General features: G+C 42.0%; 1 protein-coding gene across 2 annotated transcripts; it reads right to left on the bottom strand.

Annotated features, from left to right (window-relative positions):
* Positions 1–22,487: 22,487 nt before the first annotated feature.
* On the bottom strand, positions 22,488–114,519 carry FGFR2 (fibroblast growth factor receptor 2). Of its 2 annotated transcripts, none has more exons than XM_069753663.1 (18): positions 113,963–114,519; positions 75,105–75,320; positions 64,986–65,252; positions 64,474–64,554; positions 64,200–64,369; positions 50,537–50,660; positions 40,211–40,401; positions 37,671–37,815; positions 36,273–36,472; positions 33,394–33,545; positions 31,770–31,891; positions 29,210–29,320; positions 28,339–28,529; positions 27,693–27,815; positions 26,985–27,055; positions 25,524–25,661; positions 23,956–24,061; positions 22,488–23,723 (listed from the first exon to the last, which is right to left on the bottom strand). In XM_069753663.1, the coding sequence occupies exons 2-18, from the start codon at positions 75,250–75,252 to the stop codon at positions 23,556–23,558; spliced, it is 2,508 nt and encodes an 835-aa protein (XP_069609764.1). In that variant the 5' UTR covers positions 75,253–75,320; positions 113,963–114,519; the 3' UTR covers positions 22,488–23,555. The 2 variants fall into 2 exon arrangements, with proteins under 2 accessions (XP_069609764.1, XP_069609763.1); XM_069753662.1 differs by lacking the exon at positions 37,671–37,815 and adding an exon at positions 39,017–39,164 and having other exon boundaries at positions 113,963–114,518.
* Positions 114,520–144,179: the final 29,660 nt, after the last annotated feature.

Here is a 144,179-nt window from a genome sequence, read left to right on the forward strand (position 1 = left end):
CCTCTTAAGGTACCTTCACACATAACGATATTGTTAACGATATCGTTGCTATTTGTGACGTAGCAACGATATCGTTAATGAAATCGTTATGTGTGACAGCGACCAACGATCAGGCCCCTGCTGGGAGATCGTTGGTCGCTGAATAAAGTCCAGAACTTTATTTCGTCGCTGGACTCCCTGGAGACATCGCTGGATCGGCGTGTGTGACACCGATCCAGGGATGTCTTCACTGGTAACCAGGGTAAACATCGGGTAACTAAGCGCAGGGCCGCGCTTAGTAACCCGATGTTTACCCTGGTTACCATGCTAAAAGTAAAAAAAAACAAACAGTACATACTTACCTACAGCTGTCTGTCCTCCAGCGCTGTGCTCTGCACTCCTCCTGTACTGTCTGTGAGCCGGAAAGCAGAGCGGTGACGTCACCGCTCTGCTTTCCGGCTCCCAGACAGTACAGGAGGAGTGCAGAGAAGCAGAGCGCAGCGCTGGAGGACGGACGGCTGTAGGTAAGTATGTAGTGTTTGTTTTTTTTTACTTTTAGCATGGTAACCAGGGTAAACATCGGGTTACTAAGCGCGGCCCTGCGCTTAGTTACCCGATGTTTACCCTGGTTACCGGCATCGTTGGTCGCTGGAGAGCGGTCTGTGTGACAGCTCTCCAGCGACCAAACAGCGACGCTGCAGCGATCGTTGTCGGTATCGCTGCAGCGTCGCTAAATGTGAAGGGGCCATTAAAGGGAATGTTTACTTGTTGCACTTTGATAATGTTGCCTTAAGTAGTAAGATAGCAATAATGTTTACATAGTAGATAACATGTAGCTACAGAGCTAGTAAGTGAACCCATAGGGGTTAGTGAGTCCTCTTGAAAACCATAGAGAGCTGGTTGCCGTGAACCTAGAAGAAGGGAAGTAGTAGGCCCAGACAAGTAGCTGGGCAGTCTTGCATATGTGAAGCCAAAGAAGTAAAGAGAATGTTAGCTTTGTACCATAGTGTTTTATAGTAGACCTTTAGTGGGTTCAGCCTATACGCCCTTAAAGGAAAAGTTAAATTATTGTTCAAAAATATGCACTTAGTAGAATACCCGCCTGGGTAAAGGAAATTATTTATAGTCAGTGAGTTAGGATGTTATTTAAAATGTTTCAATATGTTTCTGTTTGTAACGTTCAAGTGACCTCACCTCCCATAAAGGGAACCGTTGTTATATTTACTTATTCATAGCATTTAAAAATGTTGTATGTCTTTTTCTAACATGTATTGTTGTTCTTCTTTTCCCAGTACGGGAGTACTGGATTTAACCGGGGGGAGGAGTGCAGCGCCACAGAGTCCTGGTCGTTGCAGTAATGTCGCTCTGCCACTAAGGGGAGTGATGTTACGTCTGATTGCACTAAAGGAGTTCACCTGACCAGGTATCACAGTCACACATTACACTTCACACTCTGGCCACCAGGAGGAGCAAAAGGCCCTATGTATTAGGCCACTCCTCACACTCTGGTAAAACTGGGGGTTGGATAGGAAGTTAGAGAGAACGCAGCCTGGGAGAGCTCCAGGGAGGACCTGTCAGGATTGGGGTTCCTGGCAGGTACCTAGCAGAAAGGACAGACAGTTACGGAGCCGCACCTGCACTACCTTGTGGCGGCATCCTAAGGAAGGACACGAAGCAAAGGATATTGTGGAGAAGTGAGAAACAAGATCACAGCACAAGGAGATAGACCAGTAAGAGTCGTGCATAGCCGGTGGCCGGAACGCCGAGGAAGTAACAGACTTCAAGCATTACTTCAAACAGCGGCAGGACAGTTGATTATAGGTTGGCTGTCTACCTTACATCACCTAAGCAGACATAGGGGGCAATTGTGGGAGAGGGGCGTCTCTAGGGTCCCAGAATAACTCCAGGCCTTCCCGTCAAACGGGTGCGTCCTAGCCAGATAAACTTGGGGGATGGAGAGAACGAACGAATACGAAAGTTGTGAGGACTATCCCGTGGTGCTCAGCAGGGAAGGACTACAACACCCAGGTGCTAGTTGGTAGGCACTGATCTCCACCTGCAAAGGGAACTCTGGATGTGCCTTCGGACCGGCCGGATTCAGCCAGCCCTGTTAGCAGTGCTCTGGATTGCGGATCCCGAAGTCTTCAGTAAAAAGGTAAAGAGACTGCAACCCTGTGTCCTCGTTATTAATTGCGTCTCACACCATCGCCACCCACACTACTGGGAAGCCCTGGGGACACACTCCACCAGTGGGAAGGTATACCATCCAGCTGCCATTCCATCACCCCAGCGGACCCCTAAGCAGCGTCGGTCACCCTGACCGAATACCACAGGTGGCGTCACGAACCCTTGACAAACTTTCATCACCCTTTCATTGGACGCCCCTTAGCAGGGTCACGGACCGGGTCCAGCCACCGTTACAACCCCAGCACCGAGACAGAGAGGACCTGTACCGAGTACCCCGCGGCCCTGCGTCTGGGGGCGCTCCACTCATACATTACATGTGTATCAAAGTGGACCTTAAAGAGGCCCTGGATAATGTCAGTAAGATAGGCCGAGCAACTTGTGAAACCTGGAGTGGCACATAACAAAGAGCGGCAGCAGTAGGGATAGGAAATAATGTCTGACCCTGAAGTTAAGACAGACATGTAACAGTAATGGTCCACAGAGAATCACTGTGTAGCAGTAAAATATGTACGGTAATATGTATTTGTTAATCATTTCAATATGTAATCTGCAGCTAACAATAGCAACAAAATGAAGGACAATGGAGCAGAAACTAATACTGAGTTTTGCATCAGATTGAGACACAGATTTTGCTGCAATGGAAAGGCTGACATTCACAATCACCCCACAATACAATCACTATGTAAAATGTAGGTTGTAGGTGGATTTTTTTTTACAATTTCTCATTATTGTTTCCACTATAGAGCTTAGCTGAAGCTGTGTGCACTGACCCTGTATGGCAGAACACTTCTTGCAGTGCCACATGGTCCTGTATGCTCCCCTAGGAGTAACACGGTATTTATTGAGGTGAACAAAGGTACATTATGGGTCCATAGTGCTGTGAATGCCATATTATAGATTTATACAACAATATACACACCTAAATCACACAGATATATGCATGAAGCCCAGTATTATAGGAAAAAGACACTGGGGCAGAAAGCAAAATATTGTGCCCATTTACCATTTTTTGACAGTTGTCCATATAATTTCAGCACCATATAGTGCCCAAATAATAACATAAATTCAGCCCCATTATACCACAATAATATGTAGCACACAAATAAAACTACCCACAAAATACTGCCATATAGTTCCTACATAATATGGCATTTGTGTTCCTATATCATATCACTGTGCCATACAAAAGTAAGTGGGATCAGACTTAGTTCTTAGTATTTAGGTAAATCCTGTTTTATGATGGCTTGGGATCCATTATAAATGGAGGCCCCTGGGAATTTGCCCAGTTCTGGACCCACTAAAATCTGTCCTGTTCCTAAAAGTACACATCTGTGCATGACATGCATTTGGTACTTTCCTACCCTCTCCATAACATGGGCGAATCACTACTGTATATGACCATTACCCTGTGTGGGTATTTAGTGGCTGCAGGAGCGGGGGCGTCCGCCGCATGTCTGTTCACTAGACAGAGACGATATAGAGATATGAAGCTGATTTTCCTATATCTTCCAGTCCAACCCAAAGCACTCTTGTCCGATATAAACGTGAGATTCCTCGTTTCCATTGGCTGCCTGTAGAGTTTGGACGGGGAACACACAGTTCTGAGACAAAGACTTAGACTTGGGCCGTCTATGGCAGAAGGATGAGGAGGAGAGTGTCTGAAATCCTCTTGTCTCTGGAAGTGAGAAGAATTCTCGGCGGGTGAAATTCTTATGGATTAACAGTTTTCCAGCAAGGGAATGGAGCGCAGCATGTGAGAAAACGACTTCTTGTGTGTTGTGGAAATGTTCACGTGGTTAGACTATGTGGCAATATATTAGAGAATTGCTTAAAGGGGTTGTGCAGGCTTATCAGTCTATGTGACTTCAGACTTGTGAATCCTTACACTGTCCCCTGAAGATTCCCCAGTGCCGATGATGAGACCGAGCAGACATGTGACTACAAGTATGTGATAGGCACACTCCGAACCACATTCCGACTTCCGAATACAAGAGAATTTAGCAAGGCCACATGCGTCTAGTCATAATATACATATCACATACTGTATATGCAGTCACATGACCACTCAGTCTCGGCACACCGGAGAATCCTCACAGTGCGTCCTGTGCACGGTATGTGGAGACACAAAAATGCAGTCACATAGACTGACTGCGGACTTTTGTGATAAGCCTGGACAATCCCTTTAACCCCTTAATGACCGCCAATACGCCTTTTAACTGATCTGAGATATAAGAGAATAGCCTCCCCATACAGGTGACAATCCAGCAGCTGTCGGCTGTCCACTATAGCTGACAACTTGCTGTATCAGCCATGATCAGTGTTTGCACCGTCCAAATCTGTTAAACCCCTTAGATGCTGCTGTCAGTAGTGACTACATCATTATAAATGGATAACAGAGTGTGGGGGCTTCCTATTTATCCCAGTTGGTGCCCTCAGATCATGATTGTGTGGTCCTGATGTTTGCAATGGCAATTCATGACCAAATAGCGGCCTTAGAGTCTGCCGGCTGTTGTAACCTGTTCAGAAGTTAGAGACATTTAGATGGTAAAAATACACATTTTCATTTCTGTCATGTCACTTTGCATTAATTCCTATAAAGCTCCTGAAGGGTTAATAAACTACCTGACAGCAGTTTTCAATACGTCAGCGGGTGCGGTTTTTAAAATGGTATTACGTTTGGGGGTTTCCCAATATATGAAACCCCTAAAGTCACTTCAAACATGAATAAGTCCCTAAAAAAATAAATTTAGTAAATTTCCTTGAACAAATGAAAAATTACTGCTACATTTTTAAACCTCCTAAAATGCTAAAAAAATAAAATAACATTTTACAAATGGCGCTGATGTAAAGCCGACATGTGGGAAATGTTATTTATTAAAGGTTTGCTGTGGTAGGACCATCTGGATAAAAGGGATAATCACTCAAATTTTGAAAATTGCTAATTTTTTAACATTTTTATCAAATTTTTGATATTTTTGATAAATAAACACATTGACCTAAATGCACCATTATCATAAAGTATAATGTGTCACGAAAAAATAATGTCAAAATCACTGGGCTTTGTTGAAGCGTTGCAGAGTTATTACCACATAAAGTGACACTGGTCAGATTTCAAAAATTTGGCTCCGTCTCTAAGGGGTTAAGCTGCCGTTTCCTAACTTGTTTAAATAGAAATCCATTCAGCATAGGGAGAAATATAGTAAGACAAAACAGTAACATTTTATCATATCTCTCCTTATTAATAGAGATAGTTTATAATAATAAGTACTTTTTTATTGCCGGTGACAGTGCATGTCCGTAAAAGTGTCATAAAGAGCAAACACAAGTAAGAGGAACTTGCCATAAATTAGAAAGAAATTAAAGCTTCTCCTAAACAAGTTGTACCTTTCTGCTTGGGTTTGCCAGGATTTTTGTTTGATACCAATTATTATTAACCAATCAGCCATAACATTAAAGCTAGGGTCACACGACCATATGTTCTCCATCTGAGAAAATCAGTCCAATTACGCTAATTACACTCTGATCAGAGTGTGGACTTGCGATTGTTAAAAGCACATGATGGCTGATCAGTCATCATGAGTAGTGATGAGCGAGTATGCTTATTGCTCCGAGTATTTGTTACTAGTTAGTGCTCAGAGATTTTGTTTTTGTCGACTAGCAGCTGCATGATTTACAGCTGATAGCCAGCTTGATTACATGTGGGCATTCCCTAGCAAACAAGCAACCCCCACATGTACTCAGGCTGTCTAGCAGCTGTAAATCATGCATCTGCGGGTCGACAAAAACTAAATCTCCGAGCACTATCAAATACTCGGAGATCACCTGAGCGAGCTCGGGAAAACCTGAGCAACAAGTACACTCGCTCATCACTAATCATGAGCAGAGTAAAGATGTGGACTCTGCATACGAGCCCACATCAAAGGCAGGGGGACACAACCATTGGCGTAAATTCAAAGGTCATGAAGGGGTTAAGGCGTAATTGTCGCTTTAATTTTTATTTCATAAATCAAAAGTAAACATGACAATAAGCAACATTGTAATATATTTTGACAGGGAAATTTGTATCTTTCTACCCTTGGACTGATCTTTCACTCTCAGTTCATGGGTAAAATATGTAAAATTGGTACTGAGTGAAGAAAGATTTTCCCATTACTAAGCTAGGAGATGACAGTTGGTGCGTGTAAAATTCTATGGAGATGGGAGGGGCGGAGTCAGAGGCAGACACAGACATTCTGCTGCAAGTTCTCCGGAAATTAATGTTACAGTTCTCCATAGAACCAAATCATCACCTACTCTCAGAATATTAAGAATGAATGATCAGTCCAAAAGAAGAAAAGGGCAAATTTCTGATAAAATATATTACAAAGTTTCTTATTTTCATTGATTTACAAAAAAAATTAAAACAATGTATACTCTTTAGATTACCTAATGGCATTGAAACAGCTTTGACCTGTTAAGGCGTGGACTCCACAAGACCTCTGATGGTGCGCTGTGCTATCTGGCAGCACAACATTAGCCAGAGATCCTTTAGGTTCTGTAAATTGAGAGACACCTCCATGAATTGGACTTGTTTTTCCAAAACATCCCACAGATGCTCCATCAGATTAAGTTCTGGGGAATTCAGAGGATAAAGGTCATACCTTGAACCTTTTGTCATGTCCCTCAAACCATTCTTGAATAATTGTTGAACATTCTCCTGCTGAAAGAGGACACGGCCATTAGGGAGTACCGCAGTCGTGATTGGGTATAATTTATATGCAGCAATGTTTAGGCAGGTGACACGTGTCTAAGTAACATCCACGTGAATGCCAGGACCCAAGGTGTCCCAGCAGAACATTGCCCACAGAATCACATTGCCTCCACTGACATGTATTTATTCAATAGTGCATCCTGGCGCCATATCTTCCCAGATAAGAAGCGTACATGCACCTAGTAGGTACCAAACCCCATAGATAATGGGCAGGGCTCTGTATGGGCACTATGACTGGTCTGTAGCTAGACAGGTTCATACCTAGTAAACTGTGATGCTTTGTGGGTTATTACGACACCTTTCTATCATTGCCAGCAATAATTTTTTCAGCAATTTCTGCTACATTAGTTTATGCAGAATTGAACCAGAAAGCCTAGCCTTTACTGCCCACCTGCATCAATAAGTCATGGGCCCCCATAAATCTGTTGCTGGGTCAGCTTACCCTCTATTGCAGACAAAGAGAAATAAGACCTCGGTCACCATAAGAACTTACACTCTACAGGAGAGAGGTAAAGAGATAGGATCCCGGTGACGATGAGAGCTTACACTCTACAGGAGACAGATAAAGAGATAGGATCCGGGTGACGATGAGAGCTTACACTCTACAGGAGACAGATAAAGAGATAGGATCCCGGTGACGATGAGAGCTTACACTCTACAGGAGACAGATAAAGAGATAGGATCCGGGTGACGATGAGAGCTTACACTCTACAGGAGAGAGATAAAGAGATAGGATCCCAGTGACGATGAGAGCTTACACTCTACAGGTGAGAGGTAAAGAGATAGGATCCCGGTGACGATGAGAGCTTACACTCTACAGGTGAGAGGTAAAGAGATAGGATCCCGGTGACGATGAGAGCTTACACTCTACAGGAGAGAGGTAAAGAGATAGGATCCCGGTGACGATGAGAGCTTACACTCTACAGGAGAGAGATAAAGAGATAGGATCCGGGTGACGATGAGAGCTTACACTCTACAGGAGAGAGATAAAGAGATAGGATCCCGGTGACGATGAGAGTTACACTCTACAGGAGAGAGATAAAGAGATAGGATCCGGGTGACGATGAGAGCTTACACTCTACAGGAGAGAGATAAAGAGATAGGATCCCGGTGACGATGAGAGCTTGCACTCTACAGGAGACAGATAAAGAGATAGGATCCCGGTGACGATGAGAGCTTACACTCTACAGGAGAGAGATAAAGAGATAGGATCCCGGTGACGATGAGAGCTTACACTCTACAGGAGAGAGATAAAGAGATAGGATCCCGGTGACAATGAGAGCTTACACTCTACAGGAGAGAGGTAAAGAGATAGGATCCGGGTGACGATGAGAGCTTACACTCTACAGGAGACAGATAAAGAGATAGGATCCCGGTGACGATGAGAGCTTACACTCTACAGGAGAGAGATAAAGAGATAGGATCTCGGTGACAATGAGAGCTTACACTCTACAGGAGAGAGGTAAAGAGATAGGATCCCGGTGACGATGAGAGCTTACACTCTACAGGTGAGAGATAAAGAGATAGGATCCCGGTGACGATGAGAGCTTACACTCTACAGGTGAGAGATAAAGAGATAGGATCCCGGTGACGATGAGAGCTTACACTCTACAGGAGAGAGGTAAAGAGATAGGATCCCGGTGATGATGAGAGGTTACACTCTACAGGCGAGAGATAAAGAGATAGGATCCCGGTGATGATGAGAGCTTACACTCTACAGGTGAGAGATAAAGAGATAGGATCCCGGTGACGATGAGAGCTTACACTCTACAGGTGAGAGATAAAGAGATAGGATCCGGGTGACGATGAGAGCTTACACTCTACAGGAGAGAGATAAAGAGATAGGATCCCGGTGACGATGAGAGCTTACACTCTACAGGAGACAGATAAAGAGATAGGATCCCGGTGACGATGAGAGCTTACACTCTACAGGAGAGAGATAAAGAGATAGGATCCCGGTGACGATGAGAGCTTACACTCTACAGGAGAGAGGTAAAGAGATAGGATCCCGGTGACGATGAGAGCTTACACTCTACAGGTGAGAGATAAAGAGATAGGATCCCGGTGATGATGAGAGCTTACACTCTACAGGTGAGAGATAAAGAGATAGGATCCCGGTGAGGATGAGAGCTTACACTCTACAGGTGAGAGATAAAGAGATAGGATCCCGGTGACGATGAGAACTTACACTCTACAGGTGAGAGATAAAGAGATAGGATCCCGGTGACGATGAGAGCTTACACTCTACAGGAGAGAGATAAAGAGATAGGATCCCGGTGACGATGAGAGCTTACACTCTACAGGAGAGAGGTAAAGAGATAGGATCCCGGTGACGATGAGAGCTTACACTCTACAGGTGAGAGATAAAGAGATAAGATCCCGGTGACGATGAGAGCTTACACTCTACAGGTGAGAGATAAAGAGATAGGATCCCGGTGATGATGAGAGCTTACACTCTACAGGAGCGAGATAAAGAGATAGGATCCCGGTGACGAAGAGAGCTTACACTCTACAGGTGAGAAATAAAGAGATAGGATCCCGGTGATGATGAGAGTTTACACTCTACAGGAGCGAGATAAAGAGATAGGATCCCGGTGATGATGAGAGTTTACACTCTACAGGAGCGAGATAAAGATATAGGATCCCGGTGACGATGAGAGCTTACACTCTACAGGAGAGAGATAAAGAGATAGGATCCCGGTGACGATGAGAGCTTACACTCTACAGGAGACAGATAAAGAGATAGGATCCCGGTGACGATGAGAGCTTACACTCTACAGGAGAGCGATAAAGAGATAGGATCCCGGTGACAATGAGAGCTTACACTCTACAGGTGAGAGATAAAAAGATAGGATCCCGGTGACGATGAGAGCTTACACTCTACAGGTGAGAGATAAAGAGATAGGATCCCGGTGACGATGAGAGCTTACACTCTACAGGTGAGAGATAAAGAGATAGGATCCCGGTGACGATGAGAGCTTGCACTCTACAGGAGAGAGGTAAAGAGATAGGATCCCGGTGACGATGAGAGCTTACACTCTACAGGCGAGAGATAAAGAGATAGGATCCCGGTGATGATGAGAGTTTACACTCTACAGGAGCGAGATAAAGAGATAGGATCCCGGTGACGATGAGAGCTTACACTCTACAGGAGAGAGATAAAGAGATAGGATCCCGGTGACGATGAGAGCTTACACTCTACAGGAGACAGATAAAGAGATAGGATCCCGGTGACGATGAGAGCTTACACTCTACAGGAGAGAGATAAAGAGATAGGATCCCGGTGACGATGAGAGCTTACACTCTACAGGTGAGAGATAAAGAGATAGGATCCCGGTGACGATGAGAGCTTACAGTCTACAGGTGAGAGATAAAGAGATAGGATCCCGGTGACGATGAGAGCTTACTCTACAGGTGAGAGATAAAGAGATAGGATCCCAGTGACGATGAGAGCTTACACTCTACAGGAGAGAGGTAAAGAGATAGGATCCCGGTGATGATGAGAGTTTACACTCTACAGGAGCGAGATAAAGAGATAGGATCCAGGTGACTATGAGAGCTTACACGCCACAGGAGAGAGATAAAGAGATAGGATCCCGGTGACTATGAGAGCTTACACTCTACAGGTGAGAGATAAAGAGATAGGATCCCGGTGACGATGAGAGCTTACACTCTACAGGAGAGAGGTAAAGAGATAGGATCCCGGTGATGATGAGAGTTTACACTCTACAGGAGCGAGATAAAGAGATAGGATCCAGGTGACTATGAGAGCTTACACGCCACAGGAGAGAGATAAAGAGATAGGATCCCGGTGACTATGAGAGCTTACACTCTACAGGAGAGAGATAAAGAGATAGGATCCCGGTGACGATGAGAGCTTACACTCTACAGGTGAGAGATAAAGAGATAGGATCCCGGTGACGATGAGAGCTTACACTCTACAGGAGAGAGGTAAAGAGATAGGATCCCGGTGACGATGAGAGCTTACACTCTACAGGAGAGAGAGGATCCCACTAACTATAGGAGCTTACACTCTACTGTAGAGAGAGAGAAATAGGACCTCGGTGACCGTAAGAGCTTGCACTGTACAGGAGAGAGAGATATAACCCCAGGGACCATAAAAGTTTACACTCTACAGGTGGAGATAAATATATTGGATTCCGGTGACCCTAAAAGCTTATAATGTACAGGAGGAGAGAGAGATAGGACCCTGTGACCATAACAGGTTATGCTCAGCAGGACAGAGAGAGGACCCTGGTAACTATAAGAGCTTACGCTCTACAGAAGAGAGAGACTAAAACAATAATTCTGTATATGGAAAACGACTCTGCTGTACAAACTGTGCTCTGCTGATCTCTGATGGCTCCTGATAGCCCAGGTACTGATCACCACTGTACAGCTCTGTAAGCTGTGAAAGCTGCAGGCCATTACGCGACCACGCAAAAAATTAGACTGCACTCTGATGCTTAAGCAGTGTGGGAAATGGCGGCTGGCAAGATTGCCATTTCTTTTTTGCAAACAGCAAATTGAATTTCAAAGTGTTCAAATTTGCATAAACTGTGAATTTCAGGGACTCAAACTTCATCCTCCACATATCAATCCGCTCATCTTTAATCAGCAGTCTGAAATCGGACGTGCTGGATTCTTCTCTCTGCCAACATGTGTGGGGAGTGTCGGGAGGGCCCCATGCACATTAGAGTATCGATGTCTGCAGGATTGGTCATCGTTAGTCTAACGTGCATGGAGGCCATTAATTGTGACATGTGCCTTTAGCATTCCCCAGATAAGCAGCATTGTTTGCCGCTCTGCACCTGAAATAACAGAGTAGCTCATATCACTTATATTTTACTTGGTGAATAAAGTACTAAAAAAATAATTTGTTTGAATTCCATGTGCCAACGCGTTTCATCTTTTTCAGCTTTTGAACAGTCACTGGGGTTAAGCCAGGTTCTCCTCTCTCTGCCTTCATCAGATTGATAGGAGCAAGCACATGCAGGTAGTTACCAGGCAAAGTGCCAGGAGTAATATTTTCCCAAGGATGATCTGTATTTGTAATGTAATATAAGAAAATAAAAATTGCATACCCTGCATTCTTAGGACAGACAGTCTCTCCTACTAATTACTTCTCCCTTTCTCTGGTCCCAACACACCTGGTGGGCACGGAGCATTAATTTAACAAATGACCAACTGTGTCTCTGGGCTCGGTATTCATGCACGGGACTGGAATACAATACAGAATCTGTAGACCAAAAAAAGTAACTGTCTTCAGCACAAAGCTCCTTCCATTTCCTCTGCCTGGCAGCGTTCTCGAGTTTATGCGATGCAGCAGGAAGAAACCCCAAGGCAGTCAATTTGTGTGAAGGAATTGCTAACATTGGAGTATGGGAATTCTTCTGTGCCCAGTGGGTATGTAGAGGTGCCACCTGGCTCTAGTGTGTCTATAGTCACAAAACAATAGTAATGAAAAAAACGGGAATACGGAAACACAAGTTATACAGTGAATTAAATTGTATTTTTTATTAATAATTTTATCACAACATTCATTTATTTGAATGATTGACATTTTTATAAATACACTAAAAGTACACGTTTCTATAATTTGTTTTTGTCATATAAGGAAATACTCTTGGTTCACATGTTTATGGCAAAGCCCGTTGGCTGTCTGAAAGCGATATTGTCCCCTAGTACCAGTGCACTGAACCTTCTGTCCCTTTTGTATGGGATCTGCAAGCAAAATTAGCCCAAGAAGGACCGGGTGTTAGAAGAAGGTACTACTAGGTTTTTTTTAAGGTATCCAAAAAATAGTGTTCTAAGAAGAAACCGCTTCAAGAAAATCTCCTTTGGGTCTGTTCACACATGGTGTTTATGCAGTTTTTTTTTTCCTGGTTCAAAAACCAAAGTGTTGGCAGGGAAAACGCTATGTAAAATATGTACATTTTTGCTCACTTTTTTGAATGGATGAAACGTGCTACAAAAACACTGAAAGAATTGACTTGCTGCAGATTTAAAAAATGTTTTGATTTTTCAAATCTGCAAGGAAAAAAAAAAAGCAGAGTGTGAATGTGCTTTCCGAAATCTCATTCACTTTGCTCGTACTGTAAAACGTTGCGATTTTTCCATGGCAAAAACATGCGAGGAAAAATGTGGCAAAATCTCCAGGTGTCAACATACTTTTTGAGGAGTTTATGGAGAAGATTTTATTTTCATGAAGAGGTTCTGGAAGAGTTTTTTCCTGATTTGTTTTTTTTTTTTTGCAGCGTTTTGATTGGACAGTCATTAGTTTCTTCTTTCCATCAGTCATTTTTCAAAACATATTCTGGTAATAGATTTACGCAAGCAAAGACTTGGAGTAGAATAATGCGAAACCACAGTAATAATAGAAATGATTTAGACACTAGATGAAACCTAGAAAAAAAAGGGTAAGTTTACTAAAGGTATTGTTTAAGATTGTCAGCACAAGAAAGTAATCAATGAAAGGCAATAAAAACAGTTAGCAAGTTGCACTACACCCATGGGAGAAATTGTTCAGGGAGAAAAAGTTCTAACAAAAAACTCATGTGAACAGAAAAGTACCGTATATTTCCCATACAATGAATTGGAAGAGATTTCTAAGAGTTTTTATAATGTTTTTTTGATGGCGATTTTAGGCTATCTACACATAGTTCTTGCTGCAACTCCGTCGCCAACGTCTCTTACGCTATACTATTAAATAGGGAGCATTCAGACATCTGTATAAATTGGTCTGAGATCAGACTGTAATGCACGGACTGGCCAGTGAGTCTCCCAACCCAACTCTATGTGCACATACTATAATGTTAGGCTGCCATCACACGGTCAGTATTTGGTCAGTATTTTACATCAGTATTTGTAAGCCAAAACCAGGAGTGGGTGAAAAATACAGAAGTGGTGCATATGTTTCTATTATACTTTTCCTCTAATTGTTCCACTCCTCGTTTTGCCTTACAAATACTGATGTAAAATACTGACCAAATACTGATAGTGTGACGGCAGCCTTAGGGTATGTGTCCACGTTCAGGATTGCATCAGGATTTGGTCAGGATTTTTCATCAGTATTTGTAGCCAAAACCAGGAGTGGGTGATAAATGCAGAAGTGGTGCATGTGTTTCTATTATACTTTTCCTCTAATTGTTCCACTCCTGGTTTTGGCTACAAATACTGATGAAAAATCCTGACCAAATCCTGATGCCATCCTGAACGTGTGCACATACCCTTAGAGTGTGTTCACACTGAGCTTTTTTGCTGAGTTTTCAGAGCAGAAACTCTCTCTTAACAAAAGAGGAAGTTCAAAAACCTTGAGTATGATTTTAAAGTAAGGGTATGTGCACAAAAAGTATTTTAGATGCTGGTGTACCCGCTAAGTTTTTGCTACAAGACTACTCTAAAGAAAAATGCAAATGGTGTTTTTCCTGAAAAGACATCTTTTCGAATGTTTTTGTGGCCTGATTCATCTTTTGCGTTTTTCTTTAAGTCACTCTTCTTTTTTGACTTGTGGTTTTATCTTACTTGTGCCAAATTCATCAAAATGGCACACGCGACTCATGAATTTTGCGCCAAATCTAAAACTGCCTTTTTTATGCCTGGGGTCTAAGGGGCAAGGTTTCCCCTTATGGAGAGCGACATACCAGCTCTGGCTTGTCAAGGTAAGGAGGCTTATTCGCCGTGCAATGCTCCTCTGGGAAATTTAATATGCAAATTGCCTCTTCTGAGAAAAAGAGGACTTGAACTCTATAGCGCCACCTGTTGGAAGTAGCGATCCTACAAGTCACAATCAACCCTTTAACGAGTCGTGCAATATGACTTAGGATAAAAAGCCAAATCAGTATCTCAATTTGCAGACACTGTGTTTCGGGCTGTTTGTCCCATTTTTATGATTTAATGATAAAGGTTTAACTTTTTATCTGTCTTTTATGCAGTTTTCTTTTACTTAACTTTGAAAAGTTTTGAGCAGAGTTTTCAAATAACTGTAGTATGAACATCAGAGTGTTTTTTCATTGAATGATCTAGGATGAGTATTCTAAGAGTAGTTATACCAGTTTTTCTCATTTTTATTAGGGGGAGAGGAATAGGAGTGAATCCACTTCCATAACTTCTTCAGAAAACTCAATGTGAATCTAGTCTGACTGTGAGGACTCTAGAGTAAAAGAACCAGGGGGAACAGTGAGAGTTTCCCACCTCCAGAGTGCTCAAAGTCAAACCGTGTAGAAGAATTAACCTGACAAATATACTAGATCTTCAATTTAGTGGTGATTTAGGGATTAGGTTACAACTTCTGACTATAGAAATCTTTTGAAGGTGGATGGGAAAATGGAGTAGCTGCAGGGAGACAGAGGGAGAGTAGCATCATCTGAAGCACCTAGTGAGTGTTCTATTGCTTCATCCTAGTGCTGGAATCACAGCTACAATGCTTATTACTAATGTGTAATGCTGCTGCTTCTGTGTTTGTTAAAGATAGGGATAGCAAGATCAGTAACTTCTCTTCTCCTTGAGTGTAGTGTATGGAAAATATCATAGCAGCTAGTTTTCTGAATGATTACAGCAGGAGATGGGCCTGATTGGTGGAGAAAAGGCATTTTTCTGTAATAAACTATATTACGAGGTTTCTTATCTTCACAAGTAAAAGTTAAAATCGAGCCAGTCATGTCCACAAATTACTCATCACGGACACATGCAGGAGCTGACTATTTCATATATTATTCTAAAAAATGGACCACAATAGTGCATGCCATGATTTTTGTGGACTATGTGCGCTTGCACATGGCTTTTTATTGGTCGATGTGTTGTCTATATTCTGTTCGACAGAAAATATGCTGATCTGAATGACTGAAAATACACTGATCTGAACGTGTCCTTATGTGACTTAACAACAACTTGACTTATCGGCAACTGTATCTCATCATCATTTACCTCCTTAAACAAAATTTGCCGTTCCCCACAGTTATCTTCTTCTGACTGTGGCTGCTCTAAGTTTTGTGCATCACTACACAGCATCTTATTCCGTACCTCTTGAAAGATGCAGGGTGAGAAAGCCACAATCAAGAAATGATGAGCCCCTCAGTGTCCCAGTGTTGGATCACTGGTTTCCTGGAACTCAACATGATGGGAGGAAGGAGGATTAGGGTGAGGATTAAGTGATCCTGACTGTTGGCTGGTGAGACTAGACGATGTGGAAGACTTGGTGGTGCTGCCAAGCATGTTGGAAGCATTATCTGCTATCCAACTGACTAACTGTTCACACTGGTGTGACTTCAGAAGTGGTCTCCCTGGAAAGTGGGACATGACGCTATGTCTTGTAAATGGGCATTTCTTGTATTCCAGCAACAGGCGTAGTCGCACCTGCCCCATGTCCTCAGTATCTGCGTGCACCATCATCAGCACTTCCACTTCTTGTCCCCTATTGCATGCCTTACACATTTTACACACAGCACGTTAAAATGTATGGATGACTAACAAAGTAGAGAAAAGTCACATGCAAGTTTTGGAATACATGGAATAGGTTCTTCCCAAGAGAGCAGCAATGACTCATCCAAGAAGTCACAAATGACCCCACAACAATAGCCAAAGAACTGCAGGACCCATTTGCCTCAGTTAAGGTCAGTGTGAAGCGCCCCCAGACACAGGGCCACGAGTTCTCGGTACCGGGCCTCTCTGGTTCGGTTCTGAGGCTGTCACGGTGGCTAGACCCAGTCCGCGACCCTGCTAAGGGGCGTCCAATAAAGGTGGTACAGTCTATCAGGGGTTCGTGACGCCACCTGTGGTGTTCGGTCAGGGTGACCGACGCTGCTGTGGGGTCCGCTGGGGTGATGGAATGGCAGCTGGATGGTATACCTTCCCACAGGTGAAGTATGTCCCCAGGGCTTCCCAGTAAGGTGGATGGTGATGGTGTGAGGTGCAGTCAATAACGAGGACACAAGGTTGCAGTCTCTTTACCTCTTTACTGAAGACTTCAGGATCCTCAATCCAGAGCACGCTTAACAGGGCTATCTGAGACCGGCCGGTCCGATGGGCACATCCAGAGTTCCCTTTGCAGGTGGAAATCAGTGCCTACCACTAGCCTGTGTGTTGTAGTGCTACCCTACTGAGCATTCGGAATAGTCCTCACAACTTCTGTTCTCGTTCATTCGTTCTTTCTAATTCTCTCTCTCTTGTTCCAGATGTTACTAGTTTCTTGTCCCCCAGGTATGTTATGGCTAGGATGCACCCGTATGACGGGAAGGCTCAGAGCTCTTCCGGGACCCTAGCGTTGCCCCCTATGTCTTCGTATGAAATTTAAGGTAGACAGCCAACCTATAATTAACTGTCCTGCGGAGTTCGAAGTAAGGCCTAGAGTCAGTTACTCCCGCGGTGTTCTGGCCACCGGCTACGCGCCGCAGTAGGATGTTGCCTCGGTCTCACGGCATGACTCCTACTGGATCTCCTTTGTGCTTGATCTCGTTTCTCACTGTTCCACAATATCCTTCCCCTCGTGTCACTTTCTTAGGATACCGCCACGGGGTGTGCGGTTCCGTAACGTTCTGCTCTGTTCGCTAGGCACCTGCCAGGTTCCCACGCCCGACAGGGACCCCCCTGTGTCTTCTCCCTGCAACACCCCTTGCCACGGGATGTTGCCTGAATCCAACCCAGTCAGCTTCTGACTAACTTCCTATCCAACCCCTAGTTTTACTAGTGTGAGGAGCGGCCCAATAAATAAAGCCTTTTTCTCCCCCTAGTGGCCGGAGTGTGAAGTGTAATGTGTGCTGGTGATACCGGGTCAGTAGAATTCCTTCAGTGCCATCAGACGTATTATCACTCCCCTTAGCGGCAGAGTGTCATACTGCAACGACCAGATCTCTGGGGCGCTGCAAGTGCTCGTGACTCCGCCATAAGAAAGAGACTGGGCAAAAATGGCCTACATAGCAAAGTGGCAAAGTTCTAAGATGAAAATCATTGCACCATTGCTGAGCAATAAGAACATAAAGGCTCATCTTAGTTTTGCCAGAAAACATTTTGATAATACCCAAGACTATTGGGAGAATACTCTGTGGACTGACAAGACAAAAGTCTAACTTTTTGGAAGGTGTATGTCCCATTACATCTGGCGTACAAGAAACACAACATTTCAGAAAAGGAACATCATACCAATAGTAAAATGTGGTGGTAGTGTGATGGTCTGGGGCTGTTTTGCTGCTTCAGGACCTGGAAGACGTGCTGTGGTAAATGTAACCATGAACTCTGCTGTCTACCAAAACATTCCGAAGGACAATGTCCGGCCATCTGTTTATGACCTCAAGCTAAAGCACATTTGCAGCAGGCCAATGATCCAAAACACGCTTGCAAGTCCATATCTGAATGGCTGACGAAAAACAAAATTAAGACTTTGTAGTGGCCTACTCAAAGTCCTGACCTTAATTTGATTGAGATGGTGTGGTTCATGCTCAGAAACCCCACAACGTGGCTGAATTACAACAATTCTGCAAAGATGAGTGGGCCAAAATTTCTACAGAGCATTGTAGAAGACTGTCAGATATCGCAAACGTTTGATTGCAGTTGCTACTAAGTGTGGTCCAACCAGTTATTACGTTTAGGGGACAATCACTTTTTCACACAGGGCCCTGTAAGTTTGGATTTATTTTTCCCTTGATAATACTGACCTCCATTTAAAAATTGCATTTTGTGATTACTTATGTTATCTTTGTCTAATATTTAAATGTGCTTGATGATCTGAAACAGTTAAGTGTGACAAACATGCAAAAGAATAGGTAAACAAGAAGGGGGCACACACTTTTTCACACAACTCTATATATTTTTTTGCACAATACCTGTGTGTATAATAGCGCAGACCGTTGAAGAAAAAGTATACTGATATATACCAGCTCAACAGCGACCAAAAGAACAATTATTCAATCTCCATCTGCTAAATGAGGGCTTATAGAGGTTTTCCAGTCTTAGGCTACAAGTCTGCAGTCACTCTATTAGACTGCAGACTTGTGAATCCTCACATCACGTGCATTGTGTGCTGAGAGGATTCACTGGCGTTTAAAGTGGGCAGTCATGTGACCACAAGTATGTGATTTGCATACTTCTGGCCACATCATGACTAGACTTCATCCGCCTTCCCTCAATACACTTGCATCGCGCAAGGCTGTGCACATCTAGTGAGCACAGCACATGACCGCATATATGCAAATCACATACTTGTGGTCACATGCCCGCCGCGCTCTCCATCGGCACTGGAATATCATCACAGCGCACCATATGGCTGATGTGAAGATTCACAAGTCTGAAGTCACACAGTGACTGCAGACTTGTAGCCTAAGACTGGACAACCCTTTTAAGGATATGTTTGTAATGTCGATTTGCAATATACTTTGAAAACTCTCAGAATGTACATTAAGGAATACTTGACCCCTACAAAAACTCTATTTACTTGCAGATATAGTGGTAATCTGTAGGTAATTAACATTTAAATCATATCTGGCAGGCTTACAGGAAGAGCAGCTACAGGAAGAAAATAAAGTTATATCCTCCCTCCAACTGTTCGCTTCCAGTCATTGGGGTAGTGCAAAGAACTATAAGTCACCCCTCTCTATACAGTGAATGATGTATGCATGACTTTAATACTTCGTTCTGCACATGCTCTGCAACAGACTAGTCTGGCTCACGCCTTTTCACAGCATGGTTGGAAAAGGAAGGGGCCGAAGACAGCAATTTTGAATTGCTCCGGCTTTCACAAATAATTATTGAAAACTGAAAAAAAGTTTAAAAATACTTCTTAAAGTGAAAATGTATAACCATGGAATGCCCGTTTAAATAGAGCAATGAATGTCAGTAGAGTGGGGAAGCTCTAGTGCGCACATACCTATACTTGTTGATCTCAGAAATAGTTTTAGATTGGATTGAACAGAGTACTAGTCAGCTGCCAGGTGAGCGTGTCTAGACAAGCTGCCCGCTCTCCCTCCCTGCAGAAACCTAGAAGCGATTCCATAAATCCTCATTTTCTTCTCTTGTCTTCGGAGTTGCTGGGAGTAAACGTGCTGGGTCTGTAGGGAGGGCGAGGCTCCATGTAGAACAATGGGGGTATGAACACATTAAGCTTTAGGCTTGCATCACCATCTAGTAATAAATGGCAGAGAAATAAGATGAAGGATCAGAGCCAACAGTTATCTCGTACATGTACCAAGATGCCAGAAAAATAATAAGCAAAAAGATATGTGGACAGAGCAGCCATGCAATAGATTAAAAGTTTCAGGCTCAGTTCTGAAGCAACTGACACGTGAACAATAATTATATTTATAGAGCACCAACATATTCCACAGAACTTTACAATTAAATATACAAAACCTTAGATAAAAGCAAAATAAGCAAATGCCTTGCAGTAAGTAAATAAATAGCAATAGTGTATGAAAATATAAAAAATAAAAATAAAAAAAAAAAATGCAAAAGCCATCCCACCATGTCAAGGTGACTTTATTCGGGGTGGTCCTAGCCTCGAATATTAAAACCTCTAGTATTATTATATTTTATATAAATATATATATAGAAGCATTACACGTATTAAAAAGGGTCACCGTGACGTGATGACTTATGCTTTTTAATAAAAATAAAATGTTAACTAAGTGCACTACATTATCTTCATGCAGTATTAGTTATTTAATTATTTGCTGCAGGATATTTATTTTTGTTTTTTATTTTGCCTCCATGCTGCATGCACACCAACTTATATCCCAATTTATTTCTTTAGGTTTTTGTTTCAGTTTTTTTGCACTCTGTGCAAATAAGAGTGTATGGGTGTGTCCTCTCTTTTCCCTGAGCTGGACATTACAATCCTATACTTCCCCATGGCTGGGTGTCAATTAGCCAGGTCTCATTCCTTATTCACATTGTGTCACTTGACATATGATAAGGTTTTAATACTAGAAGTTAGAACCATCCTGAATAGGGTCACCTTGACGTGGTGGGATGGCTTTTTTGCAGACACCACAACTTACATTCCAGTTCATCTCTTTAGGTTTACAATTAAACATGTATAATGTCTACATATTGAAGTGGTTAATACTCCACCCAGTAAACCTGTTATGTACACTGTATTCTGGCCTGGTTCATAGAAGATGGTGCCTTAGGCATCCAGTAAAATAGCCCCCACTCACTGATGGCTCAATGAGCCAATTAAATGTAGATTTAAGAGTTTTTATTAAATATTTATTTTTAAATGTTAGCAGTAAATACAGGGTGCTCCTGTGGATCTTCATAGGAATCTAAGGACCTGGGTATTTGCCTAGTTTGGCACACCCTAAAGCTGGATAGTACAAATTTATACTGTAAGGCAATAGCAGCTTTTATAGGAGTTCATTGAAAGTGAAAATGAGCTTAATGGACATGTCCAAGTCCCACATTAGTGATATAGGATTTGTATGCTTAAATAGAATCTGCAAGCAGAAAATGACTGTTCAAACCAAGAACATGCGCTCATTGCAGGGGGGCATTTCATTGGTGCAGCCACACAGAGGCCCAAGAGGTAAGGGGGCCCACATCCATCTCAAAATCAGCTTGTCTCATAGACAGAACAATTGTACTGCAAAGGGCCCATATACTGGTGCTGTACGGGGGCCCTTTTTATCTATGTCAGTGCCCAATTGACATGGGTCAATACACTGGGTCCTGAGGAAGGAAAACGATAGAAACGCGTACGAATTTGGTACCAAGTGTCCACCGTACTTCATCGTGTCATCATCACATGACCGCGAGTGTCACGTGACTCAATACGTCACGTAGGTCCTGCAGGTATCATGCACTGCACATGCCGGACCCAACATCTGAACGCTTGTTACCGGCCGGAACAGCGCTCCAACTACATCAAGTCTATATAGGTTGCAGCAGCTGCTGCTTGCCTGCTACACTTAACCTGGAAACCTTTTTGGCAAAAGAAAGATTACCTAGGACATTACGGAGAACATAAAGAAGATGTTGACCTCTTCACATCCACACCAGGTACACTCCACTCGATTTTATTGAGTAATGCACAGACTACTCATGCTTATTACCATTGAAATTTGAGTTTTATCCCGGCCTAACTATATGCACTATTTATTCCTAGCTTTCTAACACATTTAATCTTAGCGCAAGTAATAATTACTTATAATTACTATTATTTGTGGTTTCTCCATTTGCCCCATGTGGTATAAGGACTTATTTGCAGCTCATTAATATGTATATACTTGCTAACTTGTTAACCCACTTTTATAAATAATCACATAAGTTTGTTCTCACGATCAAAACAAGTTTTACTTAAGAACTTTATTTCATACATTTCTCAAGTGAGCTTGACACAACAAAATTCTGACATCAGTAGACTCACATATGGTCCATGGTCCAACTAAAGGGTTGTGCCAGTGGAAAGGTCTTCATTTCTTAAGGCTATGGACCCTCTGTGCAGCATCAATAAGGTGTACATAAAAGAAGGGTCGATTCATGATTTAGGGTGATGAGATTAATGTGTTATCACAATCTACATGTCTAGATGTTCCACATTTCCATTCACAAACCATTGGTAAAAACACGGTAAAAACTAAAATCATAGAGTAGCAACTGGTCTCTTTATTTACAAACTAAACATATCCTCGGTCTTGTCCGCCGTTATTCACAAAGTACATTTAATTTGCATTGAAAAGAAACAAATAGACATTTTTTTTTTCTTTAAAGAAAGATCCATTCCTTTCTATTTATAGCATAAATATCATAAAAAAATCTTTTTATTACAATAAGGCCTTTAATCTTTAGATCTCATAGTATTGAACATAGTTGGGTTGTTGTTTTTTACGCCAAGTCAACCACTGGCACAAAGTCCTTAGATCTCTGGAACGGTTTGTGGAATTCTCAGGGCCCATGGGGAAATATAAGAAAAGTTGACCCTTTTTTACTTACATTTTTAGAACATCCACTGACCTGTTTTTTACGGGAAGGGAAAGGTTCATTTGCAAATTTTGTATATATTTTAAAAACGAGGAATTCAAAATCCCAGATATCTATTCTGTCCCGACATTCTCTGCTAGAAAAGGAGCATGGCACAAAACTGGCGCTCCTGTCTAGCACAGAAAGATTTCTCTGCTCTTTTTTATTAGTTTTTTTATTAAATCAATACAAAAAATAATTCATTGTAAATATAATATATATTTATATATTTGTACATATATTGAATATATTTACATTTATATCCAACAGCGATAATGCTGCATATGTGCTCTGGTGAAGGATGGAAGGGGCTAGGGTGCTGGAATATATTTTCTCATAATATTACAAAATTAACAAGAAAGGCAGGGAAATAAGTGTATCAGCCTTGAGTCCATAGAAATCCATCTGGGAGCAACTGCGTAGCTGGCCTTGCCATGCCTGATGTAGCTTGGAACCAGGCACATTCTTCCTGCCGTCTCTTTGCATTCATTATTCACTTGGGGTTCACGCTTCTTACCAGCTGTTGCACGCCCATGGAATTTGCAAAAGAAAACCAGTGGATTCTGCCCTGCGTTCTCTTCCCACCACGTGTGTCCACTTTCACAGAAAGGTCCACATGCTTTTGGCGTTCTGCAGAATGAGTCAGTGCTATTGGTAGTGCTCCTTAGAGCCGAACTGCAGAACGCAAGGTGCCTCATGTATTTACGCTGCCATTTACATTTTGAATTTTGGGGAGGCAGGGTTCATGTGGCATAGGGTCAGGAGAAAAAACAGAATCATCACCGGATGAGGAAGCAGAACACGAAGAGTCAGGGAAACTTGGAGAATATTGCTCCAAAGGGACACTGAGGTCGAGGTACTCCTGTAAAAGGGGGAATGGAAAATTCAATTAATATACTTAGAATTTACAAAAACGTAGTAGAACAAATAGGAAACCTTATTAATATGACCACCCAAAATTATGTTAGAAAGTGGTCTTCTCGAAGAAGATGGTCAGTATTCATAGGGTACGGTGGAGCAGAAAATCAGTCTGATTTAGCAAAGTCTGGTTACGATCTTTTCATGAGGTTTCACTGTATCTCCTTTCTACTGACCTCGGTACTGGTTAACGTGAGTATTCGGTCCAAATCCTCCACCAGCTGTTTGAAAGTAGGCCTATGGGAAGGAATGGCATGCCAACAGTCCCTCATCATCATGTACCTACGGAGAAGACAGTGTATACCATTGTGAGGTCTGGAAGTCAGACATCGCACACTCCACATGGATACATTATACATCCTAAGACCAATAAATTATCTGCATGTGCCAAGGATGGTAATGTATTAGGATAAGCTAATCATTGAGCCAACAAACGTTTAGTAAAACGATATACAAAAGAAGACCGATAGAGCAGATGTAACTGTGGCTTTCGGCTTAACAACCATCATTAATCAGGATGATTTACTAGAAGACGGACTGACAGCACTGAAAGATAAAAAGAAACTTTTCAAAACCACATGGGGAAATGTTTAAGCGACTTCTTGGCTAGATTCTTTATCAGACATGAAACTGAATACAAGAGTAATATTGTCTCTGTACATTATGGAGGTAGACGCCCATGTGAGACCCTACGTGCAATGGGTGATTGCAATCTACGAGTTAGTATATTGATCACCAGTCTGTAACTATGACCTCAGCCCCCAATTAAGTCACTTTTTCATCCCTATTTTACAACAATCTCGAGTAGAAGGGCATGGGTATTAGCTTGTAAGATCCAAGGCAAAATCACCAACAGAGCACCCGACTATGAGAAGTCTTTAGTCTTTAAAAGTATTAGTTCTTTCATATAAGCCTCAGGTATCCTTTAAGCTCTCCATAGTTTGACATCCCTGACAAGACTGCAAACCTCACAGTGACACCCCTGGATATAAGAGTAGACCGCACTACTGGTTGAGTAGATTGGAAATCGGTAGGCAGCATAATGCATGTAGTGTCAGATACTACTTGATGAGAACTGCCTCCAAACAATACATGGTGGGTGCAGATGATAAATGGTTTATACAACCAAAAAAAAAAATGGAAAATTTTTAGAACATAGTCCTAACCATTTGTCACTGACTTCTGAAGGACATCGGAAAGACTCCTTTTGAGTAACAAGGACTATGCGAATGCTCTCTATGCACCGAATGCTTAATGAAGATTGTGAGAATTACTTCTGATTCCTCAAACTTACAAAAATGTAGATAACGGATAAGCTACCCATGACACTATACGTTACTACTTTACGTAGTCAGTTAATATCTTCACTAGTCGCCATCAAGAATGGCACATGGGTTTTATTAGTTGAGACGTGATGGTGCCTTGGATGAAAGTTGCTAAAAGACATCTGATCTCCGAAGAGGTCACTGACCTCCTGGACACCATTGCTTCCTGGCTAAACAAATAGGATCAAAGAGAAATAGTGCTACCCTGAGCACTTTATGAATGATTGCCATCATAAGTGGTATAACTAGATCATCATAATCAAACTCAGATCTGGAAAAAAACAGTGCTGTAATGGAAAAAGCTTGAAGTGTCACAGTAAGACCTATTTTGATATAATCTACGTCAGATGAAGCAGAAACCTAACGATAAATTGCTAGATCAAGAACCTGGGGCATTTTCTTATCACACCACCACTCACAGTTCATTGGTGCAGTTGGCTGGTTTGTCCATTCGATGACCCTCTTTCAGTAGTTTGAAGAGTTCCTCAACAGGAATTCCTGGATATGGAGAACCTCCCAGGGTGAAAATCTCCCACATTAACACACCAAATGACCAGCTATAAACAAAAGGAAAAATACCTTAATTAAACATAATAATCATTCCCCGTTCACTCCAGTCTCCAAAAAGCTGAAGCGTTAAAAACCTCAATGTATTTATCTAGCAGAGCCCATACAAGCTGTATGTGTATCAGGTATGGAGCCTCCATACATCTAGACTGCCTTCATGATACAAACATGTGACAGAGTTAACTGTTCATTCACACTGTCATGTCATAGCCTTTCTAATCTCTGATAATATAAAACTGACAATTGCTTCCTTTGCCCGTGTGTAATCCTCCCCCAGAGAACATTCCCAGACGAGTCACTACCATTAAAAGAATAAGAACTGCCATTTTAAAGATAACATTAACTTGATATCTTAGAACTGTTGAGGCTGGTGTACTTACTCTTAAATTATGAGTCAGAATAACTGTGTAATCCCTTTTGTAATTGTTTTGGTATGAAAAAAAAAAAATTGCTTCTTATAGAGTCCAGGTAAAAGCTTTAAAAAAAGATTACACGTCCATTTTCACATGATGTTTGAAGTACAACAGCCTTATCAGGTCTAAGACGGGAAGAAGCTGTGGGCGAAACGCGCGTCGGGGTGCCGAATGGGGATACCGTGAGACCACTCGCACTTTTTGCCTCTTTATACGTGGCCCGGGGAAAGGTAATACTATGGTTCACTTAATGTATAATTTTATTGCGGACTATTACCATACAGACGTATATGTTAACCCCTTATAGGGAGGCCGTCAATATGGATGCCTTATAGCAGCTTTCATGTCTTGCCTGGTCTTTGCCCTGTATTTGTGGATTTTATATTGCATTTAGGGTTAGGTACAATCTGCATAGTAGTTTGAATTAGTTATTCATTCTTTCCTGTATGCTGCATTATATTGGTTCTGTGCCCGTGGTCTACCATTCCTCTCTGTTTTGGGGTACGTTTCTGTGAAAGGTAGAAATGTGGTTATTTTATATCTTTTTAATTTTAATAATAAATTATGTGTTTTAAAGATTTTTTTTTTGGTTCGCTTTATTGAGCTCGCAGTTTAATTACTGCTTTCTGGGTTTATATGCTAAGACTAATTTAGTAATGCATGCTGTTTTTATTGTGCGCTTTGGTGACTGATTTGCTTTAAGCATTCATTGATCAGTTAGGTAAATGCCACACTGCACAGGTCTTACAATATAAAAAAAATAGACATTTTGTAATTTTTAACCCTTTGTAATCCTACTTGAACAGCCCGAGACTGTGATCTAGTGTGCACCATCAATCAACAACCAAGGGAATATAAAAATACTACAGCCAGATGGACAGCAGCCATGTCACAACTTACACATCGCTCTGATGAGTGTAAACCCGATCAAAAAGTGCTTCAGGTGCCATCCATTTTACAGGAAGTCGGCCCTGGATGGAGAAAAGAAATACAACAATTTACTCTCGAAGATGATGAAGAATATAATAATCATTGCTGCCAGTGGTTCAAAGGACATATCATGGGTGCAACTGGTGATGCAGCACAGGGGCCCTAGGGGTAAAGGGGCCCATTTCTACCTCCAAAGCAAGTGGAATTGTGCATTATGTTGAGCTCTTGGGTTGAAAAGGGCCAATATACTGGTCTTACACAGGGGCCCTCTTAGGTGTTTGTCCATCAGTGACCGGACACATGGTATAAGACCCGATCAGTAGGGAGCGCCCCGCAACATGAGCAGACTTAAGGGGCCGCGGAGATATGGCGAGCACTACATCCGCTTCACGGCTTACCAGGCAGAGTTTTATACATTTTGTTGTGAATGTATGTCATATTGACTTGTTTAGGCCTAAGCTGAAAAGAGCTGCAGTACAGGAAAATGTAGGACACGGTGTTTGGTAACAATAAAGGCAACGAGGTTCTCGCCTATCAACTTATAAGTGGGATTACTGCTGTTAGACCCCTGTAAATCTGATCATCGTAGCCTATGGTAATCAATTTTAGACTCCCAGAAACCCTTTTAATCACAAGGAACATGGTGGAAACACTTTTTTTTCAACCCTCATAACTTACATTTGTTGTTTTCTTATAATAATCTATATTGTTCACATCTCTTGCCAGACCAAAGTCAGCAATCTTCATGACATTGCTCTCCGTCACCAGCACGTTCCTAGCAGCAAGGTCCCGGTGTATACACTTTGGGGAAGAAAAGAACACACAGCAGAATTACCAGATGGGTGGGTGACTATACGGTAATGACATCATACCCCCCACTATTCTACGACTAATTGAATGTGGAAATAAATTGGAACACAACTCTTAAAGGAATAGTGACATATCAGATATCTATGGCATATCCATGTCTCACCCCAACGGGCATGGCTGGCCCTCACTATTCACTTTTATTAGAGTTCTTTGTAACTTTTACAGAAGTGAGGAAAGTCGCACATGCACACCCATTGCTGCATTCACGATACTTCAAAAACGTCACTTTCTATCCTGACGATGGGAATATCTCTTTAATATACAATTTAGTTTGCAACTAGTGCTGTAACACCACTCATTTATGACTAAGCGCAGAGATACACAGTTTGTCTAACAGACGACAATTACACATTATTAAAAGTAATAACTGTACTCTGCCAGCAGTCTCCTAATACAAAACTGAGGAGCCATGAAAAGAGAGTACGCCCAGCGCAGTTATCTCCCTTTATTATACCTTCTGTGATGCCAGGTATTCCATGCCCCTGGCCAGCTGATAAGTGCACGATACCAAGTCTTTGAAAGTCATCTGCTCTCCGGGTACCCTATTAATGTCATACGAGTATTCCATCTCAATCGGACGCCGAGCCCGGAGGTACTCTCGCAGGTTCCCCTTAGCAGCATATTCTACGATTACATACAGGGTACCTGCAAATACATAGCATTGTTCAGTCAGTAGGATGCATACACATACATACACACACATTTATATTAATATATATATATATATATATATACACATATACACACATACAACACATATCCACCATACAAACACAATATATATATATATATATATATATATATATATATATATATATATATATATATATATATATATATATACATACACACACACACGCACACACACATACATATTCACACATACACAAACATACATATATATATATATATATATATATATATATATATATATATATATATATACACACACACAAACACACACACACACATACATACATACACACCATTTAAGGTGAATGCAAGGTGACTAATAACTGTACAGTTCACTAACTAATAACTACCATGTACTTGAAAAAGGCAGACAGGCGCTACGCTCACTAATTAACATGTATGCTAATAACAGGACCAAGGAAAAATGAAAGCCTGCAGGAGTCACCATTCTATTCACAAAGCCACATGTATTTAGAGTTTAGGACCGGCGGCCATTGAACTCCTCTTATGTACTGCAGGGCGTTCTTTCTCTTTCGCCCATTAGTGACTCTGGGCCAAACTAATGACCTGCAACAGGTCCTTTCATTACTAGTGACAAAATTAAGGTTCTTATGTTCGTAAAAGCCACTTACCCCCCTGAGTGCATGCACCCAGCAAGTTTATGATGTTCTTATGCTTTCCAATCATTTTCATCATCTCCATCTCAGAGACCAGGTCCGCCAGGTCTTTCTCAGTAGCATCATCTAGATGGGTTACATTAGGCCCGCAGGTCTTATTACTATACATAGCCAATCCAACGACTATACTATTATTTCCAAACTCCTCAACATTGAAATTGCAACACAGAGAAGGAAAAGTCATAGAATTGTGGACATCACCGGATGGATAGACATGTTACTGATATGTAAAAAATGGAAACAAAATGTTCAAAACCTCTCGATTATTTCAATAAATCAGCCACTGATACTGCCATTTCTTCAAAGTGTCCGAGGAACCGTTCTTCATCACAACAATGCCAGTATATTACTGGTGACACTGTGAGCAGCCTGGTGGCCTAAACCTGCTACCTACAGCGCCTCCGGACTCGCTTCCCATCGAGGACGTCATTGGTCAGCAAGTGCAAAGGGAGCTGCCAGCAGTGGATCTTGATGATTTGCCCAGGTGCATTCAGCACAGCAGAACATTCCTCTGACAACCATAAATATACCTCATCGGTAGCAGCCAGAGCGATTGGTGCTCATATTCTATACTGAATAAATTGAGATGTATTGAAAATTTTGTCATTGTTGTAGGCAGTAGCATTTCAGGATTAGGTTTGTAGGTATAACTATTTAGCCACAATTTTTTCCTTATTTAGTTTATTTTTTTTATACTTATACAATATTTTTTCAGACTACCTTTATCTGGCCTTCATTACAGATAACAGCCTGCAGGACTATTTTTTGCTATAAAAAAAAAATACAGGAACGACAAAGGAAACTTGATTGAGGCTTCATAATTTGTTGGGATCAATTTGAAAATCGATACATTATCCCAGTGATGGTTTGGGTAAAAAAAAATGCCATGATGGTTGTGTGAACACAGCCTTTGGATAAGTTGGTGAAATGCTTAGAATCTTGTATGGAAAAACGCCTGTCTTGGTCAGGAACAAGTAATGTCCGCCATACACTTCAGACAGCTGGTGGCCAAATGCTCGTTCATGCATGCTCGGCCAAGTGGTCTTGTGTTCTTAACAGTGAGAAAGGAGTAAGTCTCGGTCGGACATCGCTGGTATATTTCCTTGGGAATAATAGTTATATGACAGTTGGTGTTCATAACAATCTATGGAGAACTGTAACTGGCATTTCAGGAGAACTTGCAGTCAATGTCTGTGTCTACATAGAATTTTAAAAGCACCAACCGTCATCTCTTATCTCAGTAATGGCAAAAATCTGTCTTCATTGACTACAGATTTTGCCCCCTGAGTTGAGAGTGAAAAATCAATCCAGGAGGAGACAAAAAGCAGATTTCTCTGATAAGATCTATATATATAATTGCCTAAGGGTTTTTCCGTCTGTCTGTCTGTCTGTCTGTCTGTCCTGGAAATCCCTGGCCAGAAATCCCTGGCGGCCTCGACCAATCAGAGAGCGGCACAGCATCGACGTAGAAATCCCGCGTCTCTGATTGGTCGAGGCCGCCAGGCCTCGACCAATCAGCAACGGGCAAAGCGACGATGATGTCATAAAGGACGTAGACATCCTGCGTCTCCGATTGGTCGAGGCCGCCAGGCGACGATGATGTCATAATGGTTGCCATGGCGACGATAATGTCATAAAGGTTGCCTCGACCAATCAGCGACGGGCACAGTCTGCCGCGAATTCTGGAATCATCATTGTCCATATACTACGGGGACATGCATATTCTAGAATACCCGATGCGTTAGAATCGGGCCACAATCTAGTATATTATAAAATTGCTTATTCCTATGTGTACTATTGATTTATGACATAAAAACTAAAAGATTATTCTTTAAAACTCAGTCATGAGAAATATACATAAAATAATATAAGAACATAAAGAGATTACTATTGACTTTCACACTATCATATTTTAAGAATTTTTTTTCATATAGTTGTAATTTTTATTGAAAATTTTTCATATTCAACAAAAATATAGACATGGGGGGGAATTTGTTATATATAATTTTCATGTTCGAGAATTTTCTTTCTTTCCTTATTTTTCTGTGGGGGGGGGTGTCTCTTTTTTTTTTTTTTTTTTTTTTACACACACAACACCCAATGTGAAAACCATTATTTTGCACATTATTATAAAATAATGACGTTTCTCACCACTAACCACTTTTATACAACTGTAGGATTCAGAAGGGTCTTTTTTTTATGATGGATAAGAATCGTTGTAGCCAAGTAGAAAAAGGTTTTGATGAGAGGGCAGGGCAAAAAAATAATTTTCAGATGGGATTTAATGGAAAAGAGCATTCATAGGACTAAGGAATCATACTAAGTCTTGGTGGCAAAAAGGATTGCATAATTCAAAGCAGGGAGGCTCTAAATTACGTCTTTCCATAGCTGCTGTCTTTAAATCACAGAAAGGGGCAGCAATGCTGATAGGGTTGCTGATTTATCTGTAGGGTCAGGAATGTGACCTGGTATCCCCCACTGAGAGGGGAAAAAGCATCAATCCCCCACCCTTTACCTTTCAGCATCTTCACAGCAACAGTCACAGATTCCTTGGGTCGGTCTTTGTCAACCCCAAGAGCCTCAGCCATGACCACTTGTCCAAAACAACCCTCGCCAAGAGGTTTACCCAGCGTCAGTCTATTAAAAAAAAAAAAAATTCCCATAAATCACACATTTTAGCAACAAAATCATAAAAAAAACAAGTCTGCAAAATAGGTTAAATAATATTAATTATGTTGGTTGATACACATCTTACCTATAAAGTACATCAAAATAATATTGATATTGGGGGTTGGCCACCTCTGGGAGGAATTTTATACTTTTTTTTATTACTTTATTTTTAATTTAAATGAATGTATTTGATGTTAAAAATCATTTTTACTATTGAGTTCCACGAAAAATGTTGCACTATTTAGATTTTACAGGTCCTTTGTTTACTGCCATATTAAATTTTGATGTGGTCCATGATCATAAATCAGCTGAGAGGAGCTCAAAAATAACAGGTTAGGCTACATTCACATTTGCGTCGTTGGGCGCAGAGTCAGCGACGCGATGCAACACAACCAACAACGCAAATACACAATGCAGCGTTTTGCTACGCATGCGTTGTCATAGGATCGCACAGAGCAGGAATTTCAGCGCAGGGAAAACGCTACAAGTAGCGTCCTCTGCGCCCTGTCTGTGCGTCAATATGACGCATGCATCGTAAAAAACGCAATACAAGGCATACCGGCGCATGTCCATGCGCCCCCCATGCTAAAGATAGGGGCGCATGACGCATGCGTCGACGACGCTGCGCCCAAAGACGCTAATGTGAACGTAGCCTTAAAAGCGTAAAAAAAACTTTGTTGTCAGAGGGCCTACTGACAAATTCTCAGTTAAAGAGGTTGTGCACTACTTTTACATTGATGGCCTTTCTTTAGGATAGGTCATCAATGTCTGATCAGCCAGGGTCCGGCACCTCGCTGATCAGCTGTTATCGGTGCCGGCACCCCCGTCAATCAGCTGTCATCGGGGTGGTGGTGGCTGCCGTCCGGAAGTAATTGTTTATGGAGCTGGCTGCCTCCTTACAGTGGTTGGGGCTTGGTACTGCACATTCGCCTCCTAATTATTTTTTATAGGAGGTGAATGTGTAGTACCCTGCAGCAACCACTACAAGTAGACAGCCATCTCCACAAAAAAGTGCTTCCCAGCCGATCGACGGGTATGCCTGGTATCCTACGGATAGACCATTAATGTAAAAGTTGTGGTCAACCTATTTAACTCATTCAGCAGCCAGTGGAGAACATAGCTAAAAAAAAAAAAAAAAGCAAACAAGGCAAATTTTTTTTATTGAAACCCAATTTTTTTTTAGATACAATTAGATGCATTTAAGCAAAAAATTAAAATAGTCTACAAAAATGGACAACACCTTTAAGTTTACTTAATTTAAATTTTGTGTAATTATTTCTTAAAAAGATAAATTACCAGGAAATTGACCTATTTAAAACAAAATATGAAAAAATAATTAAGACTTAATACAAAGCATAAAAAAGTAGTATAATATAAAAAAAATCATTAAAATGTAATATAGGCTTTAAAAATAACACCCCCTACATCTATAAAACAAATACTATTAGTATACTACTAGAAATGCATACTTCTCTCGTGGAAACTCCCACTTTGGATCATGAGGAAGCTCGTACTCGGACACGTTTGGTAGGAGCACCGTGTCGGCGCTGGATAGGAGCCGCGTAGTGATCCTCACCAGTGGAGTTGTAGAATTCATAGAAGAGCTGGAATCTGCCGACACCTGAAAGTGGAAAGAAGTCTGTGATATACGTCTTAAGACAGCAGAACAAAGAGTCATCTCAAGGCAGCCGTCCATGTGCAAACTCCGCTCTAGTCAGCAGATGTACCTCCATCACTCCAGAGAAGATCAACTCTTAGTAAAAACAAGGCCCTCCGTATAGCAAAATAGTTCAAATTAATCAATAAATGCCCAACCCACGACCTCCACCACCAAATCCAAATATTTCCCTACATGCTCTTGATGCACTGCTGTGTATAGTAGATTTTTATCCCATAGATCGGACCCCGGCGTTGATAATATTATGGCATATTCTACCAAAATGTTATAACATTATGAGAGGAGAATGTCACTTTAGAGCCACATCACTTTTTTTTGTTCTGTCACTATTGGATCTGTTTTTCCCATCTGTACATGGTAATCATTAGACTTGTTTGGGTTTTTGACGTACTGGTAGCGTCTTGTCATTCAGTCTGCTGGCTCAAGTCAGTGTGTGTTACATGCGGTATTTCTAGCGTATATCCCGATTACCTGATACCGCTGCCTTTTCAAGAGCAAAATACCAATTAACTTACGGAGAATTTGTTCATAAACATATCCGAAACCAAAGTAAAGTTTTGCAGTTACATCACTTAGGTATTACAACCTTCATTACACAATACATGAGGATACAGAATGATACATAGAAGGGTGAAAAATGATCCTTCAGGAGTCCAGTTGGCACTTCATGACTTTCCATTCTCCGAAAACAATCCCGAAGGCTTTGGCTGTTGGGTAGTTTAGGATTCACAAGTCGTAAAAGGTCCATTCTCGGTAGATATCAGGAACTACCATTTATTACTTAATCCATACAAGAGAAAAGTCATGTACACATCATGACTGGATTACTTGGCATAACCACAATACCAATATATTTGCTTTGTGGTGTCAAACCTTGGAATTCTGGCTCAAATAAACATATACTGGAGTAAAAGTAATTTGTTATGTTTAACATAATATTATATTAATAGAATTACAAAAATGTATTAATTAAAGGGGTTGTCCATACTTGGGGTTCAAGTCTGTAGTCACTGTATGTAACCATAGACTTGTAAATCCTCACATGCAGTGTGTGGGATGTCAGGATTCTCTGGTGTCGAGAGAAGGCGGGTGCTTAACTGCAAGTATACGATTTGCATGCATTTGTTCACATGCCAACTAGACGTGTGTCACCTCACTCAAATTGAGCGAGGCCGAACACGTCTAGTCAGAATGTGACCGGAAGTATGCAAATCACATACTTGTGATAACATGACTGCCTGCTCCCGGTGAATGCTGACAGCGCGCTCTGTGCGCACTGTGAGGATTCTCAAATCTGCAGTCACACAGGGTGAATGCAGACTTGAACCCCAAGCCTGCACAACCCCTTAATCCCTGAAAAATAACTATAAGAAAAAAGCCACTTCTTAAGTTTGCCAGAGAGTCTAGTATCTATCCCACCCTCAATAGGAGTTACAATATCTACATACAGATTAGTAATATTTTTTCTCTCCTCAAAATGTATTACTGCGCGTCCCTCCAACCCTCAGAAAGTTAAAGAAAAAAAATCACAATGTCAGAATGCACGTGTATGTATTAGTCTGGATATAAATCGTGGAATGAATTTTAGTTTCAATGCTCGCTCCAGACTATGGGTGCGACTAAAAAGGCAGGCAACTACTCATCAAAAAAAATAAACTTTTGTTATTAGGCTAGAAGATTTTTTGGCTTAAAAAAAAAAATCATCTTTCTCGGCAGCACATTGTCCTCTGTAAACTGGTGTTCAACAGCAGCTAACATGATACTCTTTAGGAACAGAAAGATGGTGTTAATGATTATTCTGCGAGAATATAATATTCATCAGCTTATATACATAGCTCATTAAACGACCACCAGTTGACTTGCATGTAGGCTGCCATTTGATGGCCTGGATTGGCGCATCTAAGAAAGCCCTAATTCTACGTGCAATACAAGGTCTTTTGGAGCATGAGGCACAGAGTATCACAATGTCTCTCCAGCTGTTGTTCACATTTCTATTGCTAATATTCTCTCAACTAATGATATACAGTTTTGGCTCCACATCCAACAAAAATAAATCTCGTTCACAGACACAAGTGCTTCTCTTTAGTGCGAGAACACTCTCTAAACACTGCCATCAGTGAAGGTTTGCCATCAAGACAGTGTTTCCAATTTGCTCTACAAAAAAAAATACAAGTCCGATTTTATTTTTACCCTATGAATTGTGCATCACTTTCCCTCGACATCATAGGCAACTGCTTACTTAGCATCCCCTTCATCCCAGCCTTGAGTGTCACTAAAAATAACTTTATACATATGGTGGACAGAAGGTATAAGGTCACGGGATGGTGCAACGTAGAAAGTATTTTAAGCCTTAGTCAAATACAACAAATATAACAAATTGGACAGGCAATATAAATGATGAAACTATGTAACAATACAAGTTACACAAAATGGTAGATAATGCCAAATAGAGGAACAATGTCTTGAGGAGATCTGAAGATCCATGCCAGTAACTAGAATACTGAATGGACACCATGCTCATAACATAGCCCATAGACTATGGGCAGTACCCCTGGACTAGCACTGATGAGACGCACCTCACAATCAGATCACTGGTATTGGAGTCTCGGCACATGGTGGCTGCTGGTCGGCGCATAAAGTTTTTTGAACTCTTTATCTACTTTCTGTTACCTGGCGGTGTAGAGGAATTCGCTTGCTGAGCTTGTGGACTACAGGTGGCCCAATTAAAGTCTTCTTCTTCTTGGCTCCGTTAAGAAAGTGGAATATAAGGCAAATCGCAATAAAACCGATGATAAAGAAGGTTCCACCAATGTAGATTCCAATTTCCATGTAGTAGGGTAAAGAACTGACCTCTTCGGGAGGATCTATACCTGCAAAAGGATTTAGGGTGGAAAAGTGAGTAAGATTTCCAGGAATCTCAAATATTCTATATCGTCCATATCGAGACTCACAGACACACCAGCATTCAACTCATGTCCAATGGGGTCTCAGAATGTGTGGTGAATTAAATGTTAAAACTAATGAATGAAAAATCATAAGACTAACTCGTCTTTACAAATTCATTACTACAGCATCTCAATCCTAGCAAATATTTCCTAGTCCAATGCACCCGACAGACCACAAACACTACAAGCACAGCATGAGCACCTGATCTCTGCATCCGGGAACCTACTAGACATTAAGCGATGCTTGATTTGTGAGCACAGTGCAATCACGCATTGCTGGTGCTGGCAGAGATAATGCCCAACAACGGACAAGGCAAGGTGGTGACTCACTACGCTTTGACCTGATTTGACACGAGCCTATGGTTTCGACAGAAAAGAAACTAGACAATGAGGCACTGAAAGGCTGGGAAACAATTGTAAGTAAAAGGGCCTAGATTTAGGTATCTAATCATAGGTTTAACCAAGATGTTTTTTTAAATTTATGAATCAAAACTTAAGAAAAATGGAAGTTTTTACCCTATTGGATTATGAAATCTACCATAATGTATGATGCTAAACATATACCTTTACTCACACATTCCTCCACGGCATTGACTTATTCATCAGATGAACAAAAAGGTAACTAGTACTGACATGGGGGACATTACCTTTCTATTTCATGTAGATGTCTGTCCCCCAAAGTAAAAAAAGCAGCAGGAAAAGAAGAAAAACAGAATGAAAAGTCTTAAGAGACTGGATAGTAAGGAGAGAAGAGTCCTGTACACCAGCAATGTTTTTTTCTGTTGTGGTTTAAACACTTTTTTTCAGCAGCGCTAAAGGGGTTAAAACACAACAAAGCAAAAACATCTCGCCCACGAATGCATAAAGAGCCCATGCTATGCAATTCGGGAGCTAGGAAAGTAGATGCAGAGGTAAACACGGTTACACGGCTCCAAATCCCCTTAAATTAAGGTCAGAGTGGTCAATGTTCTAGTCCTAAAGCATACAGAGAATATAAAATGTATCAATAGTGGTTTTTTTTCTTGCGTAATTTATATTGGTTTACTTGGACAGGAGCAGTGATGATGGTTTACCCCAGCAACAGAAAAGTTAAAGACAGAAACCCAAGACAGGAGGATAATACCTGGCAGAACCGTCAACCAGGCAGAGTGTTGAGAAATCCCAATGGAATTTCCAGCTATACAAGTATATTCCCCAGCATCCTCAAAAGAAACATTTCTGACATATAAGACTTCTATTTCTTCATCTGTAATGTTAACACCGGCAGCCTGGAAGAGAACGATGGCAAAAAGAAAAAGAAAAGCAATACCCCATGAGAAAAGGAAACACGTGGAGTGTGCTCAGGAGATGTCTCAAGCCTTGGAGAGGCACATTGACCTTTGAGGATCTCCCTTGCTTTCCACAGAGACCTTCTCCAAAAGACCCAACACACCAAGAGCCACCATGAAAACATTATGAAAACAGATAGCAGTTTAATCCACATTGCCCATCACCAGAAATTACCACCATTTATGCATGCAGTGCAATCACAGAACATGGAAAAAAATCACACCCACGAGTAAGGATTTCATCTTCTTACACAAGATAAAGGGGAAGGTATCGGAATGCTATTGACTTTCCTAATTCTAACCAGCAAGTATGTAAAAATGTAGCTGAATGTTCAACTTGTAATTAGATTTATTTACCGACTATCCCTTCATAAAGTTAGGTAATAAGGGTATGTGCACAAAACGTATTTTTCAGGTGGGTTTCGTCTGAAAAAGTGCTAAAAATCGCTAAAAAGAGAGAACATATGCACAGCAATGTCAAAGCGACTCGCTGTGCACATATTCCATCGTTTTTCATTTTTCACTTTTTTTCATTGCATCAGACTTTGAAAATCGTAACGCGGCTAAATTAAGTGACTGATCCATTTTTTCTGACGACACAATGATATATATGGAGAGAAAAAAAAACGATGTCGGCAAAGCTGCTTTAAAAGACAGCCAATAAACGTCAAAGTGGACACTTCGGGGAAAACAAGCATCTTCTGCTTCAAAAACGTTGTAGTTATGCCAGCGTCTAAAAACTTTGTGTGCACATTCCCTAAGTGGGCCAAGTCAGCCATCGTATCAGGATAACCTAGAGGAACCATTGATCTCATTAAGAGAAGCCAGGTGTCCTCATTAACGTGTTGCAACTTTGTGAATATAGCTTTGGCCTCCGATGTGTGTGGAGGTCATAAGAGGAAGACTGAGATAGAAAAATATGGAAGAAAATGTAACACAAAAAGATGAGTTTGGGTACTAAAGTGTTAGGGGAAAACAAAAGAGGTTAATAATTAATGAAATCCTTTAGCTCAATGGGTATTTTTCCATGGCCATAATTCAGTACGGCATAACACCACCTCCAGATTTTTATCAAACGCCACCTTTGCCAAAAGCACCAAGAGCCCATTCGTAGCCCGTGTGCAGCGGCAGGAGACGTTACCTGGTTCTTTCTTCACCACCGTGAGCCAGGCTGACTTGTTGGCCTCTCCAATATAATTGGAGACCGTGCAAATATATTCGCCAGCATCTGCTTCTGTCACATTGTACAGATTCAGCACCTCAGCGCTGGAACTGTTTATTCCTGAGTGCTAAACATGGTCAGGTGACACAGGAAGAAAAAACATAGGGCTGTTGACTATTGGGTGTATCGGTATTGGTGTCCCTATATATATGCAACATGATCATTAAAAATGGTTGAAATGCTATTGCTGGTAAACTTCATAAAGAGGTATTCCCATCTCAGTTGGTGGTGGTCCAAGGCGCAAGTCTTGCATCTTACAGACATTTATGGCATATCCAGTGATGGGAATACCCCTGTAACTGAATTATTCTATTCCAAAATAGAAACTTTGCTCTTTGCTACTCATCATGATAAATTATGTTCTACAACATATATTAAATATATTGCATAAGATATTCTGATGTAAGGAAAAGTTATTTTTCAATTAATCAGTAATGTTTGATTAGTAGGGACTGATGAGCATATAAAGGGCCTGAAACTCCAGAGGTTGAGCTACTGTGCCCCTGGAAACAATGAGGGGGTACAGCAACCCAAAAATAATAAAGTGACTACCGCATTTTAATCAATATTGATCCCAAGGGATCTAGCCCCCAACAAACAAACATTGATGACCTATCCAAGTGTAGAAAGCTGGCTATGCACATCAGATGGCTGTCAACTGAATGATGCTTTGGTCGATAGCCAACTCTCCCATACAGAGAAGTGCTTGATCGACTGAGCACTCGTGATCTCTATGGGAAAGCCTCCGACTGACACATTGGCTGGTGGCGTACCTCCAGAAGAACAAAGCGATCTGCAATCCAAAATCAGTCATGTGAAATCGACATCACTTCCAACCATCAGTCGGCTGCCACCAACATACACATTGGACAGTCGGCTGAACTTTTCAATATCGACGGGTTTGGCTGACAGTAGTCTACATGTTTAGAGACCTTAAGTTCTAGAGGTGTTATATAATTTTCTACTCTTCCTTTACAACAATAGAAGTAGGTTCCAGTAAACCTTGGTAATAAAACATATGATATCATCAACACTAATAACTATTAATATTCTAGTTTTAAGGAATCATTTATTAAACACCTTACACATTTATGCTATGTAATAGATTCTTACCTTCAAGACCTTCATGTATGGAATCCCGTCTACTCCGTATCGGCTTCCATTCTTTTCCACATATCTCACCCAGCGAATATGGGGCTGGGCATCACTGTATACCTTGCATACAAATTCTGCATCTCCTCCAACATAGGCAGTTGTGTTGGCTGGGAGGCCTGCCTGAAGTATAGGCCGATGTGAGGAGCGCTCTGTTGGAATAAAAAACACACAGAGAAAGGGGGCATTAAAATAAAACACAGAATTCGACTTTCAGAATTCTTGACCTTAAGGAGGAACTCTAAGACTTGGAGCATGGACTTTTCTTTAGCAAAATGCCCACAAGGAACTTAATGCAACTTTCTCAAGAACATTAGTTCCCCCCCCCCAAAAAAAAAAAAAAATCACAAATCAAAAAGAAATACATTGGTGTGCAAAAAGAAAAAAACTTGTAGCTTAAGGTCGATATTTTTGTAAGACTGTTCTACATTAAAGTTGTAAAGTGTATTTAAAGGACCTTCTACAACAGATCACACATTTACACCACAAGCATATATGTTCAAAGTTATATACGTTATAAAATAAATAAGGGCAGAGACGCCAACGAAGGAGGGGGGAATAACTCCAGTCTGTAAACCCGTTAAGTTCCTGGCAAGGGTCCCTAAAGCAAAATCAGTGCCAAGTTGGAAAGGAGGGAGATGTGTATTTGTAAGTAATGGGGAGGGAGGAGGGAATAACTCAATCTTCAAATGATACCGCCAAGGGGAGGACAATAGAAAACATGCTAGTTTATACAGGCCAGAGAAGAAAGAAGCAAAGGGCATGGATTCCCTGCCCATATATTTGGATGCCAAGATTTGTGTGTCACCTGTGACAGAGTGCTCCAATTAACCAATGTGGGTCTAGAATCCACCAACGATGGTAGAAATACTGACTTGAACGACACAATACTTAAAGGAAATCATGGCGCCAAGCAATGCTCCTACATTGTCCTGTCCAATTCCTCTGATAACCAACTTTTGCTTGGTTCATTACTCGGTCAAGCCGTTTTTACAATACTACTTGGACTTCCCATTACCCATCCAGAAGTTTTCCCACCTGCAGCAGCTCTCGTCACTCCTGACGTACAAATGACGTTACTTTTCACACTTTCGATGTTATGAGAAGAGCGGAAAAGAGTAATAATGTGGATGAGTAAAGGAGCTTGACACTTTCTAATTTTAATCTTCGCAACAAAACTTTCAAAGACTGAGGCTACTGATCTTTAATTGCGCTCCGTATTCCACTGGCAAGGAAGGTGTTAAGGAGCTAAATGAATCCAATCTCTGGGAGCGTCTTACACACACACACACACACATACCATGTTCCAATAAATTGTTTCACAAACAGACGTCCAGAGAGCAGCCTCATGTAAAGCCAGCACACCTCCCTGGAACAAAGGCGGCTTTCATGCAGGTTGCTCTCCCTGGCACTCTGTGGGGAATTGGTCCGCTGACGTAATCCTGGCAGCCCCAGCACAAGCGCCAACCTTGTTTAACTTGCAGTAAGTTAAAGCGTAGGAAAGGGGGGAGAAATTTAAAACGATCACTCCGGATTTGGGGCACTGATTTAGAGTACTAGAGAATGATGTGTGGTTCAAAAAATATATTTATCAAACTGTATTTTTTCCTTTGAAGTCACAATAAATGATTCCCTGCCTACATTTTTACTACCCATTAAGCTAAACAAGCAACACACAGCTCACAAAGACCAGACAGAAACAAAGCAATGGAGAAGAAGATCATTCTGAACTCCATAAAATAAATGTCAAGCAGACCCTCATGTGAAATACTCTTCGTAAGATCTGTAAATGCTCTCGGAATGCGGCCTTATGACGTATTATGGTTGACTGTCCATGGAATCCTTAGAAAGAACAAGATGAAGATTTTCCTGTATGTATGTGCACCATAAGGATCTCCTATAGCTGCTATGGGGCACCCGGTGAGCAGGGTTGCCAACTTGAGTTTTTACTTTTGCTGGAAGGTTATCAAAAAAAAAAAGTCAAGGGCAGACAATATTTTTTACAGACACATTGGAAAACCATCGTAAGTCATTATGATTGTGATACATGTGTGCCGCAACACAACTATGATAAGACGATATCAGCTGCATCCACCATAAAAAAAAAAAATCACAGGTGCCTTAAGTTTTTCTTATGGAAAAAGCAAAAAAGTTCCCTATTTTTACGGACTGTCCTGGAATTTTTAAATGGTTGTTAACCCAGCCGGTGAAAACGGGCCTGCTATTAAAATGGAGGACAAAATGACTGTTCAAACTAAGTACAGGTACTTGTTGCACAAAATATTTCAGTGCACCATACCACCTACTTCCTTTCCATCTATGTCCTTCTGAAACTCCTGTAAAGCCACAGGTGTCAAAGAAAAAGTTGATAGAGATGGATGGAAATTAAGTAGGTAGGAAGGTGCACTGGACTGATTAGCCACATCAAGGGTACACTGACCATATGACCTTAGTTTGAATAGTCCCTTTCTTCTAACAGACCTTTTAAGTAGAGGGAATCATTGAAGGACTTATCTGTATAAGCACTGCAATGAGAGTACTAGAAACAAAGGTGAAAATTGGCCCAATAGTCATGGAGAAAGGATAATGACACCAAACCAAAACCATGTATGAATCCAGAGTTCCCAAATTAACGCCTGGTGCCAATTCTCAGAAGAACTCAATTTCCCCTACATGAACCAATGTCCAATGAAGCAGCAGCTATGACCGATATAAGTAGTTGCCTACTTCTCTCTGCAGTATAAAACAATATATAGTTGAATAAAAAGAGTAAGGTACAAGATTTCAATAGTAAGTAAAATGTTTTCCATGCTTAGGAAGAGACATTAAGCAAAAAATATGAGCAAGGTGGTCAGAAGACAGCTGTGGAGCCTCCTAGAACACTATCAAGGCTGCAATCAGGAGCCCAGCCTAAACTATGTCAGCATCCTTTCCTGGACAACCTTTTAGCAGCGGAACTATTTCATTAACCCTGTGCTAACTAGAGCCATATTACAATCAACTTATAAATAGCAGTCGACACAAACTTGACTTGCACAGAAATTGTTTTCATGTTGACGTTGTTTAGTTCCAACATGAAAGCAGATGTGTACAGAATAGAGGTCGAATGACAAATCTACAGATGTATTAATAGATTCAATGTAGACTTAGTGGTGCATGCAGGAGCACACCTAGGGATGGTTAAATGGATGGATGAATTATCTGTAAGAAGATCGATCTTGTGCAAGACTAGGTAGGTCCACCAGAGTCTTCTTCGCCATTATCTTGATAGTATCAAGTCATCAGATGGCTGGACTTCTTCATCCTTCTCCAGTGATAGCTCTGATTGCTCTCTTTGTATGATGGGTCCAAAGTAGGCAAGTCGTAGGTTGCTGAACCTTGCTTTGAGTGACATTTCTAGCGTAATTTGTTCCAAGAATAATTTGTTTGTTCTTCTTGCCATCAATGGCATTGATAACACCTACTTCAACACCACATTTCGAAGACATTGATTCTTCTTCAGCCATCGATTCTTCTTCAGCCTTATTTCTTTATCGTCCATGATTTGCATCCGTGTATTATCACGGAAAAGACCAATCTATGTACCACCCAAAAGTGCACAAACTTTGTAATATACAGTATCTTATCAGAAAATTCCACTTCTTTCTCCTCCTGAGCAGATGTTTTATTCTTAAAATTCTCAATTCTTGGGTAAAATCTGTCTTCAGTGAACACAAATATTCCCTTTATTGAGAAAGGAGATGACACGTGGTGCTCAAAGTATATGGAGAACAGTAACTTGTTTCAGAAGAATGACTATTCTAGCTCCTCCCTTCATGGAATTTTAAGAGCACTAACTGTCATCTCCTCTCTCAGTAATGGAAAACACTGAATACAGGTTTTACCCAGAAAAAAAAAAAATATCTTTGTACCGTATTAGCCAATGTTCCATAAAGATGCGGTAAATTCTGGAATCCTCCATTTTGATACAGAAAAAATATATATCTTTGTACTAGTGAGCCAATTCAATGCCTGATGAAGGCACCTGAGTAGTCTCGAAAGCTTGCAATTGCTTGTTACCATCTTTTCAATTAGCCATTAAAAGCCACTAAAGATAAAATTTTCACCCATGAATTGCGAGTGAAAGATAAGTCCAAGAGAAGAAAGAAGCAGATTTCTCTGATAAAATGTATTACAAAGTTTTTTTTGTGTCTATAAAAGATTGATCTGTGATCAATGTCCTTGAACTCACGGTAATATTCTTCGATACTAGGGCCAATTAGTTGAACATATATTTTCTCCATGGGGGTCAAAGGAAGACTCCTCTGAATGGGATGTCTCGAGAAAAGATGGACTCCTTTGGGAATAAGAAGAATGGCCACCATGAGAGGCATTATATCTAATGCAAGGGACTAACATTAAATAAGAAATTTGCAAGCATTTCCTAGAAGGAGTCCAATTTTTATTTAACATGCTCTGAGATGGTAATAAAAGCTTCTTACGAAAATTGTCCCATATGTTATTTTATATGTAAGGATGAGATAAGGAAATTGAAATATTTCAGTCTGATGACTTCGGGAAAGATCAGGTTTAGGAAGAATTTTCTATAACCGTGTGCAGTGGATTTTCTATATCAAGGAACAACAGCCTTTGAGTGCCCTTATCCGTTCCTTCACAAACAGGTTTCAAGTGTGCTTGCTCCACCAAATTCCTCTGCCGGTGAGTGCTGGAAAGCCGTGCTTAATGCAGTCTGGCTTGGAATCTATGCTCCTTTTCATTTCTCCCTCAAACATTTTGTGGGAAGTTGACTTTGTTAAAAAAGGCAGGTTTCTGCACATGATCCCTGCATAATTGGAACCTTACAGCTCCCCCACAACCCTCTCTTTGCCTCCTATGGGAACAGCTACAGTGTTATTACAAGTCTTACGTTCTTGCTTTTCCTTCACTTTCCGAGCTTTAGGTTTCAGAGCTCAGCAGCAGGATTTCATTTCCTTTGCCCTAGAATCACTTTGGGCAATGGGGCCAGCAAGGGAACTCATCCTAGGCCAATCTGGGACATCACCAATAACAGGGTTAATAGCCGTCCTGGTCATCATATTCATGATCTCCTTAATAGAGGAACTGTATGAACCGAAAATATTGTAATATGTTCCCTGAGCACTTAAGATGATCACTTTGAATATTACAAAATGATTAGTACACATTTCTCAAAGTTCACCATCACTAATATTTCAATTGTAGTTTTTTCACCAGGAATGAATAAAAAGTGTTCACACCCTGAATAATGGGACACTTACGCTCAAGGGGAACCGGTCACTAGATTTATGTTGCCCAAACCATGAGGAGTATGAATCAGAGTCTCACTCTATATTGCAGCCAGGTATGGTTTATGCTGAAATGCTTCATCCTCATGTGCACACATGGGTGAGATCGGTCAATCAACTGGAGTAGGATGAGGAGAAGTTCTCCATATTGGACTAGTCACGTCTCTCCCTATGGTGCCAGGCCGACTATCCAAATTATGCTTTCTCTGAGAAGCTAGGCATTGATTCACGGTATCGGTGTTTCAGGCAGAATGAATCTAGTGACAGGTTCCCTTTAATATATCATAAAAAAAGTTATTATGCTAATCATATTTTATAAAATTTGTGATTTTTTAATTTACTTTTACATACAAACACACACACACACACACACACACACACTCACTTTAATATGTTTTTTTTTTTATTTTAATCCAGAAATCTTGCAGTTTTCACCCTGACTACTGAGTCTAAAAATTAGCTGATATATCCTGTTCTATAGATATCAGACATAACACCTCTATATGCAGTAGATAACGTACAACCCACCATTCACAATAGATTACATCACAGCTCACCTCCTCCTCCTCCCTGTACAAAGACCTCTGCACAGATCACAGGGCATGCCCACAACACACCACTATAGAGGTGTATTGGCTGATGTAAAGATATCTAAATGATGACAAAAAAAAAAAAAACAGCCACGATTGTGGACCCCATAATCTATACCGCACTGCCCCATCTGCAGGGCAACATGTTGGCTCAGTGGTTAGCACTGTAGCCTTGCAGCACTGGGATCCTGGATTCAAATCCAAGCTAGAACAACATCTGCAAGGAGTTTGTATGCTCCCCCTACGTCTATGCGAGTTTCCTCCCACCCTCCGAAGACTTATTGCTAGGGAATATAGATTGAGAGCCCCAATGGGGACAGTGCCGATAATGAATGTAAAGTGCTGTGGAATTAATGGTGCTATATAAGTAAGTAAAATCAAATAAAAAAGCATGAACAGAAAATAGAAAAAAAGTACAATCAGAAAATTCAACGAGATTAGAAGAAATTACTATTTATCAGTATCTGGTTTGAAGTTGTAAAAATAATGTGTTGTACAGTCCCCCAAAAAAAATCTTTATAGTACCACCGTCCAGCAAAATATAAACAACTACTACTTCACTTAGTGCTTTCTTGGCGCTCATCACCACTCTACACATGGTAGCAGTCACGGTGCAGAAGATGCCTCCAGCTTCGTGAGCTCTGCACAGTCATGTCTCCGCTTCCAGCTCACCTAACCATTTTCAATGTATGTCAACAACTTCTTCCCCACCTGCTGAACAGGCAAGTCAGGGCAGGACAACATGTAAAGAGTGAACATCTAATAATCTCATTTTCAGCAATCGCTCACTATTGTCCTTCAGATTCAAGCCTGAGCCCACAAATCTACAGAGCAAGGCACTCTCCTCATCCTTCCTGTTATCTTGTAGAATATCTCATCTCTATGTTGAGTCCCATCATTCACTGTCTGCATTAAATGCAGGAAAGGTGTAACATAATCTCGATATTGGCACGAGCACCATGGCGGAACACCTGGTCTATCCATAGTTGCACTTTCGCAGAAAATCATAACTTGCATTAATCTGCCGGCTAGCTCCCGCCAAGATCTTCTGCCATGGTCGAAAAATTACATGGATCTTATTGAAGCACAATGAAGGCAAATCCTATTATACTGGTTCAATACAGTTCAGATGGAGGTTAGAGGGACTGGTTATCACAGTATATCACAGACAATTCTCTATGCTCCTACTTCTAGACCTGTCCTCTGCCTTCAACAAAGTTGACCACTGCCTCCTACTACAGATCCTCTCTTCCTTTGGTGTCAAAGACCTTGCCTTATCCTGGATCTCCTCATTCCTCACCAACTGCACATTTATTAGTGTTTCCTACTCCCACACTATCTCTTCATCTTGCCCCCTCTCTGTTGGTGTCCCTCAAGGCTCTGTCCTAGGACCTCTTCTTCTCAATCTATACCCTTGGCCTGGGACAACTCATAAAGGCCTATGGCTTCCAGTACCATCTATATGCCAATGACACTCAGATCTACCTGTCTGGCCCAGATGTCATCTCTCTGCTCTCCAGAATCCCAGAGGGCCTATCAGCCATATCCTCCATCTTCTCCTCTCGCTTCCTCAAACTCAATGTGGACAAAACCGAACTAATTATCTTTCCTCCATCTCGCACATCTTCCCTACCTGGTCTTTCTATCACAATAAATTAATTCACTCTTTTCCCCGTCCCGGTAATCCGTTGCCTCGGAATGACTCTTCACTCTGCCCTGTCCTTTAAACCGCACATCCAAGCTCGCCACCTTCTGTCGCCTCCAGCTCAAAAATATTTCCAGAATCGGTCCTTTCCTCAACCCTCACTCTACCAAAATGCTTGTGCATGCCCTAATCATCTCTTGCCTCAACTACTGCAACATCCTCCTTTGTTGCCTACGCTCTAACACTCTCATACCCCTCCACTCCGTCCTTAACACTGCTGCCCGACTAAGTAATCTCTCTCCTCACTACACTCCTGCTTCCCCTCTTTGCAAATCCCTTCACTAGCTCCCAATTTCCCAGCGTTTAAACTACTAACACTGACCTTCAAAGCCATCCATAACCTTTCTCCTCCATATATTTCTGTACTAATCTCTCAATATCTTCCCTCATGTAATCTTCAGCCTTCTCTCCTCCATGATTATTCGCTCCTCACCCAATCACCTCCAAGACTTCTCCCGAATATCCCCCATCATCCGTAATTCTGTGCCCCAACACGTCCAGTTATTCACCACATTTGGATCCTTTAAAAGGAACCTGAAAACCCATCTCTTCAAAGAAGCTTACAACCTATAATGACCACACAACCACCTGCAACCCCTGACCTAATGTCTCCTTCCCCACAATCCTGTAGAATGTAAGCCCGCAAGGGCAGGGTCCTCACCCTTCTGTATCAGTCTGTCATTGTTAGTTTTGTTTACTGTAAGTGATATTTGTATTTTGATGTAACCCCATCTCATGTACAGCACCATGGAATTAATGGTGCTATATAAATAATAATAATAATAACAATAATAATAATAATAATAATAATAATAATAATATGTTGTCATACATCCTTGCTGGGTCTATAATGTGAGAAAAGACCCCCATGCACATTAGTTAATAGTCAAATGAACCTGATGATCTCGGTAGGATTGGACGACCATCTAGAGATTATGTCGGGCAACATAAGGATTGGGCGGTTAGAATTCAATCCCTTTGTACAGTGGTAAGATAAGCCGCTGCCATGGAGAACCCAAACGGTTGGCCAAGAGTTCTTGTGTATGGGGGAGTTGGGAGAGATGACGGTCAGCGGGAAAAACATGTGGCTAACAGCTATGTCATGTGTATGGCTATTTTAGAATAGTTGAAGAAAGTTAAAAAAAAAAAAGAAACTCCTCCCAGTTTATGCTCCTTGGAGTGGAAGGCGTATATAGTCCACGGCACTAAGGATGAATAAGTTTGGCAGGTAAGATACAGATGATCGAAGGTGTAGTTTGACAACAGCAAGAAAGCCAATGATTGCATAAGACATTAAGCACGCTGGATTCCAACATTTAATTTTCATTAAAGCAGGGCCATTTCTTTACCTTAAAATAGTACATCTAGTACAGCATGCCAGGAGCCCATCTAGCCACATACAAAGCAGCCCATTGTGTAGGTGCAAGAGCAATGCTGAATTTAACTAATTTACTGTGTAAGCTATGGCACTACTGGGCCCAGTTTGGCAGGAAAGAGAACCTATTCTTGGAGACTTATTTGGAATTTTCCTCCTCGGCTCCTGGCCGCCCTCTGTGATGGTGTGTCAGGTTTAACATTATGGAAGTCATAGAATAAACTGGTACTATTGATGCAATCTGACAAAATCACAGGGTAAAGAATATAGACCTATGCCTACGGAGGTGGAAATGGTGAAGGATATATTAACGTTTCAGTAAGGCTAGAGGTATTCAGCAGTGTTTTGTGACCTGACAACTTGCAAATTTTCAACTTTTTCCAGTGCAGCCACCAAAAAAAAAAATCCAACACTTTTGCACGTGACCAACTTGGTCTCATAGGCTTCAATGTAAGTCGACTTCTCCCTCCCATGACACATGCCTGCAAGCCAGATAAAATTTCTAATATAAAGTGACGTGATAGCAGGTCACACTAATTAATTTGGTCACACAACTTGACTAAAAAATGCTGTGTAGCCCCTAGCCTTAAGGGTATTTTATGGGATTATAAAAACATGGCTGCCTTCTTGTCAGTTGTGTTGATATTGTACTTATCCCTATTCTGTCAAATAAGACTGAGCTGTAATACCAGGAAGGGTCCAAAAACAAGCGAGTGGCGGTGTTTAAAAAAAAAAAAAATCAGCCATGTTTTTCCGCATACAATCACTTTAAGGTGTTGACAAGGATGGACGGCACCATCTTTATTTCGGCTTCAGTTCATCGAACTCAATGCATAAATAAAAAATTGGCACAAGTTTTTTGGAGCAGACTTGGATCAGAAAAGCTAGCAAGAACTGTTTGTTAGGCAATCCCTGCATGTGTTGCTGCCGTCGAACAGCCGCAGCGACTCAAGCATTTTTTTCGCGCATGTCAAAAATACTCGTTTAGGACACGAGCGTGCTTGGATAAGACGCTCGCTCATCACTACTAGGAAGCCATATTTTTATACACTCTGGCTTCTGCATTTGTGCATGTTCTCATGGTAATTACATAATACTATGGAACTATTAAATTTCATTCACATGTATGTCTGAAAAAAACTGTTCCAGTATCACGAAAAAGTTAGCAAAATAATAATAATAAACTAAAAACATTGAAAAAAAATATGTAATCCCTTATATTAAACAGAGCATTGCGGTCCGGGCGTGTGCTGGAGAGATTATTCCTTGCTTGTGATCCCACATGTAGAGATGAATTTTTGTAATGTCACTCACCTATGACATCAAGGCTGTATGTATGATTTATTGACCCATATTCATTTTCTACGATGCACGTGTAGACGCCTTTGTCCGATGGAACAACACTTTCCATAATCAAACTCCAGTGCTGGTTACGAACCTGAAGAGATAGCCAAAGTTTATTAATAATCATTTTATAGACAATATACTATTCAGATTAAAAAATGGCTGTAATATATTATACAGTTCGCCAAACCCCAAAAACATATTTAAAGGGTCTCTCCATGTAAAAATATAGTAAAAAAATGAAAGTAACAAAAAATATATATGTATATTTTTTTATTATTATTATTATTATTTATTATTATAGCGCCATTTATTCCATGGCGCTTTACATGTGAGGAGGGGTATACATAATAAAAACAAGTACAATAATCTTGAACAATACAAGTCATAACTGGTACAGGAGGAGAGAGGACCCTGCCCATGAAGGCTCACAATCTACAAGGGATGGGTGAGGATACAGTAGGTGACGGTAGAGCTGGTCATGCAGTGGTTTGGTTGATCGGTGGTTACTGCAGGTTGTAGGCCTGTCGGAAGAGGTGGGTCTTCAGGCTCTTTTGAAGGTTTTGATGGTAGGCGAGAGTCTGATATGTTGGAGTAGAGAGTTCCATAGTAGGGGTGATAAGCGAGAGAAATCTTGTATAGGATTGTGGGAAGAGGAGATAAGAGGGGAATAGAGGAGATCTTGTGAGGATTGGAGGTTGCGTGCAGGAAAGTACCGGGAGACAAGGTTACAGATGTATGGAGGAGACAGGTTGTGGATGGCTTTGTATGTAATGGTTAGGGTTTTGTACTGGAGTCTCTGGGCAATGGGGAGCCAGTGAAGGGATTGACAGAGGGGAGAGGCCGGGGAACAGCGGGTGGACAGGTGGATTAGTCGGGCAGCTGAGTTTAGAATAGATTGGAGGGGTGCAAGAGTGTTAGAGGGGAGGCCACAGAGCAGGAGGTTACAGTAGTCGAGGCGGGAGATGATGAGGACATGGACTAGGGTTTTTGCAGATTCTTGGTTTAGGAATGTACGGATCCGTGAAATATTTTTGAGTTGAAGGCGGCAGGAAGTGGAAAGGGCTTGGATATGTGGTTTGAAGGAGAGATCAGTGTCAAGGATTACCCCGAGACAGCAAGCTTGTGGGACTGGGGAGAGTGGGCAGCCATTTACTGTAATGGATAGGTTCGTTGGGGGAGTTGCGTGAGATGGGGGAAAGACAATGAATTCGGTTTTGTCCATGTTAAGTTTTAGAAATCTAGCGGAGAAGAAGGATGAAGTAGTGGATAGACATTGAGGTAATCACCATGGAACATGAAAATCGCCTCTATTTTGCTAGATTGACAGAAACCTGCCCTAGAAAGTTAGGACTGGTCAGGTGCCTGTGGGTATGTGCAGAAGGAAGCTCTGCTGCTGTGACCTGAAAATAACCTATACTGGCAATCTATTTCCAGGTCACAGCAGTAGAGATTCCTTCTGCACATGCTCACAGACATCAAGGGATTCTCAGTGAATAGCAAAGAAAAAAAAAGAAAGAAAAGAAAATATCATTACAAATTAATTCCAAAATACCTTCAATTAGTAGTAAATCACACTCATTTTTTTGTCTAGGGATGTAATCACTATGGAACATAAAAATAGCCACTCGTACATTGACTGAAACCTGCCTTAAAATGTTACATCTTGTCAGATTCCTGTGAGCATGTGCAGAAGAAAGCTCTGCTGCCATGACCTGAAAATAACCTATACTGGCAATCTATTTCCAGGTCACAGCAGCAGAGATTTCTTCTGCACATGCTCACATGTATCTGACCAATCCTAACTTTCTAGGACAGGTTTCTAGACCAAGGCTGCTTTCATGCACAATAGCTATTAATTCCATAGACATAACCAGTGTGATTTGTCAGATAACATTATTTAGGAATTTAATGATGACATTTTATTTTAACTTTTTTTTATATTCCCTTGTAAGCAGTGTCGGACTGGGGTGCCAAGGGCCCACCAGTAACATTGACTTTGGGGGGGCACACTTTTCACCTACATACAATTATTACACTACCCTCGTTCACAAATTTACCTATATATCTATATAATAAGCTAGGTAATTTGGTTAATGAATGAGGAGATTCTCCTTTTTTCTGTACAGAGTGAATCAAGTGAATTATGCCAAGCACTGCCCATACAGTGGGATTTTTAGGCCCAGATCTGCACAGGGGCCCACCGGAGAATTCCCCTGTGAACCTATGGCCCAGTCCGAGCCTGCTTGTAAGCAATTGAAGAGACAAGATTACAGGTAAAAGTATGAATCAGATCTCTGAGTTATCAATATGCACTAATAATGCAGCCATAAAAAATGTCAAGATCTACTACATCCATACGTAAAAGTCTTATAATACTCGGTAATAACCATCAATGATTCGGAGACCGCGCAGATGGTCTCTCTACACGCTTCAAACCTATATACAGCAAATCTGGTGCCCATTACTGGTCCCAAATGTAATTACAGACTAAGGAACTTCTATCTATCAAGAAAGAATTGCAGAGAGCTGAGAGACAGAGGAATGCAGAGGAGGGGAGTAGAGCCGGTGATGGCATGGAGTGGGGGAAGGGAGAACAGGTATCGCTTTATTTTAATGGAATAACAAGCCTCCTTTCAGAGTATACAAAGTCCTATTCAGCAGAGACCTCTGCTCTGTCAGCAGCTCATATTGTGAAATCATTTTAGGGTGATGAGGGACAGTTCTGATCAGGGGAATCCAGAGTATGCCATGGCTCTTTATGTCACTTTTAGGTAGGAATCCCAGAACGTTCCTCAGGCCTTAGGTTTTATGTGGAGAATGATTCACCTAAAAAGAGTGCTTCAATATGCGTAAAACATTCAACGTAAAGAGTTTTATTGATAAAGCTCATCTAAACCTTTGACCCAACTTTTTATGCCCCTCCAAGGGTGTGTGCACACGTTGCATATTTGCAGAGGAATTTTCTGGGCCAAAAACCAGAGTGGTAGAGGGAAAAACAATGATTACACTAATTAATACTAACAAGCGTAGAGAATTTGCAATTTTTTTTTTAATTATAAGAGCAAAAACTATATTGCTAGAAATAATCAGTTGAAAAAAAGCCCTTTAATTCCCTTTCAGTATATGGGTTTTCACAAAAGGGCAGATGGAAAGGACAGCTTTCTCTTCAAACAATGTAAATAGCTCATCTTGGATTAGGCCAGAATGATCCATCCATATCTTGTAAATATTCTGCTAGTCTGTAAACTGATCAGATATTCTAAAAAAAAAAAGAAAAGGGGACAATAGATAACATGGAACCTGAAACTGAAGATAAGACACAATGGTGTTGTTCTTGCTGTATAAAAAGTAAAGGTGTCAATACCCAGACAAAAACCAGCCAAAGCTGCAGATATATGGGGCCTCGATACTCCGCCAATAAATTTCAGCAGCAGCTTCTTCTGTTCTCCATGGAGGTAAGCCGCCACCAGAACTGTCCGGACTACTTTGAGCATAATAAATGTTTGGGAGATGAAATTCAACAACAAACAACAAAGGATCATTTTACCATCCTATCACATACTGTCATTGCCTGGAACGAAGTTGGCCAGGCTCAATTTTTTTGGGGGGGCGAAACATGAGTGATTGTTCCATGGAAGGTCTTTGTTCTTCTATTAAAAGCTTCACTTCTGGAAATACATTATTCGGTACTTGGAACATACAGTGCTGGCAAAAATTAAGAGACCACCACATCAAAACCCTGTCATGGGCAGCCCAATCTCCAGACCTGAACCCAATTGAAAACCTCTAGAATGTAATCAAGAGGATGATGGATAGCCACAAGCCATCAAACAAAGAAGAACTGCTGACATTTTTGCGCCAGAAGCAGAGTGAAAGAATGGTGGAAAGCATGCCAAGACGCATGAAAGCTGTGATTAAACATCATGGTTATTCCACAAACTATTGATTTCTGAACTCTTCCTGAGTTAAAACATTAGTATTGTCGTTTCTAAAAGATGATGAACTTGTTTTCTTTGCATTATTTGAGGTCTGAAAGCACTGTTTTTTTTTATTTTGACAATTTTTCTTTGTCACAAAAAAAATACAAAATGTATTGCTTGGAAATTCAGAGACATGTTGTCAGAAGTTTATAGAATAAAAGAACAATTTACATTTTACTCAAAAATATTCCTATAAAGAGAAAAATCAGACAAACTGAACATTTTGCAGTGGTGTCTTAATTTTTGTCAGAGCTACCGTATATATGGCTACTTCAAATAAGTAGAATGTTCATTATCAAATAAATGTGATATTGCAGATGTAATCACAGCAAAAGGTGGCGCAACAAAGTATTAAGTTAAAGGGGCGGAATAATCTTGCACGCCTCACTTTTCAGTTTTGGATTTTCCCCAAAAATTTAAAATAACCAATAAATTTTGTTCAACTTCACAATGGTGTTCCACATGTTGTTGATTCTTCACCAAAAATTTACATTTGGTAACTTTATGTTTGAAGCATGATATGTGGGAAAAGGTTGAAAAGTTCCAGGGAGCCGAATACTTTCGCAAGGCACTGTAATATGTACAGAAACTTTTACTGGTGCTCAACATGAAGCGAGGACAGAAGGGTGAACCAGCTTGACATAGAAGCCAATCTCTATGAAGATATGACACTTTGTGTTCAAATAGACTAGTGCTGGTAGTAAAAGTGCTCAGCTCGGTGGGCATGTGTGCATTGTCAATCGGAGGCAAGTAAACCTCTGTTAGACATCCATGAAGGTGGCGCACCTCCTAGAAGAAAATATAAAATCAGACATTAAAATGGTAAGTGGACTGCAAAGTATGTCCCACGAGGAACAATTAAAGGATCTGGGAAGGTTTAGCTTGCAAAAAAGAAGGCTAAGAGATGACTTAATATTTGTCTACAAATATCCGAAGGGCTGTCACAGTGTAGAGGGATCATCCTTATTCTCATTTGCACATGGAAACACGAGAAGCAATGGAATGAAACTGAAAGGGAGAAGATACAGATTAGATATTAGAAATAACTTTTTGACAGTGAGGGTGATCAATGAGTGGAACAGGCTGCCACAAAAGGTGGTGAGTTCTCCTTCAATGGAAGTCTTCAAACAGAACCTGTTTATTTTTTTTTAAATGTGGTCAATTTAAGGGGGATTGTGGCTGGAGCAGCTTGGGGCCATAGAGTTCATCTCCAGGCAACAGGACCTGAAGTCACTTCACAGGACGTGACTTCACATCACGTGACTGTATCTTGGGTCCACGTGACCAGACCAGAAAGCACAGTACAGGAGCAGTACTGGAGCAACAGAGCAGGATTGCACGGAGAGCTCCACTACCGGAGTTGTGCAGGAGTACACAACCCTTCCAGGTGAGAGGCTAATCCCCCCCACCTTGCATTGCAACAACCCCATCAAACCACCTGGTGCTTCTCATGCTGCACCCTTCCATGTTTATTGTCTTTCAAACAGAGGCTGGACAGACACAAATACAGATTAGATATTAGAAAAAAATGTTGACAGTGAGGGTGATCAATATGAGTTGAGCAGGCTGCCATGAGAGGTGGTGAGTTCTCCTTCAATGGAAGTCTTCAAACAGAAGCTGGACAGACATCTGTCTGAGATGGTTTAGTGAATCCTGCATTGAGCAGGGGGTTGAACATGGTGACCCTTGAGGTCCCTTCCAACGATAACATTCTAAACATGATAGACTTTTCATTCCACCCTTTTTCTTTGTTGGGGTAGAGTTGGAGTCTTACATATGCGTTACATGGTAAACCAGTCCCTCAAAAAAATAATTTGGGGGATGACTTTTTTCTAATTGTTATGGAGGTCTGTTTATCAAGTGACTACTAGTTTAGTGTAGTAGTAGTGAACGGTTTACTACCAACTTCTCTTCTCCTCAATGCTCCAGTTGACTGAGCAATAGGGAGTAATAGCAGATTACGACAAGGTAATAGGGGTTAGGAGATTAAATCCTCAACTGAGTGTCAGTAATATTCCATGTTAAATTGCATTCCAGAGCTTTTTCGTTAATCTCTAGCTAATGGGTCACTCGGGATAAATCCACCTGTGACGCTCAGGCATGCAAAATGAAGAAACAGAATCACTCCAGTAGGACTAGGCTCTACATGCCCTGACAGTCCAAGTGACAAGTGTTATAGCTCCTATCCCAAATTCTGTATTCCCATTAAATATTTTACAGACATTCGCTGTCAATCAATAGCGATCTCTTAATCCTGACTCTTCACGTCTAGAACTCAGAGAAGACCTAGACGCACAAACATGAGTAGCTATCTGCCAGGTGCCAGAAGGCATGTCTATAGATTCAAGGCCATATTAAATAGAGAGGTATGCCCCTGGTCTGCTAAATTCCAGGACACTCGCCCTTCATTCCAGGGCAGTCATCTCAGCTACAATCAGCGCTGTGTACTCAGGCAATTCCCAGCGATTAAACTGTTTGTTTAGCCTTTTATTTACCTTCATCAACCTGTGTAGAAAGGGTTGTGGCGGGAACGACTTATCGGGGCCAGCAGATGTGGGAACAGAATTCTGTTAATGTTAAACTTAAGTCCTGAGATGAAGCAAGTTTGGTTTTTGGGAGGGGCAAACAAAGTAATGCTGGATTTTGTGACCAGGGATTGCATGCTACATAAAAAAAAAGTAGGCTTAGGTGGGCACAAATCTCACAAAAACAGTTGTTAAAATATATAAAGACATCCATCAAACTAGGCTAGCCTGCAATTTTCTGAATATTGTAAAACAATTTGTATGAAATTTGCATATAAATGAAATACAAAAATTGTAAATCTATATTTTAAGGAGTAATACTACTTGAAAAAAAAAAAATCTAAATTTACAATTTTTGTATAGAATTCCATACAAATTCCCTACATGGTGTTAGTTTTCTTCTATTTGCCTGACTCATATACAAGTATCGCCTCCTCCGTCCCACATTACACACAACATGCCATTATTGGAGAACCATGCAGAAAGGTATAACAGCATAATACTGAAAATTGGAACTCTAAAAAAGTGACTCTGCATAGTGCGATATATCATGCTCATGGAATATTCCTACATCATTGTCAATATCCCAGTGTGAGACAGTGGTCTGACTGTCCAAGATAGATAAATGTTGCCATGGACAATCGAGGGGACAGATTTGCCCACCAAGCTGTTTACAGGACACTTGATTATCATCCTTTCCACTCATAATACCTTTAGGTGGAACCTAAAAGGATCAAACATGACCAGATATGCTTCTTTCTAAGTGGAATACCCTCCCATACACTGTGGATAGGTTATGGCCAAGCATTAAGTTGGCCAATCTTTTGACCGGCAACTATCTCACCAGTCTCTCCCATACACAGGAGCACTCGCTCCTGTGTCTCCTATGAAGAGACCTGCTGCCACACATCTCTGGTGACAGGTTATCTCTTGGAGAACAAACAGTCTGAAATGGGCCATACTGAATTCTTATCTCCTCCCCATATCATCTGGCCCATACATATTAGACTGTTGGTCGGCCGAACCCATCGATATCGGCGTAGTTGGCCAACATTAGTCTAAAGTGCAATGGGGCCAAAAGGCATACGTTAGACTGTCAACACCAAGAAATAAGACCAACATCAGAAATGAGATACCTACATCCCTTTCAACATGAGATAGTACCCACAAAATTCCTACCCTTATAGAATTGTACTTTTAATTTCCGAAGTTTGAATACAGCCTACCCCTAATCTGTATATTCAGGATATATTTTCTGTATATTTCTAAATATATGCTTTTCTACGTTAACCCTAGAACACGCTTACATTACTGGTCTCGTCTCACTGAAATTAATCGTGAACTGAAGAATACATTACATTCTCAATTGAAATAAAACATTTTGCATGTTTTTGATCTAAAATATCCTAATTTTATCATCCCTGTCAGTTTGGGCCCGGTGTATGTAGGAATTACTAATCCGAAGCAACCTTATCAGTCTACAAAAGTACGTTTTGTTTATTACGTCCAGATTTACAAATGGATTTGCGCCTCATCAGCAAAGAAGAAAAGCAAACACAATAAGGAGTAAATGGAGCAAAACTGAAGAGGCAGGACACAGGTAAAAGTGTGTGGAGAGTACAAAGAGTAGAAAAAGGTAGATATCCAACACAGTAATTTATACAAGAGAAAACACACACAACAGCTGTATGAACGCACGCCCAGGAGTGCTTACATATACACTGCAGGCGGGGAGGTAGACCGGCCTGTGGAGGGGGTCGGTTCAGCACTTACATATTGCTATAAAAATGTGCAGTGAAAACACACAGGCACCATCGCAAGTACCAACACGCAGCCGTCTGAGAGCTCACGTATGAACTCCAACAGACAAAAGCACATAAAAAGCACACGTACAGTACACAACCCACCGAGCACAATTACTGCATGAGTCAAAGTGTTGAAGCATCACAATGTGTGCTGAATAGGCTTTTAAGGTTAATCAAGCTCGTTACTGAACAAAACAATGATACCTCTGTCTGGGCATCTGAGGAACTTTCTTGAACCACAGTGTAAAACTTGACATATATAAATGAACAATTAGGAATGTCATTGCTACGTCATAGGCTGAATTAGTAACTGACTGTAGAAATCTAGAAGGTAAAAAAGAATATAGTACCCAAACTAGACACCGATCTACAGACAGGTTTTACTGGGGTCCTTTACTACCACCAGTAAGAAGTAGGGTGGTGATTGTACCGATTCCTTTGAGAAGTACCGATTTTTATGTAACAGATCCAGCTTTAAAATAGAGGTTTAGTTACAGGAAATACTCAGGTATGCAAATTAGCTCTCATCCAGATGTAAGAAAATGTTATCATAATAGCTATACTAGACACTAGGCTCTGTACTGACGAACTCCAAAACAGCTGTCTACAAATGGGCATCTGGTATGACCGATCTGCAAATTAGCTCTCCTTCAGAAGGAAGAAGACAATTTCCTACATTTTCTAATAGAGCATTGCCTGTAAGTAAGGGCCCTATATAGGTTAGGTTAAAGTTGTCCAAACCTGACAATTTCTGCCTGACTGGTTACCATCTAATGTGTATGGGGGGCTCCATGACTGTCCCCAACAGGGGAAATAAAACTAGCCATACACATCATATTGCTGTTGGCCAAGCGATCATACGGCTGACAGCCATCTCTCCCTAATCCTTCACACAGGAACATCCAGCTCCGCAGAGTAGGCTGGTGAGCAAGATACTGCCACAATCATCTAGCAATGTCTTATCTCTCCACCCAACAAAAGGATCAAGAGATTACCAACTTCCCAATCCTTAATGTTCCCTAACTTTATTCTGTCAGGGGAGAGTTGGGAGGCCTCTTAAAAACATATGATAGTGAGTAGATCTCACAAAAATCAGCAGGTTCAGACAACGTTTAGCTAATGTGTATGAGGATCTTAAGGATCAGGCATTTTAAGTTTCAAACTCCAGCTAGATCTTTTCAGTGAGGGTACCGTCACACTATACGATTTACCAACGATCACGACCAGCGATACGACCTGGCCGTGATCGTTGGTAAGTCGCAGTGTGGTCGGTGGAGAGCTGTCACACAGACAGCTCTCCAGCGACCAACGATGCCGATGTCCCCGGGTAACCAGGGTAAACATCGGGTTACTAAGCGCAGGACCGCGCTTAGTAACCCGATGTTTACCCTGGTTACCAGCGTAAAAAAAAACAAACAGTACATACTTACATTCCGGTGTCTGTCCCTTGCCATCTGCTTCCCGCACTCACTGACTGCCGGCCGTAAAGTGAAAGCACAGCGGTGACGTCACCGCTGTGCTCTGCTTTCACTTTACGGCCGGCAGTCACAGCAGACGGCAAGGGACCTGACGGACACCGGAATGTAAGTATATACTGTTTGTTTTTTTTTACATTTACGCTGGTAACCAGGGTAAACATCGGGTTACTAAGCGCGGTCCTGCGCTTAGTAACCCGATGTTTACCCTGGTTACAAGCGAACGCATCGCTAGATCGGTGTCACACACACCGATCTAGTGATGAAAGCGGGAGATCCAGCGACGAAAGAATGTTCCAAACGATCTGCTACGACGTACGATTCTCAGCAGGATCCCTGATTGCTGCTGCGTGTCAGACACAGCGATATCGTATGGATATCGCTGGAACGTCACGAATCGTACCGTCGTAGCGACAAAAGTGCCACTGTGTGACGGTACTCTGAGACTGTAAAGGATAAAAGATTGAAGATACTTGACACTCCAAAGTATGCAGCTGATAACAATCCAGATAACAAGTCCGTGATGTTTTGGCCCCAAGATATGGGCTTCCATCAGACACAGATTGGTTTAGTATTGTGGTAAAGTCCTAGGATGGACGTGACAGCGCTGAGGAAAGACAAATCTAATCGCATGTTGCAGGGCGCCCTGCAACATGCGATTAGCTTCGCCTTTCTTCAGCACGGTCATGTCTATCCTAAACCACGATACTAGAGCAATCTGTGCTTGATGAAGGCCCATATCTTGGGGTCAAAACATCACTGACATGTTATCTGGATTGCCAAAATAAAAAACTGAACTGCATACTTTGGAGTGCCAAGTATCTTTAATCTTTGCATATACGGGGCAGAACCCTTTTTGAGCAACTGTGGCTCTCTCTTCCGTAGTGCCCTCTACCCATTCCAATCCTGTAAAGCAGTGTTTCTCAACTCCAGTCCTCAAGACCCACCAATAGGTCATGTTTTCAGGATTATTTTAGTATTGCATAGGTGATGGAATTAATGCTTGAGCGGGTGATTAAATTATCACTTGTGCAATACTAAGGATATCCTGAAAACATGACTTGCTGGTGGGTGTTGAGGACTGGAGTTGAGAAACACTGTTGTAAAGGGTAAAAGATTTTCAGAGGGGTTTTTTTTTTAGATTTTTTTTTTTCATTTTCTTGAATATCATTATAGCTACGGTTGCAAAACTATCCACATTAGGAGGAAGAGAACATAGAGGAGATATCCAAAGAAAAACCTCACGTTAACAGAATTTTTTGCTTCCATATTTTCACGTCTTGTTGGATAGGAGATTGGGTTGGTTGGATTCTACTATGCTGGTTTCTGGTGCAATGTAAGACTTATAGAGGGGCACTCCGGGCAACCTGAGCTTCGTCTACTCCTCAGTGGCTACTATCATTGGTTACTAAAAAAAAAAATAAAACTAACCACTATAAACTGGTCTTCGCACCAGTTATTGCAGTATCTTCTGTTCTACAACAAGGTCCCAATGTGCCAACGACACCACTGTTCTTTCTATCAGTGAAGAACACTCTCTTATGGTTCGTACATACAACCTACAGATGCTAATCAGGATTTCTTACGTCTCCATGAAAGATTTCAGACACGAGCAAAGAGATCAAAGCCTCTAACATCTCCATAATTTACAACAGAAGACATTTTAAGGCCAAGGGACATCCTGATTATACAAGCATGAATACATTTTCCTTCTCTACATTTCCTGGGCATCTAAACCTTCCCCGTCAATAGGAAGTTACCCCTTTTGTTATTGTGGCTACATCTCGCACACTTTAAGGGACATTTTTGTCTATAAGATGCCGGCAAAAGAGAAAGAAAATATTTACTTGCTAATCTACTCCATATAGTAACGTTATGGCCAAAGTCCCAACACACCCAAACACTACAATCATATCTGAGGCTACTGCTGCTATTAAGGGTAATTGCCCATGTTAATGGTCTGATAACTGCTCTGCACCTGGCTCTTTTATTATCCACATATAATTAGGCTTTTTTTTCATTATTAGGTAAAAAATATTGACAGAACTGCAATTTATCTGAACTCTGCCCCTTAATCTGCATCGATCAGGTCATTTTCCAGTTATTTAGTTACCGTAGTTACATTTAATTCTCCCGTGTGCGCTTCAAGAAAAGAAGTAGCCTATTTATTAGGATCTTAAACTAAAGCTCCACCAGGTATGGTACACCTTTATTATCTATCTTTCCGATTTTACCTCTTTTGACACCTTTTGTATAGTGTTTGAATTATCACCTGTTGGAACCTAGACAAGGTAGCTGCTGTTGATGGATCCTATTATGGCTATCTCTATAGTCTGGTTTATAGCTTATGCTTCATAAATAATATAAAGGCATACAGTATAAATAAGCAGATCAACCATTTGGGATATGGGAATTCTTACTAGAACATAATTATGGATCGTGCACAAAACCGATTTTCTCAGAAAAGTGGTACCTCCGGTTTTCGAATATAGCACTCGTATCTACGATGTTTTGTGGGGCTAGGCGGAAAAATTCAGACCTATCGGATCAAAAGTGGCAATGCAAGTCTATGACCAAGTGGGGTCCGATTTTCCCCAAACTGACTGATTGTAGAAGGTGGAGATACTTTCCTTTTTTTTCTCTATGTCCAAGAAAAACTGATAAGAATTTGATCGGCGTGGCATCAAAGTCTGATCAGAATAGTCAGACCATTTTTCTCGGACGTCGATAAAACGGGTCATGCGATCCTACCCTTGGGCTGCATTCCTACATCCATCACATCTGTGTGCCGTTTGGTTTTTATCTCAGACAGCACACGGACTCAGCGTTTCATTGATCCACACATGCGTACATTTTAAAAAACGAATCCAAGAGACTCGGAACACGTCTTATTTTAATCTGTTTTCTGAACCAGACTCAAAGTCTATGAGGTTTCAATAAAAACCAATGAAGAATGGACGACATCTTTTATGTCAGCGTTCCATCCATGTATCATGATTTTAAAAATAAACTTCAGACATTCTAACTCTTTTTGGTTTAAAGATCGATGAGGAAAAAAAATGATTGAAACACGGATGTAAAGTAGAAGCAAAACGGGTGACGCAGAGAAAAATGGCCCATTTTAGGCAGATGTAAGCGCAAAAAACAATCAACAGATTTTCTGATGGTTTCCACAAATCCGATCAGAACAACAAAGTGCAGACTGTCAAAACAAATATGTATAAGGATAAGTTCACACTAGGCGTTTTTTTCAGCGGGTTTTTCTGCAGCAAAACCTAATCTCTGGGCAGGACAGAATCAGCAGAAAAAAAGCAGGTTTTGCTTGATTTTCCTTGCATTTTTTCTGCTTTTTTGCTGTGTTTTTGGCATGCTAGATTTGTCTTTTGTGCATGCCGATAAAGGTGAAAAAAGTCCTATTTTACAAGATCAGGCACAAAAAAAGCAGTAAAACCTGATACCTGTGTTTTTGCTGCAGATTTTCACCCCCCATTCATGTCAATGGGTGAAAAATTGGTGACACGTTCTATTGTGCAAAAAAACATGCAAAGCACAAAACATTGATGAAAAAAAAAAACAAGGTGCGTGCATGAGATTTCTGAAATATCAGGGACATAGCTGGTTCTGTAAAAGGCATCTGAAAATTTGTATTAAAAAAAAACGCTGAAAAAAACGCCATGAGCTAACCCTAACTGTAAAACAAGTGAAATCAATTGGAAAAAAACGAAAAACAAATTTGTGCTCGCCTTGTTCTACATATTCACTGCAACTATATGGAAAGGGACTAGAAGGGATTATTCCGGGGTCTAATTTAATTGAATGACATATATAATAAAACATCACTTTACCTTGTACCCGCCAATCCGATGTTCTTGTTTAAACTCCTTATTGTTCTTCAGCCACCTCATCGTAGGGACAGGGTTCCCTGCAGCCGGGCAGCGTAACTTTACTGTATTGGCAGCTGGAACAGCATGGAGTTTTTTCTCCATTTTCTCAGGATTGGTCCAATAAGGAGCCTCTGCAAAAAAAGGAGAAAATATCATATTTGTAATCCGGGTCTTCTGAGAGTTGCCATGTGAGGCCAGAACCCCAGAACTAACGAGACCACATTCACGCACTTACTGATATTATTGTGGTCATTGATGACATTTTCGGAAACATCATTATCATTATCATCTTCATCATCTCCTGAAGAGCTGGCCTCTGCAACAAAAAGAGGATCACACTCCGTAAACAGAAATGCAATGGGAAAAAAAAAAAAAGAAAATTTGTATTAAACCCCCAATTTGGACATTGGTTGCATTAGTGTTATCTAGTGACCAAACAGTAAAAGACTTGTTCAAGTGAATTTTTAGAAAGCTGAGCAGCGTAGAAGTAAGCTAACACCACATGCAACCCTTGTGAGCTTTGGTGGAACTTTACAATAGTTCTTGGATATTGCAAAAATGGAGGTAAAAAAATTGAAAGGGTCGAATTCTTCAACATTTGGTCTAAGAATAGAGCGGAGTCGGAGGGCTCATTAATCTTTTTCAATGGCAAATTGTTAAATCCAGTCTATTGTTTGCAACAAAATGACGATGACATACAGAGTATTCAGGTCTGATAGGTGACACCTCTCTTCTCCAGTCACTCACCTGTGACATTCACAAGGAAGAAATGCGCATTGCTTTGGCCGCCTTTATGCGCAGCGCAGGCATACAGCCCTGAATCCCTGAGGGCCGTCTCGTTTATCATCAAGTAGTTCATGACAATCACCGTCCTATTGCCGGATTCTAATTTCACCCCATCCTTAGTCCAAAGCACCAGGGACACGTTGTTGTAAGGACAGCGCAGGTCAAGTGGCTTGCCGGGGCTAACGGTAAAAACGTCCGGCTGGGAGATTTGGTATTTGGTTGGAGGTTCTGCATGAAAGGATAGAGGAGAAGCAGCAGAAAACGGAAAGACACCACAGGTCAGTAAAAGCACCCACAGCAAATCAATTCTCAGCAAGCAGTGCAGGTCCTACTTGCTGGTGTTCAAGCTATGCAGAGATATTAGTGAGGTTAAACACACCATGCATTGTAGTAGTATAGCAATACGGAGTGTAGTACGGCAACACCAAAAAGCGCCAGTGCGAGCGCACAAAGCACACAACAGGTACAACCACCTGCAATTTGCCCAAATGCAACTCCCCTCATTTCATAGATCCTCTATGAGGACGCACACTGCCTCCCACTGTCAGCTATACGGCACGTAGAGGGACGGATCTACTGATTGGTCTGGCTCAAAACTACTAGTGGATTGTTCGAGAGCAGTAAAATTGTCCATGAACGTCAGGCTGACCCATTCAACTATTTCTCCAGACTTCTGCACACAAATGAATGCTCGAGTTTGGAGAATGTATACAGTTATGGATTTTTAAAGGGAGTCTGTCACCAGGTTTTTGATCCCTCATCTAAGACCAGCATAATGAAAGGAGAGAGATGCCGATTCCAGTGATGTATTACTTAGGTTTCTGGCTGCAGCAGTTGTGACACAATCGAGAGTCTTTAAATGTACCAGAGCTAAGAAAGCTAACCCGGCCCACACCAGGCTCTCTGTATATATTGTATATTGACAGTGAGCTGCTTATCATAGGAGAGGGCGTGGTCGGACCAGGGCTCCAGTGCCCTGTAGTCCAGACAGTGATAATAACCTTAATTGTATGAAACAAAACAGTACACGGTCCAATAATTAACACATTGATGAAATATGTGTCTCAGTCCCTACTTCATGCTGTCCTCAGATTACATAGCAAAAATCTGTTGACAGATTCCCCTTAATGGTGAGCAAGGAGTAGATCCCTGATGTTAGGGAAAATTTGAGAAGCCCCTAAACGGATAGTTGGCCAGTCCTGCAGAAATTGTCAGGTTTGGACTACTTTTCTGTAATGTATATGGTCACCCTAGGAGATGATCTATATTGAGCTGATGAAGGTGCAAGGGGACCACATACTGCTCATACTCATACTCAGTCTGTGTCCGCCCCTAAGGATTTCCTATTAAAAAGGGTTGTCGGATTGGAACAAGTTATCACTATACAAAGGACAGATGGCAACTTTTAGATCAACGGCGGTCCTATTATTGAGACCCCCATTGGTTATCCAGAATAAGGAATTTTTATCCCCAGTAAAATGGAGCTGCAGAGCACATGATCCATTCATTGTCTTTGAAAGTCAAGTTTACTTCTCGAGCAGTCTCATAGAGAATGAATGAATGAATGAATGAATGAATGAATGAATGAATGAATGAATGAAGTGGCCGTCAAGCATGCACACTGCAGCTCTTTTCTAATGGGGATTAACAGGGCTCTGTTTCGGCAACTGATGGGGGTCCAAATGGTTTGATCCCCCACTGATCCTAAAGTTATCACCTATCCTGCAGATAGCTGATAATTAGCTCCTTTAATGATCTAAAAAAATGAAGTTTTGGCTACAGAGTTTCACCACTTATTAACCAAACGGTGTCTTTGTAATGTATCGTAAGTGACACAAAGAAGAATATTTTACATTAAAGCCACATATTGTGCACATGAAACCATGTTACTACATAGAATTACGTCACCTTCTAGTAGTTACAAAACAAACACTGAACCGATAGCAGGAGCTCTACCTTGGTGAAGCTACAGATTCATTTCTTAGAATGACGTCACCGCACAGAGTTATCAGTTCGGCTGGAGCCTCCTGCCAGCACTTTAGTTAAGTGACCATCTGTTTTGGTAAGAAGGGCAATGTAATGGGAACCTGATAAGGATCATCCTTTGGTTCAAAATTAAATCGGCTTTAGCTATACTAGGTTGTGCGTATCGGAGGGCTGAAGCGGTTTTCACTTACAGCCATCGCTGCGTCGTCATTAACCATTTTGGTAAAGAAAAAAAAGTTGCAGCTCATTTTAATTAAATCCAGCTGACACAAGAGAAGCTCCCTATACACCGCGGAATTCACTAACGCGGAGAGACAATTGTGTTCTCAATTTGCATGCATGACCATAGAAGGAGAAAGTTGAGTGAGAAGCTTACTCCTTCACGCACAAGTAGGAGAAAAATTTACGGGTGCTCTCTAGCCTGGGCGGCGCTCTCCAGTCGGGGTGCCACTCTCCAGCCGGGGCGGCGTTCTCCAGTCAAGATGCCACTCTCCAGCCTGGGTAGCGCTCTCCAGCGGGGTGCCGCTCTCCAGCCCGTGCAGCGCTCTCCAGCCCGTGCAGCGCTCTCCAGCCAGGGTGCCGCTCTCCAGCCTGGGCAGCGCTCTCCAGTCGGGGTGCCGCTCTCCAGCCAGGGCGGCACTCTCCAGCCGGGGTGCCACTCTCTAGTCGGGGTGCCACTCTCCAGCCTGGGTGGCGCTCTCCAGCCGGGTCGGCCCTCTCCAGCCTAAGCGGCGCTCTCCAGTTGGGGTGCCGCTCTCCAGCCTGGGCAGTACTCTCCTGCCGAGGCAGCGCTCTATGTACCCCAGGACTACATGGTCAAGTCGTAAAGTGAATCTGTCACTAAATTTTTGCCACCTAATCCGAGATCTGGAGAATGTAAGAGCAGACACCCCGATTCCAGCTATGTATCACTTAATGGGCAGCTTGATATAGTTTTGATAAAAATCACAGTTTTATTAGCAGGAGATTATCACTAGAGGACTAATAAACCTACTGACAGGTAGTCATATTCATCACCTCTGTATAACTCCACCCCCACCACTGATTGTCAGTTTTCTGCCTATGCACAGTGTACACATAAAAGCAGCCAGTCAGTGATGTGGGAGGGATTATACAGAGCTCAGCATTCAGAGAACTGGGAGGTCTGTAGCAGAGAAAACAGTGATTTTTTTTTTCAGAACAGCAGCAAGTGATACATTGCTGGTATCAGAGTCTCTGCCCCTACATCATGCTGCTCTTGGATGAAGTAGCAAAAATCTGGTGATAGATTCCCTTTAAATAAGTAAATTTCTCATTTTTTTCTATATTATAATACAAACCATTTTAAAGTCTTTCAGTTAAAACCAGAAATAAATGATTTATAGTAATCCAGAGATAATCTAGTCCCTACTGTTTGACAATCAGGGAGATTCTCTGCATTTTCCTGAGATGACCAGTGGGCAACACAGTTGTCTCATTTCCTGCCCATCTGTTCCATGATTGGCTGTCATGTGGGGGATCGGTGGGCTAAGCCAAGTGAGCAAGGCTTAAGGCTATGTGCACACTTTGCAGATTCCACTGCGGATTTTTCCGCAGCGGAATTGCAAAATCCGCAGTGAAAACCCATCGCGGTTTTTACTGCGGATTTATCGCGGTTTTTACTGCGTTTTCTTCTGCGGATTTTCAACTGCAGTTTTCTATTGGAGCAGCTGAAAATCCGCAGAAAAGAAGTGACATGCTGCGGAATGTAATCCGCAGCGTTTCCGCGCGGATTTTTCTGCAGCATGTGCACAGCGTTTTTTGTTTCCCATAGGTTTACATTGAAATGTAAACTCATGGGAAACTGCTGCGGATCCGCAGCGGTCAAATCCGCTGCGGATCCGCAGCAAAATCCGCAAAGTGTGAATATAGCCTAACAGTCTCTACTACAAACAGAGCAGATGGGGGGAGGTTCCTGCTGCAGTCAGTTGTATTCTAACCATACACTGGTTGTGAGCAAGAAAGGGACAAGGCTCAGCTCCTATCCAGGCAATCTATAAGGGGTCTGGAAGCTAAAATTAGGTCATTAGCATCTATTGTCACATGTAACACCACCTGACGGACCCAATGTGTTTCTGACAGATATGAGGAAATCTGTGATCATCCCATATAGGTGTGAACGGAGCCTTAGGGCAGCTCTCGGATACTGCGGTTGAAGGACCTACTGAGGTCCATGTGATGGGTCTTGGTTTGTGTTTCACATGATTTAATGTTCCAGATCTTAGACCAATCACTCCACAATCAAAATCTTTTTTTTATTTTCCTAGCTTGTTAGTCAGGCTTCTTACAACCTAGCGAAAAGGAAAATACCTGTACACGCTGTACTTGGTCATGGCTGGTCTGATCTCAATGCAAAGCAAGACAAGTCAACTCTACAGGCTCCCAATGTTTACATAAGGGTGTTTACACAGGGATGGGTGCTGAGGCTCCACCAGTAAAGCCATAGCCTCTGCTTGGAAGTAGGGGCACAAGCCCTAACAAGGCCAGAAAGCAAAGAGAAAAAAAAAAGGCATTTCAAAATGATTTCTTTTTACATGACTACATGTTTGAAGTTAACTCTTTACTTGCACACAGTAGGAGCGCAGCGATTTTAGAAGAGGATTAACTTTAATTCCTAAGAATGCAACCTATCAAGAATGATGGGCATCGATACGCGCATCGTGCCTTAGACAGGTCATCCACTCCTTGCAAATTAACTGGTTAATTATTGGTTTATACCATAAAATGGACATCGATAGCTAAAACTCATTTTATTGGCTTTTTGGAAACTCCAGTTTTATGTGAATATTTTAGTAAAACTAAACATATTAAACATATATCATATATTAGAGCTTCTGTAAAGTGTTAATGATGAGTGGAAATCTGAGTCCTGAGTCTCACACTGATGTCTTACCGTGAGGTAAAGACCTCAGCTTGGGCATTGGTGTATGGACTCCATAGAAAATCTATGGCTCACTGCTCGGCTGTTTGGGGGCTCGAGCTGAGAGTTGGATGTGTCTGAAGGGTTAAATATTAGTGATGAGCGAATATTCTCATTACTCGAGATTTCTCGAGCTCGCTCGGGGGTCTTCCGAGTATTTTTTAGTGCTCGGAGATTTAGTTTTTTTGGCCGCAGCTGGATGATTTACATCTGTTAGCCAGCATAAGTACATGTGGGGATTCCCTAGCAACCAGGCAACCCCCACATGTACTTCTGCTGGCTAACAGATGTAAATCATTCAGGCGCGTCAAGAAAAACTAAAATCACCGAGCACTAAAAAATACTCGGAGGACCCCCGAGCGTGCTCGAGAAATCTCGAGTAACGAGTATATTCGCTCATCACTAATAAATATGCATCTCGGGACCCAGCTCCCACAGATTAACAGGGCTTCAGAGGGGCTGCAATCCTTTATTAATGTTTTGTGTTGATAGCTCACCAGAAAGATTATTGCTTCCGGTCCTCCTACTTGTGGAAAGTGACATGCCTGACATGCCAGGGTAAGGAGACTTATGGGCCATGCAATGCCCCTTTGGGAATTTAAATATGCAAACAGCTTCTTTAGAAGAGTAGAGGACTTGAACTCTAATGTAGCAATTCTAAAAGTCAATATCGACCCTTTAATGGTCCTTGCCACATGACTTAGCATAAATGCAAACCAAAAATCTCAATTTGAAGACACATGTTTCGGAGCGTTGCCCCTCATCAGTGCAAAGCAAGAGATCTGATTTGGCTGTATGAGAGGCCTCTGACTGGGGTCTAAGTGGCAATGTCTCTCCTTCTGGAGAGTGACATGCCTGACAAAATATTCTGGTCTTATCCAGATCCCATCATTTTCACCAACGACCATTTTCTAAAATTCGTTCAAGTCTAGAAGCCCAACTATCTCCCAGTCCCAATAGTTTGCGAAGTATCTATGTCAGTAAAATGTAACAGCAGTTGCTTAGACAGGATACACTGTGGCAAACTCTCACCTGTGGGCGGTATAAGGTCTGCATAGGTGGTTGTAAGCAGATTGCTGGCAGTGCTCTGGGCCATCTTCCCTATAAATGTAATTTTTTACAATGATGATGAACTTTATTTTAATTCTTTTTTACTAGACTAATGTTGTGTGTCCTGTTAGAACGGAGGTGACTGCATGGCAGCTGTTCTTGGAAGATTGCGCCTGGAATACCTGGTATTTGCCAACAACTCCCTTCTATTTATATGCTGCACAGTACACAATAGTTATTTTAATAAGCTTTAGAAAAATGAACAATTTAAAAAAAAAAAAGTGTATTGGAAAGACATTAGACATTTTGACATTAGATTGCTCTTGGCTGCCTTTGCATGCTGGGACCTGTGGTTCCAGTACTATAGACAATCCATAGATATCACTTTCTGAATGAATAAGATTGTGTTTGAATTCAGAAAGTGATATCTATGGAGCGTCTATAGTACTGGAACCACAGGTCCCAGCATGTAAAGGCAGCCAAGAGCAGTCTAATGTCAAAGCTGTCAGGTTGGCTGATCAGACATCAGCAGGAATGTACGTCTTAAGTTATTTCTATTTTGCTTCTGGTAGAATTTCCTTCTAAATCCCATAATAATACTAGCGCTCTCCTCATATCCTGATGTACACTCTTGAAGATAATTATGTGCTGCTTTTTAGGGTGGGGGCTTCAATGTTGAAATATGAAACTGGGCGCAGTAAGAATTCTGCCTTTTTCTTAAGATTATGGTGAGCCACAATGTCTATTAGATACATGGAAAGGAACTCTATGGATCTCTTTGTGCTCCAGATTAGAACCCCCAGATTAGAAACTGATCTGCATTGCATGCACCATATTTTTTCGGACTATAAGATGCACCGGACCATAAGACGGAAAATAGGGAAAAAAATTAATGTGTCAAATGAGGGTTCGTCTTACAGTCCGAACTCGGCTTACCAGGTTGGGGGAGGGGGAAATCGGCAGCGCTGGTGGTGAAGATGATATGACTCTCATCCCAGACTGATGTGGAAGGTTCGGCGGTGCTCGGTGGTACAGGGGCATTTTGTGAAAGACCCCCACACATCCATTGCTGCAATACAGTGGCTGTCAGAAAAATGGCCCCCAGAGGCAGTGCATACGCAGATTGCTGAGATCTCAAACTGCACATGCGCCGCCTCCAGCAGCCATTTTCCCGGTGGCCACAGCATTGCAGCAATGGAAGTGTGGGGGCTCCGGGCTTTCACAAAATAATGGCAGAACCCCCACACCACCGAATCGAATACTGCGGCACCAGTCTGGGATGGAAGCCATATCATTGCCCTGCAGCATCAGACCACAGAACACCCCCTCTTCCTAGCCCAGGGCCGGCAGAATCACCAGACTCCTGCTGCCTCCACACTCCTGGGAAGTACATTACAACTATAAGACGCACCCCCATTTTCCCTCCAAATCTTTGTGGAAAAAAGCATGTCTTATAGTCTGAAACATACAGTATGCAAAAAAAAAAACTACCGTAATTTCTATTGCGAACATCTATGATAAGTCTCTATAGGCAGAGAAACTGCAGTGAAGGAGAAAATGGTAATCAGCTCACCTTCCAGGGAGGACAATTCAGTGTGAAAACCACTTGTACTCACATAGGAACCATGGTAGACCTTGCTTGGTCAGAGTTTGGTGCATGGAGTGCAGAAACTCATCAGGCTGGTAACCAGGACAGAAATGGAAGAAGGGTCCATGAGGACTGAGCTCCAGCATCAATGAGAAAATGTCAAAACAGAACTTTTACTGTGCAATTAAAATCATGGTGAGAAAAAGCAAAAAGATTTAAAAAAAATTAAGGATCCATACAGACTATGCGTTTTGGGTTGGCAACCCTTATTCAAAGCAGTTAACTTAAAATGTTTAAGCTTATGAATCCTTAATCTTTTTGTTTGCTTTTTCTCCCTGTTTTTAAATGCACAGTAAAAGTTCTGTTTTAATATTGTCTCATTGGTTCTGGAGCCCTGTCCTCATGGACACTTCTCCAAGAGAAACTTTCAAATTTAAGGAACGATATGTCAAATAAAATCACATTATGTCAGTGGTTTTGATTGGTGGGACTCTCATTTATCCTCTACAATTGGCAGACCTGCAAGCTTAGTTGAAGATGGCTCATGGAGGTCTACAGGTCCATCTTCACCTAACCCTTTTTCACAGAGCAGATCACCGCTAATGAAGCCTGATTGAGCACTTTGGCACCCCCTTTTTTTATGTATTTGTTGGGGGTTTTCAACACCAAGACCCGCACAGATCAAAAGTTTTGATATTTCATTATGAAACGGAAAAAGTTTTCTAAAAGGCACTTTGTTTTAAACCAACCTCAATAGAGCATATAAAATCGCGTTGCCCAAAGCAAGTGGTTTGTGACATCACTTGACCGTCCAATTATTTTATTGAAGCATATAAGTGAAGTCTCCAAAAGTGTTTTCAACAGTTTTCAGATTCAAAGCTTGTTATTTACTAAATCTCTTGGTCAAAAATTGTACCCGCTGACACACGTCTAGAATATGTCGAGTGTCAGGTTTTCCAGAGACTGTTGCAAAACATAAAAGGACTGCAAAATCGCGAATGTGTGAAAAACAGTAAAGAAGAATGCTGACGTGATGACATTAAATAAATGAAACTATGGTATATGTATAGCTCCACCTGCCTAGACACGGGGCAAAAATAGTTTACAAAAACACATACGTTAGACTAATTTACCATAAGATTGGATGCCTATCCAACCAATCAAAAGCCATCAGAAAACTATGTTGTAAGAATGTTATAAAGCCGGTTATCTTAAAGGAAAGTTGTCAGTTCGCTGCTCCTATACCTAAACCTTGGCACAATAGGAAAGTTGGCAGCACAACCTTAAGCCGATCACCACTGGATGGAGGGTTGTACAGGTTCAGGTGTGGTCCTGCAGACACTACAAACAGGACAGGCGGCATTGCTCCCATACCTTTTAAAGCTGTACATATCAGAAGGATTGACAGCCTGGAATTCAGAGTGATGACTATATGCTCTGATGCATCATGTCTTCAGGAAGAGTCTCCTGCAGGGCAATGTCACCGGTGTTACAAACTATCTCCCCTGGGCAAGGGTGCAACCAGTGCTTACAGATTTTAGGCTGGGAAGATGAGTGATCGCACTTTTTAATATATTACGGAGATGGGGGCCTTACAATATAAACGGTGTGTAAGAAGTACGCCTAGATTGTAGATTATGCATCGCTACCTTTCAGCTCATCATGTCAGAGACTTGTAAATAACATCAATATCTTAATAAAAGGGCTCTTGCACATATCCAATTTTCTCGTGTGAGTGCTAGTCATGGTTTATACAGATAACACTTGTACCTTTGATATTTAATGGAGCAGTGCACATGTCCAATTTTTTTCTCATACTTAGCAGTAGATAGAAAATATCAGAGACATGTCCGATTTTGATCCGAAGGTCTGATCAAAATTGGCAATGCAAGTCTAAGGTTTCTTGATGAAAAAAAATCAGACCACACTCGGATGACATGCATGTGCAGCACAATTTACGTGGACTTACAGAAAAGACTATGTGGAGTAAAACAAATGTTCTCTCCATGCATGAGAGAAACTGGTCAAACTCTGGTCAAACTCTGGTCAAACTCTGGTCAAACTCTGGTCAAACTCTGGTCAAACTCTGGTCAAACTCTGGTCAAACTCTGGTCAAACTCTGGTCAAACTCTGGTCAAACTCTGGTCAAACTCTGGTCAAACTCTGGTCAAACTCTGGTCAAACTCTGGTCAAACTCTGGTCAAACTCTGGTCAAACTCTGGTCAAACTCTGGTCAAACTCATCGGTCCGTTTTGGTCGTAATGTGGAGAAATCGCTCGTATGAACCTACCCCAATTGTAAGACAGAAAAGGCAATGGCAACGGGTATTGCATAGAGTGGAGTACTTATTTTTTCTGAAAAATATTATTTCCAAGTTTAAAAAATAAACGCTCCTGAAATATTGCCTTTAATAAATTATATCAAACATCAAAACAAGAGTGTTCATCTCCAACATTTTATAACTGTCCCTTGATATGTTTCTGGTTTTCGATTGAGACACATTTTTGCTATATCTTACCTTCTGGTTCAATGGTGGTATCCTCTCCTCGGCTGTAAGATGGACGAGCAATCGCCAAACCAACCAGAAACAGGCAAAGAAGTAGCAGCATGATGTCAGTGTACCCACCGCCTGTTTTCCCTGAGCGCCACACCGAGAACAACCCCATCTGACTGGCTGTGAGCAAGCATGAGACGTAATCACCACTATGTGGTCCTCGATCCTGTTTGAGAGACCCTGTAAGAGATTAATGGGAACATTAAAATGAATTCATAATTTCTTTTTTTTAAGCCTATTTTCATGTCGACACTTATCAGCCAATGTAAATGTTCATCTCAGAACAACTTACTTGTTCGCCAAAGTGACCAGACTTGATATTAATGATTTTGATGCAAAAGATCCAAAAACTTTTCAATATATGGTACTTTATACAGTATATCTGTTAGCCAAACGAATGTTCAGCTGACAAGTCATCTCTCCCAACCTTCCCATACACAAGAACAATCAGCTGATACAAAATTGTATACATTTTCAATGGAAAAGTAGGCAGCTGTCCAACATTTCTGGAAAAGTATGGCTCTTGGGAGAACAAATAGATGGGGCATTTTAATCCAAACTGCCTGATCCTTCTCTTTCCCATCAAGTATCAAGGACAGAGTCAGAAGTCACCCCACCATATACATTAGACGATTAGCTGGTGAGTTTAGCCAACTCTAATTTAAAAAACAAAAATAAAAAAATCCCCTGTTGACCTCACTTATTTAAAATCAAGCCAAGACTACTGTGTAGTCATTATTTTACAAACTTCCAATTTCTCTTGTATCCTCTGTAAGAAAAACAAAGATGAAAAAAACAAAAACTTATAAACAACTGAAAAAAAAAAAGTTAAGGAATGTGTACCTTTATGGTGAAAAAAATTGCATTGGTCTTTGCCAATAACCAGGGAGGTGTGGGAGATTGTGCAAATGTCATCTTACAAACAGATTACTAAGGAGTGGTTAAGACTCCATTATGAAGACTAGATTAGTTATTGTTCTTAATTATATGGATATTAAAGCTCACCGATTAAATAAAGTTCACATGGCAGCAGTTTCAATGGTTATAGTAACCCTTGGTGACTTGTAATATCAACACGATTTACAATGCGGAGAGTAACCCAATAGAATAAAATGACAGAGAATAGTAATGTGTAATAGTAATTTTATATATTCTTTATACATGTAGACTGTACACCAGTTGTGTCACTAATTACTTAATTATATGGATAGGTTACAATACATATTTCCATTTTTATAAAAAGCGTCATCATTAGGAAAACATAAGTACTCAGTATAATTTCGAGATAGTTATACTCTTACAGAAATTAATAGAAAGCTCTGGCACCAATGTCTTGTTGACAGATCCCACCACAGTTGGGAATAATCTGCCAATGATCTAATGTCTGTGGACCCTGGCAGGCTTTGCCGGCTGCTTGTCAACAGAATTGGCCATTTTGACCATATTTCTTAACTAATCCTTCACGGGGATCATAAATGTTTGTCATTTGTCATTTTTTAACACAGTGTGACTATGTACCTACCCATTCTACTTTTATCAATGTGTTCCTGCTCGTTTCTTTAGTTTTTTGTACATATGGGAGCATGGCTCCCCTTTTTGACCTGTGCATCTTGTCAACATAGCTTTCCAAGGGCAGGTGCCAAACAGGAAGGTCTGGGTCCTGATGTGCCGCAGTCTACTTTGAGATCTGCCGACACATAGAGGTGAACTACAAGAGTTCTCTTGATTGGGTTACTTTTTCGCAGTTGGATGGCTTTTACTCTCTTTTGATCAAAATAGTGTCAACTAAGTATCCTATGTTATTTGCATGTATTGTTACTACCGTATTTATTTAAACTTACTGCAGGGTATGTGCTCATTTTGTTGTAATACTAGGTTTTTGATTGTTTAAACTAGAGAATGCCTTTCAAGCCGAATCTGCCTGAAGAATGGTCCAGTCACTTCTTTCAAGTGAGGTTAAAAGAAGCTCAAAAGCCTGAACATCTGCACAGCAAGCCATTTTTAAATATAAATACATATGTTCATTCTTTTAAGCATTTAGTTATTACTTTTATACTATAAAACAGACACTTCCATTATGAATGGTTGAGTCCATGAAATCCAGTTAATCCTCACAATAAAGAAAATTCAACTGTCACCATTAAATGTTGTCATTTTCTCTCTATTGTGAGTCAACTTCATAAAAACAGCTTGGATACATCGCTATATTTCCCATTCTCCCGTCACATTTGGCAATGAGATATTGAAAAAAAAACAAATACCCTAATTTAGACATTAAGATACCAACCATAGTAAAGCGAAGACTTCAGTCTTCGAAATGATTCCAAAATTCCATGAATACTGAAGAGTGAGAAGATTTTTCCCCACGTAATCCACTTTTATTAGGGTGGTAGAACAAAAATCTGCAATGCAAGCAAACCACACGGAGGATAACTTGCTGCCACATCTCTGCGATAAAAATTCCTCCAGTCCAAAAGTATAGAGCTCCATTTCTAAAATGAAGATGTGGTGAGAAACTTTCATCTCAACATAAAATGTGGTTGGATTTATTAAATATGAATCAAAATTGTTCTGAATTTTGGTACAGGAGATTGTGCTGCGTTTTGTAGGATTCCTAAATACTCGAGCAGATGCTTGACCCTAGTGAGATGCAGGAAAAGGATGGGTGTACATCTATAATCGATAAGCAAGGACGGCTATAGTAGGAAGGGTCACAGGGGACCCATAAAGCAGGTGAAGGCAGCCTACACAATAGGAAGCTTTAATAGTTCTGCTGTTACAATAGGGTGAAATATAAGCTAAAAATAACCCAAAAAATAAGACGCTTCGAAGAGTTTTCTAAGATCAAGTTTATACTAAAGAATTCATGAATCCATGTGAATGTTATGGTTGGAAGTTTGGTGCTAAATCATTAGGGTATGATGGCCAGCAATGGAGGTAGGGGTCAGTTGATCAAGTTTATACAATTGATTTAGACTTTGTATAAGAGATGGAAAACTGTTCTGATTTGCTTGAAAATAACATATCCATGGACATAGATGGTAGACTAAGAAATCTGTAATTGCAGACACTATGGATGCCGATTTGGTGCCAGATTGGTGGGAAAATATTGAAGAAGCCACAAGTTGATTTTAATATAGTCCCCATCATCACTGGGTACAGAACAGATGACATCTATATGTGAGAAAAAATGTTTATACCCTCTCTACATTAAAAGTTAGCCAGCCCCCCCCCCTTCATACATATTGGATAGCTGTCAACAAAACAATTATTCGGACAGCAGATATCTCCCTCAACTCCCATACTCTGGAACACTCAGTGCTGGTGTTCTGTGCGGAAGCCTTTGTCAGGTTCCTTTAGCTTCCAAAGAAGAAAAGGATTAGCTATAGGGCTCATACTCAATTGCGCGAGACTTGGATGAGTCCCGATGCTGCTGCAGGCACTCAGATCGGAGCGTGCGGCCGCATAGGAATACATGCAACCGCACACTCCACTCCTCTGTGCCAGGTGCAGTGCCCATCCGAGTCTCGTGCAAGTGAGTATGAGCCCATAGAGGGAAAGTAGGGACCCCCATACACATGTTCAGATGATTTTAGGCTAACAGATATGGAGGAGAAACTGTTGCTGTGTGCCTTTTCCAGAACGAGTTCGGAACAATCGGTGCTGTCACCCGTGTTGCAGGGGGAGAGTTTAGTTCCCCGGACAGACTTTTGAACTTAAGACCAGGGGGCGTGGAGGACATAAAAGGGTGACAATACGTGGGAACCAGTGCAGTCTGGGAAGGAAGTGATAGTGTGCGGGAACAGAGTGCTAGCCTTCCTGCACAGCACGGTCAGGATGAAGTAGGCTACATCAGCTTACCGGAGACCACAGGTGCAGATGCTTCTTAGAAACCTCTGACTGTGCTGACTCCAGTAGTGTTACCGACCGTGAGTGGTTCCTCCTTGCAGCCAGACCATAGAGGGTGCACCCTGAGACGGGACCACCAGGCCACAGAGAGTGCAGCTGCCTGACATACCCGCTCCCATACGGTGTCAGTACTTAAGAGAAAGGACTGCTCCTCCAGTGAATCTTCCCCTTGGATCCAGAACCTGCAACCGGACATTCCAGGACCATCTGCAACACCAGAATTCAAGGCCCTTTCCATACCAGGACGACACACGGGTTCTTCAAGCGTTCAGGCCAGAACGCCACCACGACCATCTCAGAGACTACTGCTTTTGAACTCTTCTTTATCTATTCATATACCTGTTGCCCCTAAGTTGACAGTATACAGTTTTACTGCCCTATCTTACATTTATCCCCTCCCTGTGTGGAGTAACACTGTTAGATTAAATTCTTCTGTTAACCCTTGCTCTGCCTCCGACTGTTACTGCATCTGTTTACCTGCTTTCAGCCTTATAGGGGTTGTTCAGTCTTGTGGCTTATGTCAGTCTATGTGGCTGTAGACTTGTGAATCCTCACAGCGCACAGTGTGTACACTGTCAGGATTCTGCAATTCGCAAACATACTGTCACAAGCCGGCTAGACGTGCGCAGCCTTGCTCAATACAAGGGAACTGAGAGATCGGACATGTCTAGCAGGAAAGTGGCTGGGAGTATGGAAATTGTATACTTGCTGTCACCTGACTGCCCATTCCAGCACTGGAGAATTCTGACAGTGCGCAATGTGCACGCTGTGAGGATTCACGAGTCTGCAGTCACATAGAATGACTGTAGATTTGAGCCCAAAAGCCTGGACAATCCCTTCAATTCACACCCATGTATACAAAGTGATGATGGCACCAAATACACAATTCCATGCATACAAATTAATGTATATGCTAAGGCAAATCACTGTGTAAGTTATCAGGAATTTTCGGCAGGCAAAGTTTATGCTCAACAACTAAATTCTGGACTCTTGTGAGAACAGTTTGTTTGCAGGACCTACAGCCATTTTTTTTTAAATCTTGCCTGGAGAGTTTTTACAGCTGCATTTTCCAACTTGTCCCCCCTTCCTACTAGGAATAAAGAGCGTCACTTTCCAGAGAGGGTGAGGGGGGCTCAGCTTTGATTGCATAAGTCTGTGTAAATGACCTGTAAAATTAAAAAACACACTAAATGCATTGAACGTAATGCATGGACCAACTATTTAGAATTTGACAATGTATTCATTCAACTATATATAAAATCATATTTATATTATTAATGTAATATTTATTTTTGAGAAACCACAAATCAACTTAGGAATGTAGATGATAAAATCTCTACGCACCTGGTTTTCCCAAACTATAAAGCGGCTGTATATTTTAACCTACAGTGGATGGATGCAGGCACACAGAAACATATAGGGGAAGTAGAGTAGTTCATCAAGATTTTAGAAACTTATTTTAGGATGCGAGATAACAAATAGAATGGAAATAATCTGGAGTTTTTCAATGAGATTTTGGAGCAGAAAATCTCCTAATCTAAAACCTCCTCCAAAACTTGACGTTTCTTGGTCAGAAAATTCCATGTGCACAAAGCCACTCGTCTTTTGAATCCCTTGGCTGCATGGTCATCAGGATTGCTTCCATCAGTTTTTTGTAGCCATGCCAGGGGATTATGAAGATCTGAGGTTGAACTGACGAGCAAGCAAAGTTCTAAAAAAAAACTAAACAACAAGATCGGCATAACCGGTGTTCCGTGCAGGAAAAAGTTTGCATCCCTTAGAGCCGAGGATGCCAACTCTACGTCTTTTGGTCCAGTAGTCTTAGAACAAGGCCTTACAGGGTATACTCATGATTTTGACTATTAAAAGGGGAATTCGAGCAGCAGTACAAAACATTCACACATCTCCACTTTTCATGGCGTTCCCCCATAAGTCGAATATCTTTTTGTTTTAGGTCTTAACAACACAGGATGATGTTATGGTGTATGCAGCTCAAGAGGGAAAATAAGAATAATGTTTATATGTAAACCTTCAAAGGGCAGCATTAATAAAGCTACCCATAGACATTACTCTTTCACTAGAGGATCCCGTACACAGTATAAGGTCTATGCAGCGACAAAATCCTGACCTGACATCTAATTTGAAAGTAAACATGGATCCAACAGGATAGATTTTTCAGTTCTATACTCTTGTTTTCTCTTGGGATAAGTGGTTCCAGACGCCTATCGCCATGCTTTATTACGTCTGAGGACAGGGTAAAGAGTAAAGCTAACAATCGGCTTAAAAGGAAAAGAAAAACGTGGGTGTTTTATAGTATATTCTTGGGCAGGGGTCCTCAATCTGTGGCTCAGGAGTCAATATGTGGCTTGCATGTCCCTCACGTGTGGAACCCGGATGTCTGTTCAATTGTCACTGAAATGTATTGGACTACACCAGGGGCATTATTACATATTATGGGGGCACTGAAGGACTAATGTTATACTATGGGGCAGTGCTGATCAGCGGTTTTTCTCATACCAATTCATTCTATGGACACATGGAAATCATCGGACTGCACTAGGATGACATCTGAATGCAGTCCGATATCTGCAGACTCAGACAATGGAGAAGATGGAAAAATTGTGTTCTCCATCTACTCCTCACCTGTGATACGGTTCATCACACCAAGCTGACACTCGGATCAGAGTTTGATTGAAGAGTCATTACCATAAATCGATCCAATTCTCTCGGAGGAGAGAATGTACGCTTGTGTGACCCTGGCCTTATGACTCAGGTCATTACTACTTTTTAAAGGTGGTACTCGGGGGGATTAGTACTTTGTAAACGGGCATTCAGGGTATTATCAATTTCAAAGAAGGCACTTGTGGCATTATTACTTTTTTAAGGGGGTACTCAAATAATTACTACTTTATAATGGAGCACTTGGGAATTTATTATTTTATATAGGGACACTTGGCAATATTATTTTATAAAGGGGCACAAATACTTTGTAAGGGTGGTCTTAGGCCATTATTTATAAGATGGCACTTGGGGTATTACTACTTTATAAAGGGACACAAATACCATATAAGGATGATCTTGGGCCATTATTTCTTTATAAGATGGCACTTGGGGTATTACCACTTTATAAAGGGGCATTTGAAGTATTGTTAGCTTACAAAGGGATACTCGAGGGATTGTAATTTTCAAAGAGGCGCACAGGTGGTTTCCACGATTTCTTGGCATTTTCTGTCGTTTGCAACCATCGACAGTACTAAATTTGACTCTCAAGGTAAGAAAGGTAGGGGGGGTGTGTTCTTGGGGGACATATTATAGAGGTACTTATCTCTTCAAGGAATTGGAATGTTAGCCCACAACAGGGGAAAGAACTTGTCCCAAGGATCATAGACATGGTGTAGATGGAGAAAGAAATGCCCCCTAAGGCAGAGTTCCCCAACTCCAGTCCTCAAGGCCCACCAACAGATCATGTTTTCAGGTTTTCCTTTGTTTTGCACAGGTAATGCAATTATCACCTGGGCAATACTAAGGAAATCCTGAAAACATGACCTGTTGGTGGGCCTTGAGGACTGGAGTTGGGGACCCCTGCTCTAAGGCTACGTTCAGACGCAACGCACGACGCACACAAAAACGCGGCAAAACGCACGCAAAAACGCTGCGTTTTGCGACGCGTGCGTCGTTTTTTGCCGAAAATCGGACGCAAGAAAAATGCAACTTGCTGCGTTTTCTTGGTCCGATGCTAGCGGCAAAAAAGACGCAAGTGTTGCAAAACGCAGCACACAAAAACGCATGCATCCGCCATGTTAAACATAGGGGTGCATGACGCGTGCGTCGCCGCTGCGTCGCCCGACGCTAAGGCGACGCACACTAGCAGAACGCTAGTGTGAACGTAGCCTAAGGCAATGCAGTAAAACCGGACCACAGTGCTACAAAACAACAGTGCCAACCACCGAGGCACCATGCTGCCAACCTTTATCATGAGTGTCAAAATCTGGCACTACAATAAGGAGCCCTACAGCGCAAAGGAGTAAGATTGCCTTCTCTGGCCAAGAGGAAAAACATAAGGGAATGTATGGTATGTGCACCGTATGGAGATTATTATCGACATCTCAACTTGTGGTTATGATTCACTACACAGATCACAAATGTTTAAAAAAAAAAATTATGTATATATTCATTGTGCTAGATCTCTGGAGATGAGGTTTTAGATCTGCCCTGATGTAGTCACAAGCAGCTAACGATGCCCCAAAGGGTTAAAATGAAAATTCTGCTCCGTTACATCTGTATGTATATATACACATCTTATTAACATTCATGGACATAACAAAACACCATGTAAGCTTCACTGCTGCCAAGTCCTCCCCATCAGCTAAAGCTTGGGTTTCTCTCACAATACACAATCATTTTTTCCTGTTGCACCTATACACACAAGTGTAGATATACAAAGAAATGGCAGGGCGGTATAAACAGAAGGAGCGGAGCGGTATACACAGAAGGAGCAGGGTGGTATACATAGAAGGAGCGGGGCGGTATACACAGAAGGAGCGGGGCGGTATACACAGAAGGAGCGGGGCGGTATACACAGAAGGAGCTGGGCGGTATACACAGAAGGAGCGGGGCGGTATACACAGAAGGAGCTGGGCGGTATACACAGAAGGAGCGGGGCGGTATACACAGAAGGAGCAGGGCAGTATACACACCTTTCCTGAAGCCCCCTGTCTTTACCATGGAAGACTTAAATAAACACTCCCCTATAAAAACTGCACTTAAACAAACATTCCCTTCATACAATCTCCAGCCGAAACTTGCTGCCTCCATAAAAACATATTTATGGCTCGCGCCAGTTACTCAGACTGGAATCATTTTTTAACTTTCTTGACGTGAACAATTTTTTTCTTAACCTAAAGCTTAAGAAAAAAAAAAAATCAAAAGTGAGAGAAAGAGGCCCCTGAGCTAAAAATGCAGCGAGCTCAGCCAGAACATGAGGACTAAGAATTATTAGATGAAACGTATATACATTCTGCCATACATACACGTGTACAAGTATTTAGGACAGTTGCGATAAACACTGCAATGTTGTCATTTTGTCTTGCTGCTGCTCTGTTTAGCAGTGCGAAAGTTTACAATTAAAGTTCTTGCCCATGATAAGATAGAAAACAAAAATCACAGGCAGAACATGGCACACTGTTTCCAAGTCCTGAACAAGCCCTCGAAATGACACCAGTGATGGAAAGGTTTGCATCAGACCTGATTCAGACATCTAATTTTCATGTATGTGTTCTATCCAAGTTTGTCCCTTTATAGAATATATTAATTTTTGACTAAGGCCCATCTTAAAAGGGGCGTGCTCCTCTGTGCACCTCGCCACAAATTTGTGTCAACGGTATACCCCAGCAAGCAGGCATCGCCACTCCCAGTCCCCATTCCGCTCCAGCTTTGCCCATTTTGATGGATCTGGCCAAAAGTGACGAAAATACCAAAAATTGCAAAATTTGTGAAAAAATGTTATGACTTTTCAGAGCATTTAATTCCACAATTCTAACAATCACTTTGATGAATCAGGATACGAGTGACAGAGAAAAAAGTAATAATACAAAAAAACAGGGACATTTGCATGTTTGTTACTAGTCTCAGATAAAGCTCATAAATACAAGTCAATGGGTTAGTAGAAAAAAAATGGATAGCAAATGGACACCATTTGTGGCTCATCCAAGTGTTGTCAATTTTTTACTTTTAATGGTCAAGAGAAGCTTGGAGCATTTTGTTTTGCATAGCAAACGCTAATAACAGACACATGGATCAACAATGGATGAAAATTGAATTAAACCTTGCAAAAAAATTAGACGTCTGAATGAGTCCTTATTAACACAGGCCAACACTTAGAGAAATGTATGAAAACTGGTGCAGAGGAAAGGGTTCTTCACTTCTCATTTTTCAATGACATTTTGGAAAATGAAAGCGTAAACATGGTTAAATTTTTATGCATCGGCCCTACTCTGCGCAATTTTCCTTTGTTGTTCCATCTATTCTTGTTCTGTACAACATAGAATGAGCGAACGTGCTCGGATAAGGTGTTATCAGGTGCTATCCGAGTGTCATCGGAGTTCTCTAAAAATATGTCAGAGTCCCCTAAGGTGTTTGACAGCTGCAACACATGCATGGATGGCCTGTTTGTTAGGTAATCCTTGCATGGATGCCACGGGGACTCGGACATATTATTCGAGAATGCCGAAGTCACTCGCTTAGTACCCGAGCCTGCTCGGATAAACAGTCGTGGGGACTCAGACATATTCCAGCATGCCAAAGTCACTCGCTTAGCATCCGAGCATGCTCAGATAAACAGCCGTGGGGACTCGGACATATAATTCGAGCATGCCAAAGTCACTCGCTTAGCACCCGAGCATGCTCAGATAAACAGCCGTGGGGACTCGGACATATAATTCGAGCACACCGAAGTCACTCGCTTAGCACCCGAGCATGCTCAGATAAACAGCCGTGGGGACTCGGACATATTATTCGAGAATGCCGAAGTCACTCGCTTAGTACCCGAGCCTGCTCGGATAAACAGTCGTGGGGACTCGGACATATTCCAGCATGCCAAAGTCACTCGCTTAGCATCCGAGCATGCTCAGATAAACAGCCGTGGGGACTCGGACATATAATTCGAGCACACCGAAGTCACTCGCTTAGCACCCGAGTATGCTCAGATAAACAGCCGTGGGGACTCGGACATATTATTCGAGCACACCGAAGTCACTCGCTTAGCACCCGAGCATGCTTGGATAAACAGTCGCAGGGACTCGGACATATTATTCGAGCATGCCAAAGTCACTCGCTTAGCACCGGAACATGCTCGGCGGATAACACCTTTTCCAAGCACGGTTGCTCATTACTAAGAATTACCTATTATCAGACAATTCAGGATGACAGCGATATCCTTTATACTATTTACTGATAAGTAAATTTCTTCAGTTTACATACCGTTCCTCTCAATGTTATGTTCTCTGTACTTTACACATGAGTGATACTTTTAAAGGTCCCTTTGGTTTCTGTAGAGCAGGGGTGGGGAATCTTTTTTCTACCAAGGGCCATTTGGATATTTATTCCATCCTTCGGGGGGCGTACAAACTGCGCACTTAAGGTACCGTCACACTCAGCGACGCTGCAGCGATATAGACAACGAGCCGATCGCTGGAGCGTCGCTGTTTAGGTCGCTGTAGAGACGTCAAACACAGTAACTCCAGAACGATGCAGGAGCGATCCAGTGACGTAACAGCGACTCACTTATCGTTCTCGCTGGTTGTTAGCTCCATGTAAAACATTGCAGGCATCGTTGCTTTTGATGTCCAACATGACGATACACGCCGACCTGACAACCAAATAAAGTTCTGGACTTCTAGCTCCGACCAGCGATATCACAGCGGGATCCAGATCGCTGCTGCGTGTCAAACACAACGAGATCGCTATCCAGGACGCTGCAACGTCACGGATCATTGTCGTTCTCGTTGTAAAGTTGCTGAGTGTGACGGTACCTTAACTCTGCCCACAAAGTTTGTCCTGACACTGGCACTGGTGTCAGGTCGTAATCTTTCACTGCATGCACCTCAGCGTTGAGTAGTGAACACTGCGTATGCTCACAAAGCAAGAAGAAATTGATGGTCCAGGGGGTCGTTAAAATACAGGTGCTGGCCCAAGCACTGCAGTCCCCGGGAATCTACTCGGGGGCTGGATAGAAGGTCATCGAAGGCCGTATACGGCCCGCGGGCCTGAGGTTCCCCACCCCTGCTGTAAAGAACCTCATACAGATTAGATATAAGTTGGTTGGACTCGCCAATTTCAGCAGGACTGCCTGATCATCTAATGTGTATTGGGGCCTCCCAATTGTCCCCCGACAAATTATATGGCAGGATATAAGATCGTGCCGTTGGAATTCAATCCTCTAGTTAAATGTAGAAATAAGCTGCTGCCGATTATTGTGGCAGCAACTCTTTCATAGACTGGAGAGGAATGCTCAGCCGAGCAGTGTGTTCTTATGTATGAGAGAATCAGAAAAGAGCTGTCGGCTGGATTTTTCCGGGTCTGTCCAGATCTGTTAGATAAAATCCTAAAAAGATATAAAATTTATGTAAAACCAAATATTTATTTAAAAAAAAGGACATTTTTGCGCAGGTTGGGAACGCCCAGTACGGGACTTAAACATCCCTATGCCACCAAATGATGGAAAGGATCTGTATGAATCCAAAATGCGCATGTTCATCCAGATGCCATACTATGGAGCTAGTCCTGCCTAGAGGCCTTGCTCTTATGGAAAGCAATTTCAACGTACATCTCTACAGTTCTGCTGGGAGCATAAAGCCAGCTATACACACTTCATAGCTGTTCGCGGTTCAGATTTAATCCAATATCGATGGGTGCAGCCGACAGTTTAAATATGTATGGGGGTCCCAGACAGATGAAGTAGGGGGGCATATGGATACGGCATGCTCAATTTTAGACTGCCAATCCTTTTGCTCTTCCTGAGATAAATCAGCAGAGATGTCCTGCGGGAGAACACATAAGCACTCAGCAGAGTGAGAGCTCCCGGGTATCAGAGAAACGGCCAAGATAGCTACCGCATAAACCATCTTTTAGCCAATAGCTATGGCGGACTTACAAGATTGTGACCAATAGTTATTGAGAGCATCTTGCATGTTAACATCAGTTACAAACAGTTAATAGTAGAAGATGACGTCCAAAAGACTATTCAGCCAATAAGTAACACATATATTGATAAGATGAATTGTAGATTTGGCCTACAGTCACGCGTTTTGATAATTTTTTTATTCTTTTTTTTTGGTGGTATTTCTTTGTGCACAAAATAAGCTGCATTTTACAATACTAGCAAAATCTAATGCACACACAGCTTTTATTCTCCTTCATTTTTTAAAATCTGCAGCATGTTTACCCATTAAAAGTAATGAGCAAATGAAAAAAAAATGTATAACATTTGTGCAGCGTTTTTGATGCATAAAACGAACTTTATTAATGTACTGTTGTCAAATCACACATGTAATCTGCACCAAAAAAATAAACATTTAAAATGCAGCGAATTTACCGTACTTTAAAGAGAGAAGGTTTTGGCTGCAAACAAAAGAAAAAAAAAAGAAGCTCAAATAACGACGGCCATGCTTGTGTGGGTTTCCTCTTGGTGTTCTGATTTCCTCCCACACTGCAAAGACCTACTGATAGAGAATATAGGTTGTGAGCCCCAATGGCCACAGTGATGTTTGTGTCTATAAAGTGCTGTGCAATATGATGGCACTATACAAATAAGTATACTAAATAAATAATAAACACAACCTTAGCGGCTGATTCATCATACTTTTAACACAGAAAATGTCAAACTCCCCCCAAGGAAGCCAAATGCGAAACGTACGTTGGGGCCACTTATCTACGTCACTATCAGGTTGTACACTGGGGATTATACTGCTTTATATTGTTAGCTTGGAGTCAGGAATGATTGGCATTATGTCTTCATTTATGGTGGCTGTTGAACCTCTTAGTTATAAACTGTTGCTGTGTATATGATACGCATGTATCTCTGCTTGCGCTTTATTTGCACTTGTTACTTATAACTTAAGTATTTTGAGAATTGAAGGTTGATTTAATTAGCTTTTTTACTTTCTGCACAAGCACTTTATATAGCCCATTGATTCATGCATACTCTATTGTATACTGTTCGTGTTATTACTGACATATTGAAAGATTATGGAGAATTTTCTATTTAACGATATTCAATTTTACAGCCTTTTTTGATTCCTCAAGTTTTTGTTTCATGGTTTTTTTTTGCCCCAAGTGTTCTGTGCCTTGTACGGACATGGCACTTTGGAGTCACTTTTTATCCCCTTTTTTATTCTTCCTTTTTCTTTAAATTTGTCTGATGTTTTTATTAATTGTCCAAACAAAGATTGTTATTCTTATACTTGATATCCTCGTGTCCTGTATTTCTTTTTGGGTTATATGATAGGAAATGTAGATTGTGAGCCCCAATGGGGGCAGTAAAGATGGTGTCTGTAAAGTGCTGTGGAATATGATAATATGATGCCATTATACAACTAAGTATACTCAATAAATCAATAATAAACATAACCTTAGGGGCTTTTATCCAAGAAAAACGGTGTAAAATCTTTCAAAAATGACAAAATTTTTGCTCAACATACAGTTATGCAAAAATTTTGCAACTTTTGTTGTTTTTGGTGCCAGCTTGAATCTGGGGAGGAGCCGAGGTGCGAAGCGGTTTGGCCACACTTGCCTATCCAATTCATCAAAAGTGAGGATGTTTTATGCTGCACAAATGTGGCACGTGTAGGCACAAGTCACTCAATTAATTTGGCGCCTTATATTTCAGCAAGATGGGCCCCAGTCTTGATGCACTGGACCATTAGTATATTAAAAAGAAAAAAATACCAAAATTATTGCTTTTTAATAAAAAGTTTTATGTAAAATTTACACAATGAATTTCAGTGATCTTTCACGGGTTTATTAAGACGAAGGAAGGCGGAGAGTTAATCAATTTGTCGGCTAAAGAACTGATTATTTACGCGGTCAGGACACAATAGAAAGAACTGTTCCAGTTCACTGACACATATACCAAGAGCAAGTTTATATTGGAGACTGGTAGTAATGCCCCGACATAACTGCATGGAAGGAAAAATGAGGCAATTAATTCTAATTGTAAGAACCAACCCACATTCCAACCGCTAAGCACACACATACACACACCTCCACAAACACACAACATGCTTCAGCAGACTACCACAAAAGGCACAAAGGCCCGTGTGTTACAATAGTCAAAAGCCTCTTTTGTGAGAAGGTGAAAGGAAGAAACGTTTCGGAATGTAAGTGCCCAGGTGGTTGTGTTTGTTGACCGTCTCTGGAGACTTGGCTTTTGTAAGCTATATATGTAAATAGAACTTTATCTTTCAGCTTTCTCCTTGGTCTTATAGAAACTTGGGGGAGATGCTTTGTGAAGGACATGAATTGTGTAAGCCGGCTTGTAGGCTGTTTGCCTCGGCAAACAGTGATGAATTCAGAAAATGCCATATCCACAAACTCATAGAAAAGAGCTTAGAGAGAAAAGTCACATAATGTATGTAAATGCTCAACACGGATTATGTGGAACACATTTTTCTTTTTTTTTTTTACTTTAATTTGCCACAATCACCCAAGGTTGATGGTTTTGAATTGGAGCTAGTAATCCCGACAGTTTCATAAATAAGATGCTAAAGATCACATGAGTATATTAAAAAATGTTTTATTTATTACTTGTTGTCACCCGTGTGCAGTCCGTATACAATCCATTTTTTTCCCACCAGCAACTATTAATCATTTACACAACAATTTACCATTTCCTGTTACAGAATTGCAATATCGGTAAAAATTGGTGGCTCTACGGTGGTTCCGTATGGCATCCAGTTTTTTTTATGCACCAATCGACTTGAATGAGTGAGTCTCATCCGATTTATGGAAAAATAAAAAAATCAGTCATCTGGACTGCCCCATTGAATAATATTGGTCCGAGTGCAGTCCGTTTTTTCACACAGTCAGCAGTAGGACCAAAAATGTGTTCATATGAATGAGCCCTTACAGGGAGAGATTCTGCAGCTCTTCAGGTGTAAGGAATAGCGAATATACTCATTACTCGAGAATTCTCGAGCATGCTCGGGGGTCCTCCGAGTATTTTTTAGTGCTCGGAGATTGAGTTTTTCTTGCCGCAGCTGAATGATTTACATCTGTTAGCCAGCATAAGTACATGTGGGGGTTGCCTGGTTGCTAGGGAATCCCCACATGTACTTATGCTGGCTAACAGATGTAAATCATTCAGCTGCGGCAAGAAAAACAAACTCCGAGCACTAAAAAATACTCGGAGGACCCCTGAGTGTGCTCGAGAAATCCCGAGTAACGAGTATATTCCTTCATCACTAGTAAGGAACCTCATACACATGAGGTTACAAAAGTTGGACAAAATGGACGATTTCAACCACAACATAGGACTCTTAGTTTCGACCTATATAATCATCTACAACACCAGTTGGGCATGTTGGATTTTTTTCCGAAGATTTTTATCTGATTAAGTTTTTCCATGGGTTTGTCCCACATGACCCGGTTTTCTGTCAGCAGCACCTATTTCCTTGGGCGCTAGGGTCTTTACTTTATTTTTCTGAAGAGGTTAGCACTGGCTGAATCTTCAGCTAAAATAATCCAATATTGGCTGATGTAGTCAGTGATGGGTTTTAGGCCATAGACGCAACAAATGTTCATTAAACAGATGAACAATCACTCATTGTCCCAGTTTCACATAATTTGTAAGGAAAACTTTAAGTTGCCAATACAGATTAGGCTAAAGTTAATGAAAATTGATTTTTTTCAACCATAACAAATGTTCACAAAAGGTACAATTATACAGCAAAGGACCATTTTACCTGACAGATGACACTCCATTTCTGTCTGGAAATAAGTTGGACACACGTGCACTTTTTGTCTAGTTATTGGACAAAAGATTTGATTCTTTTAACAAATCCTTCATCCACAAGTGAGTTTTCCTTCAAAGAACATTCGAAGAAAGGTCTCTAGTCCGTCACCAATTGTCATTGAAAATGTATGCTCAGGCTCAGTGACTAACAGGCAATAATGATCATTCATTCAATCCAGTATTTAATGTGTATATCCATCTTTTTACATATAAATGGTGACACTCATACAGTATTCACCAGTCCAAAACCTAACTTTTTGCAATCAGTAAGGAGTCAAGATGCACATGGACCCTACAGCCGAGCATCTGAAGTCTAAAAATGCAGGTCCATAACACTGATCCATATGTGCCCTATGAGTCACCCCATGGTGCCTCCATAAGGCAGGTTTCCCCCCCCCAAATAAAGTTTGTTTTGGAAAATACCGGTACTTGTGTAATGTAACAATCATTGGAAAGTGCCAAAAATTTCATAGACTTATTTCCCTGAAGGTTAAAACGCGACTGTAAAATATCGCTGGCACGGCTTATCATATGGGAAAAAACAACTCCTACAATCCCATTTTTCTAAATTTCTCCAAGTTATCAGATTATAGCCATTTCCAGTGTCGGACTGGGATTCCAAGGGCCGACCAGTAAAATTGACTCTGAAGGCCCCCTTTTCAGCTACATGTAAATATTACATTACCCTTTATCACAAACCATTGATACATTAGGTTAGGTAGTTTGTTAAATGACTGATTAGATGCTGCCATTGTCTGTATATAGAGAATCAAGTTTTTTGTGACAAGTACTGCTCATACAGATGGTTTTAGCGGCCCACCGGGGGATTCATCTGTTCTCCTTTGTGCCAGTCCATACCCTGTTAATCTCAACTGGATCAACCAACACACATATGAAAACTCTAGCTACCTGTGAGAATATGGGCCCCTTTACAAGAAACAACTGGGTGCATGATATGACCACTGATCAGTAATAAGTTAGTCTATGTAAATGGGCCCTATGGCATAGAGAGTCAAGTTCTTATCCAGAATATCTCAGGCTGGTTTAAAATATATTATATATATATATATATATATATATATATATATATATATATATATATATCTTTTTCTAGCCTATTTTTACTATGCTTTGACCATCAAAAGTCACGGCTCTTACTATTGTTATCATTCCAATCTAGATTCAATTAAGTAATTATAGGTCAACAAAGCGAGAGCTATAAAATCATTTTTCTCAGGTGTCCTTCCATATTGCGTCCATATGCAACTATATCCAGATACATTGTTTTTGTCTTGAAGAAATTGTGCAATGCTAAAAGTAAAGTCAATTGTGGATATTATTTTTTCCTTTGAAGGTAAATAGTCAAAGTGACTATACAGAAAGATGTGTCACATAAAGGTAATGATGCACCAGATGGTAAACCAACTGTTGACTTTGTAACAGTGGAGCGCTGTTTGTTAAGATCACTGCCATAATGGTAGCCTAAAAGGAAGAAGATGGTTTCAGCCTGACTTTATTCCCTTAAGGCAGAATTTAACCTCTAGTTAGCATAAGTAAATATATTATATATTTAGCAGGGTTGACATCTACATAATTGTGTTGCAACAGCGACCGTCCTAATAAAGAAGAACAATGTTATACAATGGCTTATTCAGTTTTCGAAGGCTCGAAAAACAAATCATTTTTTGTGCAAAGTTGGATAAAGGTTATCAAAATCTAACTAGACTGCCTGAGGCATAACACTAAAATGATAATAATTGTTCTCTGTAACAATACTATGTCTTTTACTATAGAAATAATTGACATCTACAGCAAGTGCCCAGCCTACTGTATTCACTGTCCATGTACAGACCCTTCTTCGCAACTTCACCAAGCCTTAATAATGCACAAAATACAAATATAAACCATACGGCATGATCCGAATGCATACAGTGTCCCCAGAAGGCCTTTTTGTGGTGAACTGCTAATATCCTCCATTTCTGTTTTTTTTAGGGTTCATTTCCAATGGCCTATTGTTGCTAGGAAAACACGTTTTCCGATAATTGGCCAGTGTCGGAAATTTTTATCAGCAGCACATTGCCTTAAAAGGACCTATGCTGCTGAGAACAATGACTGTCTAAGGCTACTTTCTCACTAGCGTCGGACTCGGCCCGTCGCAGTGCGCTGGGCTGAGGTTCCGACGCTAGCAGTGAATGCGCCGCACAACGGAGGCAGCGGATGCATTTTTCCTGCGCATCCACTGCCCCATGGTGAGGTGCGGGGAAGTGGGGGCGGAGTTCCGGCTGCGCATGCGTGGTCGGAAAAAGCGGTCCGTCGGCAGCAAAAAACATTATATGTAACGTTTTTTGCTCCAGGCGGTCCGCCACAACACGGCGCAGCCGTCGCACGACGGTTGCGACGTGTGTCAATGTGTCGCAATGCATCACTAATGTTAATCTATGGGGCAAAAACGCATCCTGCAAACAACTTTGCAGGATGCGTTTTTTCCAATAAACGACGCATTGCGACGTATTGCAAAAAACGCTAGTGTGAAAGTAGCCTAAGTGCACAGAATGACCTATAACAGAAGTGTGGTCGGCCCGTCTATGTAGACTACTCAACGACCACAAATTTGTAGGTGATCGGCGGTCATTTAAAATCCGTTGTCACCGAGCGTAAACAAGCCCTTAAGAAAGGGAAAGCTTCAGATTGTAAAAGTGTAATGTCGCAGCATTTTATATGACTATTAGCCCGTAAACACAAAACATGACGACTAAACACAAGCGAGTTTTACAGACTTCTTGTCCAGGAATTGTAAGTACAGGGCTCGATTACTGAAGGCTAGATGAAACATGACGCCGGTCTCTACAGATTGTGCTCGGGCAGGTTACTGGTCCTTCAGGTTGAAAAGGTTGTTTGTCCAATGCTTGCAGATGTGGATTAATACACACAACAGAGGAACGTGCGTTTGTTCCGAGGAACACAAGTTTGAAGATTCAATTCAGTCCAGGAGACTAGCTGAAAAGTGAAAGATATCCTGTATAGGACTAGAAGGGATTTTATTATTTTTTATATCCGATAATGTGTAATCAGTATTCTAGTTAATTTATCTTAATTTTTAATAGGCTTAAAGGATTACTTCTTTCTTCTGCTCTACTATGACCCATTCATTGTCAAGTGTTTTCTAATAATTGAATTCTCTGTATTATATACAACAATCGCTCCCTTCTTCTGGCTCCTTATATAACTAAATGGAGGTTTTAAGCTGACACCACCTAAGTGCAGCGGAAACAGCCACTTTCTAGGTTGAACCACAACTAATTTCATAATGATCTCACCAGTTTCTAGAAAAAGCAGGTGAGTGGAGAGTAGATCAGCCCGAACAACATGGTTTGCTTTATTGTGTCTACATGGCAGATCCAAATAAAATACCCATGATAGTTGAAGCTGCATGATATCCTCACTCTGGTATTCAAAAGAAGGGATGGGTGAATTTTTCAATATTCGGTTTGGATTATGATCGCCGGCAAATATTGTATTTGAAATATTTGCCTATCATAGCCGAACGCCATTGGAGTCAATGGGAGTAGAGATGAGCGAGTATGATCGGAAACGATCGTCAAACACAAATTTGGCACAAATTGGGTACCAATATGGCACAAATATGGCAAATTCGGATTCAGCAATCGTTTTCTGAATATATTCGCTCATCTCTATTCAAAAGGTCCTTTAGCAAAACTGGTATATGGCTGTCAAACAATGACATTCTTGTATCCGAAGTTAAGAAAAAAATACAAGACAACGTGGAAAATCCAAATTGGGCAATCCATTTTTTTAGGAAGCTAAAATAGACTCAAAGGTGACCATACACATAAGATAATTGTCAACATTTAATTTTTTGAACTCCGCCAAAAACATTCAACGGAGCGGAGCGTGCATGTAATCAGAATAGGTCAAGGAGGAGACATCTCTTCTGATGGGTAGTCTCCAAGAATAACTAGGCATCGATTTCACCATATCCACCTCTTCTTTACCCTGACATCATCTGACGGAGGAGAGTCAGGAGACTCCCTATGCTCAGTATATATAATCTGTGAAGCTTCACCAAAAATTGTAGTGGTTCTGTCTACATTGCACTAATGCGTATGGGAGCCTTTAAATAACACTGGTTATCAGAAAGAAAATTTGAGACTCCTGGGTCACAATGCAAATTTTTTTTATCAGGGCTCTCATCCACCACGTGCCATGTACCATTTATGGCACTGGTGTTTTTTGGGATGGCAAAGGGCCTTTAGGGATTCTCATTCACCCCAGTCTAGGTACAACTACTACTTCTGTACCCCCATGGTGTCCCTGCCTGTTACTTCATTTACAAACAACGTGCCAAGTTAATTTACCTAAAGAGTCATATATTGAAGGGCCATTTACACCGCAAGATCATCGTGAACGAGTTTTGTTAAAAACACTCGTTTCACAATCATCAAACAGGCCGCCGATCACCTGATGAACAAGGAAAACGTTCTTCACCTTGTGAAATGGTCTTATGTAGCATAAAAGATTATAGTTTCTGGCAGTGGAACGTCCCATGTCAACTGGACTTGCGCTGACGAGAATAATGGCAGCCTATCCGCACTAAGCGATCTAGTAAAAGAAATAGTTTCTGTTGGTTCTTTGCCTATATTGATGATGTTGGTGCCTTTGTTTTTTTTTATTTCATACATCATTTTAACCCATGACTGCTCAACAACTCATGTTTTCATGTGTTTAGCCATGCTAACCAAACAGCACGTGGAAATGGGGCTTGTGATGAGGAAAACAGATGAAGAAAAACAATGAAAACCCACTAGCTGGCTATTAAGGGCTTTCCTCACACCCTGCCGCTTGGCATCCATTGCTTCTGTTACATATTCCATTATGGAATAAATTACAAATGTAATGTAACGACGAAATAGAAGAAGTGCCAGACCTTGTGTTACCATTGGCCAAGAGAACGGAAACATGTATGATTTCTTCTTAAAAGTCATAACATGAGGCACGACCATCAGTCTCTCTCTCTCATTACTGACCCCAGCTCCGCTTATGTAAAGGCTGCAGGTGCAATTTATACCGTACCCCCAAGATGGCCGTAAGATGTATAATAGTAGCGGAGGTTGGGCTACTCTAAAACAAGGCATCTTCCTCTTCACGCTGCCTGACACAGCTTACTGACTGCGCCCAATTAAATATCTGGCTCCACATCACCACATCATTCACAACTGCAAAGGCAGCTCTTTTTCACGCAACTGTAAATTTTAATTAACTACACAAAACCATACAGCCGTGAGTGGTAAATAGGCTGCTGTGTTTTTCTATTGTTCAACCCACATGGAAATGATTCCTAAAAGGTTTTACAAAACCTTTCATGGCCGAGCGAGCCGGTTTCTAAAATGGATCCAAGTCAAGAAAAAAAAAAAATCTCAGATTTCTATCTTCCATATGTAACATCTGTGGCACATGGCAGCAACATACCCACATCAATGTGCTGGCAGCGACTTCAGGCGCGAGAGCATAAGGATGTGTCCCATACCATGGGCAGAATACCCAGCATTTATTGGCGAGCTTCTTTATACCACAGGCAGCTTGTGTCCTGGGCTATTAGGTCTCATTAGCTCCAATAACTACTTCCCCCCCCATATGCATGCAGGTCCGGAATTGTGAACATATTGGGATCCACTTCAATAGGAAATCTAAAACGCTTATATATCTCTACTTTCATTCTTCACTTACACATTTACATAGTAACATAGTAACATAGTTAGTAAGGCCGAAAAAAGACATTTGTCCATCCAGTTCAGCCTATATTCCATCATAATAAATCCCCAGATCTACGTCCTTCTACAGAACCTAATTGTATGATACAATATTGTTCTGCTCCAGGAAGACATCCAGGCCTCTCTTGAACCCCCCGACTGAGTTCGCCATCACCACCTCCTCAGGCAAGCAATTCCAGATTCTCACTGCCCTAACAGTAAAGAATCCTCTTCTATGTTGGTGGAAAAACCTTCTCTCCTCCAGACGCAAAGAATGCCCCCTTGTGCCCGTCACCTTCCTTGGTATAAACAGATCCTCAGCGAGATATTTGTATTGTCCCCTTATATACTTATACATGGTTATTAGATCGCCCCTCAGTCGTCTTTTTTCTAGACTAAATAATCCTAATTTCGCTAATCTATCTGGGTATTGTAGTTCTCCCATCCCCTTTATTAATTTTGTTGCCCTCCTTTGTACTCTCTCTAGTTCCATTATATCCTTCCTGAGCACCGGTGCCCAAAACTGGACACAGTACTCCATGTGCGGTCTAACTAGGGATTTGTACAGAGGCAGTATAATGCTCTCATCATGTGTATCCAGACCTCTTTTAATGCACCCCATGATCCTGTTTGCCTTGGCAGCTGCTGCCTGGCACTGGCTGCTCCAGGTAAGTTTATCATTAACTAGGATCCCCAAGTCCTTCTCCCTGTCAGATTTACCCAGTGGTTTCCCGTTCAGTGTGTAATGGTGATATTGATTCCTTCTTCCCATGTGTATAACCTTACATTTATCATTGTTAAACCTCATCTGCCACCTTTCAGCCCAAGTTTCCAACTTATCCAGATCCATCTGTAGCAGAATACTATCTTCTCTTGTACTAACTGCTTTACATAGTTTTGTATCATCTGCAAATATCGATATTTTACTGTGTAAACCTTCTACCAGATCATTAATGAATATGTTGAAGAGAACAGGTCCCAATACCGACCCCTGCGGTACCCCACTGATCACAGCGACCCAGTTAGAGACTATACCATTTATAACCACCCTCTGCTTTCTATCACTAAGCCAGTTACTAACCCATTTACACACATTTTCCCCCAGACCAAGCATTCTCATTTTGTGTACCAACCTCTTGTGCGGCACGGTATCAAACGCTTTGGAAAAATCGAGATATACCACGTCCAATGACTCACCGTGGTCCAGCCTATAGCTTACCTCTTCATAAAAACTGATTAGATTGGTTTGACAGGAGCGATTTCTCATAAACCCATGCTGATATGGAGTTAAACAGTTATTCTCATTGAGATAATCCAGAATAACATCCCTCAGAAACCCTTCAAATATTTTACCAACAATAGAGGTTAGACTTACTGGCCTATAATTTCCAGGTTCACTTTTAGAGCCCTTTTTGAATATTGGCACCACATTTGCTATGCGCCAATCCTGCGGAACAGACCCTGTCGCTATAGAGTCTCTAAAAATAAGAAATAATGGTTTATCTATTACATTACTTAGTTCTCTTAGTACTCGTGGGTGTATGCCATCTGGACCCGGAGATTTATCTATTTTAATCTTATTTAGCCGGTTTCGCACCTCTTCTTGGGTTAGATTGGTGACCCTTAATATAGGGTTTTCATTGTTTCTTGGGATTTCACCTAGCATTTCATTTTCCACCGTGAATACCGTGGAGAAGGTGGTGTTTAATATGTTAGCTTTTTCCTCGTCATCTACAACCATTCTTTCCTCACTATTTTTTAAGGGGCCTACATTTTCAGTTTTTATTCTTTTACTATTGATATAGTTGAAGAACAGTTTGGGATTAGTTTTACTCTCCTTAGCAATGTGCTTCTCTGTTTCCTTTTTGGCAGCTTTAATTAGTTTTTTAGATAAAGTATTTTTCTCCCTATAGTTTTTTAGAGCTTCAATGGTGCCATCCTGCTTTAGTAGTGCAAATGCTTTCTTTTTACTGTTAATTGCCTGTCTTACTTCTTTGTTTAGCCACATTGGGTTTTTCCTATTTCTAGTCCTTTTATTCCCACAAGGTATAAACCGCTTACACTGCCTATTTAGGATGTTCTTAAACATTTCCCATTTATTATCTGTATTCTTATTTCTGAGGATATTGTCCCAGTCTACCAGATTAAGGGCATCTCTAAGCTGGTCAAACTTTGCCTTCCTAAAGTTCAGTGTTTTTGTGACACCCTGACAAGTCCCCCTAGTGAAAGACAGGTGAAACTGCACAATATTGTGGTCGCTATTTCCTAAATGCCCAACCACCTGCAGATTTGTTATTCTGTCAGGTCTATTAGATAGTATTAGGTCTAAAAGTGCTGCTCCTCTGGTTGGATTCTGCACCAATTGTGAAAGATAATTTTTCTTGGTTATTAGCAGAAACCTGTTGCCTTTATGGGTTTCACAGGTTTCTGTTTCCCAGTTAATATCCGGGTAGTTAAAGTCCCCCATAACCAGGATTTCTTTCCAACAATACATGGAATGTCCAACCTTATGATGTTGACGACTTATCTTTAGGCTAGGGTCAAGCTGTCATATTTTCTCTCACCCAAGAGAATTCTGATGTCAACTGAGTGCGGACCGATGTTTTCAACGGACTTACTGACTTGCGTGGCCGAATGTGATCGGAATATCAGATACAAATTGTAAATGCAGCGATTTTTGCCTCAGACAGACTCTGTCCGAGGGAAAAAAAAAATTTATCAGACATGTGCACGGCTCCATAGAAAAACATTGGTCCGAGTGGGATCAGATTATTTTTGTTGGATTGCACTCGGATCAAAAATACGGTTGTCTGCACCTGCCATTAGAATATGTCATCAATATCAGATCGATGAGAGGTCTGACCCTAACACTTCCACCAATCAGTTGTTTTTAACTCCATTAAAGGGAACCTGTCACCCCGAAAATCCCGGGTGAGGTAAGCCCACCGGCATCAGGGGCTTATCTACAGCATTCTGTAATGCTGTAGATAAGCCCCCGATGTAACCTGAAAAGGGAGAAAAAGACGTTAGATTATACTCACCCAGGGGCGGTCCCGCTGCTGGTCAGGTCGGATGGGCGTCTCCGGTCCGCTGCGGCGCCTCCTATCTTCTTTCCATGACGTCCTCTTCTGCTCTTCAGCCACGGCTCCGGCGCAGGCGTACTTTGCTCTGCCCTGTATGCTGTAGATAAGCCCCTGATGCCGGTGGGCTTACCTCACCCGGGATTTTCGGGGTGACAGGTTCCCTTTAAGACCAGATGATCAATGAGTGGAACAGGCTGCCACGAGAGGTGGCGAGTTCTCCTTCAATGGAAGCCTACACACAGAGGCTGGACAGACATCTGTCCGAGATGGTTTAGTAAATCCTGCATTGAGCAGGAGGTTGGACACGATGACCCAGGAGGTCCCTTCCAACGCTAACATTGTACGATTCTATGTAAACAGTGAAAGGAGCCGGAAAAACTCAGCTTCATTCATTATGTAATGGCCATTGATGAAAACTACAAATCAATTCCTGAGTAGATAGATAAATTGTGGATAGGTCATCACTACCTTAAGGCCAGACAACCCGCTGTCTTGTCTCATCTTGTTAAAGAGGGAAAACTGCAAAGTGCTTCCAAAAAAAAGCAACTTTTTACACTTTACCTCTTATTAAAAGTCCTCTCTGTTCTCCGGTATGTAGGGAATTTATTTCCATAGTTTACTACTTGTTGCTTAGATTATTGACCACCGCTGAAGTCTATCACAGGTTGATGTTTTCCTAGAGCCATCTTGCAAGTGTTTCATTGAAAACCTCATGATGACCTCTGTGACCCTGCGCTCCTTCGATGCTGCAGAGGCAAAGCTGCCATTGTTTGCTGCATAAACCCGTGGCATGATCATGCTGCTGGCTTGAACTGTCAATCTTCAGGAGTGCACCGCCCCCAGCAAGCTGTGCGCACGCCAGATGAAAGAACATGAGGAAAAACCCCTTAAGGGTATGTTTACACATCACTTTTTTTGCAGTAGCAAATGCAGCGTTTTACTCTCCCAGCAAAGTGAAGGAGATTTCTGAAACTTCATTCACAAGTTGCTTGTTTTATTCTTTGCAGATTTGAAGCAATTGTAAGTCTGCAGCACGTCAAGTCTTTCAGCATTTTTGCAGCACTTTTCACCCATTCTAATGAGTGGGATAAAAAACATAAGAAAAAAATAAGCATCAAAAACACAAAAGCACCTGTTTTTTATAAAGCATTTTGTATGTAGACATGTCTGCAGCAAATATTTAACGTGTGCACATATCATTAGCCTTTATTTAAAGAAAATCCCATACAGCAATCCCACAATACTTTGCAAGTTTCACCCTACAATTTGCCTATGTTCACTTAACAACACTTAGATGAAGGTCATCAGCACTTTCCAAGAAATATTTGCTCTGAGGTCTGATATCATATCAGCAAACTGCATTTGTAGTATCTGATGATTTTACATTTTTGTTAATAGTAATGTGGTTGTCATGACTCAAGACGGGGCAGTTCTGGCTCTGTCCTGGTCAGGTCCTGGTAAGTTTGTCCGCCTCTCTTTAGTTCTGGCTATTTAATGTTGGTAGTTCCTGGGACCAGCATCGGTGATACTTCCGTTTACTCAGCTAGAGAGATTGCTGACCCAAGTTACTCATCTGTAATCGCTGTTCCTCTGTGTGTGTGAGTTTCGCTGTGTATGACCCGGTTTGTATCTTTACTACTGCCTTTCTTGCTGCTCGGTACTGCTTTATCCCTCCTGGTATTCTGACCCCTTGGCTTGTCCCTGTTTACTCGTCTGTCTTGCCTTGGCTACCTCGTACTTGTCTGGCTTCTGACCATTGGCTATGCTTTGACTTCGTTATTCAGTTTGCGCACCTTTCTCAGCATCACGGTCGGCTCTCTGTCTGCTCATGTGGTAGCCCCGCCCCATGTGGTCATGTGACCAGTTTAGCGCCGCCCCCTGTGATCACGTGATCAGCCTAGATCAGGACCTTTGCACTACACACCTCGGTCTTCTAGCTCCGAGTGTTATCGGCTCGCGGTCACGGCCAGCGCCCCTGGCCTAAACCCCGGTGACACTATCACCGTGTCACTACAGTGGTAAATTAGGAGAACTAAAGAGGCATTTATACTGCAAGAATCGTGAACAAGCGTAGTTAAGAACATTTGTTTCATCATTATCTTGCCATGTCAAGAGGCTGCCGATCACCCAATGATACTTTGCGCAGTGTCACAAATCATTGCTCTCGGCAGCACATCATCTTGTGTAAGCAGGACTCGCACTGCCGAGAACTACAGTGGTCTATGTGCACCGAGTCATTTAGCATACATGGATCAGTGCATATCGTTTACTTTGGTCTGCCTTCATAAAAAGGCATTCAACCGATCACCAATAGGTGAAAGGTTACTGATCAGCGGTCTTGTTGTGACACGGGTCGGTCCGTGTAAATAGACCTTTACTATAGAGCAGATGACTTTTCTATGAAAAAGCAATTGTTTTAATGTTATTTTTTTTTTTAACTGTATATTTTGACTAGACTATGATTGGGCAGTTGATGTCTAAGTTTTGGCGGAATAACAGCATCACTGCCTCTCTCCAATTGCCTCAAAGTTTCTCTATGAGGAGAGGAAGTCACATGACAGTTTCATAAATTTGGATATAGTTAGAGTTCCTGCTATTGCCAGAACTCGCCAGCAACCTTTTCCTTTCACTAGAGCGACTCTGGTAGCACCACAACAATTCTCAGACAAGTTATGACCAAGTAGGTTTGCGAGATTTGTCTGTGACTACTTTAGAGCTTGGCTTTGTATGCTCAAAAAAAAAAATGACAAAATCGGAAACATCCTAAAAGGTAAAAATTTGGGACAGATTTATCATATCCAATAAGCATGATATATAATAGCACAGCTGATTCCGCCGTTCTATGTTGCAGGGAGTGTATGCGTGCTCCAGGTATAGGGATTAAAGGGGTTATCATCCTTATGAATTTTTATAGAAAAAGAAACAAAAAACACTGAATATTCCAATGTATATGCATCAAGAGATAACATCTATTGCAGTCACTTGTAGGCGTTTTTAACACCGTTTTTGAGGCATTCCAAAACAATGTGTTTTTCAAACAGAATCTGCTTTAGGAACCCGCTCCTGTTTTGAGACGTTTTTGGAGTTCTCCTTTCCCTCATGCTCTTTTAAAGAGTTTTCAAAGTTTTTTTTCCCTAAAGCGTTTTTTTGCAGCCTTTTGAGTGCCTAGTTTGGCCTGCAGTCCAGTAGGATTAAAGAAGCGACATGCTAATTTTTTTTTCCCCATAGGGCGTTTTTCAAAGCCTGAAGAAAAAAAAAATGCTCAAAATATTTCTCATATGAATAGCAAAGCATAATGTAAATTAAAGTAAAATTTTCAAAACATTTGGGGGGGGGGGGGGGGGGAGCGAATACACTCCACCAACTCCTCAAAAACTATGTGAATATAGCCATGCTGTGAAGCTACTAAATGTGACTGCTTCTACTGAATGTGCAGTACAAGGAGTTAGTCCACATTTTGCTTTTTTTATTAACTGGCTTGGAATAGTCTGTAACTGCTACCTTAAACCTGCAGCCGCCTCAAACTGCCCTAATTGTTGATTCTTTTCCTCACTCGATTTGGGGTCTGTTTTATGTCATCCCCAAATGCCAGTTTCACGTTTACCAAAGAGCAGAGCTCCAGTGTGAAGCCGTCAACCTGCCAATGATTAATTACATCCAAGCACAGGCTGCTAAACTCCACCGGTACAAGCGGAGGCCTGCAATCACAATCATCAATTCACTGCATTCTCTCCATCCCTCTGTTTGTCAGCCATGCACACTGGACAATGCCAGAATGACTTGGCTAAACTCAAGAAATGAGACCAAGGAGATTTGGCAGGGAAATGCGCCAAATACCTTCGGAACAGCAAAAGAACTGTGACATTATGGCCCCAGGCGGGGTGGTCCGGCGGATAATAATAAGATCATATTGTGCCGGTCGTAGAGTTACTCAATACATCCTCTTGTTCCTCCGTGTCCATGTTAGCACTAGAGCAAAAACAACAGTAAATTTATTAGCAAAATATGAATGCGTTCCCACATAAAATAACTCCCCTTGCAGAATGGACGAGCGCGGACACTAAGTTCATTGTTGAGCATCAGCTCGCAAAAAAATTCCCAAAAAGGTGATATTATCGTAACCCTCATGTTTTATTCAACGTGATACATTCTAGATTTAGGACATTTTTGTCATGACAGCTGCGAGATGTTCAGATAATCTAATGCAGATAGAAAACTGTCCAAAAGGACACAACTCAGAAGGCAGGGAACCAACGTGACGAGAGCTTTGCTGCTATCACCTGACTTTTTGGGGTATTGGTAGACTCTAGAGACACCTAGAGCAATGGTCAGGGCCGGCTTCACTACCCAGCGCCCTCGGACAAGTGCCAGGGCTCTGGACAAGGGATGGGGTCCCACTCATTAGCATATTGCTACCAAACCAGCAGACCACACAGCCGTTATAGAGTCCATGAGTCGGGGGGAGCCCGTCCCCTCGCCCCCATCATGCATTCAACTGTTTTAGTATCCTGAATGTTGACACAGTTGAAAGCAATGAGGGGAGAGGGAACTGTCCTCTGAAGCTTCCGCTCCCATTATTCCCCCACGGTGTCTGTGCTCTGTGACATCTCAGTGCAGAGGGCACAATGAAGTCACTACAGACAGTGCAGAAGGTCAACAGATCGGAGACTGCAGAGACAGGGGCACTAGGGTAACAGGGAGAGGCGAGTATTTGTTTATTTTTAATGTATGCAGCAATAAATGGGGCCGATTATACTGAATGGAGGGATACGTGGGCCCCATTATACTGTATGGAAGACTATGTGGTGCCCATAACACTGTATGGAGGACTATGTGGTGCCCGTAATAATGTATGGAGGACTATATAGGAGGAAAATGACTTTTGTATAGGGTACACTTCTGAGGATAGTGTCTATTAGTAGAGTACATTTATGAATACCACGTTTACCTCTATTACTATAGGTACTGAAATCTATATTTCTGTCGATCACCTGAATCCCCTCTGCTGTATGGCATAGTAGAATTTACAATAGATATCGCTCATGTAATGTAAGAAGTTAAATCTTTGGCATTGTGCTATACCTATATTTCTCTGCCATATCTGTGCATCATGAATCGTGGTATGTGTTAAAGGGGCCAATGAAGACTTGGAGCCGGCCCCAACAATGGCTAAGAGGGATGATGCAGACATGATTGCATCTTGGGCTTGCTAGCTTCAAGAAACTTAGGTCAGTAGGCAAAAAACTAAGGGCATCTGCCTTTGGTGCCAGGTACTAGACGTGCCATTACACTTAATCCTTTTATTCGGAGATATATACGCTCTTGGCATACAACTCCAATGGAATTCTCCAATATATGACATAAGGTGACATGACATAAGACACAAGGATTCTTTTGTGTCCTGTCAATCCCTGTGTTAAATAAGTTGAGCCCGGAATCCTCCTTTAAGTGAATGGAGGGAGTACTTGATATATTGCACATCCATTTTTTTTCTAAATAGGGCAGGGTCCACATGGTTATACTTCCAGGGCATTGTTCATTTGTATTTTTATTATTACCCTGAACCTTTATCAGATCTTAACAAAATGAGAAACATAAAAAGAAAATATCGTATGTCTCCCTTTTGGAGCTGATCCCGACTTTGGGTACGAAATAAACAACACATGCCGTCAGCCCCAAAAAAGATTAACCATAGACTTCAGGCACATGGCAGAACATGTGTGTGAAAATTGCGACATAGGTACAATGCTAGTAATGGTGGAAATGCCCATCAGATACTGGATCACTAGGGAAGAGCGACGTCACACACTGACTTATGGATGCCGTTGCAATGCGGATTTACAAGCCAATGACAGGAAGGGATCCGTAAAGGGAGGGAAAGTATACAGAAACAAGTCTAGTAGTTTTGATTTTATGTTCTTCTAGTTTTTGCATCAGAAAGCCACAATTGAAAGCCCCATAAAGAATAAGATAGAAATAAACTCTTTTGGATCAACTTACATTCTGTATAGATCTATAGGATCATTTATGGATCTGCTTCTAGTACTTGACCAAAATTCAAGTAAAAAAAAGGTAAAAGCTAGAAGAAATTCGGCTTCATGGAAATAGTCAATTTTGAAGGTAAGGTCTACCTCTCCTGATGTCCCATAACAGGCCATATACTTCTTAAATTAGTGCAAAGAATACAAAATAACTGACCGTTTACAATGTAAACCGGCCATTGTCCATGTCCAGAATGGGGCGGCATAAATCAATTAGTTTATAGGAGGGGAGTGAGGATTTTAGCACCTGGAGACCATTACTGGATATTTGTTTATTTTATTTTCACTTTCAGGATCAGATCTTAAGGGATCTGGAGCAGTTTACATATCACAGTCAGTAATCCATCCATCACACCTCTCCCAATCTGGCCAGTCAGATAGACCCCTGGAGAAGAAAAGAGTGGGGGCGACGGTCCATAGTTCAGCTACAATATATAAACAAAATGACTGAGATTTCAAGCAGACACATCTTTCTCCTAATGAGACACCTCAAGCCAAGGACATGTCCTCCTTCCAAATGTAGGAACAGCACAGGAATATCAGTGGTCACTTATGTAGAAAGTTCTCTTGTATACATTGGGGAATATGCAGAAACCTTTTCTCAAGTCCCTATAGGAATAGAATAGGATTTCTTCTTGACTAAAGAAAAGTTGTATTGGGACCTGTTCTCTTCAACATATTCATTAATGATCTGGTAGAAGGTTTACACAGTAAAATATCGATATTTGCAGATGATACAAAACTATGTAAAGCAGTTAATACATTAGAAGATAGTATTCTGCTACAGATGGATCTGGATAAGTTGGAAACTTGGGCTGAAAGGTGGCAGATGAGGTTTAACAATGATAAATGTAAGGTTATACACATGGGAAGAAGGAATCAATATCACCATTACACACTGAACGGGAAACCACTGGGTAAATCTGACAGGGAGAAGGACTTGGGGATCCTAGTTAATGATAAACTTACCTGGAGCAGCCAGTGCCCGGCAGCAGCTGCCAAGGCAAACAGGATCATGGGGTGCATTAAAAGAGGTCTGGATACACATGATGAGAGCATTATACTGCCTCTGTACAAATCCCTAGTTAGACCGCACATGGAGTACTGTGTCCAGTTTTGGGCACCGGTGCTCAGGAAGGATATAATGGAACTAGAGAGAGTACAAAGGAGGGCAACAAAATTAATAAAGGGGATGGGAGAACTACAATACCCAGATAGATTAGCGAAATTAGGATTATTTAGTCTAGAAAAAAGACGACTGAGGGGCGATCTAATAACCATGTATAAGTATATAAGGGGACAATACAAATATCTCGCTGAGGATCTGTTTATACCAAGGAAGGTGACGGGCACAAGGGGGCATTCTTTGCGTCTGGAGGAGAGAAGGTTTTTCCACCAACATAGAAGAGGATTCTTTACTGTTAGGGCAGTGAGAATCTGGAATTGCTTGTCTGAGGAGGTGGTGATGGCGAACTCAGTCGAGGGGTTCAAGAGAGGCCTGGATGTCTTCCTGGAGCAGAACAATATTGTATCATACAATTATTAGGTTCTGTAGAAGGACGTAGATCTGGGGATTTATTATGATGGAATATAGGCTGAACTGGATGGACAAATGTCTTTTTTCGGCCTTACTAACTATGTTACCTATATAAATACATAGATATGTTAATTCACCATTGCCCAAAACAGTGCCACCCTGGTGCATGGGCTGTGTCTGGTATTGCAGCTTACCAAAAAAGTGTAACTTTCAAAAACTATCACATATTAGAATTTTAGATATGTAGGGGACCGGGCGATGTGATATCCACTTATCAGTAAAAAACATGGAGGTGGAAAACCTGAACTGCCACTCTTCTGAGACTGAAGATGAGACAACAGACGACTTCAGTCTCGGAGGAGCGCAATGCTCAGCTTTCATTTGTGAATCTCAGAACCTGAAAAAAAACTGATCAAAACAGTTTACTAAAAGCACAGATACAAATTTAGTCTAGGTTCACACATTGCATATCTGGTGCGGATTTTCCTACTGTAAATCCACAACATTCTACAGTGACAACATTCACATCCTGTGGATTTTATTTGAGTTGCGGATAGTAATTAACTTTTTTTTTTTTACCTTCTCTACATCAATTTCTGATTCGGATATTCAGTAATTTGGTGAGAATTTTACACGTTACTTTCAATGTGGATCCTAGGTATACAAGTTAGACCGATGATACAAATATGCATACAAACACACATGAATAAGTACTATGGTTTCTGGGAAAATGAAGACCCTTTTTGTCATCTTAAAGAATCCCTTATCTCTTGGTCAATCATTGATTTTTTTGGTACTTTTTCACTAGTCAGTTCATTAGAAGCACAATGGCAGACAGGACCACAGCTTATTTTTTTTTGGAAACAAAGTTGTTTAGCTGAAAGCAGAAGCTTTGTAGAGTTGGATACATCGCTTTAACCAACACTTATGTGTTACGTATCATTTTCTGATAAAGGCTGACTGTAGCTTTAAAAATTTGGGTATAATGGCAGATTTAATTGAGACATTGGAACAAGAGAGACAGAAGGTTATTATTGTGCCTCTCCACCCCTCATAAGGCATTGTTTTCCTTTAAATGACGACATTAGCACAATAAAAGTCTTTCAGTTCCACAGAAACAATTCATCCACAGCCTTTGTATAGGATCCTCAAAGCTACAGTCTGCACTATAACTGTTCACTTCGAGGGGGGGAGACACACATGGGTGCACAATTTTGAGAATCTTGCCATAGTTAGTCAATTTCACCTTAAATACCTCAAGTGCCTCATTTGTCTATTTCTGGTAAAGATTATTTATTTTACTTATATAGCGCCATCATATTCCGTAGCACTTTACAGACATTATCATCGCTGTCCCCATTGGGGCTCACAACCTAGATGTTCTATCAGTATGTCTTTGGAATGTGGGAGGAAACCAGAGAACCCGGCGGAAACCCACACAAACACGGGGAGAACATAGAAACTCCTGGTAGATGTCCTTGGTGGGATTTGAACCCAGGACCCCAGCATTGTAGAGCAACAATGCTAACCACTGAGCCACTGTGCTGTCCATATAAAGACAACAGCATGTAGAAGCCATGAAGGCGTCCATGTTGGCGATTATTACGCTTTCCCAATTAATTGGAGGTTTCAACAGTTTTGCCTAAGAGGGCACTTGAAGGACTTCGATAAAGAGCTCCTCCACATGTGAACTAAGAGGCCCATGGTAAAGTTGAGTTGTTGTCCTCCAACTCTTCTGATAAACGTAGTCCAAAGCAATTTATCAAAGCCACCTTTGCAATCATTACAGTTATTAGCACACTATCAATTAGCAGAGCATCTTTAAGCAATGTCAGAGCCAACTCGGAGTCTCATTTTTCTCCACACTTCAAGCAACTCCTTTCTATGGCCAAGAATTCCAATTATAAGAACATCTCGCCTCATTAAAATGGCACCTTCTTTACACGATTCGTCGCTCTTTAACACAGCTATCTCTAAAGTTCTTTCAAGCCTCCATGTAAAAAGGGGTTTAACCCCTGCTCCCCATTAAATCTAAATCCCTAGAAGGCAAAGTGCCTTCATCGCCATTAATTGCGCTTACAAATCCCATATAGAATTTCTCATTTTAGTTCCAAGAAGATCCGGCCTCCTCCCTTAACACCCCACCATGGATATTAATTCTAAAGCTTTGTAGAGATCACAAAATGCTTCTAATCTGCATTTTAATTGGCATTCTGTAAAAGGCATGGGAGGGGGGGTAGCCTCTTCTCCTTCACTCACTAGAATCAAGAAGCTTTTCGCAACCCCCATTAAAAGTTACAATGAGACCTGAAAGCCTCTACAGTTGTCACATACACTTCACTCTACAGGTTAAGAATGCAGAATTTCACACGAACATACAACCGTAAGTCCCAGATGCCAGAGCACAAAGTACATTCACCGAGCCTGGCACAATACATGTTTCATACAAAGGACATCTAGATTTTTCTCCAGCAAAACACTCCGGTCTTATAGCTTGGAGAGTACTGATAATTACTTTAATTAGATAGCACTTTTCCCCCAAACACTTCAGATCAGAGCATGAAAGGACCATTTACAACCATAGAAGAATCCAAACACTGGGCACATTATAGGCAGAAGAATTGCAGCAGTTGGCATATGTTACTCAACTCCTGAGGTGCATCACAATCAAGTCACTCCAGTGTTTAGAGTCGGGGATGGCAACCTGTGGCTATTTATCTACAATACTCATGCTGGCCAAAGACCTGAAGATTCCTTCTCAATCTGACCAGCTTCCCAATGCGATTCTCCATTGGGAAAGAGGCAAAGTTTTCTTTCTACAAGTTTACGCATCCATCATGCCACCTTTATTTTTGTGATCATAAGTAAAACATCACCAGCAATGAAGTTCGACTCAATAAAAGTTTCTAATACATAAACGCTTTTACCTCCAGCAGATCTGATGGTTGTATCACTGGGAGCTGGTCTATAATGTGCTTCTGCATTGGGAAAGAGGCAAAAGTTTTCTTTCTACCAGTTTACCCATCCATCAGCCCACATTTATTTTTGTGATCGTATGTAAACATCACCACCAATTAAGTTTGAGCCAAGAAAAGTTTCTAATACTTGAATGATTTTACCGCCAGCAGATCTGATGGTTGTAACATTATAGACCAGCTCCCAATGTGTTTCTCCATTGGGAATTAGGCAAAGTTTTCTTTCTACAAGTTTACCCATCCATCATTCCACATTTATTTTTGTAATAGTGCGTCAACATCACCACCAATGAAATTTGAGCCAATAAAAGGTTGTACTACATGAACACTTTTACCTCCAGCAGATCTGATGGTTGCATCACTATAGACATTGCAATTTTTATTGGTCAGATGGTTAACAAGAATCTATAGAGCTGAGAACTTAGTTGTACGTACATATTTTTGGCCAGGATTTCCATCCTAGACTGCATATTAGGACTCATTCAGATATCAGGGGGGGGTTTCACATACAAGAAAAAAAAAAAGTTTCAAAAGTGTTTTGGTTCAGTTTTTCTCAGATGAGTATAAAACTAGAGTCCCCAGCTTCTCCTATATGAAAAATGGACAGCATCCAAGTGCCATCCGATTTTTTTTTTTTATATGCCCATAGACTCCCATTAGCGTTTTTGATCCGAAAACCTGGATCAATATCAGATACGTCTCCGTGATTTTGCATAGACCACTTGGTCCGATAGAAAAAAAAAAATAGATATGTAAACAGCCTCATAGACTATCATAGGTGCAAGTTCTACTTATGAATACGACGGAAGGAACCTGTGTGTGAAAAACGGACGTCTGAATGAGCCCTTTCCCAAAATTTCATCCAAACTACAGAGAAAATTGTGCACTGCGGATCTGAGACCTGCAGTATATGTCTATTTACACTGCAGATTTTACAGAAGACTTGCAAAGGGTGGAATGGAAAGCAAAGCCGCAGCATTTCAGCAGTGAAATCTGCAGCGCCTTTTTTATTATTATTATTTTTTTCTTTTTACATCGCTGCCACCATTTGTTGCCTATTTTTAACACTTTTGGTGCTTCTCTTGGTGGGTCCTTGGGATTTTTTTTTTTATCTAGTACGCTCTAATTGGTGCATATTTTAATTATTTTTTTTTAAGTTTTTCTATTGAGACTGAAAAAAATGGCTTTTTTTTCTGTTACAAGCCACAAGTTAATGCCCAAATCTGAAATATAATTTAGCGATATATACTCCATGCATCCATCCAACAGCTTAAGTGTACATATACAGATATATGGACATAACTCGTACCCCCCTGAGCTCTCATGGGGTATAAATAGTTAACCAAGCAGTGATTGCTAACTTTCACTGCACAGAAGAGGAATCCTTTGTTATAATGAGGAACATAAAAGGCCTCTCAGAGAAAATAGGTTTACACTACACAGGGATGTGACATTCCAAGCAGGCCCCAGACCTGAGCAAAACCCTACAATTCTCCTGCACCTACCCCCAGACTGTAAATCTGTCACTAGTTAAGACAGTTTTATAACCAGTCAGGTCCAAGCCATTCAGTGCTAGATACTATGAATTGAAGAATGCAATGACTGGAGAAGCCTTAAAGCATTTAACCCGCTGCACGCCAGGCATGAAGGGAAGAAAATACTTACTGCAGTAGTATAGTTAGCTAATAAGCACAAATAAAGGTCATATTCCAAGAGGTGCTGCAGCAGCAAGCCTTTTTAATGGTCCGGTTGGTCGTGCAGATTCTTGAATAATATGACCAATACTGAGCCTTGTATTAAATAAATAAATATAATTTAATAAATATAATGTATTAATAACTATAGCGTTTATGGTGCAAGAACCGTTAACGGGACGGATTTATTGGACAGGTTAGTAACTTCTGATTGATCGTCATATACCATAATGATGTCACAGATACTTAGGAACATCATAAGTGGTGTATGATGGACACCGAGTATACCGGTAGCGAATCCGCCGTGATTAAATCACGTGTCTGTGAATAATCTGCATCTTTGCAAGGTTATAGGACACTTGGTTTTGGTTTTGAATGAATACTTAAAGTCTTTGGACAACTTCGCCAGGAACAGAAACTTGTTCTCCAGTCAATCACTTCCAGCCAGTCCCATCGGATAAAATACAGATAATACACAAAGGCGAACCCAGCGAACCAAAGCGGAAGATCTAAAGCAGAGCCTTAATACAATGACAGAACAGGACCTCCCTTTACTATTGTTCCACTTTCCAACAATTAAGACTTATATTTCGCCCACGTGAAAACGAGAAAGGTTCACCTACACGGGCAGATTAACCCTGCCTAAGCCGGGCACCGCTGCCATACCCCTCGATGATTTTGGTAAAATTTTACCTAGAGGCCAATTTATGTGCAAAAATATAAAATAAATAAAAATGTAAAATAAGTGATTTCCCAGCAAGCGTGCTACCGATACCTGTATTTACATGTAATGCAATATTGTAACAATGCCAACGACCGGTCAGGTTTACGACACGTCTTCAGATTTTACGGATGACAAAACATTTTTTTTTTACTTATTATGTAAATGCTCATTATTATTCCTTTTCAATAAAAACCTTCAATGGAAATAAGCCTTTATGTAAAACAAAAATAAATTAATTAAAAAGGGAATTATCAGACTACGTTCCCATGACGAGCTTTTGATGTTGCAGGTTTTTTGCACCCGTAGGTTACTTGCATTTTTTTCCAAAAATACGCAGCACGAAGAACGCACCAAAAACTCGTTGTGGGAACGTAGCCTTAAAAGCCATGTTAACCCTTTATGGCCTGCACATTACCTTTATATCAGCATGCGATGAGGCGCTCTTACAAGAATTAAAGGTAAGAAACAATCGGCGTCAATCAATGGTAAATCTGGGGAGCGCCGGTTGAACTTTTGGCACATGGGGGGGGAGGGGGGGTAACAAGTAAAGAAGCAGCAGTGAAATGAACTTTGTTGGCATTACCTGCAAAGACTGTGGTGTAAAAAGATCCCCCTGTCTTGCAGCAGGCGTGTGCCTGGCAAGAGGAAACACACAGGTCTCAATAACCCTCTAGGGACAGATTCCCAAGTTCAGTCCTAGCAATCAGAAGAATTCATTCCCTTCTCTCCAAGAAATGGACATAAGGATCCAAAGGAGGCACAGTCCAGGGTGTGTAATCCTCCAGCAGCAGGACCCAACAGCAAGTAGTGAGTGAGGTTCAAAAGAGGGGAACCAGCCAGATCCCCCATCCAGGGTGAATGAGTGAGGTCAGCACAAGTCCTGGGCTCTTTTCTTGGAAGATGCAAAAAAAAAAAAAAGTCTCTTTTTGTTTTATTCTTTAAGAAGTAGCAATCCAAGGTGCAACAATCCACAACATCAGTTCAAGCATTCCCCAAACACCAGTGTCATTGTATCATCTCCATGAAGACAACAAACAAGCAACATATGTAAGAAATAAGTGAACTTCCCAAAGTGAGCAGAGAGGTGAGGTGCAGGCAGTGCAGCCTGAGTGTGAGGAGCAATGGAAAGTGGACGAGGCTTCTCCCTCCCCCTCACTCTTCATGCACATTCCCAGCCCTCTCCTCCTCCCTGACCACTCCTCTCTGTCTGAAACCTGAACCTCTAGCCCTTCCCCACGCCCAATCTGTGGCGTTGCTTTTGGCTTTGCGCGGCAGCCTTTTCTGCATCCCTCCCACCCTCCTTCCATCCTCCTTCCCTCCTTCCATCCTTCTTCCCTCCTTCCCCCTGTTGCACAGTTTGGCACACATTGCTGCACAGAGGGCTGGTTTGTTTGGATTGGAATTACTATGCTATGTGCGCTCTGGCTTTTCTTTTTCCGTCTCTTTCTCTCTAGTTCTTTTTACCTCTTTAATATACACCCTAAATAATAAGCAGATAAAGCGCCATTTGTGACGTCACAGCCGCCGACACCCGGGGTATCATTGAACCACGCCGTTCCCACGTTGAGTTTTTGATGCTGCAGATTTTCTGCGCCATTTCTTCACCTATAATGTAAATTAGGTTCTTTGAGTTTTTCAATGCGTTTTTTTTTTTTTAATATGCATATATATTTAGTTGCATATTACGTGTGTTTTTAATTTGTTTCCGGAACCTAAGGGTATGTGCACACGTAGGTTGGATCTCTGAGGATTTTTCCGCACCTGGTTTTGTAAATCCTCAGGTAAACCGCACTGCAGATTACCTGCGGATTTACCTCGTTTTTTGTGCGGATTCCACCTGCGGTTTTACACCTGCGGATTCCTATTATGGAGCAGGTATAAACCGCAGCAGAATCCGCGCAAAGAATTGACATGCTGCGGAATAAACAACGCTACATTTCAGCGCTGTATTTTCTGCAGCATGTGCACTGCGGATTTTGTTTTCCATGGGTTTAGATGGTACTGTACAACGCATGGAAAACAGCTGCGAATCCGCTGCGTCAAAACCGCAGCAGATCCGCAGTAAAATCCGCAGCGTGTGCACATAGCCTAAGGCTACTTTCACACTAGCGTCGTTTTCAATACGTCGCAATGCGTCGTTTAGGGGAAAAAACGCATCTTGCAAAGTTGTTTGCAGGATGCGTTTTTGCCCCATAGACTAACATTTGCGACGCATTGACACACGTCGCAACCGTTGTGCGACGGTTGCGCCATGTTGTGGCGGACCGCCGGCAGCAAAAAACGTTACACGTAACGTTTTTTGCTGCCGACGGTCCACCATTTCCGACCGCGCATGGATCTGGATAAATCTGGATAAAATCTGCAGTATGTGCTGAAATTTGCACCAACGTTTTGTGCTGCCTATGCGGCATATGTCAATGAGATTTAAATTTTTTTTAATATGAAACAACAAAAATTTCTGGCTTGTCCTTGCCATGAAACAGTAAAAAATGGACAGCACTTGGATGATAAGTGGATTTTTCACAGCCCTTGTGACTGACAATTGCGAGTTTGATCCGTGACGTGGACCAAAAAAGAGCTTGTCTCCCGTCCACAAAAAATCACTGACGTGAACAGCCCCATAGAATATATTGGAAATGTGTGCTGATCATGAGAAACCTGGATAGAAGAACATGCAGGTGAAAAATGGGCATTTCAATGAGGTCTTAGGTTGTGTTCACATTGAAGCTTTTTTGCAGAGTTGTTGAAGCAGAAACTTTCCAAAAACCATGAGAAGCTTCAAAATCACGAGATTTGATTAAAGAGTTAAAAAAAAATTCTGCTCCGAAAACCCATCAAGAAATCAGTGTGGGCACATACATATGATATGTACACATAGAACTTTTCTGCACCAAAAACCAGTGTTAGCAGGAAAAACGCAGTGTACTATACGCCCAATTTTGACATGTTTTTACAGTGTTTTCAGTTGCATTTTTGCAATTTTTTTCTCCATTCATTTCAATGGGTGAAAAAATTGATGTGCTACAGATTTGAAAATACACATTGATGGCTGAAATTTGCAAGGAAAAAAATAAGCAGCGTGTGAATGAGCTTCCAGAAATCTCATTAATGTTGCTCGTACTGAAAACTGCAGTGTTTTTTAGCCTTAAAAAAGGCACGAAAGACGGCAAAAACATAACGTGTGTACAAGCCCTAAGGGTGAATTCACACACTGCAGATTTCCTTGTGGAATGTTTCGTAAGGCTATATTCACACTTTGCGGATTTTGCTGCGGATCCGCAGTGGATTTGACCGCTGCGGATCTGCAGCAGTTTCCCATGAGTTTACAGAACAATGTAAACCTATGGGAAACAAAAAACGCAGTGCACATGCTGCGGAAAAAAACGCGCGGAAACGCTGCGGATTACATTCCGCAGCATGTCACTTCTTTTCTGCGGATTTTCACCTGCTCCAATAGAAAACTGCAGATGAAAATCCGCAGAAGAAAACGCAGTAAAAACCGCGATAAATCCGCAGTAAAAACCGCGACGGGTTTTCACTGCGCATTTTGGAATTCTGCTGCGGAAAAATCCGCAGTGGAATCTGCAAAGTGTGAACATAGCCTAACTATCTCACTCTTCTGTTAAAAACCCCAATCTGATAAATGGAATCAATTTTCAGCCACAGAAACAAAAATCTGCATCAAAATCTGCTCATGTAGCCACCCTAAGATCCAGGTTTTCTGAATGTAAAATCAACGTCAAACAGCATTTTGAATAAGATTTTAAGTTTCATGCACAAAAATTTGTAGTATAAATGAACCGCTCCTTTGAAATAATCTTATAATCCACATTATATCAATTTACGCTGTGGACCTTAGGGCAGATTTCCCCTCGTTGAATTGCAAAGGGTAAAAGTACAGTCAGGCTGTGTGCAGAAATTTCTGCATCTCTTGGCAGGAAAACGCAGCCGCAAAAACGTGCGGTTTTGGAGCTTTTTTTTGCATGCGTTTTTAATGGCTTTTTTAGACACAAATTTAAGATAGTTAAAAAAAAGAACAAAAGTTTTTTCATTCATTGAAAGCAAGCAAGAAAGGTGGATGCGATGGTAATTTGTATTATGGGTTTGCATAGTTTTTCTTTTTAAATTGTTTAACCAATGATGACCCATGTCAGGCTGGTGACAGGCAGGGGGGCTGCAGTTGGTCCCAAGGGTTTAAAAGTTCCTCCATAAAAAGTCAAACATCTTCAGGTTATGGTACATGAGAATCTCTATCTCTCAGCTTTCTGCCTATGCACAGTGTACACAAAAGCTACCAATCAGTGATGTGGGCGGGGCTATACGGTGCTCAGCATTCAGACAACTGAGAGATCTGCAGGAGATAAAACAGTAATTTAATCAAAACTGTATAAAGCAGCCCAGTAAGGGACATCACTGCAATCAGGTTGTTAGGAGATGGACATGTGTTCCGCATTGAAGAAACATGTATTGTTGCAGTGTATGATAATGTGTATTGTGACATGCATTATTGGTGATAGTGTTATGTTTTGTTAGATAGTAGGGAAAGTTAGAGTTAATGATTGGGACTAGCCCAGAGTGGGAGGGGCTAAGGTGAAGGGACAGAGACAGTTTCCTGTCAGGAAGATAGTGCCCACTGCCCAGCCTGCAGTTAAAGCAGACCTATGGTCTGACTATTTGGCAGAGCCTTGTGACGCGGGTGTCCCTGATGTGAGTGGAGACCGAGGTAGTGGAAAGCGTGATCCTGAGTAAAGAGAGAGAGGGAAAGAGAGAAGAGATTGAAGGACAGGGGGATGCACTGAAGACAGGTCGCCTAGCAGTATGTCCCGGAGTTTATAACGGGCTGAGACCGGACAGAGAACGTGAGACAAGGAGACAGTGCCAAGGGAGTTCCAAGGCATCAGAAGCAGAGAAGCTATAGTAAGTACTGGCCATATTGGCAAACTAGTTCCCTGAAGATGTGAACTGCGGGTGGAGAATAGGACTCTCACTTACTGGACTGTAGTGGTGGAGATATAGGACAGGTAGAACAGGGGTGTCAAACTGCATTCCTCGAGGGCTGCAAACAGGTTATGTTTTCAGGATTTCCTCGTACTGCACAGGTGATAATTTAATCACCAACTCATTATTTGTGTAGGTGATTAAATTATCACCTGTGCAGTACAAGGAAATCCTGAAAACATGACCTGTTTGCAGCCCTCGAGGAAGGCAGTTTGACACCCCTGAGGTAGAATGTACCTGAAGATGCCCTATGTGTAAAAAGGAAACGTACGTAAAGCATGGCACCCGCTATCTACTGTACATCGTTCCCACCAAGTTGCTATTCAGTAAAAGACAGTTTATTGTTGAGTGGTGGTCTCCTCACTGAACTTCACAACACTTGGCCCTGGCCACCTGAAATGACCGGCATCGTGTGGCCTAGAAGTGTGTAGCGCCCCCATAGCTCAAGTCCACACACCCAGCCCGGACTCCACCTTTATATAACGTGCCGGGATGTAAGAGACCAGTACCTCACTCACGGCTGCTGTAGAAAGGAGCCCAGTAAGTAACATCGCTGGAATCAGGGTCTCTCTCTCTACAATATACTGCTCTCACCTGAAGTACCAAAAACTTGATGACAGATTACTTTTCAAATATCTAAAATGTAAAATTACTCTTAAACCTGTGATAGTGGATAACGTACTGCATGCTGGGGTCCGACAGATTAGACTCCTTACAGTCCTAAGGACTCGGCTCTGCAGGTCCCCATCTGGAATGGAGCGGAGGTGCACATGTTCAGACTGCATTCATTGTCTATGGAACTGCCAGACACAGCCAAGCACTGAAATCCATAGACAGTGAATGCACTGGCTACAGTGACAATGAATACTACAGTAGCAGCACTTTTCTGAGCCGTCATCCTTTCACCTGTGAATTTTGCATCTGATCCTTTGGTTAAACTTTTTTTTTGAATTTTAGCAAAGTTTCCAAATCCTGACGAGGCTGAAAGTCTGATCCAAGCTTTGTTATAAAGAGGTCACACAACAGATACATTTTATCAGTAAAGAAAAAGTACTATGCGATTGCTAAATATTGGTGACAGCATTTTAATTTGTTTTTGTTTGTTTTTTTCAAAAAGCAGCATATGGTTTTAATGCTATTTTTAATATATTTCAGTAACATTTTTACTATACCTATAAAAAAAAACACAAAAAGATGCATATAAAAAAAGATTAAAAGATAACAAGACTAAAGCAATTTCTGTAGTTTTTTGTATCCAGTTTTGCTTATTTAAAAAAAAACGCATCCAACAAACTGCCCCAAATCTGCCGGCCTGACTTCCCAATTACCCAGGCACTAGATACGCGCACACAGTGTGGTGAAATACAAGGGTAATAATACAAAATGCCATTTATTAGACTTTAGGTGCTTTCAATTATGTGAAAATTGCTTTTTTTGGAAAACCTTCCTAACTCCCAAGCAGTTTCTGTAATAAATGCCATATCTGATATTTTGTACAAGTGATTTTAATATACTAACACAGGAATGACACATCTAATGCAATTGGAAATTATGCAACTTGTTCTTGTGCAAGATCATTGTTCTTTCTTCTCCAGCTTGATACATACACTGACAATAAATAACAAGCAGTATTGTCCTCCCACAGCTTTACCCGTCCATATGTTTAATATTCCGGGTCACATCGAGTAATAATCAGCAGGCAGCTCCTCGTCTGCAGGTCCCCATCGACCTAATAATTATCACACAAGTGTTATCAAACCATAAAATGATTCCAACTCAGCACAGACTTCGTCATCCTACAAAACTGCAGGTACCTGCAATTGTTGTGAAACTATAACTCCCAGCATATTCAGACAGCCAAGAGTTGGAGTCATAGTTTTGCAATTGTTGTAAACACACATAATGGAGACCACTGTTTAAGGTTATTAGGAAACAATAAGGGTAGTAGTTTTGCAACAATTGGATTGCCACAGTTGGAGATTACTGCCCTAGTGCCTTCAGGCATCAGCCTGAAAAACTGTGAAATTCTGTCTTGACGGACTTTCATCTCACTGAGGGATTGTTAGCTAACGTGCTGCCCATAGAAGTCTATGGAGAAGTAAAGAGTGAGAGGCAGAGACACACACACACACATAGATATTCTGCTGCTTCTCATAAGTAATTCCAGCGCTGGATTCACAGCTACACTGCTCATCAATGCTGTATAATGTTCTCATAAGGCTGATGCTTCTGAACATGTGCTGAATGGAGATAGGGGCGTAGGATCCACTGAGTGAGGGTTCATCCACACGAGCAAATAATTGTTTAACACTGCAACCATAACTCACAACAAGAAAACAATGTCAGACAAGTAGATGAAAAAACGGGTATTTTCAGCGTGGTAAGCTCCTTCGTCCCTCTCCCTGCATCTCACAATGTCAGGCAAGTGTTTATACATCACGAGAATCATGAATAAAATGGTGGAATAGGGATCAATACATTGTGATATTGAACATGGTGCACTGTGGTCACAGATAAGGTGTAGTCGTGTTCAACGTACCGATTCCAAAAGTGAGTCTAATTATTTCCATTACATGAATTCATAAGATATAGTACAATCATTTCCATTGGTTAAAAAGAGGCAAATTAGTGAAGCAAATTTTTTTCCCTCTAATTACAAATATGTTCTTGCTCCTTCTGCGAATATGTACTCCCTCCAATGCCCCGACTGCTGCTGACCTTCTGCCATAGAACGCTGTCAATCCTAGTGATGAATTTCCGCTCTTCATTTTTGCCAGTCTAATCGTTGAACAAGCGAACAATTTCAATTCACATTACACAATTTTTGAAAACTGAACAATAATTTTTTCCTCTCGCCTACATGATTTGATGCACAATGAACGAGCGTTCTTGACACATTGTTCAGTCGTTCCTCCCACTCACATTACACGATTACTGTGTACAATGGATCGTTACTAGGCTTGAGTGAAACAGATCGGACAAATTCAAAAGTCGCCGACTTTTGGCAAAGTCGGGTTTCATGAAACTCGACCCGATCCTAGTGTGGGATCGGCCATGCGGTCGGCGATCTTCGCGCCAAAGTCGCGTTTCGTATGACGCGTTTAGCACCATTTTTTCAGCCAATGAAGGAGCGTGGGCAGAGTGATGACATAGGTCTTAGGGGCGTGGACGCCAATCGCCATCTTGCCGCTTGTGCGCTGTAGCGATTTGCAATGTGTAGCACCAGCTTTCCTGTTCAGGGACGGAGGAGAGAGAGAGAGAGAGAAAAAAAAAAAAGTTAGATTTCCCATTGACTTTGCATTGGGTTTCGTGTTTCGGTCGATCCCCGACATTTCGCCATAATCGGCCGATTTCACTCGACTCGACTTTTGAGATAGTCGGGTTTCGCAAAACCCGACTCGACCCTAAAAAAGTAAAAGTCGCTCAACCCTAATCATTACCATTAAACTCCGATGGTTTATTGACCAGTATAAATGGACCATGAATGGAGTCAACACAGAACGACTGTTCAGACAAAGTACAGGCGCTCGGTTCATCATGGTGGGCTTTTCCATCTATCTACACCCTTCTATGGCTCTATAAAGCCAGAGCTGTCAATCAAAATAGAGGCGGTTTGCGGAGTTAAAGGGAAAACAAATTGGTGGGACCTGTTTGACCATGCCAAGGGTGCACCGAACGGCTGTTCTTGGATTAAACAGTAATTCTGTGCTGACAGACTCACTTTTAAGGCGGTATTGCCTGACAATCACGGGCAATCCCGCATGTTTTGAGGCTGTCTAACAGCCATGAAACATGCGGCCCCAAGGACTTAAACATGTCACTCGATCACCCGCTATACTCGGGGCATACCCGAGCAGCCTGGGCAAACTCGAGTAACGAGCACTTGCGCTCATCACTAGGGTTGAGCGAAACGGGTCGAACATTTTCAAAAGTCGCCGACTTTTGGCTAAGTCGGGGTTTCATGAAACCCGATCCGACCCCTGTGCGGGGTCGGCCATGCGGTACGCGACTTTCGCGCCAAAGTCGCGTTTCAATGACGCGAAAAGCGCCATTTCTCAGCCAATGAAGGTAAACGCAGAGTGTGGGCAGCGTGATGACATAGGTCCTGGTCCCCACCATCTTAGAGAAGGGCATTGCAGTGATTGGCTTGCTGTCTGCAACGTCACAGGGGCTATAAAGAGGCGTTCCCGCCGACCGCCATCTTACTGCTGCTGATCTGAGCTTAGGGAGAGGTTGCTGCCGCTTTGTCAGAAGCAGGGATAGCGTTAGGCAGGGTCCATTAACCACAAAACCGCTTGTGCTGCAGCGATTTGCACTGTCCAACACCACCCTCGGTGTGCAGGGACAGTGGAAGTTTTTTTTTTTTTTTTTTTTTTCCCCTCAGCGCTGTAGCTCATTGGGCTGCCCTAGAAGGCTCCCTGATAGCTGCATTGCTGTGTGTACGCCGCTGTGCAAACCAACTGCTTTTTTCAAAGCACAAATCCTCTTGTTCCTTCCTTTCTGCACAGCTATCTTTTTTGTTTGTCCACACTTTTTATTTCATTTGTGCATCAGTCCACTCCTTATTGCTGCCTGCCATACCTGGCTGAGATTACTGCAGGCAGGGAGATAGTAGCTGCCTGCCATACCTGGCTGAGATTACTGCAGGCAGGGAGATAGTAATTGTAGGACATTCCCTGTTTTTTTTTTTTTTTTTTTTTTTGGTGGGAGATTAAGATTGGCAATTTGGCATTTCTGCTAGAGTGCCATCCCTGTGTGTGCCATCTCTCTCACATAGTGGGCCATAGAAAGCCTTTTCATTTTTCTGTATTTTTTTTTGTGGGGTGTATAAATTCTCCCTGATAAAAATACAGTGGGAGATTAATATTGGCCTTTGGGCTTGTGTGCCAGTCCTGAGAGTGCCATCTCTCTCACAAATAGTGGGCCATAGAAAGCCTATTTTATTTTTTTTGGGGTTTTATAAATTCTCCCTGAAAAAAAGGGAGATTAATATTGGCCTCTGGGCTTCTGTGCCAGTCCTGAGCGTGCCATCTGTGCCAGTCCTGAGCGTCCCATCTCTCTCACAAATAGTGGGCCATAGAAAGCCTATTTAATTTTTTTTTTGGTTTTATAAATTTTCCCTGAAAAAAGGGAGATTAATATTGGCCTCTGGGCTTGTGTGCCAGTTGTGAGCGTGCCATCTGTGCCAGTCCTGAGCGTGCCATCTCTCTCACAAATAGTGGGCCATAGAAAGCCTATTTAATTTTTTTTTTGGTTTTATAAATTTTCCCTGAAAAAAGGGAGATTAATATTGGCCTCTGGGCTTGTGTGCCAGTTGTGAGCGTGCCATCTGTGCCAGTCCTGAGCGTGCCATCTCTCTCACAAATAGTGGGCCATAGAAAGCCTATTTAAATATTTTTTTGGTTTTATAAATTCTCCCAGAAAAAAAGGGAGATTAATATTGGCCTCTGGGCTTCTGTGCCAGTCCTGAGCGTGCCATCTGTGCCAGTCCTGAGCGTCCCATCTCTCTCACAAATAGTGGGCCATAGAAATCCTATTTAATTTTTTTTTTGGTTTTATAAATTTTCCCTGAAAAAAGGGAGATTAATATTGGCCTCTGGGCTTGTGTGCCAGTTGTGAGCGTGCCATCTGTGCCAGTCCTGAGCGTGCCATCTCTCTCACAAATAGTGGGCCATAGAAAGCCTATTTAAATATTTTTTTGGTTTTATAAATTCTCCCAGAAAAAAAGGGAGATTAATATTGGCCTCTGGGCTTCTGTGCCAGTCCTGAGCGTGCCATCTGTGCCAGTCCTGAGCGTCCCATCTCTCTCACAAATAGTGGGCCATAGAAAGCCTATTTAATTTTTTTTTTGGTTTTATAAATTTTCCCTGAAAAAAGGGAGATTAATATTGGCCTCTGGGCTTGTGTGCCAGTTGTGAGCGTGCCATCTGTGCCAGTCCTGAGCGTGCCATCTCTCTCACAAATAGTGGGCCATAGAAAGCCTATTTAATTTTTTTTTTGGTTTTATAAATTTTCCCTGAAAAAAGGGAGATTAATATTGGCCTCTGGGCTTGTGTGCCAGTTGTGAGCGTGCCATCTGTGCCAGTCCTGAGCGTGCCATCTCTCTCACAAATAGTGGGCCATAGAAAGCCTATTTAAATATTTTTTTGGTTTTATAAATTCTCCCAGAAAAAAAGGGAGATTAATATTGGCCTCTGGGCTTCTGTGCCAGTCCTGAGTGTGCCATCTGTGCCAGTCCTGAGCGTCCCATCTCTCTCACAAATAGTGGGCCATAGAAAGCCTATTTTTTTTTTGGGGGGGGTTTTAGAAATTCTCCCTGGAAAAAAAAAGGGAGATTAATATTGCCCTTTGGGCTTGTGTGCCAGTACTAAGCGTTCCATCTCTCTCTCTCTCTTAGTCAGTGGGCCATAGAACGCCTATTTTTGGTTTTATTTGTTTTCTAAATTCTCCCTGAAAAAATCATTTTATTTTATTTGGTTTCTAAATTCTTCCTGATAAAATCATATTTTTTTTATTATTTTTTTTTCTAAAGTCTCCCTGAAAAAAAAAAAAAAAAAAAAAAAACAGTGGGAGATTAATATTGGCCTTTCTGCTTGTGTGCCAGTCTTGACTCCTGGGTGTGCCATCTCTCTCTCTCTCTCTCTCTCTCTCTCTCTCTCTCTCTCTCCAATTGTGGTCCATAGAAAGCCTATATTTTTTTTCCTTGATTTGGGTTCCAAAATCTACCAGAGAAAATAACTCCATCAATCATTGGTAGAAAAATATTGGCCTCTGGGCTTGTGTGCCACTCCTGATTCCTGTGTGCGTCATCTCTCAGTCAGTGGGCCATAGAACGCCTATTTTTGGTTTTATTTGTTTTCTAAATTCTCCCTGAAAAAATCATTTTATTTTATTTGGTTTCTAAATTCTTCCTGATAAAATCATATTTTTTTTATTTTTTTTTTTTCTAAAGTCTCCCTGAAAAAAAAAAAAAAAAAAAAAAAAACAGTGGGAGATTAATATTGGCCTTTCTGCTTGTGTGCCAGTCTTGACTCCTGGGTGTGCCATCTCTCTCTCTCTCTCTCTCTCTCTCTCTCCAATTGTGGTCCATAGAAAGCCTATATTTTTTTTCCTTGATTTGGGTTCCAAAATCTACCAGAGAAAATAACTCCATCAATCATTGGTAGAAAAATATTGGCCTCTGGGCTTGTGTGCCACTCCTGATTCCTGTGTGCGTCATCTCTCACTCAGTGGCCCATAGAAAGCATATAGTTTGTTACATTTGTTTTCAAAATTCTCCCTGCAAAAATCAATTTTTTTTTTTTGGGGGGGTTTCTAAAGTGTTCCTGAAAAAAATAAAAATAAAAAACAAATAATAGTGTGACATTAATATTAACATTTGTGCTTCAGTGACAGTCCTGCGTGTGGGGCATCTCTCTAATTTGCAGCCACCAAAAAAAGAGTGTGTAACATTGTGCCTGATTTTCGCGGTGGTCTCACCAACCTGTAAAGGGGTAGCTAAATCATACTGAAGTTATAGCTCACCGTGTAAGTTGTGTGACTGCAACAAATAACGTTAGTTTGGTTACGTTTTTAAAACAATGAGGAAGTCTAGTGGAAGAGGTCGTGGCCGGGGGCGTTCATTGTCAGCTGGTAATGAGGGTAGTGGTAGTGGTGGAGCATCAGGTGGTCGTGGGGAAAAAAATATTGCACCTAAGTCTGGAGCTGTGGAGCCAGGTTCGTCGTCCGGCTACACAAGGCCTCGAACGCTCCCTTTTCTGGGATTAGGAAAACCGCTTTTAAAGCCGGAGCAGCAAGAGCAAGTTTTGGCTTATCTTGCTGACTCAGCCTCTAGCTCTTTTGCCTCCTCTCGTGAAACTGGTAAAAGTAAAAGCAGCGCGTCGTTAGTGGATGTTCACGGTCAGGGACAAGTCACTTCCTTGTCCTCTTCAGCAAAAACAACAACAGAGAAGAATGCAGCAGGCGACACAACGGGTTACTCCATGGAGCTCTTTACACATACCGTCCCTGGCTTAGAAAGTGAAGCAGTTAACAGTCCATGCCCATTACAAATTGAATCTGACATGGAGTGCACTGACGCACAGCCACAGCCAGACTACTATGCTGGTCCTTTGACTCAGACCACAACATTGCCCTCGCAGGGTGCTGATCAAGAATCAGACCCTGATGAGACTATGTTGCCCCATCACGAACGCTATACCACCGAACGACACGGTGACACAGACGAAGTTGCGCAGGAGGTACAAGAAGAGTTATTAGATGACCCAGTTCTTGACCCCGATTGGCAGCCATTGGGGGAACAGGGTGCAGGCGGCAGCAGTTCTGAAGCAGAGGAGGAGGAGGGGCCGCAGCAGGCATCAACATCGCCACAGGTTCCATCTGCCGGGCCCGTATCTTGCCCAAAACGCGTGGCAAAGCCAAAACCTGGTGGAGGACAGCGTGGCCATCCGGTTAAAGCTCAGTCTGCAATGCCTGAAAAGGTATCCGATGCTAGAAAGAGTGCAGTCTGGCATTTTTTTAAACAACATCCAATTGATCAGCGCAAAGTCATCTGTCAAAAATGTTCTACTTCCTTAAGCAGAGGTCAGAATCTGAAAAGTCTCAATACTAGTTGCATGCATAGACATTTAACCACCATGCATTTGAAAGCTTGGACTAACTACCAAACGTCCCTTAAGGTTGTTGCACCCTCGGCCAATGAAGCTAGTCATCAACGCAACATCCCTTCCGGCAGTGTAGGACCACCATTTAGCGCACCACCTGCTGTATCTGTGCAGGTATCTTTGCCAGGCCAAAGCAGTCAGGGTCAGGGAATCACCAGTTTCGTAGTAGGAAACACTGCATCTAGGGCACCGGCGGCAACAATACCATCTCCCACCGTCTCTCAGTCTGCCATGTCCACCGGCACCCCCGCTAGTTCCACGATCTCCATCTCTCCAGTCCAGCTCACCCTACATGAGACTATGGTTAGAAAAAGGAAGTACTTAGCCTCGCATCCGCGTACACAGGGTTTGAACGCCCACATAGCTAGACTAATCTCGTTAGAGATGATGCCCTACCGGTTAGTTGAAAGCGAAGCTTTCAAAGACCTGATGGACTACGCTGTACCACGCTACGAGCTACCCAGTCGACACTTTTTTTCCAGAAAAGCCATCCCAGCCCTCCACCAGCATGTTAAAGAGCGCATCGTCCATGCACTCAGGCAATCTGTGAGCACAAAGGTGCACCTGACAACAGATGCATGGACCAGTAGGCATGGCCAGGGACGTTACGTGTCCATCACGGCACACTGGGTAAATGTGGTGGATTCAGGGTCCACAGGGGACAGCAAGTTTGGGACAGTTCTGCCTAGCCCACGGTCTAGTAAACAGTTGTCTGTAGCCGTTCGCACCCCCTCCTCCTCCTCCTCCTCCTCGTCCTCCTGCAGAAGCAAGAGCTCGTCCACAGACCGCAGTCGCACAAACACTCCATCCGCACCTGCCACTGTTGCACACCAGGTCTCCCATTATGGGGCAGCTACTGGCATACGTCAGCAGGCTGTATTGGCTATGAAGTGTTTGGGCGACAATAGACACACCGCGGAAGTTCTGTCCGAGTTCTTGCAGCAAGAAACGCAGTCGTGGCTGGGCACTGTAGATCTTGAGGCAGGCAAGGTAGTGAGTGATAACGGAAGGAATTTCATGGCTGCCATCTCCCTTTCCCAACTGAAACACATTCCTTGCCTGGCTCACACCTTAAACCTGGTGGTGCAGTGCTTCCTGAAAAGTTATCCGGGGTTATCCGACCTGCTCCTCAAAGTGCGTGGACTTTGCGCACATATCCGCCGTTCGCCTGTACACTCCAGCCGTATGCAGACCTATCAGCGTTCTTTGAACCTTCCCCAGCATCGCCTAATCATAGACGTTGCAACAAGGTGGAACTCAACACTGCACATGCTTCAGAGACTGTGCGAACAGAGGCGGGCTGTTATGTTTTTGTGGGAGGATACACATACACGGGCAGGCAGTAGGATGGCAGACATGGAGTTGTCAGGTGTGCAGTGGTCGAAGATTCAAGACATGTGTCAAGTCCTTCAGTGTTTTGAGGAATGCACACGGCTGGTTAGTGCAGACAACGCCATAATAAGCATGAGCATCCCCCTAATGCGTCTGCTGATGCAAAGTTTGACGCACATAAAGGATCAGGCGTCTGCACCAGAGGAAGAGGAAAGCCTTGATGACAGTCAGCGATTGTCTGGTCAGGGCAGTGTACATGACGAGGTACCGGGCGAAGAGGAGGTGGAGGATGAGGAGGATGATGGGGATGAGTATATTTTTAATGAGGAAGCTTTCCCGGGGGCACGGGAAATTGGTGGCGTGGCAAGGCCGGGTTCTGGTTTTTTGAGGGACACAAGTGACGTAGATTTGCCTGCAACTGCCCCTCAACCAAGCACAACCGCAGATTTGACAATGGGAACTTTGGCCCACATGGCGGATTATGCCTTGCGTATCCTCAAAAGGGACACACGCATTACAAAAATGATGAACGATGACGATTACTGGTTGGCCTGCCTCCTTGATCCTCGCTATAAAGGCAAATTGCAAAATATTATGCCACATGAGAACTTGGAACTAATATTAGCAACAAAACAATCAACTCTTGTTGACCGTTTGCTTCTGGCATTCCCTGCACACAGCGCCCGTGATCGTTCTCACACGAGCTCCAGGGGCCAGCAGACCAGAGGTGTTAGAGGGGCAGAAATCAGAAGTGGCGTTGGCCAGAGGGGTTTTCTGACCAGGTTGTGGAGTGATTTTTCTATGACCGCAGACAGGACAGGTACTGCAGCATCAATTCAAAGTGACAGGAGACAACATTTGTCCAGTATGGTTACAAACTATTTTTCATCCCTTATCGACGTTCTCCCTCAACCGTCATTCCCATTTGATTACTGGGCATCCAAATTAGACACCTGGCCAGAATTGGCAGAATATGCATTGCAGGAGCTTGCTTGCCCGGCAGCTAGTGTCCTATCAGAAAGAGTATTCAGTGCTGCAGGTTCAATACTAACAGAAAAAAGGACTCGTCTGGCTACCCAAAATGTAGATGATCTAACCTTCATTAAAATGAACCACAACTGGATTTCAAAATCTTTTGCCCCACCCTGCCCGGCTGACACCTAGCTTTCCTATGAAAAGGTCTTGCCTGTGGACTATTCTGAATGACTTTTCCAATCTCGTAATTTTCTTCACCTGATTGTCCAGCATACGACATGTTTCCACCTCACGAAATGGCCAAACTCCCCACACGGGGTCGTGCTATCGCCACTTTGCGCTTGGACCCTTGAGAGTGCTGTTTGTCTGAAGAGGTGGGTGTGGCCGCTTTTGGTCGACGGCACTGCCACTGGGTCCCTCATAGTACAATAAAGTGTCTCTGGCGGTGGTGGTGCGCACCCAACGTCAGACTCACCGTTGTAATATGAGGGGCCCTGTGCCTGTACCGCCGGCCACAAGCCAGTTCCCCCCCCCCCAGCTCAAACAGTGCTCTACCACTAGCAAAATTATCTCTCACAGCTTCACCAATGTGTAGTCTAGGCGCTGACATCCTTCAATGCCTGGCACTGACAATACCATTGTTTTGACATTTTTGTTATGTTAGGCCTTCGAAGCCTGTCTGCGGTCACTCCTTCCACTAGACTTCCACTGACCATACACTGCTGCCCATGTACCCCTGGAACCAATTTAAAGTGCCTACAGCCAGCCCAATTTTGTTATGTTAGGCCTTCGAAGACTGTCTGCCGTCACTCCTTCCACTAGACTTCCACTGACCATACACTGCTGCCCATGTACCCCTGGAACCAATTTAAAGTGCCTACAGCCAGCCCAATTTTGTTATGTTAGGCCTTGGAAGCCTGTCTGCGGTCACTCCTTCCACTAGACTTCCACTGACCAGACCACTGCTGCCCATGTACCCCTGGAACCAATTTAAAGTGCCTACAGCCAGCCCAATTTTGTTATGTTAGGCCTTGGAAGCCTGTCTGCGGTCACTCCTTCCACTAGACTTCCACTGACCAGACCACTGCTGCCCGTGTACCCCTGGAACCAATTTAAAATTGCCTACAGCCATGTGTTAATATTTTAGGCCTTCGATGCCTGTCTGTGGTCACTCCTTCCACTAGGCCTCCACTGACCACACCACTGCTGCCCGTGTACCCCTGGAACCAATTTAAAATTGCCTACAGCCATGTGTGATTATTTTAGGCCTTCGATGCCTGTCTGCGGTCACTCCTTCCACTAGGCCTCCACTGACCACACCACTGCTGCCCGTGTAACCCTGGAACCAATTTAAAATTGCCTACAGCCATGTGTTATTATTTTAGGCCTTCGATGCCTGTCTGCGGTCACTCCTTCCACTAGGCCTCCACTGACCACACCACTGCTGCCCGTGTACCCCTGGAACCAATTTAAAATTGCCTACAGCCAGCCCAATTTTTTTATTTTAGGCCTTCGATGCCTGTCTGCGGTCCATTCTTTCAACTACTACTACACTGACCAGGGCACTGCTGCCCAAGTACCCCTGGAACCAATTTAAAATTGCCTACAGCCATGTGTTAATATTTTAGGCCTTCGATGCCTGTCTGTGGTCACTCCTTCCACTAGGCCTCCACTGACCACACCACTGCTGCCCGTGTACCCCTGGAACCAATTTAAAATTGCCTACAGCCATGTGTGATTATTTTAGGCCTTCGATGCCTGTCTGCGGTCACTCCTTCCACTAGGCCTCCACTGACCACACCACTGCTGCCCGTGTAACCCTGGAACCAATTTAAAATTGCCTACAGCCAGCCCAATTTTTTTATTTTAGGCCTTCGATGCCTGTCTGCGGTCCATTCTTTCAACTACTACTACACTGACCAGGGCACTGCTGCCCAAGTACCCCTGGAACCAATTTAAAATTGCCTACAGCCATGTGTTAATATTTTAGGCCTTCGATGCCTGTCTGTGGTCACTCCTTCCACTAGGCCTCCACTGACCACACCACTGCTGCCCGTGTACCCCTGGAACCAATTTAAAATTGCCTACAGCCATGTGTGATTATTTTAGGCCTTCGATGCCTGTCTGCGGTCCCTCCTTCCACTAGGCCTCCACTGACCTGTCTACTGCGGCCCGTGTACCCCTTGAACCAACCTAATAAAATATTTAAAAAATTAATTTGATTATAAAAAATAAGATCGTGTTGAGATCTCAAATGCAGACATTTTAACAATCAAAACAAACACACAACAAATATCTGGAACTGTACTACAAAGGTCCAACAGCTACAATTTCTTTCTCCTGCAAGAAGTTAACTGAAAGTTTTTTGGAGTTGTTAACACAGATATGGCATCCACCGAGTGTTGTCCTGTCGCGTCTCCTTTAAATTATTTCCAATAAGATGTTAAACTATTAATTTAATAAAATCAATAATTAAAAAAATAATTGAGTAAGTCAAAAGCACATTGCAAATAAACATTAATTACAAATCAAGAAGCATGGCGCGTCCGAGGGTGAGTAGATACCGAATAAGAATATAATCACCCTCGGACGCGCAATGCTTATTTACAACAGCCTTCCTTCCTAAGAATCAGCCCTTCCGTGGTGTAGAGAGAGGTTGTTGTTACACTCCAAGGTGTTCCCCAGGTTGCCTTTCCTGAGCTTCGATCTTCCGGCTCTCGTTTAGTAGCTGTTGGAAACTACGCTGCATTAGGCCTACTAATTGTGTATGGGTGAAACAGTGGCGCATCTGCGGTCCCTCCTTCCACTAGGCCTCCACTGACCTGTCTACTGCGGCCCGTGTACCCCTTGAACCAACCTAATAAAATATTTAAAAAATTAATTTGATTATAAAAAATAAGATCGTGTTGAGATCTCAAATGCAGACATTTTAACAATCAAAACAAACACACAACAAATATCTGGAACTGTACTACAAAGGTCCAACAGCTACAATTTCTTTCTCCTGCAAGAAGTTAACTGAAAGTTTTTTGGAGTTGTTAACACAGATATGGCATCCACCGAGTGTTGTCCTGTCGCGTCTCCTTTAAATTATTTCCAATAAGATGTTAAACTATTAATTTAATAAAATCAATAATTAAAAAAATAATTGAGTAAGTCAAAAGCACATTGCAAATAAACATTAATTACAAATCAAGAAGCATGGCGCGTCCGAGGGTGAGTAGATACCGAATAAGAATATAATCACCCTCGGGCGCGCAATGCTTATTTACAACAGCCTTCCTTCCTAAGAATCAGCCCTTCCGTGGTGTAGAGAGAGGTTGTTGTTACACTCCAAGGTGTTCCCCAGGTTGCCTTTCCTGAGCTTCGATCTTCCGGCTCTCGTTTAGTAGCTGTTGGAAACTACGCTGCATTAGGCCTACTAATTGTGTATGGGTGAAACAGTGGCGCATCTGCGGTCCCTCCTTCCACTAGGCCTCCACTGACCTGTCTACTGCGGCCCGTGTACCCCTTGAACCAACCTAATAAAATATTTAAAAAATTAATTTGATTATAAAAAATAAGATCGTGTTGAGATCTCAAATGCAGACATTTTAACAATCAAAACAAACACACAACAAATATCTGGAACTGTACTACAAAGGTCCAACAGCTACAATTTCTTTCTCCTGCAAGAAGTTAACTGAAAGTTTTTTGGAGTTGTTAACACAGATATGGCATCCACCGAGTGTTGTCCTGTCGCGTCTCCTTTAAATTATTTCCAATAAGATGTTAAACTATTAATTTAATAAAATCAATAATTAAAAAAATAATTGAGTAAGTCAAAAGCACATTGCAAATAAACATTAATTACAAATCAAGAAGCATGGCGCGTCCGAGGGTGAGTAGATACCGAATAAGAATATAATCACCCTCGGACGCGCAATGCTTATTTACAACAGCCTTCCTTCCTAAGAATCAGCCCTTCCGTGGTGTAGAGAGAGGTTGTTGTTACACTCCAAGGTGTTCCCCAGGTTGCCTTTCCTGAGCTTCGATCTTCCGGCTCTCGTTTAGTAGCTGTTGGAAACTACGCTGCATTAGGCCTACTAATTGTGTATGGGTGAAACAGTGGCGCATCTGCGGTCCCTCCTTCCACTAGGCCTCCACTGACCTGTCTACTGCGGCCCGTGTACCCCTTGAACCAACCTAATAAAATATTTAAAAAATTAATTTGATTATAAAAAATAAGATCGTGTTGAGATCTCAAATGCAGACATTTTAACAATCAAAACAAACACACAACAAATATCTGGAACTGTACTACAAAGGTCCAACAGCTACAATTTCTTTCTCCTGCAAGAAGTTAACTGAAAGTTTTTTGGAGTTGTTAACACAGATATGGCATCCACCGAGTGTTGTCCTGTCGCGTCTCCTTTAAATTATTTCCAATAAGATGTTAAACTATTAATTTAATAAAATCAATAATTAAAAAAATAATTGAGTAAGTCAAAAGCACATTGCAAATAAACATTAATTACAAATCAAGAAGCATGGCGCGTCCGAGGGTGAGTAGATACCGAATAAGAATATAATCACCCTCGGACGCGCAATGCTTATTTACAACAGCCTTCCTTCCTAAGAATCAGCCCTTCCGTGGTGTAGAGAGAGGTTGTTGTTACACTCCAAGGTGTTCCCCAGGTTGCCTTTCCTGAGCTTCGATCTTCATGCTCTCGTTTAGTAGGTGTCGGAAAGTAGGCTGCATTAGGCCTAAAAAATGGGGAATGGGGTGGAGAGAGATGGTGTGTTACACTCCAAGGTGTTCTCCAGGTTTCCTCGCCATTGCTTCGATCTTCCGACTCTCGTTTAGTAGTTGTAGAAAACTACACTGCATTAGGCCTACAAAATGGGTATCGGGTGGAGAGATATGGTGTGTTACACTCCAAGGTGTTCCCCAGGTTGCCTTTCCTGAGCTTCTATCTTCAGGCTCTCATTAAATTGTGGTTAAATGGAACAACTGCATTTGGCGTACTAGTTGGTTTGGGGCCTACTATCGGTGTCTGCCACTCCTTGCTGTTCTCCTGGTTTCCTGTCCTGAAATTCCATTTTCAGCCTCTCGTTAAGTAGTTGTTAATGTTAGACTGCATTTGGCCTACTAGTTGGGTTGGGGCCTACTATCGGTGTCTGCCACTCCTTGCTGTTCTCCTCCACTGAACAAAGCTGTGCCGCCTGTTTACTACGGTTGCCAATTTTGAACTGCATTTCGACTACTTACTGATTTGGCCCTACTCTCTGTGTCAGCCTCTCATTCCAGTTGTCCTCCACTGCAATGCCCCCTGGTTATTCCTGTGTTACCAATTTTGAACTGCATTTAGCCCACTTTATTCTTTGGGCCTATATCTGTGTTTCCACTTCATCGTGCCCATTGCCCAGCCAGTGATAGATGAGTCTGCTGGTACATTGACCCATAACGCAACATTCCCCGTGCACGCTACACAACAACGTGACCCTGCTGAAAGTCAGGTTGCTCTTCCCGCATACCATACCACCTTACACGGGGACAAAGAGGAAGGTGCAGATGAAAGTGCAGGTTCCTTCATCAGGTGGGGGGAGGAATACTAGTTGGCGACGTCACTGGCACAGGGCCTCTCATAGTACGCAAAAGTGTTGCTGCCGGTGGGAGGCGCCCCCGCCGTGCAAACACACCGCTGTACTTTGAGGGGCCCTGTGCCAGTGCCAATGCCAACGAGTGGGCCCCCCCTGCTTGCTCAGGATCACAGCACTTGCAAAGTTGAAATACTTACCTCTCCCTGCTCCACTGCCGTGACGTGGTCCAGATTTACTGGGCCCACTAATTACTTGAACCAGCCCTACCCCCCACAACTTTAGCCAAATGACCCCCAATTTCAAATGCCTTCCAATTATTTTAAGGTAAATTACGCTTGACAAGCTTCATTAAGAAGAATGGATGGTTTTGACATTAAAATGGGCACTCTAGGTGTTTTCCTGGCCCCCACTCACTGCCGACTATGCTGCCCCATTGACTTGCATTGGGTTTCGTGTTTCGGTCGATCCCGACTTTACGTCATAATCGGCCGATTTCACTCGACCCGACTTTGGACATAGTCGGGTTTCGCAAAACCCGGCTCGACTCTAAAAAGGTCAAGGTCGCTCAACTCTACTCATCACTAGTGACAACCCCCATTGGAGGCCATATTGAATGTCACCCAGTTTTTCCAAAAAGAGAAAAGACTAAGAATTGATGAAAAAATATTTTTACCAACTTGATAGAAGAGAACATGTTAATAATTTATAATAACTGGGGGATATACCAATGTTTCCTAATTATTACTCATCTGGACTGTTTGTAATTAAAGATTAAAAATTAAAATGGGCAGATGCCTGTAATTGTCAGACTGAGGAACAGAAAACCCCTGAAGTGAAGAAAATACATATTCCTATTACTTCCAGGATTACAGAAGACGGACCAAGTCTCCTAATAATAAACAGTCAGGAAGAGAAGCTGCGAGGAGACTTTTAGGGCGCATGCAGACAAGAGCCATGCAGACGAGAGAAAGATCCCCTCACCATTTATTTATCTTGGGATGGAACCAAGCAGATTCTAGACATAATATGCACTTTGCCCCACGTACAGCACTGGGTACATGGTTGGGGTGACAGTAGATTTCATTGTTGTCACAGTGCTGAGCCTCCTGACTATAGACACATAGAGAAGACTCATACAAAAAGCCTTTTATCAATTCATTATTCAATGGGAAAGCAGGTGATTGACGTCCACTTAAAGGTATTAAAAAATAGAGGTTCATGAAAATAAGAGCAATAGGGAACATAAAGACTACTGCATTCCTACTATACCACTATATATGCGTCTAATATAGGGATACAAAATCGAAATTATGCAGTATCCAAATCCCCACAACATCTTAAAGGGGATCAGTCACCAGATCTTACAATACATACATTATTAAATAGCTCTGTTAGACCTGATGAGATTGGGGTGCACACTTTAAAAACCATGTTAGAATGGCTGTATAACGCTGAGAACAAAATTTGCAGAGAAGATGGAGAACTTGGTGGATGGAGAGGACAGGCCAGTCCATAGCATCAATGCCTTCATCATGCAGGAACTGCTGAGACGCTTCAGCTACATGAGGCCTAGCTTTGTCATGCATCAGAAGGAACCCAGGTCCGAGTGTACCTGCATGTGGTCTCACAGTGAGTGAAGATCTCATCTCGGTACCTAATAGCAGTCATGGTACCTCGGGCGAGCACATGGAGGGCTGTGCGGCCCTCCAAAGAAATGCTATCCCACACCATTACTGATGATCCACTGCCAAACCGGTCATGCCGGTGGATGTTGCAGGCAGCAGAACGTTCTCCATGGCTTCTCCAGACTCTGTCACATCTATCACATGTGCTCAGTGTGAACCTGCTTTCATCTGTGAAGAGCACAGGGCGCCAATGTCTAATCTGCCAATCTTGGTGTTCTCTGGCAAATGCCAATAGCCCTGCATGGCGTTGGGCTGTTAGCACAACACCCACTTGTGGACGCTGGGCCATCACACCTCCCTCATGGAGTCTGTTTTTGACAGTTTGAGCATACACATGGATGTTAGTGGCCTGCTGGAGATCATTTTGCAGGGCTCTGGCACTGTTACTTCTTGCACAAAAGATGAGCTAGCGGTTCTGCTGCTGGGTTGTTGCCATTCTACGGCCCCCTCCATGACACCTGATGTACTGGCCTGTCTCCTGGTAGTGCCTCCAGCCTCTGGACCCTACACTGACAGACACAGCTACTCTTTTTGCCGCAGCTCGCATTGATGTGCCATCCTGGATGAGCTGCACTACCTGATCAACTTCTGTGGGTTGTAGACACCGTTTCATTCTACTGTACTTCTAGGGTGAGAGCAATGACAAAATGCAAAAGTGACCAAAACAACAGCCAAAAAAGATGAGAACAGAGAACTGGTCTGTGGTCACCCCTGCAAAAAACACTCCTTTATAGGAGTTGTCTTGCTAATTGACGATCATTTCTACCTGTTGGCTGTTCAATTTGCACAACAGCAGGAGAAACTGATTCACAATTCAGTGTTGCTTCATGACTGGACAGGTTGATTTTACAGAAGTGTGATTGACTTGGAGTTACATTGTGTTGTTTAAATGTTCCCTTTATTTTTTTTGAGCAGTGTATATACAGTACAGACCAAAGGTTTGGACACACCTTCTCATTTAAAGATTTTTTTCTGTATTTTCATTACTATGAAAATTGTACATTCACACTAAAGGCATCAAAACTATGAATTAATGCATGTGGAATTATATACTTAACAAAATAGTGTGAAACAACTGAAAATATGTCTTATATTCTAGGTTCTTCAAAGTAGCCACCTTTTGCTTTGATGACTGCTTTGCACACTCTTGGCATTCTCTTGATGAACTTCAAGAGGTAGTCACTGGAAATGGTCTTCCAACAATCTTGAAGGAGTTCCCAGAGATGCTTAGCACTTGTTGGCCCTTTTGCCTTCACTCTGCGGTCCAGCTCACCCCAAACCATCTCGATTGGGTTCAGGTCTGGTGACTGTGGAGGCTGTTATGGACCTGGTGGATAGGAGCACCCGGAACGACCTGATGGTTAAACTCACACAGGACAAGCTCTGGGAAGTGGGAACTCTGCTGACCGCAACCCCTAATCCTATCACACAACTAGAAATAGCCGTGGAACGTACCTAACACGACCTAGACGCCTCTTCACAGCCTAAGAGCTAACTAGCCCTAAAGATAGAAAATAAAGCCTACCTTGCCTCAGAGAAATTCCCCAAAGGAAAAGGCAGCCCCCCACATATATTGACTGTGAGTTAAGATGAAGTCACAAACACAGAAATGAAACAGGTTTTAACAAAGGGAGGCCAGACTTACTAAACAGACTGAGGATAGGAAAGGTATCTTTGCGGTCAGCACAAAACCCTACAAAAAGAGCACGCAGAGTGTGCAAAAAGACCTCCGCACCGACTCACGGTGCGGGGGTGCCACTCTACATCCCAGAGCTTCCAGCTAGCAGGGCAAGATCATGATAGCCAGCTGGACAAGGAAACAATGAACAAATAAATAACTAGCAGGGACTTAGCTTCTGCTGGAGTAGACAGGTCACCAGAAAGAACCAAGAGCGAACTGAACCAGTACAAGAACATTGACAGCTGGCATGGAGTAACGATCTGAGTGGAGTTAAATAAAACAGCCAGCCAAAGAATAAACTCCTCACCTGTGGAAGGAACCTCAGAAGCAGCAGCTCCACTCACAGCCACCAGAGGGAGTCCATGGACAGAACTCGCCGAAGTACCATTCATGACCACAGGAGGGAGTTCGATAACAGAATTCACAACGGTACCCCCCCCTTGAGGAGGGGTCACCGAACCCTCACCAGAGCCCCCAGGCCGATCAGGACGAGCCAAATGAAAGGCACGAACTAGATCGGCAGCATGAACATCAGAGGCAAAAACCCAGGAATTATCTTCCTGACCATAACCCTTCCACTTGACCAGGTACTGGAGTTTCCGTCTCAAAATACGAGAATCCAAAATCTTCTCCACCACATACTCCAACTCCCCCTCGACCAACACCGGGGCAGGAGGATCAACGGAGGGAACCATAGGCGCCACGTATCTCCGCAATAACGACCTATGGAACACATTATGGATGGCAAAAGAAGCTGGAAGGGCCAAACGAAATGACACAGGATTGAGAACTTCAGAAATCTTATACGGACCAATGAAACGAGGCTTAAACTTAGGAGAGGAAACCTTCATAGGAACATGACGAGATGACAACCAAACCAAATCCCCAACACGAAGTCGGGGACCAACACAGCGCCGGCGGTTAGCGAAACGTTGAGCCTTCTCCTGGGACAATGTCAAATTGTCCACCACATGAGTCTAAATCTGCTGCAACCTGTCCACCACCGTATCCACACCAGGACAGTCCGAAGGCTCAACCTGCCCTGAAAAGAAACGAGGATGGAAACCAGCATTACAGAAAAAAGGCGAAACCAAAGTAGCCGAGCTGGCCCGATTATTAAGGGCGAACTCAGCCAAAGGCAAGAAGGACACCCAATCATCCTGATCAGCAGAAACAAAGCATCTCAGATATGTTTCCAAAGTCTGATTAGTTCGTTCGGTTTGGCCATTTGTCTGAGGATGGAAAGCCGAAGAAAAAGACAAATCAATGCCCATCTTAGCACAAAAGGACCGCCAACACAGATGGAGCATTAGAAAGCCCGAATGGCATAACCAGGTACTCAAAATGGCCCTCGGGCGTATTAAATGCTGTTTTCCATTCATCGCCCTGTTTAATACGCACAAGATTATACGCCCCTCGAAGATCTATCTTGGTGAACCAACTAGCCCCTTGAATACGAGCAAACAAATCAGTCAGCAACGGCAAAGGATACTGAAATTTGACAGTAATTTTATTAAGGAGGCGGTAATCAATACAAGGTCTCAAAGAACCATCCTTCTTGGCCACAAAAAAGAACCCTGCTCCTAACGGTGATGACGACGGGCGAATATGGCCTTTCTCCAAGGATTCCTTTATATAACTCCGCATAGCGGCGTGTTATGGCACAGATAAATTGAACAATCGGCCCTTAGGAAACTTACTACCAGGAATCAAATTAATTGCACAATCGCAATCCCTATGAGGAGGTAGGGCACTGGCTTTGGGCTCATCAAATACATCCCGGTAATCCGACAAAAACTCTGGAACTTCAGAAGGAGTGGAAGACGAAATAGACAAAAATGGAACATCACCATGTACCCCCTGGCAACCCCAGCTGGACACAGACATAGATTTCCAGTCCAATACTGGATTATGAACCTGTAGCCATGGCAACGCCAAAACGACCACATCATGCAGATTATGCAACACCAGAAAGCGGATATCCTCCTGATGTGCAGGAGCCATGCACATGGTCAATTGGGTCCAATACTGAGGCTTATTCTTGGCCAAAGGCGTAGCATCAATTCTTCTCAATGGAATAGGATACTGCAAGGGCTCCAAGAAAAAACCACAGCGCCTAGCATACTCCAAGTCCATCAAATTCAGGGCAGCGCCTGAATCCACAAATGCCATAACAGAATAGGATGACAAAGAGCAAATCAGAGTAACAGACAATAGAAATTTAGACTGTACCGTACCAATGGTGGCAGACCTAGCGAACCGCTTAGTGCGCTTAGGACAATCGGAGATAGCATGAGTGGAATCACCACAGTAAAACATAGCCAATTCCGACGTCTGTGTTCTTGCCGTTCAGCTCTGGTCAAAGTCCTATCACATTGCATAGGCTCAGGCCCATGCTCAGATAGTACCGCCAAATGGTGCACAGCTTTACGCTCACGCAAGCGTCGATCGATCTGAATGGCCAAGGACATAGACTCATTCAGACCAGCAGGCATGGGAAACCCCACCATGACATCCTTAAGGGCTTCAGAGAGACCCTTTCTGAAGATTGCTGCCAGGGCACATTCATTCCACTGAGTGAGCACAGACTACTTTCTAAACTTCTGACAATATATCTCCGCTTCATCCTGACCCTGACACAGAGCCAGCAAGATTTTCTCTGCCTGATCCACTGAATTAGGTTCGTCATAAAGCAATCCAAGCGCCAGGAAAAACGCATCAACATCACGCAATGCCGGATCTCCTGGATCAAGGGAAAATGCCCAGTCTTGAGGGTCACCACGTAACAAAGAAATAATGATCTTTACTTGTTGGACAGGGTCACCTGAGGAGCGAGGTTTCAAGGCAAGAAACAATTTACAATTATTTTTGAAATTCAAGAACTTAGATCTATCACCAAAAAACAAATCAGGAATTGGAATCCTAGGCTCTGACATCGGATTCTGAACCACAAAATCTTGAATGTTTTGTATCCTTGTAGTGAGATTATCCATCCAAGAGGACAGACCTTGAATGTCCATGTTTACACCAGTGTCCTGAACCCCCCAGAGGTAAAGGGGAAAATAGAGACAAAACACACTGCAAAGAAAAAAAAATGGTCTCAGAACTTCTCTTATCCCTCTATTGAGATGCATTAGTACTTTGGGCCACCTGTACTGTTATGACCTGGTGGTCAGGACAATAATGGACCTGGTGGTTAAGAGCACACGGAATGACCTGATAGTTACTGATAATAAGGACGAGCTCTGGGACGTGGGAACTCTGCTGACCGCAATCCGTAAACCTATCAAACACACTAGAAATAGCCCTGGATTGCGCCTAACGCTCCCTATGCAACTCGGCACAGCCTAAGAAACTAGCTAGCCCTGAAGATAGAAAAATAAAGCCTACCTTACCTCAGAGAAATTCCCCAAAGGAAAAGGCAGCCCCCACATATAATGACTGTGAGTAAAGATGAAAATACAAACACAGAGACGAAATAGATATAGCAAAGTGAGGCCCGACTTACTGAACAGACCGAGGATAGGAAAGGTTACTTTGCGGTCAGCACAAAAACCTACAAAAAGACCACGCAGAGGGCGCAAAAAGACCCTCCGCACCGACTCACGGTGCGGAGGCGCTCCCTCTGCGTCCCAGAGCTTCCAGCAAGCAAGACAACAAATTAAATAGCAAGCTGGACAGAAAAATAGCAAACCAAAGAAATACAAGCTGGAACTTAGCTTCTGATGGGAAGACAGGTCACAAGAACGATCCAGGAGTGAACTAGACCAATACTGGAACATTGACAGGTGGCATGGAGCAAAGATCTAAGTGGAGTTAAATAGAGCAGCAGCTAACGAATTAACCTCGTCACCTGTGAAACTCAGAAACACCCACCAGAGTAAGTCCATGGACAGAACCAGCCAAAGTACCATTCATGACCACAGGAGGGAGCCCGACAACCGAATTCACAACACAGCCCCCCACATATATTGACTGTGAGTTAAGATGAAGTCACAAACACAGAAATGAAACAGGTTTTAGCAAAGGGAGGCCAGACTTACTAAACAGACTGAGGATAGGAAAGGTATCTTTGCGATCAGCACAAAAGCCTACAAAAAGACCACGCAGAGTGTGCAAAAAGACCTCCGCACCGACTCACGGTGCGGAAGTGCCACTCTGCATCCCAGAGCTTCCAGCTAGCAGGGCAAGATCATGATAGCCAGCTGGACAAGGAAACAATGAACAAATAAATAACTAGCAGGGACTTAGCTTCTGCTGGAGTAGACAGGTCACCAGAAAGATCCAAGAGCGAACTGAACCAGTACAAGAACATTGACAGCTGGCATGGAGTAACGATCTGAGTGGAGTTAAATAGAACAGCCAGCCAAAGAATAAACTACGTCACCTGTGGAAGGAACCTCAGAAGCAGCAGCTCCACTCACAGCCACCAGAGGGAGTCCATGGACAGAACTCGCCGAAGTACCATTCATGACCACAGGAGGGAGTTCGATAACAGAATTCACAACAGGAGGCCAGGTCATCTGGCGTAGCACCTCATCACTCTCCTTCTTGGTCAAATAGCCCTTACACAGCCTGGAGGTGTTTCTAGGGACATTGTCCAGTTGAAAAAAAATGATGGTCCAACTAAACGCAAACCGGATAGAATAGCATGCCGCTGCAAGATGCTGTGGTAGCCATGCTAGTTCAGTATGCCTTCAATTTTGAATAAATCCCCAACAGTGTCACCAGCAAAGCACCCCCACACCATCACACCTCCTCTTCCATGCTTCACGGTGGGAACCAGGCATGTAGAGTCCATCCGTTCACCTTTTCTGCGTTGCACAAAGACACAGTGGTTGGAACCAAAGATTTCAAATTTGGACTCATCAGACCAAAGCACAGATTTCCACTGGTCTAATGTCCATTCCTTGTGTTCTTTAGCCCAAACAAGTCTCTTCTGTTTGTTGCCTGTCCTTAGCAGTGGTTTAAGAGCAGCTATTTTACCATGAAGGCCTGCTGCACAAAGTCTCCTCTTAACAGTTGTTGTAGAAATGTGTCTGCTGCTAGAACTCTGTGTGGCATTGATCTGGTCTCAAATCTGAGCTGCTGTTAACCTGCGTTTTCTGAGGCTGGTGACTCGGATAAACTTATCCTCAGAAGCAGAGGTGACTCTTGGTCTTCCTTTCCTGGGGCGGTCCTCACGTGAGCCAGTTTCTTTGTAGCGCTTGATGGTTTTTGCAACTGCACTTCGGGACACTTTCAAAGTTTTCCCAGTTTTTCGGACTGACTGACCTTCATTTCTTAAAGTAATGATGGCCACTCGTTTTTCTTTACTTAACTGCTTTTTTCTTGATATAATACAAATTCTAACAGTCTATTCAGTAGGACTATCAGCTGTGTATCCACCAGACTTCTGCAAAACACAACTGATGGTCCCAACCCCATTTATAAGGCAAGAAATCCCACTTATTAAACCTGACTGGGCACACCTGTGAAGTGAAAACCATTCCCAGTGACTACCTCTTGAAGCTCATCAAGAGAATGCCAAGAGTGTGCAAATCAGTCATCAAAGCAAAAAGTGGCTACTTTGAAGAACCTAGAATATAAGACATATTTTCAGTTGTTTCACACTTTTTTGTTAAGTATACAGGTCCTTCTCAAAAAATTAGCATATAGTGTTAAATTTCATTATTTACCATAATGTAATGATTACAATTAAACTTTCATATATTATAGATTCATTATCCACCAACTGAAATTTGTCAGGTCTTTTATTGTTTTAATACTGATGATTTTGGCATACAACTCCTGATAACCGAAAAAACCTGTCTCAATAAATTAGCATATCAAGAAAAGGTTCTCTAAACGACCTATTACCCTAATCTTCTGAATCAACTAATT

This window comes from Ranitomeya imitator, chromosome 2 (genome assembly GCF_032444005.1).
Source record: "Ranitomeya imitator isolate aRanImi1 chromosome 2, aRanImi1.pri, whole genome shotgun sequence".
NCBI classification, from domain to species: Eukaryota; Metazoa; Chordata; class Amphibia; order Anura; family Dendrobatidae; genus Ranitomeya; species Ranitomeya imitator.

Excerpts from the sequence above, each read along its gene's own strand:
- FGFR2 (XM_069753662.1), bottom strand. The coding sequence starts at position 75,252 with ATGGGGTTGTTCTCGGTGTGGCGCTCAGGGAAAACAGGCGGTGGGTAC. Across the intron at positions 31,892-33,393 it reads TGGGAGTTTCCACGAGAGAA|ACTGACGCTGGGTAAACCTC; the intron begins GTATGCATTTCT and ends TTTTTTTAATAG. Across the intron at positions 24,062-25,523 it reads GCCAACTGCACCAATGAACT|GTACATGATGATGAGGGACT; the intron begins GTGAGTGGTGGT and ends TCTTCTCCGTAG.